Raw genomic sequence first — 144,179 nt, 5'->3', positions numbered from 1 at the left:
AGTACTTTTTAAGGATAGAGCAGAGACTTAAGTTTGTTTTTAATTATAAGGAAAAGAGTCTATATACAGAGTGATTTAAAATGTTAAAAAAAGAGATATAAGGATTTGGCCAAAGCAGGAGAGGATGGAATCTAAAGTGAAGTACTTTTTTTCTGTGGAATTCTGTGTATATTTACATTTTTTCCAATTATATGTAAAACAATTTTTATCTTTGTTTCTAAAACTTTGAGTTCTACTTCTTCCTACCCTCCTCCCTGAGAATGCACATGTGAAATTATGCAAAACATTTCCATAAAAGTCATGTTGCAAAAGAAAATATAGATATCCCCGTCAAAACCCCACCACAAATCTTTGTAAAGATTAAAGTTAAAAGTTAAAAATAAAATAAAAATAAAGAAACAAATGAAACAAATAAACAAACTAAAAATAAAAAGTTAAAAATAAAAAAATACAATAAAGTTTTAAAAAGTATACTTCAATCTTTTCAGACACAATCAACTCTTTCTCTGGGTATGAATAACATTTTTCATCATAAGTCCTTCAGAGTAATATTGAATCATTATATTGATGAGAATAACAAAGTCATTTGTAACATCATCCCACAACAGTGTTATTACTTTGTACATAGTACATTTCATTTTGCATGAGTTCATGGAGAACTTTCCAGGTTTTTCTAAAAGTATCCTACATATCATTTCTTATGGAGCAATAGTATTACATCATAATCACATACCACAATTCATTCATTCCCAATTTATGGGAGCCCCCTTAATTTCCATTTTTCCCTGAGAAAAGAGCTGCAATTTTGTACATACATGTTCTTTTCCTCTTTTTAAAAAAAAACAAAAAACAAAACTCTTTTAGGATTCATGGCTAGTAGTAGTATATCAAAGGATATACATAATTTTATAAACTTTTAGGTATGATTCATATCAATTATTAATTGAGGAATGACACATTTTATAATGTATAAATATATTATATAATGTAAATAGATAAACCTTATTATTAAGTCCCTTATGATTTCCCTTTCCTGATTACCTCCATATGTTTCTCTTGAGTCTGGTATTTGAAAATCAAAATTTCTATTCAGTTTTGGTCTTTTTATTATGAATGCTTGAAATTCCTCTATTTCACTGAATATCTACTTTTTTCTTTGAAGGAATTTACTCACTTTCGCTGGGTCAGTGATTCTTGGTTGTAATCCTAGATCCATTCTTCTCTAGAATATTATATTCACAGCCCTCTTATCCTTAAATGTAGGAATTGTTAAATCTTGTATCATCCTGCCTGTGATTCCACTGTACTTGAATTGTTTCTTTCTGGATGCCTGCAATATTTTCTCCGTGACCAGGGAGTTCTGAAATTTAGCTATATAATATTCCTAGGAGTTTTTTTTTTTATCATGGAATCTATTTGAGGAGGTAATTAGTGGTTTGATTTAATTTCTATTTTACCATCAGCTTTTAGAATGTCAGGAGAGTTTTTCTTGATAAATTCTTGAAAGATATTGTCTATGTTCTTTCTTTCTTTCTTTCTTTCTTTCTTTCTTTCTTTCTTTCTTTCTTTCTTTCTTTCTTTCTTTCTTTCTTTTTAATTGATCATGGCTTTCAGGTAGACCAATAATTTTAAAATTATCTCTCCTGAATCTATTTCAGGTCAGTTCTTTTTCCATGAGATATTTCACATTGTTTTTTATACTTTTTTCATTATTTGGGGTTTGTTTTTTGTTTCTTGTTTTTGCACAAAATAATTAGCTTCCATTTGTTCAATTTTAGTTTTTAATGAATTATGTTCCTCAGTGAGCTTTTGTACTTCCTTTCCCATCTGGCCAACTTTACTTTTTAAGTCATTCTTCTCAGTTTTTTGTATTTCCTTTTGCATCACTCTCATTTCTTTTCCAAATTTTTCCTTTACCTCTCTTACTTGATTTTCAAAATCCCTTTGAGCTCTTCCATGGCCTGAGACAAAATCTTATTTTTCTTGGAGACTTTGGATCTAGGAGTTTTGAATTTATCTTCTTCTATGTGTTTTGATCTTTTTTGTGATCATAGTAGCTTTCTATGTTCAGAATCTTTTTCTGTTGTTTGCTCAATTTCCTAGCCCATTACTTGGCTTTCAACTGTTCTATTTCTAGGATGGGGGGTATAAAGTCCTAAGCTTCAGAGGTTTTGTGCAGCTGTTTTCAAAGATCCTTTTAGGGTGCTGAACACAAATACTCTTTTCTGCCTGGAATTGTGAAGGGGGTTCCTGTTCAAACCACTGTGGCTGTAAGTTCTAGTATATTAAAGTAACAGAGTTTTTCCTCAGTGATAGTAAAGAGCTCGCCTGTGGGCTGAGGTCTCCAGATGGCACCATCACTACCATCTCTGCCTGATCCTAGTTTACTGGTTTCTCAAAATCCTCTCACCTTAGGGAAAGAAATCTTTCCTGTTGACCTTCCAACTCTTTGAGCTGAGAGGTCTTGAAATTTCTACTACGGCTGCTGATTTAGAGGCCACAAGGCAGACCTCCTGCTTTGGCTGGCGTCAGATTGGGCCAGGGTTGTGCTGGACTCATACTCTGGTGCAACAGACCTTTCTTGCCGACCTTACAAGTTGTCTTTGGCTAGATAATTATTCCACTCCATCTTTTTGTGGGTTCTGATGCTCTAAAATTTTAGAGTCATAATTTAAAGGAATTTGTAGGGATTTAGGGGAGAGCTCAGGTGAGTCCCTGTCTTCATTACCTGTCTCCCCAGAGGACTTTTTTTGATGACAAAGGGCTGGTAGGTAAATTTCTTTGCAAAATTTTTATTGGGAGACAAGATTCAAATATGCCAAATGATAACATCCCATGATAATTTTCTGGCAGTTATGAGTAAAGAAATAACATTTTATAGTTCCATTTGTGCCTCCAGGTAGATGAAATAATGGGAAAAGGAAGGAATGAAATAGAGGCAGCAGAGCACAATAGAAACCTTGGCTCTGGAATCTCGGACCTGAATTAAATAAAAAAAATCTTGCCTCTGATGTTGTCTGTCTAATTTTGAGGCAGTCTTTTACCTTTCTTGGATCTGAGTTTTTTCATCTACAAAAGTGAGACAATTGGACTGGATGGCTTTTTAGATTGCTTGGAGCTCCGAATCCATGATCTTAGCAGGATAAAGAAGTCAGTAAGTTGGTTTTTGTGAAATTGCTCTGAATCCATTTAGGATGTTATATAACTTAGTGGCTCCCTAACTGGAAACTGTTGGTAAGCTCATCTTCCCAATCTTTTGGCCAAATATCTTATGGTGATTGAAAAGGCTGGTTTCATATTCCAACTTAGGTTCCACTAGAATCCTTGTTGTTGCTTTGCTCACAGGTGTTGAGATATTTCATATCCAGTGATTCCAAAAAATTTGGAAAAGAAAAAAGCCAAAGGAGAGACTGATACCTCCATCCTTCCTTCTAGAGTTTCGTGATTGTATGAACCAGAGAGAGAAACCAGCATGACATGTTTAATAGGTACATGTTAGAAAATATTAAGAAAATTGCTAATGCCTAAGTTGCTTATAAGTTCATTAAGGTTTAACAGTTTCTTTTAACTATATTTAGGGACTGTTCCTCCTGGAAGACTAAAAAATAGAATTATATTTTAAATATTGCCTTTTTTAAAGTGTTTATATGCCAAAATATCTCAGGAGAGAATTAGAAATATGTGAAATCATTATATTTATATTTTACATTCCCAAAACTACTAATAAACTGCTGTGTGCTTGTCATTCACCTTCTTTCCCCTTTGCATTAAGGGTTTGGATGTAGAGCTGCAAGGGATTTTAGAAGTGATTTGATTCAATGGTGTCAAGCTCATAGAAATGAGGACCACTAAATTGTGTTTAAAGATACCTATGGGCCATAAGCTGACCTCATTTTAAAATGTAATATTATCTATATTTTATTGTATTTTTGATTTTGTCAAATATTTCTCAATTACATTTTGTCTGACAGAACTCAGGAGTGCCATTGAGGGCTGCATGTAGGTTGTGGGCCAAGTGCTTGACACCTTGATCAAAGATGTGAATCACCTGCAGAAATACTAACCCAGAGAGCACTTTGTAACCCTAATTAAAGACAGTTAACAATGGCAATAGCTTTTGGATATGACCAAGTTCTTTGAATCACAGACCATCCAGCTAAGCTTTTGCAAAATCAGAGTAAGTGAATGTCTTTGTAGCATCTCCCCACTTTTCCCCACTCTTACATATCCATTTAAATGAAAAGACAATGCCCCAAGTAAAGCCTGAAATTTTATCATTCCTTTGGCCTAAATTATATTCTTCAGCTATATTCTTTTTTTTTAAAAACGTATATATACATATTACTATGAGGAACACCACCTTAGATTATCAGTTTTTTTTCCTTGAGAAGAGGGTAAGGTAGTCTGAGAGAACTTGGTGCTTGGATGGTGGAAGTGGAATGGGGAAGGTAGGAGTCAATGGGCACTGAAAAGTAAACTAAAGAACACCTTTCTGATTTTCCCAATTTGAATTTGTGGAATTGAAATGGAAATCTCAAAAAGTGTCCCCAAAGATGATGGAAATTAAATATCAGGCAGGCAAAGTTCTCAGAAATTAAGGAAAGCTTCAAGTCAGCAAGCATTTATTATACACTTATTATAGACAAGGTTGTTGTTTGTCTTTGTTCTTGAAGATTACCTTGACATCAGGGAGGTGAATCCATGACATGCAAGTGAATTGGATTGAAATGAGGGAGGGCTGTGTAAGGCCACTTTCTCCTCCAAGTGGCAAGATACAGATCAGGAAGACTGAAGCCTGCCCTGTATGCAGTGGGAGAACTTGGCATTTCTAAGTTAAGGTCTTTAACAGATTTCAGTTTGACTAAGGAAACCAGATCTTTTTTCCTTCCTTTCTTCCCTCCCACAGGCTCCCACAGATTTCTTAAGGATCATGCTTTAAACCCAAATCATTCTGACTCTCATATATTGGCCAGCAAGAGACCCACTTGGTCTTTGTTGCTGTTTTGACCAAAACCTTTGAGCATCTTTCCTTCCCAGATTGATTCTTTCCCTTTTTTTGGACTAGGTAAAAAAGACCAATCTTCTTTACTTAATTTCTTTCTTACCTAACCTTAATAGTGAAGCTAGTGACCTTGCACAGTCTTCTCTCACATCAATGCAATTCATGTCATGGTATTACCTCCCTGATACTGTGGTCATCTTTAAGAAGGAAGAACAAACAACAAAAACAGCAACTAAAAGCAGTCATTATACTAAACTCCAAGGATGCTTTTGTTGTTGTTAAGTACTTTTAGATATATCTGACTCTTCATGACCCTATTTGGGATATTCTTGACAAAGATACTGGAATGGCTTGCTATTTCCTTCTCTAGCTCATTTTACAGATGAATTGAGGCAAACAGGGTCACTGAGGCTTGTCCAGGGTCATATATTTAGTAAGTGTCTGAGGCCAGATTTGAACTCAGGCAGATGAATTTTCCTGCCTCCAACCCTGGCTATTCATCCACTAGCTGCCCCACCAGGATACTAAGAGAGGCAAAAACAGTCCCAACTATTAAAGCTCTCACTATCTAATGGGGGAAATAACATGCAAATAATTATGTACAAGCCATATATATAATTGGAGATAATTTCAGAGGGAAGGCACTAGCACTAAAGGGGACTAGGAGGGTTTCCTGAAAAAGCTTAATTCTAAAGCCAGAAGGCAGAGAAGAAAAGGATGAAGTTCATTGGCTAAAAATATATTGTCTCACAAAGAAATGTTTACATTGTAAATTAAAAAGTTCAAGCTGACTTCCTTTAGAAAGCCGTGGAATTTAGACTTGAAAATGAGCTTTAGATTGTTTGTTCTCACCCCTTCATTTTGTCATATGAAGAAGCTGAGTCCCAATGTGGTCAGATGACTTGTCCTGGGTCATAGAGGAAACTTGGATTTAGTTTAGCTAGTCATGTCAAGTCCAGTGTTCTTTCTACCATGCTGTGTGGCTAAAATATGTGACTAATGAACTAGAAAGGAATGGTTGGATTCCCTGATGCTCACATTCAGTTTTCCTAGCTAGCTGTGTCATTTAAGGCAAGTAACATGACCTTTCTGAACTTATTTTCCATATTTATAAAGTGAAGACACTTGGATTATCTGGAGTTCTTAATTTGAGAGCTATGAACTTGTTTATTTTAAAGCATCTATACATATGTATATGTATACATACATATTTATATTAATACATAAATATATGCATATGTCATATATACATATAAATGATGTATGTATTGCATTTCAATATAACTGGTTTTCTTTATAATCTTTTGTATTTTATACATTTAAAACATTATTCTGAGAAAGTTATCTTTAGGTTTCCAAGCTGTCAAAGGGATCTATGAAATAAAAGCAAACAAAAAGATTAAGTGACTTTGGACTAGATGATCTTTGGGTTTTCCTTAGCTTGAACAGTCTATGATTATCTTTATATCCTGAACTCCTAGAGCTTAGATAATCCTATAGTACTAACAAGAATTTTTGAATTCTACTTCCCTCAGTTTCTCTTTTCACACTATCCCTGAAGCGTTTAGAATACCCCAGTCTTTTGCAGAGGACTCTGTAATGATTCTGGGATCCATCTATAAAAGAAATTGAAGGGAGACCAAGAAACTTGCAAATAAGAAAAGGAAATATCAACATAGGGTCATAAAATTTTGAGTTGGAAGGGAACATTTAATCTCATTTGTAAGCTTCAAAGAATTTCTACTACATCATCAATGTTAGGTAGCACAAGACGATTTTGTCCTTATTTTTGGAAGTTATGCCTCTCTTTACTACTTAAAAGTCCTTAACAATCTGACTTCACTATATATTTTTCATCTTATTACCTTATAGATATTTATAGTCTAGTCAAGCTGGTCTGTTTGCTTTTGTAGGACATTGTACTCTATTTCCTATCTCCAGCTCTTTGCACAGGCATCACCCCATGCTTGAAATGATTTTCCTCATTTCTATTTCTATTTCTTACAATCCTGAGCTTTCTTCAAGGCTCAACTAATGTAGCTCCTGGAAGTCCTGTCTGGTTCCCCTTCAGTTCCTTCCCTCTATCTCTCTAGGATCCAATTATGTTGCATTTATAGGACTTTTTATATATCTTGTTTTTATTCTTCTCTGTTCATGGTCTAGAATGTAGATGCCTTGAGGGTAGGGACTTTTCAGTTATTTTTTTGTGTGTACTATGGGTCTAGTATAGTACTTTGCAAACAATAGGCACTTAACAAATGTCTGTTGAATTGAGTCTTTTCTCCCATAGCTTTCAAACACAGAAAATGATCACATCCTGCCACTTGACCTTGGGTTGTATGAAATCACCCATTTCTTTTCCCAATTAGACATTAAAAGTCACACTCTGTCCTTCTTAGCTTGGAAAGACTTGAGGAGACTGAGCTCAGTGAAAATGGTGGCCATCAGTGGGGTGGCTAACGTGAGTTGTAATGGGTAAGAAATCAGTTCAGACCATTAGATTTGTCATAAATGTATGATGAATGATAATTCCCTGAACTAATATCAAACCTTTGGGAGCAATATGTTTGAATGATGTCACTGCATAATGTTTGAAGTTGCTAATATGATTACTTGAATCATTGGTAAAACATGAGACTGGAGCAGATTTCATAACTTCTCTGTGCTGGGTCCTGTATTTCCATCTCTTTATTCTGCTCTTGTAAAATGGAAACCTTCAATTCCTTCTCTTTGGTTATTGCAATATTAATGCCAGTAAGATTTGTTTGTGCAATGCTTGGGCACCTGACAAATGTGTTTTTTTCTTGTGCAAAGAATAATAAGGAAAATATTCTACCTTTAGAGCACTATGCAAGAACATCTATTTAAGGCAATTTGGCTGGCAAGTTTAGATGGAAATGCATTTTCTTCATGTAGGGCAATCTGATTTTCAAATCCTTGTTTGGCTTTTATTTCCAAAGATTTAACAAGATGCAGTACTTTGTTCCTGACCACTACTCACATTTCTGAACTTCATTTAAAGAAGTGAAATGAAATGTCATCATTTTTAAATTTCTGAATTCTAAGTTATGGGTTTGGATGGTGATGTTTGGTTTAGTGCACAGACAGAGCTAGTCATAACAACAGATAACATTTATATAGCACTTTAAGATTTGCTAAGCACTTTGCACCTATTATTGTACTTGACTCCCCCCTCAACTTGATGCTATTATTATTTCCATTTTGCAGATGAAGAAACAGGCTCAGAGAGGTAAAGTTATTTGCCCAGAGTCACATAACCATTAAGTATTGGAGGCAGGATTCAAACTCAGGTTTTCCTGAATCCGGGTCTGCTAAAGTCCATCTTGATATCTGTGTTAGGATGGAGGAGCAATTTTAGAGGGTTCCTCAGTGAGCTCTGAGGAATTAATGATAAAAAAGCAAGATGATATCTCCTTTCACTAACTCATTAATCCTAGTCCTGTCTAATTGGACCCTCTAGACAATAATTTGTATGAAGTTTACAGACAGGATTATCCCAAATCTAGCTCATATGGGAGAAGGTGTATCCTTTCCCCCAAATCCCCAAGGAAGGAAGTGTCTTCAGACTGATGAAAAATTTAGAATTGAAATAGTTCTTAGAGGGCATCTAATCCCATGTCTAATTTATATATGGTGAAACTGAGACCCAGAGAAGTCAAATAATTAGCCCAATAGGTATTATAGAAGATAGATATCTGGAGTCAAGATTCTGAATTCAAATGAGGCCTTAGATACTGACTACCACTTTTCCAGTTACTACATTATGACTCTGGGAAAGCCACTTAGCCTTTCTCTGCCTCAGTTTCCTCACCTGTAAAATAAGGATAATAGTTATTGTTATATTATTTATATTATAGGTGTTATGGGGGCAAGTGACATATTATAGGTCTATCTCAAGGTCGTTAGGAGAATCACATGGGATAATACTTGTCAGACACATCACAAATTTTGAATAGATAAATGCTAGTTATTATTAGTCCATGATCAAGCAGAGACGAATGGATTCAAACCCAAATTCTCTGATTCCAAATATAAGATTCATTGCATTTCTCCACAATCTCTTTTTTGTCAAAGCATTTCAGCTCTGAATATTTTTTGTGTCTAATCTCAAGCCTTGCTACTGTACTTTCAACTATAGAATCGTGGGGTTTAGAGCTGGAAGGACTTCCCTACCTCCTTAAAACCAGGTGTCTCATTTAAAGATGAGGAAAATGAAGTGAATTGTGCAAGGTCTTATGATGCAGAACCCAGGTTCTATAACTACATATTTAAAACTTTTTTTTTGCAAGATATGAATCCATCCTATCTTTTTATATGATTTTTGTTTGGTTTTAACATAACAAATTTTGGAAAAGGAGAGATGTAATGGGTTTTAAAGACAGTATATAGGACACTTAGATGGCATAGTGGATAGGGGACCAACTTTTGAGTCAGGAAGAACTGAGTTAAAATTCAGCCCTCAGATACTTAACACAACACTTTCTAGCTGTATGACTCTGGGGTAAGTCACTTAATATCAATTGCCTCTCAAAAAAAGAAACTAAAGATGGATGTAGATAACATTTGTTATCTAGCCTCACACTTTCTTCATTTCTTGATTTTCTGATTTTTCTGATGGTTGTAATTATGCCCCATTTTTGATTACTCTGTGGCATCTTGGTATTGCTATTTGAGTAAACAGGCTCAGAGATATTAAGTGACTTTCTTAAGATCATATATGTAATAAATGGCATATCTAGATTTTGAATCCCAGTCTTTTCACTGAAAATCCGCTATTCTTTTCACATGGGGAAGTAGAATTCAAGGCAAGTGTAGGAAAATGACTGTTCTCCTTAAATAGGCTCTTTACAAAGTTTACACATTAATATTGTTCTCTTTTGGAATTATTGGGTCAATTCAAAGAGATCACCTTTGCTAAAGAATGAAAAATGTTGCCATTCATTCCTTAAAAGGCATCATGGAAAATGCATGGTTCCTTAGAAGAAAGGCTTTTTCAGAATCCTCTGACAACATTGTCAGCTGGGGCCATTTTCATTTTTCTGGGCTTAGGCTTTTTGTCCTTGAAGTGATGAGAGATTAGTCTGACTCACTCACAGAGACTAGGAATTCTGTCTCCAAAGAGCCTCTGAGGTCATCTTGTTCAGGGGCTGCCGGCATGCACAGCCTACTTGTTCTCTTGGGTCTGGTAAACTAAAGTCACTGGAGTAAGCAAAAGATATATTGGGAACACAGAATGTGAACTGGACTTCATACTGTTTAATGACTCTGAGTAAGAACTCTAGACAGCATCTCCATAACTCTGCTTTCTTTTCTTACTTACCAATGAATGTAGAATACTAATTATAGGATGTAGGATACTAATTCTGGAGCTGGAAGGTTCCATAGAGGTAATCTATTTTTTTACACTTGAAGAAACAGACCCAGAGAAATGAAGTGATTAGCCCAGCACTCAGGCAGTAAATAGCAGAGTTGAAAATTGAACCCAGGTCAAAATGATGCCAAATGATGCCATAACTTTCCACCATCTTGAATTGCAAATTTGTGGACCACAAGAAAAAGCTCTCCTTCCACTTTAAATTAATCCCACTGCAAAGAGCCCACCTCTAGCAGGATGGGTAAAAGAGAAGAATTTTTTTTTCTATAAAGATGTTTTTCCTTCCACCCTTAAATACATTGCCTGGCACTCCTCAAATCATTTTTTTTTCTTTTTTTCCTCCCAGGATCAGAGAAGTGCTCTGAGGAAAAAGCATCTAATAAGACCTAAATGTATATTAAGAACAAAGGGAAAGCATCAAAATGTCCTGGCCACAGATGCTTTCACTAAATCACCCAACATTTAATGAGTGCTTTCTATGAGCTTTCTATGTCTTAGGAGTTGCAATAGAGATATAGAATCAGACGGGGGTGGGGAGAAACTTCAGAGGACCATCTAGTCCAGTTCCACCTTAGTTGACAAATGAAGAAACAGAGCCAGAGAAGTTAAGACTAAGATAAGTGGCAGGCCTAAGATTTGAACCTATATTCTTTGACTCCAAATCCAGCATGCTGTGACTAAGTTTCCTGTTACCCAAGTCCTGAATTTCCTTAGTACTGAAGTCTTTTCTGAATTCCGGTCCATTTCCAAGTATCTGATGGACAGCTCCATCTATCTATCCCATGGTAAATGGCACTTCCACATGAACGTCTATGAAAATCCTTTAAAGTCCTTCTCCTTTTTTTCCATTTTCAAAATTTCCAAAATTCAATTCTTTATCTCTCTTTTCCCCATTCAACTTCCCTATTTCTTTAAAAAAATTTATGTCTTTTGTGTTTGCATCATTTCCAAATATATCAACCTTCTCCCCTACCCAGTAAGCCATTTCTCTTAACAAAGAATGAAAATGAAAGAGGGGAAAAAAAGCAGTTCAGTGAGATTAACCAACACATCAACTGAGTCTGACAGTTTAAACAGTATTCCACCTCAAAAATCCCCCATCTTTAAACAAAAGACGGAAGGAACATACATTTTCTTACCTTCTCTTCATAAGTAGACTTGATTATTTTAACTGCATAACATTCACTAACTTTCCTGTTTCTTTTGACAGTACCATCTGATTTACCTGGGGCTCAAAACCTCAGTTTCTTGGAGTAATTTGGATATATATATTTCTTTCCCTACATCAGTGAGGTAGCTGGTGATACAGTAGATAGAATTCTGTACCTGAAGTCAAAAAGACCTGAGTTAACATCCAGCCTCACACTCTTACAAGTTGAATGACTTTTGACAAGTCCCTTAGCTGCTCTCTACCTCAGTTTTTTCATCTATAAAATGGGGGTGATAACATCTACTCTTCAGGCTGTTGTGAGGATCAAATCAAATAACATTTATAAAACAGTTTATAATCTATAAAATACTGTATGAACAAGAGGTATAATGATGGTGATTTTAATGCTTCCCTGTTCTTCACCCTATGCATCTAATCAAATGCTGAGTCATGAAGATTCTATCTCCCCAAATTCTTTTAATCTGTTTCCTTCTATGTTCTCTACTATAGTCTCTCCTTTATTAATTCAACCTTCATTATCCTTTTCTGAACCAAAGTGCAGTTTCAAGTGATCTCCCAATTTCTGGCTTCTTCTCCTTTCCATTTTTCATCATTCTCACAATTACCTGATTCATCTTGTTAAATCTCAGATCTGATCACCTAACTTTTCTGTTCAAAAATCTTTAGTGGCTCCCTAATTCTCCAGGAAAAGTGATTAACTTAGTGTGCCTTTTAAGATTATCCAAACTGACTCCAGCATAATATTTCAGGGTAAAAAGTGCTGGATTGGTCTTCAGAAGATTTAGATTTGAATTTTAGCGGTGCCACTTTTTATCTGTGTGACCTTAGACAAATAACTCAAGTTCAAAGTTCCTAAGGGTCTCTTTCTCCCTTTCTCTTTGTCTTTCTCTATCTCTCCTTTTCTCCTTCTTCCTTTCCCTCTTGTGTTCTAACTTTCTCTTTTCCCCTTCTTCCCCTCTCTTGTTCTCTACTCCTTCTTTGCCTCCTTTCCTCTCTCTCTCTCTCTTCCTATTTTGCCTTTATTCTTTTCTCTTTTTCTCCCTTTCTCTTCTTTCCTTCTTCCTCTGTTTCCAATTCAATGACTTCATTTTTAATTAATAGAAATTAATTTTGCTGATTTTTAATATTGCTTAAATTATGCCCTCTACTCTTTTGCTTTCCCTGAAGGCTATCCAATATGACAAAAATATTTTAAAAGAAAATAAAGAAAAAGAGAAAAAAGAATTACCAAATTCAATCAATCAATAAACAGAATCTAGGAAAAATATATGTATATACAATGTACAAGTATATGTGTGCGTGTGTACTCATATGTATGTATAAATGTATATATGTAGTAGACTTCCACAAATACTTCTATAAATGAGTGGGGAGAGACGTCTTCTCATAGTCCTTCTTTGAGTCTATACTTGTTTCTTGTAATTTTTACTTTCTAATTTTTTGTCTTGGGTGTTCTTTCCATTTACATTATTTTAGTCATTGAATATATTGTTTTCATGGCTCTGCTTACTTAACTCTGAATCAGTTCATGTAAGTGTTACCTTGTCTTACTTCTCTTTATAATATAAAATTATTGTTGTTTCTTTAAGCGTTGAAATATTTTGTTATATTTATGTTCCTCTAGCCACTCCTTAATCTATGGTTATCTGCTGGTTGCTCATTATTTGCTATCTTTCTAGTTTCCCTTCAATGTTCTTTCCTCCAGCCATATCAAGAACACTAGACTCCATGTCTTAACTCTGTGTCTTTGTATTAGTCTTCTATGTTTGAAATGTTCTCTTTCCTCATTTCTGCTTATTGAAATAATTCTCTCAATTCAAAGACCAGTTTTGGTACCAATTTGGTGAAGCTTTAGCTGATTCTCATCCTTTCCCTACCTTAGCTGAATATAATCTCTTCTGCCTTAAGTTTTCTTGTGGTACTTTATCTAGACTTCTCTTTTGCTTCTGTCATGTTCTATATTTTACCAGTTTTATTTTGGTCCATATTATATTCTCTGTCATTTCATATCTGATTTGAAGATCTCTGAAATTTAGTTTTTTTGTATATAAAATTGGAGATAGTAATACTTATTGGATCTATTTCACAGGATTCTCAAAGGAGCTGACTTCTGAAAACATTTGAAAAAAAGTATGATACCTATAATATAAATATGAGGCATTTAGGCAGTCCAACGGATAAAATATTGCATTGGGAGTCAGGGAGACCTAATTTTGAATCCTGATTCAGACATTTACTAGTTTTGTGACCCTCAGCATATCACATATCTCTCAGCCTCAAATTCCTCATCTGTAAAATGGGGATAATTATAGCACTTTCCCCTTCCCTTGGGTTTACTTAGAGGATCAAGCAAAATAGGTAGAACATTTCATAACTCTTAAAGTACTAGATAAATGCTAGATATTGCCACTGTAACTGCTATTTCAAACTTTTCCTGGCATTGTATTTTAATCATTTTCCCTAACTAGATCAAGAAGTTCCTCTTGGTGTGTATGTTCTTTCCCCTCAATCTTTGTTTTTTTTTTATTTTAGTCTCTCCTTTCTGGCTTTTTCCTTTTGTAGATGCTGTTTGGAACAATTTTAAGAGAATTATCATGTATGGTAGGGGTTGGTTTATTTAACTGAAACCAGCAAAATTTGACTGGGGTGGAGAGGGACAGAGTGAACAGGAATTTGGGGTAGAGCTAAAAAAAGCAAGACAGGTCTAGTCCTGACTGGGATGCCAGAATGGAGGACCCTGAGCAGCTTGGTATAGCACAAAATACTGGTTCCTGTTATGGGGGTCATGGAAAGGAAGAGGTGGAAGATCATCAAAATAAACTTTCCAACCTCTTGATTTTGTCCAACATTGACCCTATGTCAGCTCAATCCAGGAGAAGTTTCTAGGATTAGTTTCCATTTTTCTGTCTTTGCCTCCTCCCTTCTTTGAAACACTGAGAGACAATATGATTTAAGAGAAAATATTCTGGTCTTAGTGAAAGGAGATTACGGTTTGAATACTATCTTATACGTGAGCTGTGTGATCATGAATGAGGGTCTCTTTGCCTTTCAAGGATTCATAATATATAAAATTGGGATTGCAAATACCACCCATCCCACTATGTGATTATAAGAACAATGCTTTGCAAAAAAATGAGAGGATCTTTTTCTCCCCAAATCTGAGTTAGGTCCTATGGAATAAGAAACGATGGGCTTGGGCAAAATGAATCAGAGTGAAGTAACCAGAACCAGTACCAGTAAGATAATATGCACAATGATTGCAAAGAAAGATGAAAAACAATAAAATTTCAACATTGTAATTATAATGATCACGTCTAGTCCTACAGAAGAAATGAGAAAATGTGCCTTCTTCTCTACTGTGCAGAAGCAGGGTGATGGATATAGAACACTGAACATTACATATACTATCATACTTGATTGATATGTTTGTTTTTCTGACTGCTTTATTTTTTCTTTCTTTTAAATTCTTTGTCACAAAGACTAGTTCATTGAACAGGGAAGAGGAGAGGACTGTGTCTGGAAATGAAGGGAATGTGAAAACAAAAGATGTCACTATTTAAAAAAAAATTGGGTCCTTCAAGGCTGAGAACATAGGTAGGTAGAATTGCTTCTTGCCTATCTGCAAATTTGAGAGATACTAGAAAGCAGAATTCTCCCCTCTTATGTTTTATTATGAACTGGATATGATACTCAAAATTCAAAAACCCCTAGAATATTAGAACTGAAAAGGATCTTAAGGGACCTGCAAAGATCATGAGATTCCCATTCTCATATAACATCCATCCAAATGAGGGGGAACTATTAATAACATCAGTGTGACACCCTGAATCCTCTGCAAGAGGGAAAAAGCCAAGCAAATTACTTTATTTTGTTTTTTAATATCTTTAAACATTAAAAGATGAAACTCTGACAATTAAACTAGGCTTTAAAAAGCAATTAAACAAGGTCAATCCAATTTATTAGAAATTATGCAGGTAAAATTATCTACTAGTATGTCTGTTAAAAAAAAATAAAAATGTGTTAGAAACTTGAATTTGACACTAAATATATATGAGAGTACACATAAGCTATGGTCAGGTAGGTAGTAGCAGTAAATAGGCTACTGGACCTATAGTAAAAAAAGATCCAAATTCAAATTCCATCTTAGACACTTTTTAATTATTTGGCCCAACGAAAGTAATTCAGTTTTTGTCAGTCTCAGTTTTCTCATCTGTACAATGTGGATCATAATGGCATTTTTCTGTCATGTTGTTGTGATTATCAAATGAGATAATTAGTAAAATGTCATGCAAACCTTATAGTTCTTATATAAATGCTTTCTATTGTTATCATAATTATATACTCATCTGCCTTATACTCATAATGCTACAAACACCATATTCTCCTCTCCTTGCCAAGAGTACAAAACATAAATTAAACTGTGTTTCATATATATTCCATAAGGTAAGTGCAGCTTCTCTGAAGATGGTTTTGACAAAAATCTCTGAAAAGCTTAAGGATATCATTTCATAGCCCTGGAGTTGAACTAACATTACATGGGATTTATGAATCAAAATTTCTTGCATAGAGAAGCCAAATGAAAACCAATCAACCATAATTTTAAAATGAGATGTGATACTTCCTAAGACTTTGTTAGAAAGATTCTTCTCAAATGTTGCACTAAGATGAATAGATGGTAGAGTTGGACTAATCCAAAGAGAAGACATGTTTTGGGATTATCTGCAAGGAATCACTGTCCCCAGTTGCTTGAGATATTTGAAACATGAGACTTGGTATATTCTGGTTCACAGTTTTAGCCTGAGTTTGGTCTACCTCAGGCAGAAGGTAGGACTTTAGATAGGACTTGAAGAAAGCCAGGGAAGATAAAAAACAGACATTAGGAGGGAGAGATTACAGAAATGGGGAACAGCCAGTAAAAATGCCAATATCAAGGAGATAGTGCTTTTTGTTCAAAGAATAGCAAGGAAATTAGTGGCACTGGATCATGGGGTACATGGCAGCAAGCAAAGCATGAGAAGAGGAAGAGCTCCCCAATATACTAAGTGATCTTTCCAATGTGAAAGTAAAGAGAGTGGGGCTCTTTCTTTTCCTGGTATGAATGATCACAAGTAGTCATGTCTACTTTTCCTTATGCTTTCCCCTACTATGCTAGCCATAGAGCAATGTTACTTTTTCTGTTCCTATACCCCCAACTCTACCTTTTGCCCTGTCTCATGGCAAAGGAATAAGCCTCTACCTTATTTTCAGGACCTAGATTGACTCCTCAATCTCATTTTTTGCTTTGTTACTTTCATATGTGTGTGTCTATACCATCTATACCATTTACATATATATGTGTATATATATATACATATATGTATGTGTATATGCATATGTTTGTGTATGTTTGCCTATATATAAGTATATACATGTGTGTATGTTTATGTAGATGGATAGAGAGAGAGATTACATTTGGAATACTCTTGGCTGATGGAGGAAAACCTTCCACCAACTGATATCTTCTTACCATATCTTGTAATACTAATGAAAGCTTCTGTACTGTACTCCAACTTTATGAATGATCTCAGGCCCTACAGGGAGCAGTATATAGCAGCTAGTGGTAAGTAGCAAGTTTCAAATCCAGTTCATCTGAATCCAGATCCAGCCTTATTTTCACTGTGCTATCCTTCCTTTCTCTGATTCCAAATTCAATACAATGTTTTTTTTTCTTAAATACTCTCCTACTTCCCCTTCCATGCCATCATTTTTGTGGATATCTTTGCCTAACCCAGGTGCCCAGAGCTATAATGTGCCCTTTCAGTCTGTTCTCCCTAGACCATCCCAATAAATATGTCTATCCCTCATATCTAATTGTCATATAATGAAAATGATCCAAGAATCATTTTGTCCTTCTCCCCTCATTTTAGCAATGAGGAAACACAGCTTCAGTAAGTTTAAGTAGTTTGTTTGAGGATGTGCTACTAATTAATGCTAGCTTTGGGAGAATTTAGCTATTCTGATTACTCTTTCACTCTTTTCTTTACTATACTAGGACATTTGAAATTTTTTTACAGTTTCTGGCCTATTTTTCCAAATATTATTTTTATTGGGCATTGCTCCCTTTCATGTACTTTATGCTCTTGTCAACCTGACCTTCTTATGGTCAATAATGAATGATGCTCTATCTTCCTATATCTTGGCACTAGCTTTCTCCAGTACCTGGCACATTTTCCCTCCTCATCTTATCTCCTTTGTAGCCTAGTTACAGTACCCTTTCCTATATGAGACCTTTCCTCATGCCTTCGCTAATGCTGCCCAATTACCAACTTACCTTATATTTATTTTTCCTAATGCTTCCAGTTGCTATTGATGCTCATCTCACCAACTTATTTTTGTATATTTTGTATCTCTTGATTACATATTCTTGTTGTTTTCTCCTTAGAATATAATCTCCTTAGCATATAAGGGCAGAGTTATTTTCATGTTTTATCCTTGTATCCTCAGCATCTTGAACAGCCCCTGGAATATAAAAGGATCATAGGATTATAAATTAAGAGCTAGAAAAGATTTTAGAGGCCAGTCACTTGACTGGCGAAAATAATTGGTGAAGTAATTGGCTCAAAGGTTTTAATGACCTAGAGATATTTGTTGTATCAGTTGTAAATCAAATTAGTCATATAGCTTTAAGCATTGTGGGAGGTAGGTAAGGGAGGTGGTAGATTTCCTTTGTAGGAGAGAGGAGGAACTGTCCCAGTCAATTCATATAAACTGGATTCCCCACATGCCAATAAACTTCTCATTAGAAAATGCTACTAGACAATTTCATCTTCATCATTGTTCTCCCACCTCAATCACTGTATTAATTGTATAATTCTGTATTTTTCTTTTAAAGTTTTCATTCCATAAATGTTCAGTGTACCCCAGTGAAGTATTGAGTTTCCTGTTGTCCTGATCTTACAGTGGAAAACTATAGAAAAATTTTTAAAAAGGTCATTATGCATCATAATGAGTCTTTAAAATGAAAATTACCTGAATGAGTTACTATTAACTGAAAGGGAAAAAAAAAGTTCCAAATGGAGAAACCATTCTCTAGAGGTGGCATGCTGACCCTGTTATTGTATTTAAAACTATGTTTAAAATGTTTTTAATAGATTTCAAAATTCTCTTATGCATATTTATTTTTTCTTTTCTCTGCTTAGAAAAGAATTGGAGTACTTGTTGATAACTGGGTAGAAAGAGTCTGTTTTATTTTTTCACTGATATGCTGAAGAATAATTTCTCTGTACAGTCTATTTAACCCTACCTTATTATTGAATTAATCCTCAGCTGGTTTCCAGATGCCCTGAAGCAATAGAAACTCCTGGTTCTAACCCTTTTTCTTCATTCTTAGGAAGATAGACAAGAACTTTACAGGTTTTTAGATGGGGGAGACACATCATCATCAGGATGAACTTCTGTTTATCTGTTTAGAGATAGTGTTTTATCTCTTCAGTTAGCAAACATTCCCATAGGATCAGTTTCCCTCACCTTCAAGTTCTCTCCCCTGTTCCATTTGATCCCATTTTCCTTAGTTTACAGGCTAATTATTACTCTTTCTTTCTTCCTTACTTTTTTCTTGGGATTTTAATTACCCACAAGATTACTGTGAATCAGCAGTGTGAGAGAAAGGCTAAGAAAGCAAATGCCATCTAAGGTTCATTGAAAGACAAAGCATTTAGGAATAAGGAGGCAATTTGTTTTATTCTTCTGTGTCCCAGTCAGACTACATCTGGAATACTATGTACAATTCTGCGTACCACATTAAAGGTAAGGCATCAAGAAGCAGGAAGTATTCAGAGAAGGGCAAACAGGATGGTGAAGGAAAGAACTGGATATATGGATCAAAAGGTAAATTTAAGAGGGACATGGGTAGAAGTCTTCAGATATTTGAAAGACTGACATGTGGAAGAAAGAATAGACTGATTCTTGTTGGTCCTGAAGGTTAAAACTAGGAGTATTGGGTAGAAGTTTGAGAGATGCATATAGAAGCTTGATGTAAGAGAATACTACAATAATTAAAGTTATCTATTAGTGACATGAGCTGCTTCTGAATGTATCCGATTCCTCCTCAATGGAAGTCTTGAAGTCAAGTCTGGATCTACCTATTTTCATATTTATGACAATAGAATTTCTTTTTCAGTTAGACTAGATGGCCACCCCTGATATCTTCTACAACTTGGAAATTCTGTGATCAGTGTTCTCATCAAAAATGACTACTTCTTCTAATAATACAGATTACAATCCACCCATGTCTTCATATCCTGGGTATCTCTGAACTATGTCCCTCCTATAAATTGTACACAGAGATTATATCCAATATATTGGAATCTTTATCTAGTTTCTGAATTAGGATTCTTTTTTCATTCTTCTTTAGAAATAGTATTTTATCTCTTCAGTTATTTTTGCTTAGTCTACTTTAAGCAAAATTCACACAGGATTAGTTTCCCTCACCTTCACGTTCTCATCCATTTGATCCCACTTTCCCTAGTTTACAGGTTAATTATTATTTTTCTTTCTTCCTTACTTTTGTCTAATTACCCAGTTCTTTCCCCTTTTCCTCCTCCCAGTCAATTTGCTAATTAACATCTCCTTTCCTTTATTTCCCTTCAACTTTTTTTTGTGAGTTTTTTCCTTTTCTCTGCCCTTTTCTAAAAAAATTTTTTTACTTTGTTCTTTTCATTAATTCTTTTATTTTTCTGACAGTTCTCAGCTTTTATTGTTTGATTCATGATCCTACTTACTTTTGTAGTTTCTGTCTTTATCATAGAATTAATGCTTCTAAAATATCTACTTTGAATTCTTTCTTTTAAATAAATTTTATATTATTGTCTTGTAGAATTTGTCTCTCCACCCCCTTCAGTGTCTTACACTTAGAAACATCAATATACATAGGAGATAGAATATATAAAAGAATTGCTTCTTGATAGAAATTTTTTTCTGCGTCCCTAATCATTCAATCCATTTCTACCTTCTGCCCTACCAATGGTCAGTTTCTTTTTCATCTGCCATTAAATCTCCTCAATGATTTCAAGGTTTCTTATTCTTCTATATATTGATTCTCCCTGGAAGCACTGATTCCCTCTCTCCTGAGGTAGGAAACTGTCCATGGATTTATAATACTCTTTTTGAGGTAGAGTTCTCTTTGAGTACTAAATCCCTTCAGATGATGCCAAATTCAAGGTCCTCCATATTCTACCTCATGCCTGCCATAGTAATGCTCTTCAATGTGATACTTCACATCATCGATTTAAGATTTCTTCTTACCTCCCTTGCTTCAATCCTTCCCTTCATCACCTCCCATATTCTTTTATAGCCCCTGTTCTTCTGGAAGGTTCACACAATTGTTTATGATTAACTTAATTTGAATGCATAACATATTTTCCTCTATCTTCTCATTTAACTCTCCCAAGTCTTCAGTTTAGTCTCCCCAACCAAAAAAAAACCAGAAACAAAAATCTTAAACTAAACAATAAAAACACTGATTCACCCATGGAGGGGAATGTTGTCATGGGGTTTAGTCAATGAAGTTTAAGGATTGTTTCTCTACCATTACTCATTCTATTCAAGTTTCCTTTCATCTTTATTTCCTTATGTATGTGTAGAAAGAAATCTCTTAATGGTCGTTTTGTTATTTTGTTGTTTTTGTAGATATTTTTCACTTATTAGTTTCTTTCCCCTTTAATCGTCTCTGGGAATGGGACAATTTGCTTTGTCAGTTGTTTTTAGTAGCTTTAATTCTTTTAACCTTTCTTGTATTTCTGTTGTGTGGATGCTTGCAAACTAAATAACTTGCTCATCTCTTTTTTTTGTAGGAATTCTTTAAATGCCTCATTGAATTTTGATATATTTTTTTCATTGTTAAGCACAAGTTTGCAGAGTTTACCATTTTTTGTTTCATTTTGAGCTCTTTTGCTTTTTAAAATATATTATTCCCATTATTTTTCTGTAAGAAATAACCAGCAGGATGATTTCTGAAAGGCCTGGAGAGACTCACATGAACTGATGCTGAGTGCAAGGAGCAGAACCAGAAGATTATTATATACTTCAACAACAATACTATATGATGATCAATTCTGATGGACGTGGCCCTCTTCAACAATGAGATGAACCAAATCAGTTCCAATAGAACAGTAGCGAACTGAAACAGCTACACCCAGGGAAAGAACTCTAGGGAGATGACTATGAACCACTGCAAAGAGTTCCCAATCCCTCTATTTTTATCTGCGTGAATTTTGATTTCCTTCACAGGCTAATTGTACATTATTTCAAAGTCTGACTCTTTTTATACAGCAAAGTAGCTGTTTGAACACGTATACATATGTTGTATTTAACATATTGTATTTAACTTATACTTTAACATATTTAACATGTATTGGTCAAACTGCCATTTGGGGGAAGAGGTGGGAGGAAGGAGGGAAAAAATTGGAACAAAAGGATTTGCAACTGTCAATGCTAAAAAAAATTACCTCTGCATATATCTTGTAAATAAAAAGCTATAATAATAATAAAAACATTTATTATTCCTTTTCTTTCTACAATTTCTAGGGGATATAGAGTAATATTGTTTATTTATTTTATTATTTGAAGGTTTTTTCTTCTTGTTTGTAGAATTTATTGTTTGTCATTGGAATTATTAAATTTTGTCAATCTATATCTTGGAGTTGACTACATATTTGTTTTTTTCTTTTGGAACTAATTTGTGGATTTCATTTGTATTTTGTTATATTCAGAAGTACTAGACAAATTTCCTTTATATTATATTATTTCCTGAATTTTATTGTTCAGGGTTTTTGATTTTTCACATTTTCTGAGAATTCTATGATCCTTAAGTTGTCTCTATATATCCTGTCTTTGAGGTTAATATATTTTGCTTATACTGAGATTGTATGCTTTTTGAAAATTATTGCCTTTTTTTTCTTCTCTTCTTCCTTTACTTTGGTATATTTTTATTTCCAATCTCTTTTCTCTCATTTGTTTCTTTGAAGATTCACTTCCATGGAGTCAAGTTTTTTCCCCTTTCACCAATTATTTCTGCTGCATGGGCTATAAATTCTGCTTTCCTTATTCTTATGTCTCTTTTGAACCATTTGGGGATATCTTGGAGTCATTCCATGCCAAATTGGGAATCCACAGGGTTCTCTGCCTCATATGGTATTGACATTTCCTTTATCAATACAATATTTATCTGTAGATATGTGGACTAATTTAGATATATTGTGGCAATCTTCCCTTATGTTTATTCTTTCTTGTTGATTTGTTTATTTGTGCTTAAGGTTATTAACTGAGTTTTTTTTTCTCTTCTGAGATATTTGATAAATTGAGAACTTTTTTTTGGTTCATCTTCCCCCAACATTCATTTTCTGACTCTTTCTACCTTGGTGGTAGATCCTCTGAGGGCTTAACCTCAAAGCTATCTCAGCCTCCTACCATGCTGAAGAATTTAGTTTTCATCAGCCTTAGTCAATGACTGAGTAACATTTAGGGGGACAGGACTGGCTCCAAGTGGTTACCATTCTCCTTTTAATCTGGCATGGTACAACTTCCCTCACATTTTGGTGCCTTGCTCAAGTTCCATTTGTTCTTTATTTCTCTGAATAATCACTGGCGCACTATACCCCACACCTAGGCAGAGCATGCTTATGTTCTCCTATACCTTTCTTTTTTACACAGAGAGATGGCTAAGATTGAGGTTTGTGGTTTGTTGCCAAAGAATGTTGGGATGCAGGCAACTCCAGAACTTCCCAATAAACATTTCAGCTGCAACAAGAGAATTGATAAGTAGATTCTGGAGCATATGCCATGGGTTGTGTTATGCTATAATGCCCGCTCGATTCTGGGGACTTGTGAGAAAGGGGGTACTGAGTAAGCATATTAGGGATTAGGAATGAGCATTCTCTACTTTTAATTCATCAGGTGTTATCTTGTTCGAATTCTTGGTGTCTTGGGCAGTGCAGCTACATTTCTTCTTATGGTAATTCTTATTTGAGAGAATTTGGAGAGTTTGTGACAGCTAGAAGATATTTCTGTTTGTCTATCTTGTTGGTTATATTGGCCATCTCTAGTTTTCTTGATGTTTCATGTATATCAGTGGAGCATGGGACATAATCATTATTTATCCCTTGTTTTTTCCATATCAATCAATAAATCAGCAAGCATTTATTAAACACCTTAAGGCTGCCTGGCAGTGCACTTATAAATACAAATGTGAGATGGTCTTTTATCTCAAGAGACTTATATTCTATTTCAGAAATGGAGTTCAGTATAGTCATAGACAATTAAATATGCATATACTTATACACATATGGATTTATATATGCTAAATATATGTATACATACAAGCACAGTGCCTGCACATAGATGTTTAGTAAATATTTATTGAATTTACAGATATTATCTAGTTGATCCTCACAATAACCTTGTGAAATAGATGCTATTATTATTCCCATTTTAAAGTGGTGGAAACTGAAGCAGACAAGACCCAAGTGAATTATTCAGGGACAAAGAGCTAGTGACTTAGGCAAATTTTGAACTTAAGTCTTCCTGACTCCAAGCCCAATATTTTGTCCACTGTGTAATCCTGCTGCCTTTTTACATCCAAGAATTATAGAAATGTTAGAGTCAAAAGGAATGGTAGATATAACCCTAACCCCCACTCTCCTTCTAGAGATATCCAACCTTTTTACTTACAGATGAGAAAAGTAAGCCCTAGGTAAACCTCTAGGTAAAAGAATCTGCTCATGGTTACATAATTAGTGAGTAGCTAGGACTAGAAACCATGTCATCTGCCTTGCAGTTTGATGTTCTTTACATTATACTACCAGGTATCTGCCCTGACAGAGTAAAAGGGATACAGAATAATTCAGGCATCAGTCTTCACTGCCTTACCTGATATCCTAATTCCAACCCCAAAGAAACTTCTTACTTCTCCCCTATTATTATTTGGATTTCTGTTCTGTGTTGATTATAGAGAAAGGAGATATATAGATAATAAGAATGGGACAGTGATTCACCTCTTTCGTTATACTTGTGCACCTTCTTTGACACTCTAGGTAAGGCACTTAAGCTGACTATATTGCGGCATCTCTGCCTTTAAGACTGAAGAAAGAGCAGTCATTTGTAATGGGCTATTTGTTACGACAATCCTTGACTTAGCACTTTATTAGTGACATTTTCTGTTTTCTGTGATGCCTATAATCAGCACTGCTATTGAAATGTACATGAGGCAAAAACCATATTGATAGAATGCTTGATTGATTGGCCTCATCTTCTGCTGGAAAAGAAAAGAACATATCTTAGTTAGAGCAAAAACGCTGAACTATATTTTTGCACATCTAAGCCACAGATGCAAAGAGTGAAGAAAATGAATGCTTCCTTTTAAGCTTCTGCCAACAGTTCACATTGCCTAGGGAAGAGACTGTATTTGCCAAGATAGAATAATTTATAGATTCAATTTTGGAAGTAGTTGGAAACTCTGAAAGTCAAGTTAAGCCTCTACAACTTTCTCTTTCTAGTTCAGTGTATCTTATGTTATTAATGACCATTAATTAAAAGGTGAAGACCTAAAAAGACCAATGTTCCAGGAAAATTAACTAGGAACTAAAATTAGAGACAAGGCAGTATGCTTAGGAAACAGAAAGCTGAATCCCCATTCAGTTATTCTCCTTTCTCTGTAAGTGGACACTTTACCAGGGATAAACTGAGACTAAAGACTGAGCAGGGAATGTGAAGTTTTCTCATTTGAAAGCATGGACATTAGACCACATTAAATTAGAATTCTATAATAAGTGTTGAAACAAAATATAGAGATTAACAGGGTGATGTCATGACTTGAAAGTGAATTAGATTTAAGGTAGGACAGTGAAAAGTTACCAGCTTCATTCTCTTCTCTGGAACCATGTAGGTTCAGTTGCCAGGATGACTAGAGATGTTCTCCCTCATCCTCACCCAAGGTCACATAAAGAGCAAATGCCAGAGTTGGGATTAGAACTCAAGACTCCAAATGTAGCACTGCTTCCATTGTGCTTTCACATATTGGCTTTATTTTTGGAGACTCCTTAAAGATGGAGAGAAATTTAATGAAAATAGAGGCACCCCTTTTACTTCTTGGTTTTTTTCTGTCTTTGATTCCACCCATCATCAAACTGCAGGCCTCATTCCCAGAAACAAAAACAAACAAAACTTTGTAGTCAGACGATTTTGGTTCAATTCATGATCTGTTTTTTGATACTTCTATGACCTTGGGTAATTCATTTAATCTCTCTGTGCCTCAGTTTCCTCATCTTTTCAATGAGGGGGTTGAACGTAAGTCTTCCTGACTGCTTGTCCTTGATGTCTCCTTTTGGCTTGAAATCCACGTTCCTAAAAGCTTTTCTTTACTTGGTAGGAATAGTTTAGGAAGAATTTGTTTTTTAATGAAATTTGCTGTTGTTCAGTTATTTCAATTGTTTCCAACTCTTCATAATCCTATTTGGGGTTTTCTTAGCTAAGATACTACAGTGTTTTGCCATTTTGTTCTCCAGCTTATTTTACATATGAGGAAATTGAGGCAAATGGCATTAATTTGCCAAGGATCACTCGACTAGTAAGTGTTTGAGGCCACATTTGAACTTAAGTCTATGTCAGTCCAGATCTAGTACTCTATCCACTTCACCACCAAGCCTACTTTCTAGGGAAAGTAGTTCCCTAGTTGAATCTTTCCTGCCACCTAAAGGGATGGTCACAACAAACCGTCTCAGTCATTTCAGCTATCTATGACTGTATGAGTGTATGAGATAAAGTGAGTGAAGGCATGTCATAAGGATGTGACTTTGACCTCTGCCCTAATTGTGACTTGAGATTTTGCAGTAACAAGTTGAACTATTGCTAAAAGCTGCAGGTGTTGGATTATCTTAGATAAACATATTCATCCTATTTCTTCATCCTCCCCCTTTATTAGTATTTAAGTACCTAATACAGTAAAGTGTGTTCTGGAGCCCATATTTAGTCTCTGGGCAAATTAGAACTGTCCAGTCAATGAGAGAAAAGGTCAGGGCAGGATAGGGCCTTCTGATTAGGGTCTATATAATCCTGTGTTTCCAGTTCGTGTTTTGCACTCCTCTACTGACACATTGTTTGTTGGGAGTTTCCCTTTCTCACAAGATAGTACTAAATCCCTTTTTGCTTTTCTTTCTCTAAGAATCTCTGATTTTAATTTGGATTCACTGTCCCACACAACAGATTCCAGCCACTTGAACCAAGCCTCACTGTTTGTATTCCCAGGGTTTAACAGTGCCTAGCACATGGTAGGTGCTTGATAAATGTTTATTGATTGATTGATTGACACCTTCTGAACTTACATTGGAAAACTGTAATGGCATCATCTCTTTTATTCTCTGTGATTGCCATTGCACATGGCTCCCTGCCACTGCCAAATGCCCTGAAACTTGCACTCTGGTCTACTCCACAGTTTCTTCCAGTTCATCTCTTCTACTCCCAGTCATCTTTGCATAAGCCTTGCATTAGAACTTTCTCAAAGCTGGAGGAAAAATCAGCTTATCCCTTTAAGGCACAACCCCTCTTTTGTTCACAGCAGGCTTTATTCTCTTCCTGTCTTTTTGCTTGGCAGGAGGGTGGCAACAGAGGGAATACCCAGGCTATAAGGAACTCTCCCCTGCCTTTAGACACAGCAGGTTTCTGGAAAGAAAACCTCGACCTCTGGAACGGGTCATAGGACCAGACATTGCTGACATTTCTGGAATCTTTTAACCTTTTTGAAGGAGTTAAAGTTTTGCCAGCCCTGTTCTGTCCTCAGGCTATGTGTAGGAGCCCTGGAGGCAGATAACCAGAGACAGAATAGCTATTAAGAACTAGGAAGACAAGCTGTATTACCTGCACGTTGCCCTCCTATCCCCCAATAACATGGGGAAAGAAATTAACCCTTCACATACTCTATGTTCCTGTCTACTAGCTGTTTATGACCTTGTCGTGGCTTTTTCTTCATGTCTTTGCACAGGCAAAGATTCTTATGCCTGGAATATATTCTTTTTTTTTTTTTTTTTTTTTTACTTCTGCCTAAGAGAATCCTTAACTGACTTCAAGGCTCCAATTAATATGGGAAGCCTCTTCTGCTGTCCCCAGCAGTAGTTTTTTCTTCCTAAAGCTATCTTGTATTTACTTAACTGCATATACATTGTATCTCCTAGAAGAAGAATAACAATAGTAAAAAGTATTTATATAGTATCTTAATGTCTTACAAAGTGTTTTATGCTTTATATGTTACCTCATTTGATCCTCGCAATAACCCTGTGAAATCGATGTTATTATCCCCATTTTACAGATAAGGAAACTGAAACTTGGCAAGGTTAAGTGGCTTACTCAGAATCACACAACTGGAAAGTATCTTGGACAAGATTCACACGGGTCTTCCTGGTTTCTCCCTCTCTCTGTTTCTTAGTTGTCATGCATGAGTGCTCCCTAAGGATAAGCATCTTTTCTTCCCCTTGATCTTCTCTGCTCCCTTTCCTTTCAGCCTTTCTTTTGCCTGTCCAGTCTCTCCTTTGTATTCTTTTCTTTTCTTTTTTGAGGCAAATGGGGTTAGGTGGCTTCTTCAGGGTCACACAGTTAATAAGTGTCTAAGTTAATAAGTGAACTCAGGTCTTCCTGATCCTAGGGCCAGTGCCATCTAGCTCTCTGACATTGTATCGTTGTATCCTTCCCCCTACAACATTGCCTTTAGAATATGTCCTTATCATTTTTTTGATGAGTTGAATTCAAAAGATTCTAGCTGTAGAACTCAGAAACAATGTATACTTGATATGGTATGGCTTCTAGGGGAGACAGCAATGATTTTGAAGCCCTCTGACCCGGAGTGTTCTTGTTCTAACACTCCTGTATGTCAATAATTATAGAGGAATATAATGATATTTATCCCCTTGGATTTTAGGGAAGATGTATTAGTAATCTTAAATCCCTCTGACCTAAGAGGGCTATTGTTCTGACAATTTGTCTGTCAATGATTGTAAAAGTTCTCTGGCCAAGGAATGAAATAATATTTCTTCCCTTAGATTTTAGGGATGATATATTAGTGATCCTGAAGCCCTCTGACCTAAGAATGCTCTTGTTCTAATAGTCTGTCTATGAATGATTTCAAAATCTTCTGGCCTTAGAATAATCCTACAAACATTACTGATTATCATATAGATAATTTGTTGGCCAGGGATAACCAAATTCCTGAGACAATGGTGAATAAGATTATCCCTCAAAGCTACCTGAAAGCCACAAAACTAGCAAATAAGTAACATGAAGTCCTGATCAATTTTGCTCTATAAATCTACCTCATGATCTTAGATCCTTTGCTAACATCTTTTGGAACTTAACCCACTGTAATTGGCATTACAATTACAATAAATTTTGCCCTTTGACTTGGTATGGGTTCAATCTATAAAGTCTTTTGAGATATCTCACAACACTGGATCTGTGACTCCAAACTCTTGGGATCCCCCTTTTTCCAACCTCAATCTACTTATAGTCTTCTTTCATAGAATATAAGCTTCCAGAAAGCAAAGACTCTTTTGCTAAGCACCTAGAATAATCCCTGGAACACAGTAGGAAATTAATAAATATTTGATTCATTAATAAATGAATAAATTAATAAATGAACTGATGCTAAGTGAAGTACGGAGAACCAAGATAACACTGTATATAGCAAAAAAATAATGTGATGATGGGATGAATTTGGCTCTTTTTAACACTGAAATGATTCAAAGCAATTCCAAAAGACTTGGGCTGAAAGAAAGAGAGAGAGAGAGAGAGAGAGAGAGAGAGAGAGAGAGAGAATCTATCCAGAGAGAGAACTATGGAAACTGAATGAGGATTAAAGCATATTTTTTCACCTTTTTGTTGTTGTTTACTTGCTTGTTTTTTTTCTCATTTTTCTACCTTTTGATCTGATTTTTCTTGTGCAGCATGATAAATGTGGAAATATATTCAGCAGAACTGCACATGTTTGTTTAACTTAGATTACTTGCTGTCTAGGGGACTAGGGAGGGAGAGAGGGAATAAAAATTGGAACACAAGGTTTTGCTAGGGTGAATGTTGAAAACTATCTTTTTGCATGCTTTGGAAAAATAGAAAACTTATTATAAAGCAAAAAACCCACAAATGTTAATAAATGTTTGAATCTGGGCAGCTAGATGGCATAGTGGATAGAACATCAGTCCTCAAGTCAGGAGGACCTGAGTTCAATTTTGTTTTAGACTCTTAATCCTTATTAGTTGTGTGATCCTGAGCAAGTCACTTAACTCCACTTGCCTTGCCTTCTCCCCAATGGTTGAATAATTAATTGCCTTCATGCTATAGAATCTGGAGAGCTAAAAAGTCTCCAAGCTCTTAGATAGTCCCCATAGGCCACCCCTTAACCTCTCTCAGGAATAGACTTGAGTCTTGCTCTTTTCTTTAGACAACCATAGAGTCCCAAGTGGAAAGAAAGGGAGGGAGGGAAGGGGATTGTTCTCAAGAAGACTGGTTCTTTTTGAGAAAGTAATTTTATTTAAAGCTACAAGAAACAGCCTGTGCTTAGGTCAGATTGCCCCAAAAACCCTGAGCTTCCCATCATTATGTTTGTTGCTCATTTCATCAAGCATTTCTGTCTTTGTATCTACAGTGCCTAACACAATGCCTGCCTTTGACCATGTACATAATAAATGTTTGTTAGTTGTTTATTAACAATTATAGGTAGTTCCTCTCTGAATATCTCTTCTAAGTTTCAGTGGCACTTGTGAATTGGATTCCCAGAAGTTGGTTACCACTGGTGAGTTGATACGTGTATGTATGAGAGGATTAGGGGTAGTGGGGGAACCAAGTAGTCTGGGGCAGGCAACCTTTATTTATTATATTGCTTTTTCTCTTGGGCATGTTGGCTATGCAAGCTGGAGTAGCCACTCCCTTTCCAGCTAATGTTCATTCCTGCCCCTGAAGTCATTAAGCAAATGAATCATGATTCTGAGTTTGACAAAGTTCTGAGATAGTGGGCAGGGAGCTGGTGGCCGGAGAAATCCATTAAGCTGTCGCTTTTGATAAATGACTGTTTATATGTAGTATTACCTCAGGTGTTCCATCCTGCTAATGTGGCTGCACCCAGAGAGGGAATGGTCCAAGGAGTTGCTAGTGTTTAGGATATGCTCAATATTAATATTGCAACTCATGCCTCCCCTGCTCCTAATTCCTTCCCTCTCCACCCCAGCCCCCAAGGAAACATTTTCTTTAAGGTTTTCAAATGCCCTTTAGGAAATTCCCCAAGTGTCCATGTTGTTCTTTTCTCTACCTGGCTCAGATTACCACCTCTTCATGCTCCACTTCCTCATTGAGCATTAGTCTCAAAGCCTTTTTCTCTGGGCCTTCATAGCTATGTAGTCTGAGTCCTAGTCTTCATCACAACCCTGTGAACTATTTTCCTTCCCCCTCTCCCTTCTCGCCACCACCTTCCCCTCAAGGCATAGCTGCAAAATCCTCCCTTCTCTTAGAATCTGGCTGCCTATATCTAATAGCAAACATTGTTTATTAAAAGGTAGCATGCTGTAGTGGATAGGACACTGGACTTAAAGTTGGAAGTCCTGAGTTCAAATCTTGCTTCAGATACTTACTAGCTGTGTGATGTAAGTAATTCAATTTCTCTATGTCATTTTCCTCATTTTCAAAATGAGGTGATTAGGTTTGATGGCCTCTAAGATCCCTTAAGACCCCAAATCTATTATCTCATGATTAAATGCCTGGTATTATTAGATGCCAGAGATACAAAGACAAAAAGGAACAAAGAAAAAGAGCACCAACAACCAAAACAATTTTGCTCTCAAACAATTTACCTCCTACTGAGGATACTCCCTGAAAATAAACATAGAATAGTGTGGAGATAGAGTGAATGAACACCAACTTCTGGGGACATCCAGAAAAGCTCTGGAATAGGTCACATAGTGCCTGAGCTAGGCCTTGTCATAAGCTAAGGATTCTAAGAGTCCAGATTGAGGAGAGGAGGCTATAAGTCTTATTCCCAACTCCAGCAATCACTTCTAGGTCTAGAGGCAGCTCTGATTAAATTTGTCTCTGGGAGTTTGTAAACTTCGGGCATCAGTTTCCATTTATTTGTTGTAACTCTATAAAAGTAGATTTTATGCAGATGTTTCTGTATTTTTCTGTGAAGATCATAAGGTTGAATGAAGTTATAATGCAATATGTTTGATTTATGTTGGGGAATCTAGTAGCTAGGTTGTTGATCTGAAAACATAGGTGTCTGGCTACACAGGCAAGATACCATTACTAATCCCTTTGCCTGACTCCTTTGGATGATATCAAAGGCCCTGAGAATTCTAGAGAAGAACCCATCTTGTTCCAGTAGTTTGCTGACTGTCTTGAGAACACATCATTTTTCATTTGAGTGATTCAAAAGATTTCTAAGATAGAAGAGGAGACAGTGATTTCAAGAAGATACTTTCTGAGAAAATGGTTCTCTTTAAGGTGATAAGACACAGTCTTTATTCCCTAGGTGAGGCTTCTCAGAAAGCCTTGTTGCTCATTTCATCAAACATATTTTGTTTTTGTACCTCTAGAACTGAGACTAGTACCTGTCATATAGTAGTAGTATGTAATAATGTTTGTTAATTGTTGATTTATTAAATGGTTGCTAGGTACCTCTCTTCTCACCTATTCCCTTAAATTTTAATGAGTTCAATCTTTTAAATGAGTTGAGTTGATTACATCCTAGTTTCTAAGGTACATTAGAAATCTATATTCCTCCTGATACAGCTCATGGACTCCAACCAGTAATTGTCACCAAAAATACAATGAGTTCACAGCAAAGGTATTTACTAAGATGTTCATGTTTAAAACATTCTACCCACAAATTTGGAATGCAGTGTTCCTCTTTCTCACAGAGTTTGTAGCAAGAATAGGTACAAGCTTAGATCACAGTTAATAGTAAAGCATAAGCAGGGTATCCCAAAAGTCTTAGTGAAGTTTTAAGTGCACATACTTTTTTACATACATATACTTATATGTATGTGTGTATATGTATATGATGGAGTATAGCTTCTAGGGGAGACAGCAATGATTTTGAGGTCTCCTAACCTTGGGGGGGGCAATTGTTCTGGCAATCTGCCTATCAATGATTGTTAGGTTCTTCTGGCTTTAGAATAGTCCTACAAACATTACTGACTGACAGATAATCTGTTGGTCAGTGTTAGCCAAGTTCCTGAGACAATAGAGAATAGAACACCCCTCAACTAAAATTTGCTATAAAATTAGCAAATAAGTAATGTGAAGCTCTGATCTAACTCTGCCTATAAATCTATCTTCTTTTCTTTCAGTTCTTTGCTAACCTCTTCTGGAGCTCAGCCTGCTTCACTTTGTTTTACAATTCCAATAAACTTTGTCCCTTGGCTAGGAAATGGGTTCAAGCTTGCAAATTCTTTTGAGATACCTTGAGACACCCATCTGGGACCCAAACTTTTGAAGTCCCCTTTCCCAGTCTCAAAACACACACACATACACACACACACACACAGCATATATAAATATAATATTATACATGCTGTGTGTGTATATATATATTTATCTAAATCTATATATATCATGAATGATCAAGATGATTCATACCTTAGGTACTTCAGAGACTCTGATACCTCAGAAACTGATACAAGGAGAATCTTCCAGCAGCAAGCATGGAGTCCTCATGCTATACTTTCCTGCTCACACTATCTCTGCCAGATAAGTTACTCATTAAGGCATCTGTTCTTTTCTATAGCTTGACTCTCAGTTGCCAGAGTTAGCTCTTTATTGAGTCCATAGCTGGCTTTCTGCTGTCATAGGTGCCATTCCTTGAACCTATTTGAACTCTACCTCTGTATTTGCATTTGTTTGATAGTATATCTTTACCCTCCATTAGATGTGGTATCTCCTCCATACAAGCAGGAGACACTATAAAAAACATTTCTATCTGTAAAACATTATGGCCAGTGACAGTGGTGGTGGGGACAGGGAGAAAATCCTGTTGCCATCTGGTATAGGCATATTCCACAAAGATACTCAGCACATAGTCTGGCTCCAGAGTTGGTAAGTTTAACAATTTAAAGCCCTTCAGGAGTAGAACTGATTTTTTTAGGCAGTTGATCTCAATATGCCCACTAGTTCTTTCCAAAAAAAGTTTATATTTTATAAAGAGAGATTAGGGTGTCAATATTATTGTTGGGTACATTAATACCTTTCTTTTTTTTATTCTTACTACTTTCAAAGTACCCCAAGGTTCAGAGATAAAGGGATAGAATTGGGATATTTCCTTCTAGAACAGTTTCTAGAGCAGCTAGGAAGAAAGATGGATTGGGTGGCCTTCGGCAGTTAGCCTGTGTGGATTAAGTCACTGCTGAGGGAAGGTGGGTCCAGGAAAGAAGTCTGGCATAGGATCCAGGGCAGAATCTGAGGCTTTTTTTAATTGTAAAGAAATGTTTATTAACACTCTACAGAAGGATGTTGTACCCCAGCACTGGTCTCTAATCCTTAACTCCATCACTGAATTTCTCAGTTACCTGAAAGAAATTAGATGATAGCTTTGGATAGGGACTGTATCAGTGATTTCACTGGTAATAGGAATGTCTGGATAAGGAAAATTCTTCTACCAACTAAAGCTGACACCATCTCTTATACTTTTTATTTATAGTATTACAAGGGTAAATGCATAGTCCAGGATTATATAGTCTTTATGTGTCAGGGAGACTGCTAGATAGAGCCATAGTACATGGAGTTCTAGGTCTGGAGTCAAGAAGACTTACCTTCATGAGTTTAAATCTGGTTTCTGATAATTAATTGCTATGTGACCCTTGGAAAGTCTCTTAATCCTGTTTGCCTAAATTTCCTAATCTATAAAATGAGATGAAGAAAGAAATGGTGAACGACTCCAGTATCTTTGCCAAGAAAACCCCAAATGGGGTTGCAGAGAGTCAGACATGACTCAAATAAATGAACAGCAACCACAGAGCAACAACATGTGTCAATTATGGAACTTGAACCTTAAAGCTGACATAGTTGCCCCACTGCATCTCCAAATATCGCAGTATATTATAAGTATGATATAGTAATATAAAAGGTTGGATAGGATAGCATAGCATAACATGGGATAGGGTAGGTTAGGATGGCATAGCATAGCATGGGACAGGAGGGGTTGGGATAGGAAGGAGATAGGAGGGGACAGTATAACATAGTGTAGCATAAATAGCATTATATAGCATAACTAGCTGGGACACTAAACTTAGAATCCAGAAGTCCTTAATTTAAATACTGCCTCTGAGGCTTCTTTTTACTTGGAAACACATTTATACCACCAGGAATCCCTGTAGACATTGGACTTGACTGGTCTTGGAAAGCAATCTGTATGTAAAATGAGCTATGCTGTAAATGTCAATGTCGTAAGTCCCATAGCTTTACACAGCTGGTTTGGTAACCTAGTCTTTCTCCATCAGTTTCATATATCCCTAAAGGAGAGAGGTTATTAGCCTTGGAATTTGGCTCAAACCAATTTTTCCTGAGTAATCTTATATTACTCCTCCTCATTCTTGCTATGTACAGCTAGCCTACTTAATGTTCACTGTGCACAAAATTTCATTTAGCTCCTTCGTGACACTGAACAGTCTGTCCTCCATGCTTAGAATACTATCTCTTCTTAGAATTATCAGCTTCTTTAAAGGCTCAGATCAGGAGTTATATATTACAAGAGACCATACTCATTTCTTTCAGTTCTTAATACCATCTTAATCCTCTAAATCATCTTTTATTTAGTTTCTATATCATGTATATATGTCTATATATAAATTATATATACATATTTATTCATAAAATCTCTTTATGTATTGTCATCCGTCAGTAGAATGCAAACTCCTTGAGGACAGGCACTGTTTCTTTTCTCTTTCTTTCTTTTTTCTTTCTTCCTCTCTCTCTCTCTCTCTTTCTCTCTCTCTCTTTTTCTCTTTCTTTAAATCCCTAGTTACATAACCCAATCTCTGGCACTTTATAGGTGTTTAATAATTTTGTGGTGAATTGAATTACAATTGAAAGAGATAACCAGTTTCAACCAATTATCACGTTTGTTGATTAATTTCTCTGTAATAGGAACTATTGGGGAGAAAGACATAAGGAAGTATAATATAAAATCTTTTTTTTCAGTCTCTTCAGAGTAAATTATACATACATAAAAAGATAAAATAATTTATAGAAAGAATATATAGACATCCTGAATGAGATGTAGCTATGGCAAGTAGGAAGTCTAAGTGATTTAGTAGAAGGTTGGGCTTATATTCTATAGGGATTGAGTTAGAATCTGGTCATATATTGTGAGATTCTGGACTAGCCTGGTGATATCTGTGAGTCTCAGTCTTCCTCTGTAAAATCTATGTGTCTAACCTCATTAAACATAATTGCCTTCCATGAACACTACTATCCAGTCAAATCGGCTTTCTTACTGTTCTTTACACATGATATTCCATATCCTATCTGATCTTTGTACCAGTTGTTTCTCATACTTGGAAGGTTGTCCCTTGTCCTTTTTTATCTTGATCTCTCAGAATTTTTAGTTTCCTTCAGTATTCAGTTCAAGTGCCACATTTTATGTGAGTCCATTCTTGGTTTTTCCAACTTTGAATATCTTTCTTTCCAAATTGCCTTATCTCTTTCTTTTTCTATATATGCTTATTTATATGTAGTTAGAGTGATGGGCTTGTATAATATAGTGGTTAGAATTATGAACTTGGAGTCAGGAAGATTTTAGTTTCACTCTGAGCAAATCATCTGACCTCAGTCTCCTCATCTGAAATATGAGACAAATAATAGCACTTAGGTTACAGGGTTGTTGTGAGAAGTTAAATATAAGTGCTACCTAAATGTTAGTTATTATTATGAAAGATACATGTCTTCCATGCTTCGTAAATGCTGAAATGTAATAAAATGTCAATTATTATTAAATGCTATAGGACTGGGGAAGAAAGAAAGACCATAAAAATAAGCAGCAAAGGCTTTCCAGAGATTGTGTGACAGAAATGGATCTTGAAGAAGGATTAAGAATTAGTACAGAAAGGAACAAGCATTGTTGATAGTGTATATTGGGCAGTTTTACTAGGGTTGAAGGCATAGGATACATTTTACATTTTGGTCCGCTGATTTGGAAAAATCTTACATAATAAGCATGCATTATTCCATAATTGTGCTCTCTCCTTTATACTCAACACTTTCTCTACTAAGTCCAGCTTTCTTTCTTTTTCTTCTTCTTTTTTTATTATAGCTTTTTATTTACAAGATATATTCATGGGTAATTTTTCAGAATTGACAATTGCAAGACCCTTTGTTCCAACTTTTCCCCTCCTTCCCCCCACCCCTTCCCCCAGATATCAGGTTGACCAATACATGTTAAATATGTTAGAGTATAAGTTAAATACAATACATGTATACATGTCCAAATACTTATTTTGCTGCACAAAAAGAATCGTACTTTGAAATAGTGTACAATTAGTCTGTGAAGGAAATCAAAAATGCAGGCGGACAAAAATAGAGGGATTGGGAATTCTATGTAGTGGTTCACAGTCATCTCCCAGAGTTCTTTCACTGGGTGTAGCTGGTTCAATTCATTACTGCTCTATTGCAACTGATTTGGTTCATCTCATTGTTGAAGAGGGCCACGTCCATCAGAATTGATCATCATATAGTATTGTTGTTGAAGTATATAATCTCCTGATTCTGCTCATTTCACTCAGCATCAGTTCATGTAAGTCTCTCCAGGCCTTTCAGAAATCATCCTGCTGGTCATTTCTTACAGAACAATAATATTCCATAATATTCATATACCACAATTTATTCAGCCATTCTCCGTTTGATGGGCAATCACTCAGTTTCCAGTTTCTGGCCACTACAAAGATCTGGCCAGATCTCTTTCTTAAAAAAGGACAGATTGTCTTCACAAATCCATATCTTCCTGATGAATGGATAGCAGAAACAGGGAAGGAATCTGGATACATGGACATATCTCCTTTTTCTCTCTTCCTTTTCTCCCCAACCTTAAATCGATATGGGCATCAGGAAGGTATAAGTGTAGAGTCTGAAGGGAGAGAATGAAAATCTTCAGTCTTGTCCAGCAACAGTTTGGGAGATTCTTAAGTTAATTTCACTGTGTCATATGTAATAGGTAGTTTTTTTCTTCCTTGGAAACTGATGGCCAAAATTTTAGGTATGTTTGTTTCATAACTGCTTTGCTTCAAACAGCAGGTATTTGGGCGAGTACAGTGGGATTCAAAATGAATTGTATGAGCACTGACATAGAGAACACAATTGGAATTGAATAGGAGTAAAAAAATTATGCAAAAATAATAACCATCCTAAAAGCAAGACTGGGCACACAAACCCCACAGTATGTTTCCACACTTGAGCTCTGTATGCTAATGTTTTCAACTTAGTTGCTTATTTAAATGCAGTGAATTATGCTTAATTTGGCACAAATTCCTGATTCTCTTCTTTATTCACTTCCATGGATTCCATTTGAAGTAAGAAGTGGAATATTTTAGACCACTATCAATCGTATTCTCAGTGTTTTGAAAAGCATTCTGAAAGTAAAATTGATCTTGGGCAGAGTATGTGGAGGCCACAGATATGGAAGGATTCCCAAAGTTAAGGGGTCATAGTAATTCCTTGGAGTCGGGTGTTATCTCTCACAGTTTTAAGACTGTGGTTCCTGCCCCTGTATTTCTAGCCTCATTACAATGAAGCCTTGTTTAGAGGGGCACTTGGTGATGAACGAGATGGACTTATCTACTATGTGCAACTTGTAGATTTCTGTGAAGCACTGAGTCGATCAGTTGACACTTTTTAAGTTCCTACTATGTGCCAGGTAGTGGACTAAGCATTGAGCATAGAAAGAAAGGCGATGTAGTATATTGGATAGAGATTTGATCTATTCTCAGATACTCTTAGTTATGTGACCCTGGTCAATTTATTTAATCTCTTAACACCCCACTTAAATTCTAAAATTGTAAATTGCTGAACAGGTGCTAATTTGCATTGGCAGAGAGGGTCTCCTTACTGAGAGTTCTCAAAGTAATGCAATCACAGTTCTATTCCAAAACCAGTTTCAATAGAGTAAATTAAAAACTCTAACAGTGTTCAGTGCCCTTTATCTATCTGACACTAATTTGCTTTTTTTTTTTTTTTTGGTCTTCTTCAGCTCTCTTGTACAAATACCAAACTGCTCTACTTATTGTACTTTAAAATGGCTCTTCTCTTTTCCTGCTTTCATAACTTTGCTAGGCCATTCCAACCACTTAATCTCAATGCCTTATTTTTACATATTGCTTTAAGGTTGACAGTATCCTTTTCACATATCCCTGAGAAATAGATGGTACAAATTATTATCATTCCTATTTTACAAATGAGAGAATGAAATTTCATAGAGATTCAGTGTTCTGCCAATGGGTACACACTTAGGACCAAAGCCAGGATATGATTTAGGTCCTGTGACTCCAAGCATAGTGTTCTTTGTACCTCTACAGGCTGTATTCCTCCCTGTCTCAGCGTTGTTATGTCTTCTGCATAGTCCAGCTACATCCTATCAACTTTTGAAAGATTCCATCTGGGCTGATGGATACTGCTTCTGAATTCCCAGAGCACTTATCTGAACCAGTCATTTGGTTCTGAGCATATGCTATGTATGCTTTATATGCAGAAATATTTTTATATATGTAGGTATATACATATATGTGTATCTATATACATGCATATACATATACGTATGGAATTGGCCTGAATCATCTCATTGTTGAAAAGAACCCCATCCGGATTTGCATGTGAATTCTATCAAACATTTAAAGAACAATTAGCCCCAATGCTATATAAACTATTTGAAAAAATAGGGAATGAAGGAGTCCTACCAAATTCCTTTTATGACACAGACATGGTACTGATACCTAAACCAGGTAGTTGAAAACAAAGAAAGAAAATTACAGACCAGTCTCTCTAATAAATATTGATGCTAAAATCTTAAATACGATATTAGCAAAAAGACTACAGAAAATCATCCCCAGAATAATATACCATGATCAAGTAGGATTTATACCAATAATGCAGGACTGGTTCAATTATACTAATTGGCCATATTAATAACCAATTTAACAAAAACTATATGATCATCTCAATAGATGCAGAAAAAGCATTTGATAAAATCCAACATCCATTCCTATTAAAAACATTTGAAAGTATAGGAATAAATGGACTTTTCCTTAAAATAATCAGTAGCATCTATTTAAAACTAACAGTAAGCATCATATGCAATGGGGACAAACTGCAACTATTCCCAATAAGATCAGGAGTAAAACAAGGTTGCCCACTATCCCTTACTATTCAATATTGTACTAGAAATGCTAGCTTTGGCAATAAGAGTTGAGAAAGAGATTAAAGGAATTAGAGTAGGCATTGAGGAAACCAAATTACCACTCTTTGCTGATGATATGATGGTATACTTAGAGAACCCAGAGATTCTACTAAAAGTTATTAGAAATAATCCATATCTTAAGCAAAGTTGCAGGATACAAAATAAACCCACATAAGTCATCAGCATTCCTAACACTAACAAAGTCCAACAGTTAGCATTACAAAAAGAAATTCCATTTAAAGTACTGATAGGATAAAAGACTTGGGAATCTATCTGCCAAGGGAAAATCAGAAACTTTATGAACAAAACTATAAAACACTTTCTACACAAATTAAGTCTGATCTAACCGATTGGAAAAATATTAAATGCTCTTGCATAGCTCTTGCATAGGGTGAGCAAATATAATAAAGATGACAATACTACCTAAACTAATCTATTTATTTAGCACTATACCAATCAGACTCCCAAAAAACTATTTTAATGACCTAAAAAAAAATAACAACAAAGTTCATATGGAAAAACAAAAGGTCAAGAATTTCAAGGGAATTAATGAAAAAAAATCAAATGAAGGTGGCCTAGCTGTACTAGATCTAAAATTATATTATAAGGCAGCAGTTACCAAAACCATTTGGTATTGGCTAAGAAATAGACTAGTTGATCGGTGGAATAGATTAGGTTCAAAGGACAAAACAGTCAATAACTTTAATATTCTAGTGTTTGACAAACCCAAAGACCCCAGCTTTTGGAATAAGAACTCACTGTTTGACAAAAATTGCTGGGAAAATTGGAAACTAGTATGGCAGAAACTAGGCACTGACTCACACTTAACACCGTACTCCAAGATAAGGTCAAAATGGGTTTGTGACCTAGGCATAAAGAATGAGATTATAAATAAATTGGAGGAACACAGGACAGTTTACCTCTCAGACCTGTGGAAGAGGAAGGAATTTATGACCAAAGAAGAACTAGAGATCATTACTGATCACAAAATAGAAAATTTTGATTACATCAAATTGAAAAGTTTTTGTACAAACAAAACTAATGCAGACAAGATTAGAAGGGAAGCAATAAAATGGGAAAATATTTTTACAGTCAAAGGTTTTGATAAAGGCCTCATTTCCAAAATATATAGAGAATTGACTCTAATTTATAAGAAATCAAGCCATTCTCCGATTGACAAATGGTCAAAGAATATGAACAGACAGTTCTCAGGTAAAGAAATTGAAACTATTTCTAGCCATATGAAAAGATGCTCCAAGTCATTATTAATCCAAGAAATGCAAATTAAGACAACTTTGAGATACCACTACACACCTGTCAGATTGGCTAGAATGACAGGGAAAGATAATGCAGAATGTTGGAGGGAATGTGGGAAAACAGGGACACTAATACATTTCTGGTGCCATTGTGAATACATCCAGCCATTCTGGAGAACAATTTGGAACTATGCTCAAAAAGTTATCAAACTGTGGGCTTAGGTCTCAAAGAGATTTTAAAAGAAGGGAAAGTTGGTCATATATTGCAAGAATATTTGTGGCAGCCCTCTTTGTAGTGGCCAGAAACTGGAAACTGAGTGTATGCTCATCAATTGGAGAATGGCTAAATAAATTGTGGTATGTGAATATTATGAAATCTTATTGTTTGGTAAAAATGACCAACAGGATGATTTCAGAAAGGCCTGGAGAGACTTACATGAACTGATGCTGAGTGAAATGAGCAGGACCAAGAGATCATTATACACTTTAACAACAATACTATATGATGACCAATTCTGATGGACCTGGCCATCTTCAGCAATGAGAGGAACTAAATCAGTTCCAATGGAGCAGGAATGAATTGGACCAGCTACACCCAACAAAAGAACTCTGGGAGATGACTAAGAACCATTACATAGAATTCCCAATCCCTCTATTTTTGTTTGCTTGCATTTTGATTTTCTTCACAGGCTAATTGTACACTATTTCAGAGTCCAATTCTTTTTGTACAGCAAAATAACTATTTGGACATGTATACTTATTTTGTATTTAATTTATACTTTAACATAGTTAACATGTATTGGTCAACCTGCCATCGGGGGGAGGCGATGGGGGAAAGGAGGGGAAAATTTGGAACAAAAGGTTTGGCATTTTTCAATGCTATAAAATTACCCATGCATATAACTTCTAAATAAAAAGCTATAATAAAAAAAGAAAAGAACCCTATCCATCAGAGTTGATCCTCACATAATCTTGTTGTTGTTGATCTCCTGGTTCTACTCACTTCACTTAACATTAGTTCATGTAAGTCCCTCTAGGCTTCTCTGAAATAATCCTGCTGATCATTTCTTATAGAACAATAATATTCCATAACATTCATATACCATAACTTATTCAGCCATTCTCCAACTAATGAACATTTACTCAGTTTCCAGTTTCTTGCCACTACAAAACGGGTTGCCACAAACATTTTTGGACATGTGGGTCCCTTTTCCTCCTTTAAGATCTCTTTGGGATACAGGCTTAGAAGAGACACTCCTGGATCAAAGGGAATACACAATTTGATAGCCCTTTGGACACAGTTACAAATTGCTCTCCAGAATGGTTGAATCAGTTCACAACTCCATCAACAATGTATGTGTCCCAGTTTTCCCACATCCCCTTCAACATTTGTCATTATCTTTCCCTTTTATCTTAGCCAATCTAAGAGATGTGTAGTAGTACCTCAGAGTTGTTTTCATTTGTATTTCTCTGATCAATAGTGATTTAGAGAACCTTTTCATATGAATAGAAATGGTTTCAATTTCTTCATCTGAAAATTGTCTGTTCATATACTTTGACCATTTATCAATTGGAGAATGGCTTTAATTCTTATTAATTTGAGTCAATTCTCTATATATTTTAGAAGTAAAGCCTTTATCAGAACCCTTGAATGTAATTTTTTTTTCTGTTTATTGCTTCCCCTTCTAATCTTGTCTGCATTGGTTTTATTTGTAAAAAAACCTTTTTTTTTTTTTTTTAACAATATAATCAAAATTATCCATTTTTGCATTCATTAATGTACTCCAGTTCTTCTTTGTCCACAAATTCCTTCCTTTTCTACATATCTGAGGGGTAAACTATCCCTTGTTCTTCTAATTTGCTTATCATATCACTCTTTATGTTTAAATCATGAACCCATTTCAACCTTATCTTGGTATAGGGTGTTAGGTGTGAGTCAATATCTAGTTTCTGCCATACTAATTTCTAATTTTCCTAGCAATTTTTATCAAATAGTGAGTGAGTTATTATCACCAAATCTGGGGGTTTGGGGTTTGTCAAACACTAGATTACTATAGTCATAGACTATTTTGTCTTGTGTACCTAACCTATTCCACTGATCCACTACTCTATTTCTTAGCCAGTACCAAATGGTTTTGATGATCACTGCTTTATAATATACTTTTGGGTCTGATACAGCCAAGCCATCTTCATTTGCATTATTTTTCATTAATTCCCTTGAAATGCTTGACATTTTGTTCTTCTAGATAAACTATTATTTTTTCTCCCTCTGTAAAATAATTTCTTGGGAGTTTGATCAGTATGACACTGAATAAGTAGATTAATTTAGGCAGCATTGTAATTTTTATTATATTAGCTCGGCCTACCCATGAGCATTTACTATTTTTCCAATTGATTAGATCTGACTTTATTTGTGTGGAAAGTATTTTGTAATTGTGTTCATATTGTTCCTGAATTTGTCTTGGCAGATAGACTCCCAAATATTTTATATTATCTATAATTAGTTTAAATGGAATTTCTCTTTGTACCTCTTGTTGGTGAACTTTGTTTGCAATATATAAAAATGCTACAATATCACTATCTTATCTTATCTTGTCTATTGGTCACCTATCTGTCACCTGTCTATCATCTATCTAAAACCCTTTTTTTCATCAGACAGGTTAAGATTTCCTGGAGATCAAGGACTCTGTCTTCCTATTACCCCAAAATACTTATATTGTGTTTGACTTTGTAGAAGGTACTCAATAAATTGTTTTCATAGGATTTAATGCCTAATTGCTGGAGGACCTACTGATGGTAGGTTCTATCCTATACAGAACTTAGAAGTATGTAGTCTTTGACTCCAGTGTTCATATCTCTCTTTCTTTCTGTATGTACCCTCTTCTTTTCTTTCCATTAACACATACAGCCAGCTTTTATGCTATTGATTTATTGCCTCTTAAATTATGAAGATCTCCTGACTTTTGTCCCATACCTAGAGTGGGGAGTATTTGAAAAATTTGCCCTTTGTTCCACTAGAAGTTTTCAACTTTCACAGTGTTACAATGTATTTGATCACAAAATATATATTCTGGAGAGTAGAATTTGGGGGAGTTAAAATTCATGATTATATTAAAATGTAAAAGTACAAAGTTATATATGGCATCCTGACCCCTCTGACTTTTCTATCATACCCAGATACCTTTGTTTCCTCCACTCTTCCCATCTCTTTTAGCTTTCTTTCTGCATTCTTAGATTAGATTATAAACTCATTAAGGACCTTGAGGACAAAGATATTTTTATGCATGTGTGTATGTGTGTATTTGCATTTACTTCCTCAGTCTTAACACTGTGCCTGGCATATAATAAATACTTAATAAATGTGTATTGACCATGAGTATGCCTATTCCCCCAAGAATACTAACTTTCTTCCCTAGTCCTCATTTCAACTCTACCTGTACAACAGACTTTTCCATCTTCTCTTTCATGGAAACAATTTATCTTGTGTTCCATTCTTTTCAGCCCCTGATCTTTGCTAAGATATTCATGACAAATGATGGCTTCATTTGCTCCCTATGTGAACCCCAACATCCCCAAATTCCTCATTTTAATAGGAGTCTTGAATATTTGGACTCAAAGAAATAATTGGAAATTTTAAGGTCAGAAGGCAAAATACTTTTGAAGGTTTTTTCCTAAGTTCCACTCAAATTACATAGATGGAGGTAGATACCAATTTCATCTATAGAAAATACCAACTCTGTGCTAGAGTTCTCTTTGTTATCTGATCTGATCCTCACAGAAAGACTTCAAAAACAAACTTCATCCTGTTTTCTATCAGAGTCAAGGTCTCTGAGGCAGTGGTGCCCTCATGAAGAAAGAAATCAGTTTCCCCCATTGTTCAAATTCTACAGCTAGGTTATAATTCTAAAGATTAGTTATTTTACTAATTTGGTCTGGTCTCAGACATATCCATTAATCAGCAACCAAACATTTGTTAAGCCCTTACTATATGCTAGGCACTGTGTTGTTAAGTATTATGGATGGAAAGAAAAAAATATGGCACTTATGGCACAAGTAGTAACCCTCCAAGAAACATGAACATGTATCCAGTGTATGCATTCTATAAGTTTTCTAGAGCTGAGGGAAGCCATTCAGTTCTAATCAACTTATTCAGAAGGAAGGAAACAAAAACTACCAAGGACTCCTGTAACCTTCTCATCATCTCACTTCTGTGAGATGTGAGTCCTTCCAATTCTTTTACAATTACCCTACTCTTAATTCTGCCACTGTAAAAGGATGCTAGCTATTCCAGATAACACCAGAAATTTAGCTGGTAATTTCCCCTTCCCGCACCATCACCACAAAAGCATAATGTCTCTAGGTCTTGGTACTCTCATTTAACCACTAATCATTTCCATGGTTCTGGACTCTTCTTGCCTTGTCCCTTATGGACAACTTCTATTTTCCTTTTCTTCTTTAAGTTGAAAAATGATAAAGTCAGTATTGGGGAAAACTTTCTGCTTGAGAAAGTCAGATTACATTTGGTTTCCAGGATTTATTGCTTTTCATATACAACAGAAGAGAAAGCTATTAAAATATAATCCTTGGAATTAGTGTGTGGTATGGTCATATCCAATGTAAGCCACTTGCTCATCTCTTCTACTGTTTTCTGTTATTTATGATGGACCATCCAAAGACATAGAAGAAGAAACTAAATGAGCATCTGATCTATCTATTATAGCCCAAGGAATACTTTTTCTTCATATTCAATACAACATAGAATTGCAATATAGGGTTATATTCCTTGGCTGCAGTTTCTTGCTCTCATCGTTGTTATGCCTTTCCTTATGTGTTCATTGCACTCAACAAATTCTTTATCTCATTATTTTCTAATCAATATTTTTGAAGACACAGGAACAAAAGCCATTTGCATATCTTCCTTTTTTGACAGAAAAGAAGATTCTTATTCAATATTTGTAGTCATTCTAGTCCTAGAGTTAAAAGTCCTTATGCATTGCATTGAGTTGTCTTTTGACATGGTAACACAGGGGGACTTCTAATTCTCTTTGATTTCCAACTCATTCTAAGGTCCTGGTAGCTCATGCAACTGTGGGTTTGATTTTTGTCAGATAATGTTGGGCTTCTATGAACTGTTTGAATCTAGCCATAGATTCATAGATTTAGAGCTTGCAGAGATATGTAAGGTGAAATAGTTTAGTCCTCTACTTATACAGATGAAGAATCTAAGAGAGGGATTAAGTGACTTCTCCAACATCAAAGAGATGGTATGTAGCAGAGCTGAGCTTTGAACCCAGATCCCCTGAATTAAAATCCAATACATTTTCCATTACACTGGATATCTCAGTCCTATGAAATTAAGCATCACTGTTTAAACTTTCATTTTCCACATAACATATACATCAAGGCTCCATCTTAGAGAATTAAGAAATGAGGAGAAGGGATGGGACAAGATGATTTCTTTATAACTTTGTAGTTCCCTAATATGATTGCAGCTGAAGTCAATAAGAAAGAACGCATACCATGGAGATGTGTTAGTTTTGGAGTAAAATATTGGCTGGGTGACTTCTTGGCATTCAGAATATGACTAGTGTATGACATAATCATTTAAAAAACATATGAACAAAGACATAATCTTTTCTGAGGAGTGTGACAGTATAAGCTTAAATTTTGAAATTCATCAAGGATATACATTTATCTTTACCTTTACTTGATTAATCTGAATGAGCTTTTCTGTTTACACAACACTGCTTACTTCATGGAGACGAAAGTGCCATGGAGTTGATAAGGACTTTAGAGCAACGATTCTGGTTGAAGCTGCTCTGGCGTGTTTTGAAGAGAAACTGCTCCAGGGGGTACAAGGAAGAAAAACTGCTCAGCTGATGTTTCCATCACAACTCTTACAATTCCTTCTTTTATGGTCTCTAAGCTTCAGGAGGTCCATGATGCAATAGCCAAATTACTTTATGCTCTAGAAAGTGGGGTGTTTTTAATGGAAGAGGAAAAATTAGTTGTGGAATTTTTTTTAATAGTGGCCCAAACTGTAATAGCTTTTTAAAATGTCCATTATATATGTGTATGTTTGCATATATGATTGCATGTGTCTATGCATATATATTTACATGTAAAGGCATATATATATATATAAATATGTATATGCTCAGAGAATACTGTGGTTCTTCCCTTCTCTTTCCTCCTCTTATTATGATCCAATTCCCAATACCAAATAAGGGCTCTATTCTTCTTATCAAAGAAAATGCTTGGTTTCATAGAAGGAACACTAAATAGTATTCAGAAGACTGGGATTTTTATGCGAGAGTCCCAGGACTCTCTTCACCTCTCTAGACTTCAGGTTCTTCATCTATAAATTGAGATGATTATATTGGGAAATCTCTAAGATTCCTTGCAGTTGTAATATTTTGTGATTCTGCCTCTTGTAGGAACTTTGGCTTTTTTGCCCTTTGGCTAGTGTCTGAATCTATAAATACTTCGAGTGCATTAACACTTTCTGTTAAGATCTTCCTCTTCCTCTTATTAAGCAGCCTATAGTCTTGTACTTTAGACCCAAGGGATTTTCTGCTGTTACATTTTCTATCTCTGAAGTGCTGGTTGCTAAAATTCAGAGGATTATATAGCTGCTTGGTTTGGAAAGATTGTTTATAAACTAAGATTGTTTAGCTGTTTCTTCTCTCTCTGTGGAGGTGGTTTGTGGAAATCTCGAATGCCTAATTGCATGGTCAAAATGATTTGTGTCACAGTTTCCATATATCTCCCCATCCCATATAGAAATACAACTACACCAAACTTCCTCTATGATGCTTAGGGAAAAACACAAAATCTCAAACATTAGTTGGCTTCCTCTAGGAAAGCTAGTGCAGGAAGGGTTAAAGTGAGCCATTATCTTAGAGAGAGCAGATGTTTTCATATCTCAGAAAATAGAGAGCATATTCCTGACAAAAGATAGAGAAGGATTTCCACAATCACCCTTGGCCATATCTGAGTTCCACTTTCACATGGAAACTACAAGTACAGTTTCAAAAGGAAGCACCCAATTGGAAAGCTTGTTCTCAGCTACCTGTCTTGCCTTGCACATATTAAGCTCTCAACTACAGTTCATTGAATGAATGAATGAATGATGTGAAATGCTGATCAGAAGATTGTGAAAAACCAAAGAGAAATCTCACAGTCACCCCTTTGCCCTGCAAACAGCAGTAGAACAGTCAGATAATTAAGATGCATATGCCACATGACATTAAGCAGCCTTTTGTGAACTGTTAATTAAGATTTAATCAGTCACATATTTTATTCTTGCTGAATTAGAAGATTAGTGTTAATTTCTGGCAGTGTTCCCCTATTCCCGTTGAAGGAAATCAATGTATCTTAACATAATTTAATGAGCATAGCCTGGTACCGTAATAAAAACAGGCTGGGGAGACATTATCTTGACATTTCAGGTAATTCAGTAAGTCCAGCAAAAGAGAAATGACTGACAAAGTCATTGTTTCCTCCACCTAGGAACACAAAGCACATTTCTAAAAATGAATTAAGATTCTCATGTTTAAAGAGCATGGTGATCATTAAGAATCAAGTTGACAAAATACCACCCTGCCATCATATCTGGATCCATCACTTAAACACATGGTGTGGAATGTGGAGTGGTTGGTTCCCTTGAAGTTGGAAAGGGAGAAAACATTGGATCATACAATTGTGAGCTGCTGAACTTGGGTATCTTAACTCTCTCTGCAGGTTAAATGCTATAAGGGAGGACAAATAATCTGAAGACCCTTCAGGAAGTCTGTCTGAGGGTGCAGAGCTGGACTCTTCATGGGGGAACATGAGGTTTCTGATATTAAAATCTGAGTTGTTCTTCAGAAATATCTTTTAGAAATACAAAGCAGACACACTAAATCAAGGGGTGTCCTTCACCAAAAGGGGTTGAAAGAGCTTCATGGTGAGATGGTTCTGCATTCCTAAACATAAAACAGTATAACCTGTTTATGACATTGGAATTGGGAAATAAGCTCAACACCTGTTCACTAGGATTTTAGGGGTCTCTCCGGCATTTATTATGGTTAGATAGTGTACATCATTTGAAAGTGATGAAATTTTAAGGCTACTAGATGTTGATTCCATGATATGTTTCATGAAATGATATCTCTTACTGCTGTGGATACGTGATAAAACTATATTTAACCATTCCTTTTTTTGTTTCTTTGAGAACTTGGGGTCTTACTTTCTATTTGTAAAACAAAGGAATCAGACGATGGCTTCTGAGGTCCTTTCCAACTCTATACCTATGATCCTTTTGCCTTACGATTTAATTTTCAGCCAGAATATCAAGATTTGATTTGATCCTGTTTTTCTAGTCATATATGCAACTCTTTGTTCATTACATAAGGATTTCATATTTAGATAATCAAAAGTGAAATTAAGGTTTATGGATCATCCAAATATAGAGTGATTTTTTTTAGTACCCTTTGATCTCTTTTCTGTATAAATAAAATAGATCACATAGGACTAAGAGATGTTTTCATTTTCTGTTTCATAGATTAGTATGATAAAAATTTCATCACTTAATGGCCATCTTATTGAAGATGAGACTCCCTGAATTTGCTTATGCAACCCCCTTAGAAGAGCAATAAAATTTATGACAGAGCCATTTTCAAAACATCTCCCAAATGGCAGAACCTGCCAGAGTTTTATCCTGACTGGAAAAACCTTCCAGACTAGCATCAGCTGGTATAGTGGACATGAATAATCAATAATTTGATTATTAATCAAATAAAATAAACATTTGACCTTGTGTTCATTTTATTTGACTAATAATCATATATTTCCCTCTGTTACCACTTCCTCACATTGAAAAAAAGATAGGAAAATCAAACATTTGAGATAAATACACATAGTTAACCAAAACCACCAGGTTAAAAATGTATGTATCTTTTTACATATTGAATTCATTACTTAGCTGTCAGTTAGGAAGTGGGAAGCATTCTTCATCATCAGTCCTCTGAAATTATGATTGGCCATTGATCAAAGTTCTTAAGTCTTTCAGAATTATCAAAGTAGTTTATCTTTACAATGTTGTAGCTATTGAATAAATTGTGCTCACACAAATTCAAATATAATGGAATGTCACTATGCTATAAGAAATGGTGAACATGAAAAATACAGAGAAATATAGGATGATTTCAATAAATTGACACAAAGTGAAATAAGTAAAACTAGGAAAACAATATACAAAATATCTACAATGATGCTGATAGAAAAACAATAGCAACATAAAATTGAATACCATGTGGTGATAAGATTGGCTTCAAATAATAAATGAAGAAGTGTACTTCTCTCCCTTTGCAGATATGAGTTTCAATGATGTGTACATCAGATGTAGATGATAAAATGTATAGTGTTGAATTGTGTTTTTTTCCTTTCTGTTTATTCTTTGTTAACAGGGATAGCTCTCCAGGAAGAACAGAGATATATTTGTTCAGTCACTTTTTTAGTCACCAAGACTCCATTTGGGGCAAAATTTATTTGCCTTTTGCTTCTCCAGTTCATTTTACAGATGAGGAAACTGAGAGAAAGAGGGTAAATGTTTTGTCCAGAGTCACACAGATAGAGTAAGTATCTGAGGTCAGATTTGAACTTAGTTTTCTTGACTTTAGACCCAGTGCTCTTTTTATTGTACCACTTAATTGTTTATTTAATACTGTGACTTTTCTTGGAACAATCTCATATTAATATCAAGTGAGGCATAAAACATGTTTAGTAGTTGTTCATTACTGGCAATTAGGACTTCTACTACAGAATCCAGATTTAAGAGGGATTCCTTATTGGGAGTAAAAGCGTTTATCTATTCCTTGGTATAGTTGACATTGTGGTCAGGCACCTCCTAAATACGATCTATGATTAGATAAGAGTTTTATCTAAAGATATAAGATTTTATTTTAAAGATAAATATTTTATTTAGTTTTGTCTAAAGAAAACATTAGTGAATGAAGAACTTTTTATTGTCCATGTTCTGTTATGCAGTTGCATTAATCAATGTGTATTATTAAGAGCCTATTATGTGCTAGACATTAGCTACTCAGTGGAAATATAAGTACAAAGAATGAAACAAACTCTCAGTAAGCTTACATTTTAAAGGAGGAGACAAATACAGAAAAAAATAGGAATAACATAAAGTTAATATATACATACTTATAACACAGAGAAAAAGTAGGTAAATACAAAGCAGTTTGAGAAGGGATGGCACTAGTGGTTGAGATGGGGATTCAGGAAAGGCTTCAGGTAGAAGATCAGCTAGCTATTAAGCTGATCCAACAGTTTGCATACCTTGGAAAGATGTGGTAAATAAAAATAATAAAGGCATCTAGGTGGTTCAGTTGACAGAGTGCTAGACTTGGAGTCAGATTCCTCTTCTTCAGTTTGAATTGGGCCTCAGACATTTAATAGCTGTATGACCCTAGGCTAGTCACTTAAGCCTATTTGCTTCAGTTTCTTCATCTGTAAAATGAGCTAGAGAAGGAAATAAGAAAACCCAAACAATGGTCAGAAAGAGTTGTTGCTGTCTTTTGCTCTTGAAGAGAACCAAAATGATGCCATTTATGTGAAGCCGAATTACAGTTTGTCTGATTGTGGCTTATCAGACTGATACCAGCTTGGATTGCTTCTACTCTAGATCACACACAAACAGTCCATATGAACCATTGGGATGGATTTTTTAACTTTTTTTGTATCTTGCATTTCTTCTGAGCTATTTTAATTCTGCTTTGCTCCTAGAGCACAGTACCTTCTCTGATGAGGGCGTGCCATACTGGGCAATCCTATGCCAGTGTCTTCCATGTCATGCAATCAATTTTAAAGTTCTTAAGAGAGATCTTGAGAGTGTCTTTGCATAGCTTTTTCTGACCACCACATGAGTGCTTGTGGCAAAGGAGAGGTATTAGATTGACTACCAAACTGACAGTCTATAGAGCCATTGTGTTGACTTTACTGTTTGTATGCCTGTAGCTTCCACTTGAATTATCTTAGCAAGATTCTGAAGATCTCTTGGCAGGATGAGATACCAGACAGTGAGGTCCTTTATAATTGTCAAGGATTCAAGCTCTACTGCAGAGAGGGCAACTCCATTGGGCTAGCCACATTGTTAGAATGCCAAATGTATGCTTGCTCACACAAAGAGTTAAACACAACTGAAAACTGACTTAACAAAAACAACAAAACTCTGAATTGAATGGGAGGAAGACAGTGGAATTATATTTAGGAAGTTGTAAAATGGTATTCTTTTCTTATTTATCTATCAATATTTCTCTGGGTATCTATACATTTATCTATATATTTGTTTGTTTATATCTATTTATTTTAGAGTGAAGTAGCTAGGCAGTACAATGAATAGAACTCTGCAATCAGGAAAAGCTGAGTTTAAATGTTCTCTCAGACATTTACTCTCTGTGTGATCCTGGGTAAGTCACTTAATCTGTGCCTCAAGGTCCTTACAATGTACAATGAGGATAATAGCAGTGTCAAATTCACAGAGTTCTTGTGAGGATCAAATGAGATAACATTTGTAGAGTGCTTGCTTAGCACAATGTCTGGCACATAATAGGCACTATATAAAAAAATACTTATTTCCTTCATTTTTCCTTCTCTTCTCCTCTCACCTAGGCTCAAATCACAGGCACAATCCTACCACTGACAGGGAGGCTGTTCCATTTCCATCTGCGTTTACCTGTTTTAGGCAAAGCTTAGTCAGATGCCTGATTTGCTAAGTCTACTGTTGCTCAGAGTGCCTAAACTGAAGAGATTTGCCAGCCTCAGTCTTTCTTATAGATGAGAGTATAGGGGTGTGCCACAAAATTTATACAGTGCCCCAAGTTTCTTCTGAAAGGGAGACATGAATTCTCTTTCTGTCTCTCTATCTCTCTTCTCTCCTTTCTCTCTCTTTCTTTCCTTCCTTCCTTTTACTTTCTTTCTTTCTCTTTCCTTTCCTTCCTTCCTCCCTTCCTCCCTCCTCCCTCCCTCTCTCCCTCCCTCCCTTCCTTCCTTCCTTCCTTCCTTCCTGCCTTCCTGCCTTCCTGCCTTCCTGCCTTCCTGCCTTCCTGCCTTCCTGCCTTCCTTCCTTCCTTCTTCTCTTCCTCTCTTCCTCCCTTTCATCTTTCCTTCCTCCCTCTCTCCCTCCCTCCTCCTTCCTTCCTCTCTTCCTCTCAAACTGTCAGGTGGATCTTTGTGGAGGCTATACAAGAGAACATAGACACATAGAGAAGAAGATTCCTGGTTCCACTTAATTCATTTTGCATCAATAGAAATTGCATTACAGTGGACTTTCTTGATTTAGGCAAATCTAGATATGTTTAATGATGCTCTTTTGAATTCTACTGTATATTCAAAGCCAGCATTATAATTTAGACTAATAGCCATTTCTAGGTGGCTTATGGTAGTGAAACAACTTTGAAATTGCTGCTGTAGGTAACCATAATGAATGTTAACAAAAACAGCAATTCTATATATGCACATTTTCATCCTATTGGAAGACATTTAAATATAGCAATGGGGATTCATAGTTTTTTTTTGTTATATAATGCATATACAGTTCAGGCTTGACACCCATCAAAGATATTTTTTTCCTGTGAAGTCAAGAAATGGGATTAATTTTTTGTAGGATTCTGATAAGGTCTGTAGATAATGAGAAAAATCAATTAAAATTGTAAAAAATGTGTATTAAAAAATCCTTGATACCACGCATTTTAATTACCCTGTCCCTTTAATGTACTTTAAGTTGCTACAGAGCTGAGCAGTGGAATTGTTCTAATCCATCTGAAACACTCCAAAGTCTTTTTCATCCTATTAACATAGTTAAATTGTCCTTGTTCATGAATGAGAGCCATTGAGAGTACACTCAAACTGATATGGAGTACTTTTATCTGTGTGAGTAGCTTTCAAATGCTCTTTCCTCCATCTTAACAGGATAGCTTTGAACATGTCAGATCCATAAAACTGGTTTCTAGATCTTGCAGACTTCTTTGGCCAGTCATTCTGTTATATGTTATATAATACCTGTTTATCTGGGATTCATTAATCTCTATATTGTGCCACTATCTTACTGATATAATTTTATACTTTACAAATCTGTTTGCTTGCTCTATTCTCCTTTTCCTTAGCTATTGTGCTTTTGAGATGTCTCTGAAATTACCTCTTTTCATAACCTAGTTCTCACCTTGTTTCATGTTGCCTCCAGCCTAATTTTGGCAGAAAGGTAGCTTGTTACTACTTCTAGTTGAGGATGCATAATAGCTGAGATTATTCATGCTGTCTATAGGCTTATCTGAGCATCCTAAATAGCCTTTTAGAAAATCAAATGCATCTTTCTGACACCCCAGGGATATATTTTTCTGATATTACTAATCAAAACTTAGGTCTTCATAGATGCCATTTTCAAGGTCATTTAAGTGAAACAAAAGAAAACAAAACTCTTCATAATAGAATGACCCATAGCTTTCTCAATAAAATTACTTATTTTAGCTGGAATATTCCACTCTTAGTTACTACAAGTTTTATTATCTAATTTTTACATTGCCTAGCATTGCCACAAAATGTCATACTCTTATAAGAAGAGGTGGAGGGGATATTCTTCATCATCATGATCATGATCATCACTATCACCATCATCCATATAGCTATTTAAGGTAAAATAACTTATATATGTTATCTCATTTAATCCTCATAACAACCTGCTAGATGCTATTATTATCCCCATTTTCAGATGAAGAAACCAATATTGAGAGTGGTTAAGTGACTTGCCCAGGGTTATACATCCAGTGAGCATCTGCTCCATAGGAACATAGGATTCCAAGTCCTATCTATTATGCTATATACCAGCCTATTTATGACTTATTAGTCCACTAGTAATCTTATCATCAGATCATAAATTTTCATCATAAATTTAAAATTGGGAGGCACCTTGGAGAGTCTCTGAAACTAAGACTTTTTATTTTATAGGTGAGAAAACTGAGAAATTTTAAGGTATTTGTCTAAGTAACATAGATAATAAATGTTAGAATCAGACTTTGAACTCATGTCTTCCTGACTCTTAAATCTAGTGTTCTATGCACTGAACCACCTTGCTGTAGTTTGATAGAGACAAAACTATCAGCAACAAAACTAAATTTTTGCATTATTTATGTTTTTTAATTATCCAGTAACTCCATGACTCCCCCAGTCATAAGCCTTGATGAGTTAGGTCCTATGGATTTAAATCCCAAAAGAAGAAATTAAGGGAATAATCTTAGCTCTATCAGAGGTTTTTCCCTCCCTCCTTCCTTCTGCTTCTATAGTTCCCTCCATGGCCTAAATGTCAGCAAGTACCCTATCATTTGATCATTTGAAAGGACTGGGGTAGTCCTTTCAGGCTCTGTGCTAGGCTTCTTTCCTCCCTAACATATATAATATTGCTCAACTTTTATAGGCTTAACTGTAATAGCTCCTGTGAAATGTCATCATCTTCATCAAATTTTGTTGAGTAGTACCTAAAGCCTGAGGCTTGTGCTCAAGGACTGGTAAAGTTTTATTGTCACATTTTTCCTTTCAAATGTTTTAGAGAAATTCCCAGAATTTCTGAATAAGGTACCAGAGAGAAGGGGAGGGAGGAAAAGAGGGGAGAGAGGGGAGAGAGAGAAAGAGAGAGAGAGACATAGAGAGAAACATAGAGAGAGAGAGACATAGAGACACACACACAAACATAGAGAGAGAAACAGAGAGAGACATACAGAGGGAGAGAGGGAGGGAGGGAGGGAGAGAGAGAGAGAGAGAGAGAGAGAGAGAGAGAGAGAGAGAGAGAATGAAAGAGAGAGAGACAGAGAGAGAGAGAGACAGAGAAAGACAGAGACAGAGAGACAGACTGGGGAGAAGGAAAGAGAGGGAAGAAGGGAGGGAGGAAGGGAAGGAGAGGGAGGAAGGGAGGAAGATAGAGACAGAGAGATAGAGACAGAGAAACAAAAAGAGGGAAAGTGGGAGAGGGAGAGAGAGAGAGAGAGTATGGATTCTCAAGTCACCCAAGCATTCTGTCTTATTTTTTCCCCAGCTCTTTTTTAATTATCCTTCAAATTCTTATCTCATTTTAGGAAATATTCACTTCAGCTTTGAAGTGACTCTCAGGAATTCATGATCATTACCACTAATAAATTAGCATTGTATTGATCACAATAAGCCATAGAGTCTTACAAAGCTTCTTCGTGAAATCCACACTAAGATGAAAGATTTTGGTCTAACCATCTACAATGGAAAAACAAAAATGAATGAAAAAATATAAATCACTTGAGATCAGCTGAAAGGGTAGATCATTGATTCAGTTCATCAGTGCTGATGTTTTGAACAGGTACAGCTGAGGGACAATGAATCATGTCCAAAACTGATTAAGAAGAGGTCACTCTGGATTACATTTGGAAAACTACACTATTTTCAATGGTCTTACTCTTTGGGATTTTGCCTTAAAATCCTGTCTCTTTAGTGCTAATATACTCTCAGTGGTGTGTATACTACACATATGGCTATGAGTCATGGAACACTAGGTCTCTGAAGAATCAAAATTACAAGTAACTCAAAGGGCAATGGAGAAATGAATATTGTCAGAGATGACGTGAATAAGAAGTGGCATAAGAGACGCCATCGAGGTCATGTAGTGAGGAGGAGAGATGACAGATGGACAGCCCACGTGCTATGTTGGCAGTTCAGTGATATTAAAAGAACTAGACAAAGCCCTCCCTCCAGCATGTTGCGTGGATATTCTATGAAGGGTTATTGGAAAGACAAGGGCAAGAATCATAAAACATGAGACAGCATTGATGGGTCAAAATGTGTATTTGCTGAGGGGCTCCTCATACTAATGAAACTATGAATCAAGTCAAGAATCAAAAGAAAGTAATGATATTAATGTCTTACTTTATCTGTATAAGATTTTAAAATTTATAGTATACCTTCATATAATTTTCAGTCAGTCCTCATTAATAATTCTGAAAATAAGGAGAGTATATATATCTTTGTCCCCGTGTTAGAGTTGAAAAATTGAGATTTAAGAAATGATAACCATAGGCAGTTTGCATGTAACATTGGTACTTATGCCATGTCAACAAGAGCTAGAGAAAGGCTTCTAAGAATTAGGTGGAGTCACAGAAAATGAAAAGTCATGGATAGGTGGTGATCTGCATCACTGGAGGGAGTATGTTCATGAATCTCTCACATGGAAATATGTGAGTTCTCAATATAACGTCCACCAAAAGGCTTTGTAAACTCTTGCCCAGAGAAATGAGGAGCATGTATAAAAAGGCAAGTATTGATCATACTATATATAGGTGGCCTGAAGAGGTGGGGCAAAGATTAAAAGGGACTCTACTATTCCCTTGAAGAAAAGGGCTTTTAATGGAGAAGTGCTAGTGTAAGTAATGAGATGATTGTGTTAGCACTTTGTGATGGCAACTAGGTGGAATAAGGATAGAGTGAATTTGGAATCAGGAAGACTGGAATTTGAACCCTGCTTCTCTGACCCTTAAAACCTATAGGACTCTGGGTAAAATATGTAACTTCTCACAATCTCAGTTTTCTGTAAAAATGGGGATGAAAATGATGTTTACTTCACAGGGTAGTTGTGAAGATGAATTGACTTAAAAGGGAAAGTGCTTTGAAAAAATTTAAGTACCATATAAATGTTAGTATTATTATGATGATGAGGTGAGCAGAGGAAAGACAAAGGTGGTAACAAGAAGAGTCCAAAATTCTAACTTGCGTGAGGCAGGTTGATCCAGTGATCCAGGGGGTGAGTCAAACCTTCATGAAATGGAATTTTGAACAGTTGATATTTTTAGTATTTTCTCATCTCTTTCACAATCCTGATTTAGCATGTAGAAATGCATACTTCTCATTCTATTGTTCTGCATATAGGGAGTCAACAGTTTAGTGGGACTTTATGTCCTAAAGTATGGGCATTGGACTCATGGAAGAGAAGAGAAGCCCTATCTAAGGACGTTTGTTTTCTTTCCACAAGAAGGTTACAACCAAGGGAAATGAGGCAGTTTATTTCATTAGATTCAGCTGATTACAGGCAATAACACAGATGTTAGACTCAAGTTTTTTAAGCTCTTAATATTGTTAGTGGTATGACATAGGGTATGTTATTTACCTTCTATGAAACTCATTTATCTTATCTGCAATATGTGAATTTAGGTATTTTAAATTATAATTATTTTATTCACAGTTCTTTATAAGAGTTCAAGAACTGTACAAAAATTGATTCTTATTCTTGAAATCTCAGGCTTCTCATCTGCAAATGGGGATAATAGGACCATAACTTTAAAATTAGAAAAAATACCATAGAGGCCAGCTAGTATAGTTCTCTCATGAAGGAATTGATATCCAGAAAAATTAAATGACATATCCAAGATCACTTAGGTAGTATGGTTTTGCAATAATGCTTATGCAAATTATCCCCATTTTGCTCTCTCACAATTCTTCTCTAAGGTGTTTTCCCAACATTCTAGGTTTTGGTCTTTTGGCATTGTTTGTCGTATCAATGCAACACATAGATGATTCGTTGATTTTTCATTATTTTCACTCCATTACTGCCTTTCTTTTTCAAATCCAATTCTCCTTCCATTATATTATACTGCTAGATGGCATAAAAAATGCACCAATGGACCATCTCTATGCAAATTCTACTAAAATAAATTTGTAATCAATCAAGAGTCTGGACTAACTATTGATAAGGAAAAATCAAATACATGAAGAATGTCTGCTATAGTTTACATTTTCTCTTAAAGTTACCTTCTCTCTTATTGCTGCTTTGAGATTGCAAGTGTGGAGCACATGTGTGAGCTTAATCTTCACTCTTAGTAATCCCTCAGTTTCCTACTTATGCTTATCCTACTTTTCCTACCTTATGTATTTGCCAACTGCCTCTTTGGAGACTTTCTTAAGAACAGATGAGGTTCAGGAAATCCTGAGGTACAGACTAGTGAACATTGTATCCTTTTATGGTTTTGCTGTCAAAGATGGGGAAGCATTCTTTTCTAGAGGGTAGTGGATTCCTTTAGGTAAAGTGCCATCTGGAGAGACTGGGAAGAAGAAAGCAGCAATGATACATAGAGCTAGACGCTGGGGACATAGAAGAAGTGTTAAAAGAGAGATGACATGTTTAGGATGAAGAACTTGAAATCAGGATCAGAGATGAAGAGTCAGAGGGATCATATGCTATAGATCTGAGAGGAACATGAGAGGCCATATAGTCCAAATTCTTCGTGTTTCAGATGAGGCCCTGGAGGTTAAATGATTTATCCAAGGTTACACAAGGAGCAAGTGGCAGAACAAGGAAATGAGTCTCATTCCTCTAACTCCATATGACAACTTTTTCCAATAACCCACCTGTGTTCAAATTTTGCCTCTAACTGTGAGAATATGGGCAAGTCACATCTTCTCTGAACCTCAATCTCCTCATTTGTCAGAGAGAGGACAATAAATATCAGTAGTATTTAATTTCAAAGGTCTGTTGGTAAGATTCAAATGAAATTTTGTATATATGTACACATATCTTTACAAACTTTAAAACACTATAAATGTCAGTAGTTATTATTAAACCATCTCAAGATATATATCTTTCTATATATATCTTAAGATTTATTTAGCAAAGATAATTCTAACTATGTTGAGGATAGATAAAACTCTAGGTGTAAAACAGCTAGACTTCATGTCTGCCTAATAATAATAGTTAACATTTATATATTTTTTATTTTGTGCTGGGTATTGTGATAAGTGTTTTATAATTATTATCTCATTTGGTCTTCACAATAACTCTGGAAGTTAGGTGCTCTGCTGTTATTTTCATTTTACACATGAGGAAACTGAGGCAAATAGGGATTATGCAACTTTCTTAGTGCCACATAACTAGAAAATGTCTGAAGCTAGATTTGAATTCAATTCTTTCTGACTCCATATCTGGGACTCTAGCTTTTGTGTCACTTAGCTATTATCTGGTTCTGTTGTCTTTAACAAATGCACTATGACTGTGAGTGCTAGCCTGCAATCAAGGCTAATGATCTGGGATGACACCACTGTACCTAGGGATCTTAATTTTACCTTTTCAAAGATGAGGATTGTTCCTTGGTTGAGGTTGGCAATGTCTAAGAGGAGACACTCTCCTCTATGACAGTTACTCTTTTAATGATGGCTTCAGGAATAAACTAAAATCAGGGCTGATGGGCTGGGGTTGTGGACCCTGATATTGTTGAAGCATTTGGGCTCTCTGAGAAGGGATGACTTTAATGTGTCATGAATAAAATGGGAAGATCACAATTTTACTATTGACCACCACGAGGGGGCACTGCGGGTCTTAATCAGGCTATCTGAGTGCTCCATTTATAGATCTTAAGCAATTCATCCATTAGCTCTTCCTTTGACACGGGCTAACCTGGGTTCATTGTAGGTCTAGTGATATTGTATGTCTATCCTCCAAAATTTCTTGACTCCACCTTAGTTTGTTTAACCATTCTCTCCACTTCATAGCTCTCAATCAAAAAATTTAGCTAACTGGATGAAATGAATAATAAAAATTAAGTAATAGGAATAGGCATTTTAGAAATGTCAGGCATCTCAGGGGTGAATTTAAACCACTCATGCACTTTGTAATATTTATTGCTGCCTAACAGGCAAAAACCTTTATCCCAGTTTGGACTATCTCTCCATGCTTCCCATTCACTTGGCTGCTTGACACTGCTAAGTCTATTGCTGCTTATACCAGCTGACTTCTTACTTAATGGAATGGGAATTTCTTCCCTGAGACCAGAGAACATATACTTGTCTTTAATTTTTACCTTTTAAAAGTCTTATGTCCGTAGAGACCTGTGATTTCAGTTCCCAAAGCCTTCTATGTGTATTTCTGAGGTGGGGGAACCCACATGTTCCAGGCAATACAAGTCTGTTATGTGGCCTTTGGGGGAAGTCAGTTATTCACATATTTGATGGACAAATCAAATGAAGACACCAGGATTCCTTACTGAAGGAAAGCTTTATAAAAGCAGAAATTGGGAAACACCTTCTGAGTGACTACTCCTCCTGTTGAGAATCCTGAGGTACAACTTTCCAACATTTTACTTGGATTAGATGCAGCAAGTCGTTGGAGAAGATAAGAGTTATGGGGACCAACTTTATAATCATAAACTAGAGCCGCTGTGTTTTCTTTTGGGAAAGATATGTATAGAATGTTGAATTCTTCAAGGAAAAGGGAATCAAGAGGATTTGCTTACTTTCTGATGGTAAGGTGACCCCTTAAAGCCAGTATGTTACTCTTTTCAATCCCAGTGACAGGGAAGTGAGAATGAGGTTCAATCAGGCTAAGCAATCTTCTCTTGAGCCTCAGTGAGGGGATAATTCGACATTTAAAATAAAAATCTAAAATGCAACCTTCTGAGCGTGATTGCTTATTTAAGGCCAATTGAGCATTTGAATGAAATTCAAACTCAAGAAATAGTTTTCCCTAAAGTTAATCTGCTTTTAATGGATGAAGAAATAATGAATCCAAATTCAACCATTGAGTCCCCAGGCACATTTGTAGTTTATGATTCTGTCCAAATCAAGTCCCACTGAATTTGTGGGAGCTCCTAACAAGCCAAACCTTGTTGGGAATTTAAATCATCCTAAATTCTTGATTTGATTAGGCACATTACTGGGCAGAATAGCTGCTGAGTTGTTTGAAAGGAACAAATAATTTTAGATGATCAGATAGACACAATTTGCCTTGGAGCTACAGAAATTAATCATAACTTACCATGTGAAAGTTTTAACATAAGGTAAGCAGGAGGGGGAACACACCATATCTTTCACTCACCAGAAGGTATTCTTAAGTCCACAAAGGGGACTGTCCCTCAGGTTCTGGCAAAGTCTCAAAGTCCCTCTTTGGCAGAATTACAGATAGTGCTATGACTAGGACAGAATGACCAGGATTTTGTTTAAGGGTATGAAATTTATAAAAATAGCATCTAATTAGCAAAATTAGTTTTCAGGTGTTAGATTGAGGTAAGCTTTCCCTCCCCCCTTTCCACTTATACTCCATTCAGTTCTTTTCTCCCCCATTCAAATAAGGACATACTTTGTTGTTTGGTTTGTGATACTTGCCCCACTACTAAAAGCAAAATCCAAATCCAAATCAAAGTTAGTTTTGGTTATGACCATTTACTTTTAATTTCTTTTTACCAAACTGGTTGCTGAAGAAATTAAGCTCCTACTTGGATCATTATTTAATCCTTTTCAACCTGAGGATGGCTCTCTACTGACCTGTTTGCTACCCAAAATGGAACTTCACTAGAGGGTGAATAACTCTGTTGCCTTTTTCTGTTCCAGCCTCAGGGAAATGACAGGCAGAGTTATCCTGTCTGCCAACTAATTGGAGCCCCTACAGGAATTTTCCTTATTGCAGAAACAAACTCTAGATGGAAATATAGAAAAACCAAGATTTATAGAAAAGACAAAATAGGAATTTTAGACTGGGATGAACTAAAACCATCATTAAATCCAGCCGCCTCATTATGTAGAAGATGAAACTGAGGGTCAGAGAAGCAAAATAAGATTATATGGGTAGGAAGTGACTCATCTAAGACTGGAATTCGGGCCTCCTGGTCCTGAGTCTAGTGTTGAAGTCAGAGGCATTCTGCTTAGATCCCACCTCTGACCCTTACTATCTGACTGATTTTTGGGCTAAAAGTCTTTCTTCATCAATAAAATGAGTGATCTCTGAGGCCCCTTCTAAAACTAGATCAACAATTCAAAGGAAAGTTCTTTTCAAACAATTAAACCTCTATTTAAAGTTCACTAAGGACAGAATGCATTTGATTACAAAGCTTGAGTTTTTCCACTGCATCATTCTACTAACATCTAAGGGAAATAAATTAAAACAAACATACAGAGAAGAAAAATCATGAGTAAAAGAGAACAAGAGCTTTATTTTAAGATATCTTGAATCTAGCCATGAATGCCTGGCACAACTTCCTGAGCTAACTAGCCCCATTTCCATTTATGTAGCATCTGGGCCTCATATGCCATGTGGCCAGCCTTGGGAGAAAATTCCTTGTGTCTTCACCCAGACTTATTTAAACCCAGCTCCCTCCAAGTTCTGGTCCTTCTCATTATTTTCTTCAGGTCAATGTATTCAAGCAGTTAGTCTTCCACATTAACAAGCAAGCTCCATCCAGCAATAGTCAGGAAAGGGTCTGTTCTTTACACATGTTCTCTGACTGCTGAAGCCCTACTTTAATATCTTGTCACAATGTGGAGGTAAGCCCAGGTTGTCAAATGTTATGTCCCTAGAGCACAAGCTTAATAGGACAGTTTCCAGCAAAGTCCTCATACAATCACAATTTTCTTTGTGTCTTGAATATTCAGTTCAGGATCAAGACCATATCAATGGCATATTGTTATTGGTGCCCCCATTTAAGGTTTTCTTGGTAAAAAATACTGGAATGGTAAACCATTTCCTTCTCCAGCTCACTTTACAGATGAAAAACCTGAGGCAGACAGGTTAAGAAATTTGTCCAGGGTCACATAGCTAATAAGTGTCTAAAGCAGGATTTGAACTCAGGAAGCTAAATCTTCCTGACTCCAGGTTTTTCTTGCATTTTATCTACTGTGTTACCTTAATTAATAAATACTAATTGATTATTATTGAATGTATTGGGAAAGCCTTTCAATATAGAACGGATAACAGATTATATAATAGGTAACAGCTAATAATAACAGCTAACATTTATATGATGCTTTAAGTTTTGCAAAATACTTTACAAAGATTGTCCTATTTGAGCCTCATAACAATTCTTGGAGGTAGGTACTATTAATATCTTCATTTTAAAGATGAGGAAAACAGGCTGAGAGAGGTTAAATAACCCCTTGAGGGCAGAGACTACTGTATTTTTGTCTTTTTATCCTCAATGCCCAGTTCAGTGCCTAGAATATATCTTTAGGAAATTGTTGTTGTTGTTCGATTGTTTTTAATCATGTCCAACTCTTCCTGATCCCATTTGGGGTTTTCTTGGCAAAGGTATTGGAATGGTTTACATTTCCTTCTCCATTTCATTTTACAGATGAGGAAATTGAGGCAAACAAGGTTAAGTGATTGCCCAGGTCACACAGTTAACAAGTGTCTTAAGACTGGATTTGAACTCAGGTAATCCTGACTTCTGCTCCAGCTGTTCCATTCTGTGTACTACCTAGTTGCCTCGATATTTATGTAGCAATTTAAGGTTTCAAAGCCTTACATATATTTTATTCTTACAATAACTCTGTGAAGTAGGTGCCATGATTAATGTCCATTTCACAAATAAAGCAACCGAGCAGTTTGTCCTCACAGTAAATAAACATTTAAAACCCCAAGTTTTCCCAATACCAAATCTACCCAGCTAGTCACTACAACAAACTGACTCCTAGTGCATGTCACCTGAGGACCATTCTAGCTATTTATGTAAAGAGACATCACAAGGTTCATCAGAGGTTGAGCTCAAAATGGCCAGTGACAAGGATGAAGAAGGGTTATTTATTACCATATTGATGGAGGGAACTTTGCATTTGTCAGATTGCTGGGAGAAAATCCTTGCCCTGTGGTTGAAGTTTATCAGGGTTGCCTTTTTAACAACTTAACATTTTTCTTAGAGAAGACATTATGTGGATTACTCTCTTTCAGGTGTTCTTGAATCCCACTCCTTTGGGTACACTTTTTGTCCCTTTGTGTGCTCTGCTCCCACACTATTTGCTTTTCATTTTCTTTTCTTGGCTGTATAGCAGAATGATTTTCATAATGATTTACCCATAATAATCTCTATTTGCTTGAGTCAATGACTCGTGTGTGGGGGCTTTGGTATTGAGCTGTTTTCCCTGTTCTTAGTCCCTTATGGATCCAAGTCTTTGCTGTTTGTTGGGATTTTTATGCACTCAGTTAAATCCCCCCCTCTGAGTATTGGTGCAGTGCAAGTTTTAAGGCCTCAGGCTGGGCTCAGTGGAGACCAATTATCTGATTGATTTGGCATTTATATGGAGGACTGATGCTGGCACCACAATTTTTCGTCCTAAACTCACTGGCTTAACAAGGAGAGTGCTGAATGTTTCTCTAAGTGATGTGTGTATTCTGACGTGGTTATCTGTGCCAGGGAGAGAGAGAGAGAGAGAGAGAGAGAGAGAGAGAGAGAGAGAGAGAGATGGGATGGAAGGAAGGAGGAAGAGAGACGGGGGGGGGGGGGGGAGGGAGGGGAGAGAGGGAGGGAGGAAGGGAGAGGGAAAGGGAGAGAGGGAGGGAAGGTAGGAGGGAGAAAGGGAAGGAAGGAGAGAGGAAGGGAAGGAGGGAGGAAGGGAGACATACACAGAGACAGAGACATACAGAAAAACAGAGACATATAGAGAGAACATCACTACCTTTATGAATGCCAGTTTCCTCAAGCAGAAAATGAGGGAACAAGAAAAGGAGAATGAAAGTAAAAAGGAGAGGGAGAGGGTTGTTCTGGTTTGAATATACCTGGACCCAGGGAGCAGGGGCCTACTCAACTTCATGACTCAACAATTATCCCCTTTTCACAACCATCTTGAAGGTTAGATTAAAGGAACTGAGAATATTTAGTTTAGGGAAGAGAAGACTCAGGGACAAAATGGCTATCTTTAGGTCTCTGTATGCAGGTCATATGGAAAAAGAATTAGAAATATTCCTTTTGGCCTCAGAAAGTAGAACTTGAAATAATGGCTGGAAGTTTCAAAGAAGCCAATTTTGGCTCAGAAAATTCAAATTATCCAAAATATCCAGACATATGTCACAATGGAAAAAGCATAAGTTCTGGATTCAGGGGACTTCTGACATTTAATCTGAATTTAATTCTGAATTTAATCTGACATTCTATCCCTTTTTTCTTTCTTCATCTCCTCCTTCCCTCAGATGGTAAAATAATCCCATATAGGTTATGTATGTGCATTCATGTAAAGCATTTCAATATTGGTCATTTTGTATAAGAAGATTCAAACAGAATAAAGAAAGAAAGAAACAAGGAAGAAAGAGAAAAATTGGGTCTATATTCAAACAATATGCAAAGGTCACACACCAGAGACTTTCTTCAAGTCTTCATTAGTTTATTCTGCAAGAAGATTTCCTAATCCTTAGTCTTAATGCTTTCCATCTGAGACTAGCCCCCCCCCCATCCCCACTTCAACCCCTCAATTTATCTGGGCTATATATTGTCTCTATATAGCTGTTAGCATGTTTTCTCCTCTATTAGGCTGTGAACTCCTTGAGAGCAGGTCTGGATTTTCCCTCTCTTTGTATCCCCAGTGCTTAGCATACCTGACATACAGTAGAAACTTCTTGGAATGCTTATGGATTTGACTTAAGGTAGAATAAAATAAACTATGAAGTAGTTTGATGATGGGATCATCATTCCATATTTTGGGTGCAGCACTATCAATAGGAGACTGCTATTATCTCCAAGTTCATGTGCTGCTCAGAAGATATTCATTCTGAAGACTTGGATGGTTTTTCTCTTTATCATTTACAAAAGACTAAGGAGAAAGACATTGTTTCTCTTAGTGGGATGGCATGAATGATTTTCATGTCTGTAGAGGAAGAGTGATGTAATAAAAGAAGGCTGGGCTTAGAACTTTGAGAATTAGCTTTCTTGACTCTTGAATGCCAATTATCAGCTATTTTACTGTGGACAAGTCATGTCAGCTCTCTAAATCTCAATTTCCTCATTTGGAAAATGAAGACTATAGTGTTTATCTCACAGAGTAGTAGTGAGTAAAGAGCTTTATAAATATTCAGGTGCTAATAGGATCTTAGAATTAGAAGTGATCTTGAGACCTTTTCTCATTCAAGGTTCAAAGCAGCAAAGAGTTGTCAAGGGTCAAGGAAGGTAAAGAGTATTAAAATCCACATTTTCAGAGAAGACACATTTTAAAAAACCAGAAATCACAGCAGAGATTTTCTGGTGTGATTTTTTTATAACTGCATTCCCCAAGAGAAAAAAGTCATCTCTGAACCCATGGACACACAGGTCTATGGCTTTACTTGGTTGGGGTAAAGGAGAGAGACAATAAGAGGGTGGATGGGAAAAAAACATAACAGTGGCCAAAGGGAATACCTTAGAATCCTGGCATCTTTGGATGAGGATATGGAGGCTGAAAGCTCTGAGTTTGTAAAACATAGAAATACTCCACTCCTCAATGAATTGCCCCTTAGTTTTGAAAGCATGTAGCAACATCAAAACAGACCTTCAAAAATAAAAACATATAATAAGATGAATTGAAATATAAAAACAATATGGAGTCCATCATGGCTCATAACCAAATAAGTCACCTTAACAGCTCTGTCATTGTGGTGCTCAGGTCAATGTAACATGTACATATGGTCACTGTAATTTAACTAGAAGAAGCACCAGTTTTTATTGGTACTGAATCATTCTCTCTCTCTCTCCCTCTCCTTCCCTGTCTGTCTCTGTGTATGTATCTGTGTTTCTCTCATATTAAAAGCTCAGGCTTTATAAAATTTCACAATTTATTGTTTCATCTTACAACTGGGGAGGACCCCCCTCCCCAAACAAAATAAACTAAGAAAAAGACAATTCGATTCTTCTGTCACCAGAGAGAGTCGTGGTTCAAAGGATGATTATTATTAATACCACAGGACTCCCTGTTTATAGGAGTGTCTCCCTGTTGGCTGGCAGTTATCATTTTCTTGTCATTCTCCAGGACTAATGAGATCAATATTTTTCATTACCTCTTTGATCCTCTTGGATAGTTATTATAGGAGAGAGACATAGAGGGGAGAGTTGAAGGTAAGCACCATTTTCTGTTCTCTGCTTTCTTGTTCCCAACTTCATCTGCTCCCAAATATATTTTGCTTATGGACTTGATGGGGGGGGGGAGGCATGTTAAGGATGCTCACTTGGGCTCATAGCCCTTAGTCTCCTACTTGTCTTTCCTTCTCCTCAGGATCATCACACACACTATGTCTCCAAAAATTTGCCTCAAGAGTAGAAAGAGTGAGAGATTTAGTATGGAGTTACTTGAATGTTTTAGTTCTTGTTTGAGGATAAAACAAGAGTCTACTAATACCTTTTCAATATAGTGATAGAGATCCAACAGCAAGGCCTGGGGACAGAGGTATAACAAGTTAAAAACATAGGAAAGGACTGAAAAAGCTTCAGCCCCAAGAAGAAAAAAAAAGTGAATCCAGACCTTTTTTTCCCTAAGTGAGAAGGGAGAAATCATTTATAAGGAAAAGATAAGCCTGGCTCCAGGAAGCTTCATATTTTGCTTCATGAATGATAGAAAATGGGGTGGGGGTACTAATTGCCTCACTACTGCTCCCTTGGGGAAGGCTGTGTAGTACTGTGATTTCTGCAGAAGGGTGGAAAAGATCAGACTCAAGTCCAGTATTTTGAGAATTATGTCACTGTCTATTTCTTTCTCTGTAGTGATGTCAAGGGCAAATGATCCACTCTCTAGACTTGGGCAGGAGGGACAAACATTGTGTATGCTGACCTCTGCTGGGAGCTGCAGTTAGTTTACCATTTCTAGAGCACAATGCCTATATATCACATTTCATGTTTTTTTTTTTTTTTTAAAACCCACCTACCCCAATTTATGTGATTTGTGACTTGTATAAAATTAAGACAATGATTTCTCAAGCTATTGTATTTGAACCACATTTATTCATCATCAAAAATAGCTCTTTAGAAGACACATTGTAGGTATTAAAAGTCTTTAATCTATTCATCTTGCATATTAAGCCCAGATACTAGGAATGAAATGGAAAAAATGAAATAGTTCCTGCTCTCAGGTAGCTTACATTTTACTGATATGTATGTGTTTGAGTGTGTAAAATACAATTTCACAATAAAATCAATGTTAGATGTATATAAAAATAAATATTCATTTTATGTGATTTCTGCTAAAATGATTTCTGCTTTGGGAATATATTTGCAGAAATATTTTTTTGAAAAAAAGATAACACTTGATCTAAGCTTTGAAGAAATCTATGGGTTTCAAATAAAGAAGAGCTTTCCATGAATGGGATACAGCCAAGCAAAGCTATGGAGATAGGGGAAGGGTTGTTAGATGTGAGGAGTGGAGGGTATGGACAGGAAGTAATTGGACCAGCTGGATATGAAGACAGACTATATAAGGTGGAGTAAAGAATTACCTGTTTTTTTTAAAGCTACAAATAGGCTGGATCCTTGAGAAAAGCTTTAAATGATAGAGGAGCTTATATTTTATCTTAAAGGCAATGATGAGTTACTGGAGTTTTTTGAAAAGGGGAGAACCATGGTCAGACTTGTATTTTAAGAATAGAGTTATTTGTTATGGGATTCTTGTCCTTGTTTTAGAAGGAAGTGAATCATTAGTAAATTTGGCATACCATTTCCTGAAAATGGTATCATTAGATATTTTCAACAAAGCATAATTGTCTTTCAAGCTTATACACCATTCATACCTAGCTTACCCTGAAATACTGTGAAAGGCTTCTACCTCACCCTGCCTCCAGTAAATAGACAAAGATGAGAATAGTCAGTGTGGGGGAGGTTATGGGAAGAGAGGCACCTTAGTATATTATTGGTGGAGCTGTGACTCAATACAAGCATTTATAAATGATTTTGAATTATCCAGATATAGTATCTCAAAGGTTTATTCTCTTTGTTCCAAAGATTTTATCATTAAGTATATATATCCCAAGGAGGTGGTTTTTAATAAGATGTAAACTCCCATATGCATCACAATATTTATAGCAGTATTCTTTGCAGTAGCAAAGAACTGATTGGGTAATGGTTAAACAAATTGTGGCATAAAAATATTATGAAAAATGTTAAGATGTAGGTGTCATATTCACCTCTCATGGGCTGCAAGTCCCCATGAACTCCCCAGTGGGTCTTGAGTCAGATAAAAGTATAATTGGGAAATGTTTAACAAATAAATAAAATATGATACAAAATAGATACTGTTAATCAGTGGTTTTCTAAATCATTATTAAGTCTACAGGGATCCAATTATATTTGAATTTCATACTATTGTTATAAGAAAGGAAAATATGATGAATATAGAGAATCATGGAAAGATGTATGAAAGAAAGCAGAGTGAAGTGAACAGAACCAAGAAAACAAGGAAGGAGAAGTAATGGAAGAAATGTTAGCAATATAAAAACAAAAGATATCAACAGAATTTATTAAAAAATAAATGCCTGACTCATAAACTTATCTAACTTTTTCTTGACACTTTGATACTATTTGATCTATTAATAGGTATGGTCTAATTAGGGCAGTTCTTTCCCCATAAAATGATCTTCATTTCTCTGCATGTTGGATTTCTATCCACAGGAATCAAATTGGCAGTATTGTGGAGGATAAATTTGAAAATGGAATGGTTAGATGAATATATACATTTTAGGAGGCTATTGAGATAGTCTGAGTGATGTTTAGAGGTGATTTATCCTCGAACCAGGGTAGTTATGGTATGAGTGGCAATAAGGAAGCTCAGGTGAGAGATGTGGAAGCGGAATGATAAAACTTAACAAGTGATTAAATATGGGAAGCATAAGTGAGAGTCGAGTTAGGAACAGTTCTTCTTTAACTTTGTCAAATGTGCCTTTGGCAAAAATAGAAAATTTTGGAGGAATAAGTTTAGAGGGAAAGATAATGAGTTCTTATTTGGACATGTTTAGTAGAAGGTATCTGTAATGTTCTTCTCTAAAATATAATATTCTCTGGGAGCAGATTTCTTGGGGTCTTCTGGAGGCAGCCTTAGTTTCAGTTCAGAATAATCATCCCAAATGCAGCCAGGAGTTAAAATCCAAATCCTTCATTTTCTCCTTCAAAGTCTTGTCTCTTTTCCTGGGGCTTGGTTAGCTTTAATAGAGGCCTCTCTCTCTCCTTGTTTCCAAGAGAGAGAACTGCCTTCTCTGCCTTGGGAATCTCCTCGACTGAATCCTGGCTTGTGAATCTCTCGAAGTGCATCCTGGTTGAGGCTCCTAGCTTGTATATGCTCTCTTAAAGGTGTGAACTGTAGTAAGTACTAAGTACATCTAGAGAACTGTTAAGCACCCTGGTAAACAACCATTGTCTCTATCAATTCCACTGACTTAGTACCTTGTAAGAATTCTAACATGTATCTATGACACACAAATGAAAATGTTCAATAAGCATTGAAAATGTGGAACTGGAGCTTAGGACACTACTTTTGTTGCTGTCGAATTGTTTCAATATGTGTCTCTATGTGATGTGATTTGGGGTTTTCTTGACAAAGGTACTGGAGTGGTCTACCATTTCCTTCTCCAGTTTATTTTAGCTCTTCCTGACTTCAAGGTCAGTGCTTTATCTACTATGTCACTTAGCTGTCTGGGATACTACTTAAAATATCACAAAAGATTTTTTTTCAGAGAATTAAAATTTTTTGGAATCCCTTTCTTCTACTTATTCTTCCTTCTAAATGAGTTCAATGTGGGTTGGCTTTTTTTTTTGTTGCTCTTGCTCTTTATTTCCTGTCATCATTAGTGGAGAAAAGAATAGCATTTTTTGAAAAACTGATAGATGTGGCAAAGACATGGCTATATGATTAAACATGGCATTATCCAAAGTTACAGTGAATTATTAAATTATTATAGGATAATACTTTGAACTTCTGCAACTATATAATAAGCATATGTATCAACCTAAATTTTCTTAATGGCCATACATTGTAGTTCCAATTGCCTTCTTTCAGGAGTTGAATTTTCTAAGAAAATCAATATAAGGACTGTGGCATTGAGATTCTATCTTGAAGCATGGCTGGAAATCTTTAGCCCTACCATTTTTCATTGCAGCCAGAATCATTGTCACCATGTTGAGAAACTAAACATTTTAATATGTAGTTGATACTCTGGCAAAGACATCTCAGTGATAATTGGCTATTAAAAATTGCATTAGGAAATGCTTTTCTTTCGTAGTGCAAGTGGTGGAGTAATGGTCCCAATGACCCAGCACTGGCTTGATGCTGCCCTTTGGTAACAAAGGAGTCACCCTTAGTCTGAGATGAATCATTAAGATGAAAAATATATGAAAAAGTGGTACAGCGGTCTCTGTAGAAGACTCATTGCTCATCCATAATATTTGTACATTTGTACTTTTTTATAACATTACATCGATTTTTTTTTCTTTGAGAACATTACAGTTCCAATCCACAGGGGCTACTAAAGAAATAAGATAAAAGAGAACATTGGAGCCTATTAGATTATGAAACTGGAGAAGGAATAGTTCTGGGCAAAGCAAAGAACACTCTTCCTCACTCATTCACTCACCAAAAGTGACCTTTAGGCTTAAGAAAGCTGGCTGCTGCTACTGTCAACATAGCCAAATGACAGGTATGAATTAGCAAGTAGTGCTTGTTGAATGTTTCATGTGAGTACAATAATAATAATAATAACTCATTGATATAGTGCTTTAAGATTTATAAAATATTTTACAGAAATTGACATTTGATATTCACAACTCAATGAAATAATTATTATTATTTATTATGTAACTGAAATAAGATTTTGCATCTTCAACTTCCTGATGTCTAGTCTGTTGTTATATTTAGCAAACTTCCTATAAAGGAGGAATTCTTAGCCTTTTTGTGAAATGGACTCTTTTGCAGTCTAGTGAAACCTATGAACTCCTTTGCAGCACAGTGTTTTTAAAAAACACAAAATGAAATACACAGGAATACAAAGAAAGCAAATTGTATGGAAATATAATTATCAAAATATTTTCAAAACAATTAAGTTCATGGAACTATGGACTCTTAATGGATGAAATCACATGAGAATAAATTTGATCATAAACCTTAACACAGCCATAACATTTGATCCTTACATAATGATACCATCTCTGAATTCTTTGTCTTTACCTTATAAATGTGTTAAAATAAACCTCCCAATTGTTTAATCTCTCCCTGATCTTCCCACAGTGAATATCACTAAGTTGTATACTTTCTTAGTTTGCATAGATACTAGGAAACCTGAAAGCATGACATAGTAGAAAAAACACAAAATTTAGAATAAGAGGATATTGATTCAAATTCTCTATCTTCTACTTAATAATAGCTAACATTTATAAAACATTTATTTTATGCTAAGCACTTTACATTTATTTGTTTCTCACAACAACCCTGAGAGGTAGGTACTATTATTTTGCTCACTTAACAAATGAGGAAACTGAGACAAATGTAAGTTAAATGTAAGTAATTTAGTAATTTAATTACTTAATTAAAGTAAGTGTAAGCACTAAGTTACTTGTCCAGAGTCACATAGCCAGTAATTGTCTGAGGTCTGATTTCAATCTTACTGACTCTTACCTATGTGATCTTGAGTAAGTTAGTCCATTTCTTTAGATTTCAGTTTTCCCATTTATAAAATGAGAAGTTGAGTATGTTACTTGTGATTTAACTTTTACCTTTAAATATGCAGGTCTTCTGTAATCTATATAGATTTAGAAAACCTGGTTTAATCACACCAAAAGATTGATTTGGTACCCTATAGATCTGGAAATGCTTCTGTACTGTCCTTGGTACTGATACTTTCCAATCTGAGTTTCTGTGTGACTGTGTTGACCCTGGTATGGATTCCCATGCCAAGTGTAAACAAAGAAAAAAAGATATATAAGATGACCCAAAAGTCCTACTAAGACTTTCAGGATATCCTGTATAATTGAACACATACAGAGAGACAGAGGGACACACACACACACACACACACACACACACACACAGAAACAGAGACACAGAAAGACAGACACATGCAAGCTTTCTTAGAGTATATGATTTTCTATTTCTTATCTCTACACCTTCAGAAAGGTCCCCTTGCTTAGTGTGTACTTCTTTCCTACTCCAACCTCCCTTCAAAGCTCATTTCTTTTCTTTTCTTTCTTTTTTTTTTTTGCTGAGGTAATTGGGGTTAAGTGACTTGCCCAGAGTCACACAGCTAGGGCATGTTAAGTGTCTCAGACCAGATTTAAACTCAGGTCCTTCTGACTTCAGGGCTGGTGCACTGCACCACCTAGCTGCCCCTCAAAAGTCATTTCAAGCTGTTCCAGAGGATTATAGGATTTTAGATCTACAAGCAATCTAGTTCAGACTCTTTATTTTTATAGTTGAGGAAACTAAAGTTCAGAGATGTTAAGTAATATATCCATGGTCAATTTTATATTTATATCTCCAGCATATATAGAGAGTACCTATCATAGTAAGTAGTTAACAAGTACTTTTTAATTGATTGGATTTCTGATCCCTCTATTTACCAGTGTCAGACCACTCACAAAATTACTTTGTATTTTTTTTTTGGTATATTTTTGCATCTTCTCATATGTATTATTTCATTCCAACAGACTGTCAGTTCCCTGAAGAAAGGATGGTTTTGTTTCTCTTCATTGTTATTCTGTTAATTATATTCTTACATTATAATTATTGCATTTTGTGTATCATTTATCTTTTTTTTCAAATTGTAAGGGGATAGATCATGTATTAATTATGGTTGTAATCTTCCCAGTGTATAATATAGCATTTACACAGGTAGATTCTTAATATAGGATTATTAAATGAATTGATTCATTTAATAGGTTGATAGAAAAATTTTCTATAGCATATTTATTTATTTATATTATTATTACTAATTTTTTAGAGGCTGGGTTTCCCTATTTTTCCCAGGCTTTAAATTCTGTGACCATTAATGAGTCCAATCCCAATATTGATTGATATGGAAGCTTTATCTTGTTCCTCTTTTCTCACCTGGGTCTCCTTCAGCAACCTGGCAACTATTCTCTCACACTGATGCCTCATATTAGTGCCAGATTTAGTGTGGATGCCCATTTAGCTTTAGTTTCATTGTGGCTCAGAACTTTTGAATTAAAATGACCTTCATTAACAGAGATTAGAAGAATTCCTTGTCCTCCCTTTCCAGATTCTAGTTTCTTTTTAAATTTCAAGCACCTCAGTACATTTAAAATAGTTTTTAATTTACATACAACTTTACAGAACTACATTTAATGTATTGCTTTCCCAGTATTTTGCTTTGGTTTTCTTTGGTTTTCAGCTTTTCTGGGCCTAGAGTAACATTATTTGGGACTAATTTAGCCATAAAAATGCCCAGGTGCTCAGCACCACAGTATAATATGATTATTGGATCTTAACAAAAAATAACAAATACTTTCATATTTAATTTTCATGTTTACCAATGCTTATTATGGATACTGGTTTCTGAGGGGGAAAAGTATTTCTGAAGGAAGACAATATTCTTTTTTTTATTAAAGCTTTTTATTTTTCAAAACATATGTGTAGACAATTCTACATTAGCCCATGCAAAACCCTGTGTTCCAATCTCCCCTTTTCCTCATGCCCTCCCTATATGGCAAATAGTCCAATATATGTTAAAAGTGATAGAAATATGTTAAATCCAATATATGTATACATATTCCTACAATTATCATGTTGCACAAGAAAAAAAAGAAGCAAAATAAAGTGCAAGCAAACAACAACAAAAAGAGTGAGAATGCTATGCTGTGAACCACACTCAGGTCTCATAGTCCTCTTTCTGGGTGTAGGTGGCTCTCTTCACCACTGAACAATTGGAATAGGTTTGAAGGATCTCTTTGGTGAAGAGAGCCATGTCTATCAGAACTGATAATTGTATAATCTTGTTGTTGTCATGTATTATGATCTCCTGGAAGACAATACTCTTTCTTACGTAATGATAATTATTATTTTTTATAATAGTTATCATTTTATTTTTAGCCTGGCCAAATCTTAAAGAATGCTGCAGAAGAAAGAACATTGAATTTGACCTTGCCACTTATCAGCTGTGTGTTTTTGGCAAGCTATTTAAACATTTATGGTGCTCAATGTACTCATTCTAAAAGTTTGTAAAGCACTTTGCAAATATTATCTTATTTAATCCTCATAACCCTCATAACCACTCTATAAGGTTGATGCTATAATTACACCCATTTTATGGATGAGGAAATTGAGACTGAGTGATTAAATCACTTGCCCTAGGGCCCAATAGCAAGTATACAAGATAAAATTAATGTTCTAATCTTCCAAGCCCAAGTCCAATATTTTATCCACTTTGCTGTCTAATTGTCTCTCAAATGATTTGGAGGGCGGTAGATTATGGTGGGTATGTTTGGGAAGAAGGCTGTATATATTGGGAAATATGGATAAGTTCACTGCATATATTGAGGATTAGACAGAACTTTTGTGGGTCTAGAGTTATTTTAAACTTGATCTGTATAACAGAGCTCTGACCTCTTCTCACAGAGTAGGAATTCTCTATTTATAGTGAGAGAAATAGGGTGAGAGGAAGTATCAAACATGTCATCCAGGAATTCATCTAATATTTTATCTTGTAATAAATTAATAGAAAAAAACAACAAAAAAAGATTTCCTGCATTTCAATAAATTGGTTTCAGCATTAATGAAATGTTCTGTTTGAGTAGAGCAAAACAAAATGGTGATTCTAAAGCTCTATTAGAAATGAAAATCTTAAAAGCGCAGAAAGTTTTTGTGTCACAGTAATTAATGTGGGCTGTGTGATCAATGGCCTTAACTGATAGTGTTATGTGCTGTCACGGTACATGTGAAGTCTTGATAGCTACTTGTAGCTTCTGATGACCTCATGTTGACATTTATATTCTAGTTAGAAATATTAGCTCTCCAACAAGGTGACTGATTTTGTGAATTTCCTCCAATCTCTTTAACTAGAATGTGAAAGCAATCATTCTTACTGAAGAACAGGAAAAAAAATCTTGGAGTCAAACAGAAGTCAGCTCTTGGCAGATGGGATGACTTGCCTAGGGTCACACAACTAGTAAGAGTCTGATTCCAGGATTAGAATTTAGGAAGATGAGTCTTTCTGACTTCATTCTATCTACTTCTTGGAACATTTTCCCTCCAGAAAGTCCAGAGAAAAGTAGAAGCAATCACTTCCTAAACTGAGGCTATCAGAAATATGCATTAAAGATTAAACCTGTAAAAAGGGACACAGAGTCATGCAGTCTTGTGAGGGAGAAAATGACAAGGGATTGCATGCAGCTCTGCTCCTGTGCCAAGCATCTCCCTTTGCTTTTTCCATAATAACAGAAGAGGAAAGAAAAAAGAAGAACTGCTGCCAGACTTAGTAATATAACTACATTCCTAGCTTCTGACAGGGGAGTGATGGGGTCAGCTCAGGTGAATGGGGAAAAATGTGTGGAGGAGATGAAGGTTCAGGATTTCACTTCAATCTGGCTAATATCTAGGATGTGTGTGTGTGTGTGTGTGTAGAATAAAGATCTGGTATGATTTTTGCACACATTGAGTCTTATACTCCATGCAAAGGAAGGTGTTGAGGGCTTATATGGAGCAAAAATTTTGGCATGAATATTAAGGCCTTCCTTCTGTCAGTCCTAGTCAGTTGATAACCTTCTCTGTGCCAAGCACTATGCTATGCACAAATAGTCCCTGGGGCAGCTAGTTGATGCAGTAGATAGAGCATTGGCACTGGCCCTGGAGTAAGGAGGCTCTAAGTTCAAATATGTCCTCTAACACTTGATGTATACCAGCTATGTTAACTGGGCAAGTTACTTAACCCAGATTGCCACGGGACAAACAATCCCCATAACAATACAAAAAAATAGTCCTTCCTCTATAAAGGGGGAAACAAGCATAAATAACTTCAAAATTGCTTGCTTAATTTCTCTTTGGAATTAAAGAGAACTCTTTTTTTTTTAAAGTGGAACTTTTATGTATTTGCAGTAGCCAGTCTCTTCATGTCTTCGTTATGGATAAATGAAGAATGTTTAAATAGAAACATCTGTTCACATTATGGATACTCAGGACAAAGTATGGTTCCTAGAGATTATTGTAGCCTATTGATTAAACAATCAAAGAACATTTATTAAGCATTATATGTCCGGAACTATACTAAATGGTGGCAATCTAAATACAAAGAATCAGACTATTCCTACTTTCAAGTAGTTTACATTATGATGAGGATAGAAGAATATGTGTGTGAATATATGGGATATGAGAATATATAGAATTGTATATTATGGAATATACTGCATATCATATATATACTACATATTTATGATATAAAATTAATTTATATTTATATGTATAAACATATAAAAATATAACTAATGTAAAGAGAGATAAATATAAGGATTTCATTGATATCAGTCCTTATACATTCCTTATACAAATGTGGATGTGTAACTTCTATGTAACTTTAGGAGTTAAGAATGAGAAAATCTAGATAAACTTCAGGTAGAAGTTGGTTATCGAGTTTTATCTTAAAGGAAAAGAGAGGTTTTTTGAATAAAAGGTAAGGAAGGAGGCCATTCCAGTTACATGGAATGACCTCTGGAAATTGAAGTGCCATGGGCAAGGAATTAGAAAGAAGACCAGGGTGTGGGATAGCATCCAATGAGTCTGGAAAAATAAATTGGGACCAGATTGTATAGGTCCTCAAAAACCCTAAAGAGAGGAATTTATATTTGATCCTAGGAACAATAGGGAATCACTTGAGTTTATATCCAGCACAAAATAAAACAATCAACAAGCATTTTTGAGCATCTGGATGTTCAATGGATATGCATAAAATAACTTAGATGGAATAGTTTCTGGACTCAAGGAGTTTGCTTTTTATAGGGAAAAGAGCTGTGAGAGATGGAAGAAAGGGGTAAAATTATATTTCTATAAATATTTTTCAGGAAAAGAAATTCCATAGCTATGACACAACTAATACTAATGCTAATAAATATTTGTTGAGTGTATCCTGTATAGAAATGTGCTAGGCTTGAGGTCCAGTTCATTGCATTTAACTGGCTTGTACTCCTTCTGCAGTTCTGCCATCATGAAGATGGCAGAATCACAGATTACGCACACCAAAATATTTGAGAGAGAAGCACTGTGGTGGCAAAGAACTGGAAACAAAATTGGTACCCATTGACTGAAGAATGACTGGAAAAAAAAATCCCACCTCATATGTAAATGCAAAGGAAGATTATTTTGAGGTAAATAGGAGGAATTCAGAGAAAAATGGAAGGCTTATATGGACTAATGAGGAGCAAAATAAGCAATTTGCAGTGAACAATATATCCAGTGGATCCAATGTAAAAATAGATAGCTAAAATTTTACCAGACTGAAGAAATTGAAAAAAACAGTGAAGGTTCAAGAAAACAAATAATTAAACACAACTTTTCCCATCTCAACAAAGAGATCTGGAATAACCATAAGATAGTATTGTAAACATCATCAAATGTGACCACTCTATCAATGTTTTTACCTTGTTCTTTTTCTTTATCAGAAGGAAGAGTTCAATCTGGAAGAGGATGCTGAAATGACTGTGATATAAAGATAAAAGGCATCCATAAAATATATTTTAAATAGATCTGCTTTATGCCCTTTCCTTACTTTGTGTAATATAATGTTAATAATCATTGGTTAGACTTCCTTGGACTTGATAGTGTATTAGTTAGTGTTCATATTCACAGGCCAGAATGCCTATACTCATTTAACTTAGCTAATATGAAATATTTCCACTAAATTTCTCTAGAACATTTAATGAGGAACATTCTGGCCAGTACTGTATGCTAAATTGCTTTTAAACTCGGAAAATCCTGCCATTTGTAGAATAAAACATCTTTTGCCAGAGTCAGGATTTTTCAGTTTTTTTTCCAGTGAGGATGGGGATGTAAAAGGAGCATTTAGTACATTTACTTTGAAGGATCTTTATGGTTTTAACAAGTAAAAGACTTAAAAGAAATAATCAAATTGATTTTTGTTGATGGATGGAAAGACTTTTGAAAATTAAATCTTATCCCAGGCAGTGTGAAGTTCCATTTGAGAAGGACAAGAGTGTCCTGTGTCTCTATAAGAAATTAATGGGGAGTAAAGGAAGGCAAATTTTTGCCATGGATGTAACAATTCCAACTGATGAATGGCAGCAAGGGAACAATAGAAATCGAGTTACTGACACCTTAGTGGAGATATGTAGGAGGTAAAAGGGATGATGAGTGGATTCTTTGGGTTCTGGTAACAAGGCATCTGAGAATTTGACAGAGATCTCAGTCATACCCAAAGATCATGAAGAAGTGATCATTTGGCCTAATGCTCACTTTATAGATGCCAAAACATAGATATACAGAGATTTTAGTATACATTGATTAATAATAATAATAGGGATGATGTTGACAATGATGATGAAAATAGCTAATATTTAGAGGATTCTTTTGTGATCATGTTTTTTTTTTTTTTTAAATATCCAAAGATTTGGCATTGAAAGTGTCCAGAATGGCAGCTTTCAAACGTAAAACTTCATTCTTTTTCCTTTCCCTCTTACCTTCCTTCATCTGTCTCAGGTCCAAATTAAGAACTAATTAAAGCTCCATATTCCCCTTAATGATGTTTGCATAACTTGGAGACTTTCCTTGCCATTTTTTACATATGCTGTTTTTTCTTTCTGCAAAATGTCTTTTGGATTGGCCCCTTGCTCTTCATTCTCAAATCTTAATCCAGGCTTCTTCCCACTTATATCTAATTATTGCAACAATTGCTCAATGGATTTCTTTGCCTCTAGTCTCTCTCCTTCCTGTAATTCTTTCTATGCAAGATTATTTTTCCTAAAACACTTGAATGTTAGAGCTGGTATTTATTTAAAGTTTACACAACTTGCCTCAACCTATTTTTCTAGCCTTATATATACTACAATTCAGTCAAACTGGACTTCCTGCTGTTCTTCATACATGATCCTCCATCTCCTACCACTATACTTTTGCCTTGGCTGTTCCCTGTGCATGGATAAACATTCATTCCTCTTTTCTACTCTGAGAATCTCAAGGGCCATCTTCTACAAGAAGCTTTTTTCAATGTCCTAAGTGGCACAGAGCTCTGCTCTTTGAGTCAACTAGACCTGAGTTTGAATCTTGACTCATTCACTAACTAGCTCTGTGACTTTGGGGAAATCACTTAATATCTGTTAGCCTCAGTTTCTATATTTGTAAAATGGAGAAAATAATAGCATCTACCTTGTAGGGTTATGTGAGGATCAAATGAAATAATATGTATAGTGCATTGCAAATGTTTAGGAATCTATAAACGCAGTAAGTTCTTATCCCAAAAGCTGGGGTCTTTGGGTTTGTCAAAGACTAGGTTGCTATATTTGTTGACTGTTTTATCCCTTGAACCTAATCTATTCCACTGATCAACTAATCTATTCCTTGGCCAATACAAATAGTTTTGGTAACTGCTGCTCTATAATATAATTTTAGATCAGTCAGCAAGTATTTTGATTTTTTTCATTAATTCCTTGAAATTCTGACCTTTTTTTTCCATATGAATTTTGTTGTTATTTTTTCTAGGCCATTAAAAATAGTTTTTGGGACTCTGATTGGTATAGCGCTAAATAAATAGATTAGTTTAGGTAATATTGTCATCTTTATTAAATTTGTCGCCCTATCCAAGAGCATTTAATATTTCAATTGTTAGATCAGACTTAATTTGTAAAAAGTGGTCTGTAATTTGCTCATAAAGTTTCTGATTTTCCTTGGCGATAGTCCTAAACTATTTATATTATCAGTGAGATTTACTTTAAAGATTTCTCTTTGTAACTCTGACTGTTGGATTTGTTAGTAATTAAGAATGCTGATGACTAGTGGGTTTATTTTATAACCAGAACTTTGCTAAGTTTGGATTATTTCTAATACTTTTTTAGTAGAATCTCTGGGGTTCTCTGTATACCATCATGTCATCGAGCAAAGGTGATAATTGGTTTCATTGCCTATTCTTATCTTTAATCTCTTTCTCAGCTCTTATTGCTAAAGCTAGCGTTTCTAATACAATATTAAATAGTAATGGTGATATGGGCAACCTATTTCCTCGATCTTATTAAATGGTTGCAGTTTGTCTCCATTACATATGATCTTCTGATGGTTTTAAATAGATGCTGTATTATTTAAGGAAAGTCATTTTTCTACTCTCAAGTGTTTTAATGGAATGGATGTTGATTTTATCAAATGCTTTTTCTGCATCATGTGAGATGATCATATGGTTTTGTTAATTTGGTATTAACATGGCCAATTATATTGATAGTTTGACCAACCTGCATTCCTGGTATAAACCTCTGGATCATAGTGTATTATCTTGGAGATGATTTTTGAGTCTTTTTGCTAATTCTTATTTAAGATTTTAGCATCAAATTCATTAGGGAGATGGTCTATAATTTTCTTCTCTGTTTTCACCTACCTGTTAGGTATCAGTACCATGACTGTGTCATAGAAGGAATTTGGTAGGACTCCTTCATTCCTATTTTATCAAATAATTATATAGCATTGGGGCAATTGTTTTTAATGTTTGGTAGAATTCACATGTAAATCATCTGGTCTTGGGGATTTTTTCTTAGGGAGTTGTTTAATTGCCTGTTCTATTTCTTTTTCTGAAATGGGACTATTCAAGCAATTTACTTTCTCTGTTAGTCTGGGAAGTTATATTTTTGGAGGTAGTCATCCATTTCCTTAGGTTATCAAATTTATTATGTAAAGTTGAGCAAAATAACTCTTATTATTTCTCTAATTTCCTCTTCATTGGTGGAAAGTTCTCCTTTTCATTTTAAGATTACTTTCTTTTCCTCCCTCCTTTTTCTAATCAGATTTACCAAAGGTTTATCAATTTTATTGGTTTTTTCATAAAACCAACTCTTAGTTTTATTTATTAGTTCAATAGTTTTTTAGTTTCAATATTATAAATCTTTTCTTTCTCTGTTTTATTCAAGTAAGCCTCTAAGGATATAAAATTCCCTCTTATTACCACTTTGGCTGCATCCCACAAATTTTGGTTGATGTTCATCATTGTCATTATTTTGAGTGAAATATTAATTGTATCTATAATTTGCTCTTCACCAATCATTCTTTAAGATGAGATTGTTTAGTTTCATACTTTTTGGTCTATTTCCTAACTTTTTGTTGAATGTAGTTTTATTGATCATGATCTGAAAAGAAAGCATTTACTATTTCTGCTTTCTTGCATTATTTGAGGTCTTTATGTCTAATATATGGTCAATTTTTGAATAGGTTCCATGAACTGCGAGAAGAAAGTATATTTTCTATCTCATTCAATTTTCTCAAAGATCCAACATACCTAATTTTTCTAATATTCTATTTAGCTTCTTTAATTTCTTTCTTATTTGTTTTGTGTTTGAGTTTGTCTTAAATCTGAGATTAAGGTTGAGATCTCCTACTATTACAGTTTTGTTGTCTATTTCTTCTTGCAACTCTTTAACTTCTCCTTTAGGAAGTTGGATGCCATACTTGTGCATATATGTTTAATATTGATATTGCTTGTTATTTATGCACTTTGTAGGATTGTTTCTTCTTATCTCTTTTGATTAGACAATTTTACTTTTGTTGATCTGAGATAAGGATGGCTCCCTCTTTGACTTCACCTGAAGCATGTAGATTTTTGCTCCAGCCTTTTACCTTTACTCTATATATATTCCCTGCTTTAAATGTGTTTCTTGTAAACAACATATTGTAGGGTTCTGATTTTGATCCGTTGCTATTGCCTCCTCTTTATGGGGAGTTCATCCCATTCCATTTGGTTAGAATTACTAAATGTATTTCCTGCCATCTAATCCAGATTATGCTTTACTTATTCTTGCCTCCAACCCTCTTTCCCTTTTAAACTTATGTACCTCCTTTGTATCATGATTTATTCTTTATAATCCTCCCTCCTTTGAATCTTCCCTTCTTCCCTTATTACTTTTTTTCTTTTTCCTTTTCCCTCTCCCCCATTTTAATGAGGCGAGAGAATTTTCTAAAACAAATGTCAATTATTTTTACTTTGAGCCAACTCTGATGAGAGTAAGATTCACAATGTTCCTCCCATCTCTAATTCCTCAGATGATAGTTTCTTCTCTTTGTGGGATGTGGTTTCTTTTTATCCTCCTTCCCTTGTTCTGCCATCATCCCTTTTCCATATCTACTTCCTTTTTTGTTATATCAGTACAATCAAATTATACATGTATTCTTTTTGTATATCCAATAGAAATACAATTCTCAAGAGTTATTTTTCCTTTTCTGATCTCTTGGAGTTTATGGTTGGAGATCAAATTTTTGTTTAGTTCGTTTTCTTCAGAAACAAATGGAATTCTTTGTTTCATTAAATGTCCATCTTCTTCCCTGGAAGAAAATGCTCAGCTTAGTGGTAGTTTATTCTTGGCTGCATCCAAGTTCTTGTGCCTTGGAATCATATTCCGGCTCTTTTCTTTAATATAGAGCGAGATCTTGGGTGATCCTTGTTGTGGCACCTCTATTTAAATGGTTTTTGGCTGTTGTAAAATTTTTTCCTTAATCTGATGTTTCTGAAATTTGGCAATATTCCTTGGGTTTTATTTTAGGGTTTCTTTCAGAGGTGTTCATGAATTCTTTCAATGCTGTTTTATCTTCTGATTCTATTATATCTGGGTGTTCTCTTACGATTTCTTGTAAAATAGTATCTTAGGCTCTTTTTTTCATCATAGTTTTCGGAAAGTCCAATAATCCTCAGATTATTCTCTAGATCTTTTTAAGTCTTTGTTTTGAGTAGATAATTCTGGTTTTTTCAGTTTGTCATGTTTTGCTTGACTGATTCTTGCTGTCTCAATGAATCATTAGTTTTCTATTTGTTCAGTTCTAATTTTTTAAAGAATTATTTTCTTTCATTAGCTTTTTTACTTTTTCGTATATGTCAATTGAGTTTTTAAATGTATTGTTTTGGTCTGTGGAATTTTTTCCATTTCACTAAATTTTTTTTTAGTGAATTATTTTTTTTTCAATTCATAGATCCTACTTTCTTTGCGAGTTCTTTGTCTTTTCTAATTGCAAATCCTACTTTTCTTGCCAGTTTTTTTTTTCCAATCACACTTTGTTTCCTGCACTTCCTGGGAATTTTTAACTTTTTCACTGTATTTCAGGAAGTTGTTGCTCTCTTGTGAGGTTCTCTTCCTTTCCCCATTTATCTTCTAACTCTCTTTTGAGACTTTAATGGTCTCTTCTATGAGAGCATCATGTAAGGAGGACAGTCTGATGTATTTTTGCTGTTTGAGGTCTTCTTCAGGTTTGTTGACCTGCTCTTTTTCTGCATAGAAGCTGTCGATCGTTCTTTTCATCTTTTTATTCATGTTTTAAAGCTTTTAGGGTATGTCTCCTAGGCAAGGGGGTTACCAGCTTCCTCTGCAGAGCAGGGAGAGATGTAAACCGATTTCCGGTTCCGAGGTATGGGAGTGCTCTGAGTGAGAGTCTTCCCTTCCCCCAACAGGAAGTGGATTCAGCACTGGCCAAGCTATCGAAGTGCCCAGTAGGGCTGTGTTTAGCGATTGCCCTCGGCTAGAGACTAAGGGGTGAAAGTGTCACTGCCCAGGACACAGCCTCTTGTGGGACTGTGAGTATTAGCAGCTGACCGCAGACCGCATACACCGAACTCTGCCCCAATGTCTCTGCCTGATGCAAATCGGCCCTGGGAAAGCTCTATGGCCCCAAGCCGAGCCCCACACTGCACAGATTGGAGGCTAACCTGGGCTGCGTCCTCCTGCAGTGCAGGATCACAGCTGCCCCAAGGAAAAGCCCCTTACTGTGGGTTGGGGCTGCACACTTGTGCTGAGATCTGTGCTTTCACTTTCGGTTTGAGACTCTCCTCAGAACCTAATTTCTCTCCCAGTCTGCGCTGATCTCCCCCCTGGCCCCGGAACCAACCTTTTGGAGACTGCAGATTTTCTTCTTGTGGTGAGTTGTTCTACTTCTTATCTTTACGAATTGTAGCAGTCAAGACTATTTTTGAGGCTCGATATAATATTGATAAAGAGGGTAAGAGAAGAGCTTAGAAAGTCGCGTGTGTCTTCTCCGCCATCTTGGCTCCGCCCTCTGTGGATTATTTCTAATAACTTTTTAGTAGAATCTCTGGGGTTCTCTAAGTATACCATCATATCATCGGCAAAGAGTGATAATTTGGTTTCCTCATTGCCTATTCTTATTCCTTTAATCTCTTTCTCAGCTCTTATTGCCAAAGCTAGTGTTTCTAATACAATATTAAATAGTAACGGTGATATGGCAACCTTGTTTCACTCAGATCTTATTGGGAATGGTTGCAGTTTGTCTCCATTACATATGATGCTTACTGATGGTTTTAAATAGATGCTGCTGATTATTTTAAGGAAAAGTCCATTTATTCCTATACTCTCAAGTGTTTTTAATAGGAATGGATGTTGGATTTTATCAAATGCTTTTTCTGCATCTATTGAGATGATCATATGGTTTTTATTAATTTGGTTATTAACATGGAAAAAATTGCTGGGAAAATTGGAAACTAATATGGCAGAAACTAGGCATTGATCCATACTTAACACCATACACCAAGATAAGGTCAAAATGGGTTCATGACCTAGGCATAAAGAATGAAATTATTAATAAATTAGAGGAACACAGGATAATTTACCTCTCAGACCTGTGGAAGGGGAAGGTCTTTATGACCAAAGAAGAACTAGAGATCATTACTGATCACAAAATAGAAAATTTCGATTATACCAAACTGAAAAGTTTTTGTACAAACAAAACTAATGCAGACAAGATTAGAAGGGAAGCAATAAACTGGGAAAATATTTTTACAGTCAAAGGTTCTGATAAAGGCCTTATTTCCAAAATATATAGAGAATTAACTCTAATTTATAAAAAATCAAGCCATTCTCCAATTGAAAAATGGTCAAAGGATATGAACAGACAATTCTCAGATGAAGAAATTGAACCTATTTCTAGTCATATGAAAAGATGCTCCAAGTCATTACTAATCAGAGAAATGCAAATTAAGACATCTCTAAGATACCACTACACACCTGTCAGATTGGCTAAGATGACAGGAAAAAATAATGATGATTGTTGGAGGGGATGCGGGAAAACTGGGACATTGATGCATTGTTGGTGGAGTTGTGAATGAATCAACCATTTTGGAGAGTAGTTTGGAACTATGCTCAAAAAGTTATCAAACTTGTGATACCTTTGATCCAGCAGTTTACTACTGGGATTATATCCCAAAGAGATTATAAAGAAGGAAAGGGACCTGTATGTGTACGAATGTTTGTGGCAGCCCTTTTGTAGTGGCTGAAAACTGAAACTGAATGGATGTCCATCAGTTGAGAATGGCTGAATAAATTGTGGTATATGAATATTATGGAATATTACTGTTCTGTAAGAAATGACCAACAGGATGATTTCAGAAAGGCCTGGAGAGACTTACACGAACTGATGCTGAGTGAAATGAGCAGGCCCAGGAGATCATTATATACTTCAACAACAATACTATATGATGACCAGTTCTGATGGACCAGGCCATCCTCAGCAACGAGATCAACCAAATCATTTCTAATGGAGCAGTAATGAACTGAACCAGCTATGCCAGAAAAAGAACTCTGGGAGATGACTAAAAACCATTACATTGAATTCCTAACCCTATATTTATGCACACCTGCATTTTGATTTCCTTCACAAGCTAATTGTACAATATTTCAGAGTCTGGTTCTTTTTGTACAGCAAAATAACGTTTGTCATGTATACTTATTGTGTATCTAATTTATATTTTAATATATTTAACATCTACTGGTCATCCTGCCATCTAGGGAGGGGTGGGGTAAGAGGTGAAAATTGGAACAAGAGGTTTGGCAATTGTTAATGCTGTAAAGTTACCCATGCATATATCCTGTAAATAAAAGGCTATTAAATAAATAAAAAAAAGGAATCTATAAACGCTAGCAGTTATCATCTATTTACTGCTTAGCTACTAGTACTCTAAATTACTTTGCATTTAGATTTTCTCCCTCCCTCTCCCTTACTCTCTCTGTCAACCTCTCTCCCTCTTTCTCTGTTTCTCCCCCATCTCTTTCTCTCTCTTTCTCCTTCTTTCTCTCCCCCTGTCCCTCTCTCCCCCCTTTCTATTTCTCTGCCTCTCCCCTCCCTTTTTTTCTCTCTCTTCTCTCCCTCTCTTTTTCTCTATCCCTTTCTCTCTCCTCTTTCTCTTTCAATTTCTCTCTGTTTCTCTGTCCTTTTCTCTGTCTGTAGACAGAGACAGACAGAGAGATACAAAAACCGAGACACAGAGAGATAGAGAATCATAGAGGTAAAGAGAGACACTGAGAGAGACAGAGGCAGAGAAGGGAATTGGCTAGAGCACTCCCATGGGAAGTTCACCCCCCAGCCTCCCACCACATATACAAATGTTATTTACTTCAGCTAGACGCTAAGATCCTTGAGGACAGAAATTATTTTTATTTTATCTTTGTATCTCTGGTACTTAGAATTCATACAGGGCAAATCCTCACAAAGTGGTCAGAAAAAGCAATACAAGAATATTCTCAATATCTCTTTTAAGAACTTTAGAATCAATTGTATGACATGAGAGATACTGGCATAAGACTACACAGCATGCTGCACTCTTATCAGAGAAGATTCTGTGCTCTATGAGCAAAGTAGAATTGAATTATCTCAAAAAAAAAATGTGAGATGCATAAAATTAGAGAAGCCACCCAAAATATTCATGGGGACTATTTGTATTTGACCTGTGGCACAGCTCATATTGTTCTCATCGGCCACAGTCCAACTATAACTCTACTCTAATATAGTGATGTTATTTTGGTCCTCTTTGAGGGACACCAACCAACCAACCTAGTACATTGTGTGGTAGGCACTTAATAAAGTGTTTATGGATTTATTAATTGATTGAAGGGATCTCACAAGTCATCTGTCCTAATACTCATTTTAGAGATGCCAAAACATAGACATACAGGGATTTTAATATCTATTGATTAACAATAATAATAATAACAATGATGTTGACAATGATGATGAAAATAGCTAACATTTATAGGGCTTAAAAGTTTGAAAATGTTTTATATATATTATCTCATTTGATTCTTATACTGTCTTATGGGGTACATGCTATTATTTATTCTCATTTACAAATAAGGAAACTGAGATTGAAAGAGAGTACTGCTGGTGGGTATCTGTGGTGGGATTCAAATTTTGTTTTTCCTGATTCCAAGTTTGATATTTTTTTTCCATTTTGACAAGTTGCATCCATCTCCAACTTTTTAAAATTAAATTTTGGTTTATTTTCAGACCTATATTTTTTCTCTCCACTAGCTGAGAAAGCAACAAAAACAAAACCCTATTTGCAAACATATATAGGAAAGCAAAATGGATTCCTACATTTAGCTCCCAAACTCCTTCTAGTCCCCAAATATTCATTTTTCTTCACTCTGACCTTTTCTTCTCTGTCAAGAAATGAATTCCACGCTACAATCCTTTGGCATTGTAGATGGTCATTGAGTTGATCAGAGTTCCTAAGCCTTTCCAAATTGTTTGTTCCTACAATACTGCCTTTATTGAAAAAAAAATATTATTTTACTTGTGCTCACTTTAGTCTGCCTCTCTCTTCTCAGGTTTCTCAAAATTTTTAACCTTCATAATTTCTAGCAGTTGAATAATATTCTTTTACATATATATACATATAGACACACACGTGTATGTATACTAGCATAACTTGTTCAAATATAAAGGCATATATATTTATATACACCACATATAAACATATATATACATATACACACAGATATATTCATGTATATATACATATAATATGCATTTATTTATTTATCTTAACTTGTTCATCCATTCTCCAATTAATGGACACCCTCTTATCTTTCATTTCTTTGCCATCATGCAAAGAGATGCTATAAATATTTTTTCATATATGAGTCATTTTCCTCTTACTTTGCTCTTGTAGTGATATTGCATCATCAAAGGAAAACCTGAGCTCTTTTGATAGGCTTTCAAAGCCTTCCATAAACTGGACTCATGCTGCCATATTTTCCACAGTTTTCCAACACTATCTCTCTGGTAGCCATATCAGCCTTCTTTTGTTTCTGCTTTTTCTTGCCTCCCTGATTTTACTCATATTCTTTTCCATGTCTGGGACATGGTCCTCATTTCTTTTCTTGGGGGTGGATGCCTGGTAAAATCCTTAAAGCAGTAGTACAGTAGGAAGAACCCTGAAACTGGAGTCACATGAAGCCTTCTCTAACTCCTTCAGTCCACAGTGTGTTCTTATTCCCTCCCTTTAAAACATTTCTGGTTAGTATCACTAAGATTAGCCTTCAGATTTAGGGCTTCAGGACCCACCTACCTTCTGGGACTGTGAAGTTTAAATCTCTACTTTCCTGGGGGTTAGTGCTGCTTGACTTTGGATATTAGACATGGAAACAGCACGATTTAGCCTTCACTGGAAATTGCCCTGTGCCTACAGAGCTCGGAATATCACTGTTTTCAGCAAAGTCAGCTCTGAGCCCTGCTTCACTAATTGATCCAGTTATGGAAGGAAATCTCAGGGTGAATTCTAGAGGCAAAGAACCTGGATACATGTGTTTACAGCATCTCATCTCATAAAATGTTGCAGCACATATTTAAAATATAATGAACAGATGGAAAATAAATATTTTCCCCAAGTGGGCTGTTATATATCAGCCTTCCCCTGAAAAGTACCCTGAAAAGAAAAATCTTTTAGCATTTTGAGTTTGCCACAGCACTCCCACATTTTCAGTCTGTCTTTCTTGACAGAAGCAATATCTGAGCAAAATGGGGAGCTTTGTGTCAAGACAATGCAAAAATGAATCCAGTCAGGGCCATCAATGCTTTGTAATTCCTACCTCTGATATTTGTCTTGGAAAACTTTAAGATTTCTTTATAACACCACTTCAAGTAGAATTTGGCATTAGGTTGCCCATCTTCATCTATTTCATAAAATGCTAGGGCTGAAAAACACCGAAGAGATTATCTGGACAAAATCTCTGGTTTTTCTAAATGAGAAAATGGAGTTCTTCCCAAAGAGATGAAGTCACTTACCTTACACAATGGGAGGCAAAATGGTACTAGAACTCAGAATCTAGTTTTCTGACCTTTAATAGTCTTCCAAGAAAGTTTATTAGTAGAAGAATAAAAAGATATGGTTATAACACTTTTCTTTCATGAAATGTTCTTTGGCTTTAGAATAAAGCTTTAGACAGCTTTAGAATAAGGCTCCAGGTAAGTGTCAAGGTGTCACTTTCTGTGAAGTAAGACTTTTAGAACAAGACTGACAGTTTGGCCCCAAGAAAAGTGACAACTTTTATAAAATTTGGAATAGTCTAGGAATAGACTAAAGGTCCAAATCTCATTTTGGTCCAGGGATGTTTTAGAATGGAAAGATTCAATTCAGAGTCTTTGATCATTCTAGAAAGCTGTTCATGTAGGAGCATTACATTTTTATATCTCTGGGACAAAATGTTAAATACTGATTAAAGTGACTGGGCATGGAACAGGTCACTTGATAGGTTTATTTTTCTTGATCTAGGGGACTAATTTAAAACAAGTTTTGATAAATATTTTAAAAAGCCTCACATCAACCCCTCCCAAGAAGGACTGAAAGAAATATATTCATCATGGGAGTTAAAAACCCCAATAACTTTAAATACCATTAATATTATATATCATGTACTCAGACCCAGTACTTGCATATTTTGGGAGGCAATGTGACAGTGTTGTGTTATTATACAAGGCACTGTACATGGAGTTGTGCTGGGCATTCTCCTTAACATCCCACTATTTTGAACTGAGTCGCAGCTAATGGTGCCATAGTTCATGGGGCTCTGGGCATACAGTCAGGAAGATTTATCTTCAAAATGTTCTAATCAGACCTCAGCTACTTATTAGTTATGTGACTCTGGGAAAGGCCTGTTTGCCTCAATTTTCTCATCTGTAAAAGAAGCTGGAGACAGAAAAGGTAAATCACTCTGGCATCTTTGTCAAGAAAACCCCAAATAGGGTCATGGAGTGTTAGAGACAGAATAGCAACAATAATTTATAACTTAGAGGGGTTTTAGAGATCATTTCATTTAATCTCTTTATTTTTACATATAAGGAAACTAAGTCTGATAAATGTGAAGTGGAAATAGTTTAATATTTGGAGTCAGAAATATATAGTTTTGTATCTGACTTCTGATAACTATGTAAAGATAGATAAGTTGCTTAACCTCTAATATCCTAAGTTTTTTCATTTGTAAAATGGGAACAATTCCTTTACTACTTATTTCACAACATTATTGTGAAATAGAAGTGAAATGCCATACAAGAAGCACTTTGTCAGCTTTAAAGTACTTTGTGAATTCCAGGATTATTGTTGTGCTAATAACAATGATGATGTGCCTTGCCCAAGGTTCTATAGTCAGAAAATAATAGACATGGGTTCAGGCATATGCTGTTAATTGTTTAACAATTGACTCTTGGAAAAAAAAAAAATATATATATATATATATATATATATCTCAGGATATACTTTCAAATTTAATCTACATTTTAGACTTTTTTCTCATCACTTTCTTGAATCTAAAAATAAAATAACAGATCAACACTTATTTGTTAATTTTTTGATTTCCAAGGTAAATCTTTAAACTGAAAATTTCCTTCTCATGAGCTGATTTGAGTTGGTTCTAGCACATCCTTGGTTAGACTTCAAATCCAGCTCTTGTACTTGCACCAAACACTGCATTTTCCACTAAACCATATGGAATGTTACATCTTCAGGAAAAACTGACATGGGTATATACACAACAATCGGATGCAAACACAAAACTGAAAAAAGGGGACACTATTCTGACATTTTGGTGAATTTCTCTTTTTCCTTCAGGTTTCTATATAGTTCTCTTAGACTTGAAATGCCACTATGTGGTCTGAACTTTTCCAGAAAATATATATACTTTGAGGCTTCTGGGCAAGTAGCCCCCTTTTCCTAAAATCTGCACTGCTTGAATAAGTCACAAAAATGGTGTGGGGGCTGAGTGCAGGTTTTATGATTTTCTCTGATGTGACTTTAGTTCTTTACTCATCTTCTAGACACAGCAGCCAAAAGAGGAATCTTCTTTTGCTTCAAAAAGAATGGTATTGGAAGGAATGATTAAAAATAATCAAGGTTTTGGGTAGATCAAAAGTTCCTCCTTTTCTCTAAAGTTCTTATTTCAAAGTTCAGTCTTTTGAAGTACATTGTTGATAATATTGAATTGTCTTCTCAATCTTGGTTAGACTCTACCCAACCTCAGAAAGAATTTAATTTAAGGTGAGAAAGCCTATTGGGTTCTACTCAAACTTGGCTGGGAATAAATTCTTCCAAGTGACATGATGTCACTCTTTCAGACCCTCATTGGAGTGAGCTCATTTCTCATTCTAATATTCTTTCTTTCATTAATTGTTAATCAGTCAGAATTGATAGCTACCTTACAAAACATGCATTTTTCCAAAAGCATATAAGCCATGAGCCTACTACCAGGAGAATCTTTGGCATTGAAAAGTATAACCAATCTTTTTTAATTAAGATGGTAACATTATTAATAAAATTACTAATTACTCAGGTATAATGACTATTAAACTTTTTAAACATCACGTTTTTTTTTTTCCTGAGGCAATTTGAGTTAAGTGACTTGCCCAGGGTCATACAGCTAGGAAGTGTTAAGTACCTGAGACCAGATTTGAACTCCGGTCCTCTTGAATTCAGGGCTGGTGCTCTATCCATTGTGCCATCTAGCTGCCCCTAAACATCATGCTATGTAGAAATGACCTTTCTTTAAAATACGTCTCTAAGCTCTTGAATTTGGGGTAAAGGCACAATCCCCAAATTTGACGCTACCCAAGAAATCTCCCTTTTCCACTAGAAAGCTAAATTTCAGGATCATGCTTCCTAAGAAATTTGTGTTTTACCTCTTCTCTAACAAGCATACAGGATTTAGGTTTTATATGAGAAAGTAAATGTCTGCTTCTTCCTTGTGTTTAAGTAAGAACTCTGTTACCTCTCTGTTGCTGCTTCCACCTCTTAGATTAGGAAAACATACTTAGTTATCCAGACTCTTACCTGTTGTCAGAAAATTAAAAAAAAGATGTTTATTATTAGAACTCTAGAAATTCCCTTCTCAGGCTATGTCTGAGCTTCTTCTGAAAGGCAGCTGTTAGTGTCCTGCTGCTTCCCTTTTTCTACTATAGAAAGAAAGTGCAAGAGAATAGGCAAAAAATAAGCTAAGATAAGTTAGTGTATCAGCTTTCTTTTATAGGCCAAAATAGATGCATGATTCCTTGGATAAGAATCTTCCCTTTCAAGAAATTGAGCCTAACAAGTGATCTTGTGATCAGCCCTAGTCCTTGAAAATCATTCCTTAAGAATCACCAAAGGGAGAATCCAAACCAGTCAATTCATCCCAGGTCAGCTTCATAAGTTGTTAGCAAATCAGAAACTGTTTTTTTTTTTTTTTTCTCTTAAGGTGCCAGTGAGTATTTTCTTTATGGAGAGATGTTTATCAGATAGTTCAAAGAAAGCTTCCCTCTTCTTTAAGCTTATCAATGAAACTTTATTAAATCAATACCTTATCTTTTTAATAAAAAAAGAGAGAGAGAGAGAGAAAGTGAGAGAAAGAGAGAGAGCACTCACATGATAGAGTGGTATAGTGGATAGAGTACTCAACTTGGAGCTAGAAAACCCTGAATTCAAATACCATCTTAGTTATATGACATTGGGTTAGTCAGTTTTTCTCTTTGGGTCTCAGTCTCCTCATCTGAAAAACGGGGCCAAATATACCAAAACTCCTTTCTAGCTAGCTAATCTATGATGCTAGGAGTCTCTCTGAAAATTAAACCTAAACAATTTATGAAAGGATATAGGGTTGGAGACTTGATCCTGAGTTGCATTTGTTTGGCCAAGCAAAAGCATTGACAAATAAAGAAAGCATTCTCTCTTCTTCCATTTGTAAAGGCAAAAGCTTATAAATACTTGGGCCCAGAATTTACATGGATAGAGAGAGAGAGAGGCATGAAGACAGTGATAGCCTTGCCTTCAAGAATGTTCTGAAGTTGCTTGGGGCTGAATAATTCAGATCTCTCTGCCTATGCTTGCTATTCTCTTGAGTGTCATGTTTTGCTCTATATTAAACAAATGGTCACAGAGTGGAAGCTTGGTGCCAAGAAAAATACAAGTGATGGGTCTCTAAGGCCAAGGTTAAGGAGAGGAAACTCATTTTAAAAAATATAAAGAAATATAATTTTCAGAACATTTTGTATTAAATTGGGTGAAGCTTCCAGAGTCCATGGTTCAGAACATTAGATGGGGCACTTTTAATTGGCAGTGGGGAAGGTGTTTGTTTGAGTTGGATTTAACTATTAAATTTCTATACAAATGAAAGATAAAGAAAGGCAATATCCTAGGTCAAAATATAAAATGGGCAAAGTTGATTTTTTATAATATTACAACTCCTCTTTCATTCATTTTATTCCATTATTTCACAGTATTTCCAGATTCCCAATACCTTTAAGCCACACTTGAATATCCAAAACTCTTCTTTCTGGCATCCCTTTATCTCCCTACCCAGATCTTGCCTAATATTTATTCTTTTCCCTCCCTGTGGGTATGTGTTCCAAGTTTCATTCCCTTAGCATTAAACTAAGTTTTGAATTCTTTCAGGTTTGTTTTCCTTAACATTAGTCACTATATATGTTTTTCTCTTGGTCTTAGTTCTTCAGTCCACAGAAGTTCATAGATGAGGCAATTAAGTGAGCTAGCAGATAGAGCATCAAGGTTGTAGTCAGAAAGACCTGAAATCAAATTAAGCTTTAGAAATTTATTATTAGCTGTGTGACCCTCAGCAAGTCGCCTAGCATTGTTTCCCTCAGTTTTCTTATTTATAAAATGGGGGATGATGACATCTACCTCCTATGATTGTTGTGAGGAGCAAATGAAATATTAATTGTAAAGTACCCAAGAACAAAGTGCTTGGCACATAGTATGCATTATAGATACATATATACACACACATATATACTATTATTGTTATCATTAATGTCATCTTTTATTTCTTTGAATTTCTTCATTCAACATTTCTTATATCACAATCATTTCCCATTACTCATAGAGAGAGGCAGTTAGGCATAGTGGATAGAGAAAAAGAAAATACTATTTAAGAGAAATAAAAGTAAGATTTTTTAAATGGTCAAACATTCAAAACAATGAAAAAAATAAAAGAAAATGTAAAATATCTCATGGTAAAGACCTACTTCAGTTTAACCCTGGACAAAATCATTTGTATCTACAAATTGCAAAGAAGATATTGTTCTAGATTGCAGAAGTTCTTTACCTGAAGTCCCCTATAATAATGAAAAAAATATGATTAGAAAATATTCATAATAATATGCGAGTTCCAGAGATGTTTGGTGTGAAGATTCCCTTTCATCCTATTTTGTGATTTTTCTTCTTAAGGTAATTATTTTGATTTTATTCACATAACAGTGTCTTTGGCAGTCTGTATTGTACAATGAAAAAAAGAAATGGCTTTGGAGTTAGAGATGTAAGGTTCAAATCTAATTTCTCCTGTGCTTGCTATTCTCTAGCAAGCACACTTCCTGTGACATCTTAGACAAAATTGGGCTTCATATTCCTTATCTTTAAAATGAGGGCATTTGACTAGATGGTCTCCAAGATCCTTTGTGTCTGGTGCTGAGCTAAGGAGTGGAGCGGGGGATAGCTGGGGCTATTGGAGGCTGTAGGGATCTGATTGTTTATCTGGTATGGAACTGGCATTCTAGTATTGGTGTCTGTCAAGTGCTGAGGCTAGAAGGGTGTTTCTCCAGCTACTCTGAAGCATGTGGTGATCTAGCTGCTAGAGCTGCCAGTTTACATGGGGCTCTGGAGAAGTACTTGGCAGTTTTCAGAGTTGGCATTTGACTGTTTACCTAGCTATGCCAAAACATGGGTGGGAAGTTCTTGGTGGTGGCATTTACCTGCTCCACCACACTGGGGCTCAGGATCTACTGCTGATTTGCCGATGTGGGATTTCTGAGATGCTTCCTGTCCTGGACCGACTATGCTCTCTTTTTACCTGAGTGAGACAAATCTTTTCTGCTGATCTTCCAAGTTTCTTAGACCAAAGACTTTTCCCTTTATCCTTTGTCTGGTTTTGCTCCTCTAGGATTTGTTTGGGGGTACTATTCTATGGTTGTTTGGAGATAAATATGGGAAAGTTTTGGAGATTTATTACTTACTGTATAATCTCAGGTTCCCAGAAAATCAACCAGCCTATTTTCTTAAGTGACAGAGTTTTTCATGTTGTATTTGTTTCTTGCTTCAGAATTTTTTCTTTTTGATATATGGTATAAGTTCTTGGTCTAAACCTAATGTCTATCAAACTTCTTTCCAGTTTTTACTATTTGTCCTTGTTGAGTAAAGATTCCTTCCTCCAATAATTTATGTTTTTAAGGTTTATCTAACATTGGGTTACTCAGTTTGAAAACATTTAGACCTTGTTTAGTTTCATGTATCTGTTTCACTAATTTACTAATCAGGTGTGTGTGTGTATGTGTGTGTGTGCATTAAGACTTGCATAATTTAATGAACAGGTAGTAACTAATTTTGAATCTTCTAGTGGTAAAAAAATAGGATATAATACTTGAAAATAAGGCCAAATTTACGTCCATGCATTTGTTGTATATTGTTGTATATCACTTATACATGTATTTTGTTTATGCTGACCCTTTGCAAAATCCCTTTCCTTGCTAAGAGAGATGCCAATTGAAACGCACATTTCTTCTTTCTGAATGCCACAAAAGCCTACTGATGTTAGCCATGTGGGAGAATAAAAGCCTCTTCAGTTTAATCAGTTTTGGTTATTGGGAATGCAAGATTATAGCTTATTTTTCTCATACCGGTTAGCAAAGGAACCCCACTGCAAGATCAGGATATGAGAGATCTCTTAGAGATTGATGACTTGTAATAATTCATCAACACATATCTCTAGTGGAAAAATGATTTTAAAAGGCATTAAAAGTTGCAATTGTGTGAAAGGGCTAATATAGAACATTTAGATAAAATTAAAACTAATTGGAAAGTTCCCAGTACTTCTCTTTCTTCTGAAAGATAAGGAAAAAAAATAAAGCCAAGGAAAGAAAGATAATTCATTCTGGACCTTTCTTCCTGTAGGAAAAATCTGGAGTGAAATTCTTTTAGTGCATTGACCTAGCTCTGAGTTGGAGACATGTGGCTTTCAAGAATAGGAATTTTTAATTTTGGCCTCTGGAATTCATGTATGGAGGGACTAGAATTTTCAAAGACCTCTAAAATTTCTCATAGTGAAGTACTCAAGGGTTGAATCTACTTTATTCAAACTGAGTTAGATCTAGGAAATAATAGGAAAAATGCATATTTCCATCACTTTTTCCCATATAGCCAAGGATAACTTTTCTTCTCTTTGCTGTTTTTGAAATACTTTTAACTTATTCAATTCAGTTAAATATTAAACCTCAACTCCTAAATATAAAAACTCCTGAATGTTAAACACCTACTGTGCAAGCATGCATAGTCATAGGAATATATTCATTTCTGTCTTCTGAGTAATGATGAGTGTGATTTCTTAAAGAAGGATTATGTCATGACCATATAACCTATAAGGAAAGATAATCAAGGAATGACAGTTATTTGATTGGGAAAGGATAATCTTGGGAAAAAAAATCACTTAAAAGGATATTTCTGTAAGAGAAGTCACTAAACTACTCTGACTAGAAAATGTCACTTCTAGGCATGTTTCCTAAGGAGAGCAAAGACAGAAAGCTCATCTATCTATGTATATGTACATGTACTTATTTATGTGTGTATATGTATACACCAAAAGAAAATGGTATCTATGTAAATAAAGCACTTTGCAAAATTTAAAGTAATGTAAAAATTTCAATTGTTGTTATTATAATTCCCTTTGAGTGTATGGATATTTTAAAGTCTTTATTTTGTTTAGCTTTTAAAGGCTAGTATTTTATTTATTTTTAACACACATTACTTTATTTTTTTTTTTAATTCAATAGCCTTTTATTTACAGGATATATGCATGGGTAACTTTACAGCATTAACAATTGCCAAACCTCTTGTTCCAATTTTTCACCTCTTACCCCCCCACCTCCTCCCCTAGATGGCAGGATGACCAGTAGATCACACATTACTTTATAAGTCATGTTGGGAGAAGACTAGTATTTTTTTTTAAACACTGTCTTAACTCCCTACCTGCCTTACATATGCATGTTTCCCTGGAGAGACTATCTTATAAGTAGGTAAGCCTGATATATTTAGAATTTTCTTCCCCCATTTTAAGCAATGTTACAAAGGTAGTTTATCAATATTTATCTTCTCTCTCCATTTGCTACATTTTATTTTGCCAGATCCATTTTTACCACATAGTCATTTCTACTATCTTCTGTTTTTTTCTTCACATCTGATTTTTCAGTAGCACAAAGGATCCTTCTCTTGATAGTCATTCCAATCCTATTTAGTCATTTGCTTGGTGTAAGAGCGAAAGGATAGTGTCATAATCATAAAAAAGACCTACAAGAAAAGATGATCAAGGAATGATGGCTATTTGGTTGGGAAAAGAATAATTTTGCCAAAAAATCACTCTAAAGGTTGTTTGTATAAGAAAATATATTGAACAATTTGATCAAGAGATGCCATTTTTGGTTTTCTCTCTGTCTTTCTTTCTCTGCCTTCCTTTCTCCTTTCCTTCATATAGTCAGAGACATACATGATGCTAATGTATGCATATGTACATACACATATACCAAAATGTTCATGACAAGTAGATTTTATAGTAGTCAACAACTGGGAAAAATGTTGGACATGTTGATAAATAGCTGAATAATCATGGTATATGATTATTAAGGCAATGCTATTGTGACATAATCATGAAAGTGAGAGATTCAGAGAAACACAATAAGACATAAACTAGTACAGACTAAATTTAGCAGAAGCAGGAGAAAAAATACACATGCAGTGACCACAATATTATCATGAAAATTACAGTGAAAAAAAATTGAACATAGATCAATTGAGATGACAAACCTTTGTTCGTAGAGATTAGATGGTGAAATATGCCTTTTTCTTCTCAATGGAGAGATGGAGGATTACAGGAGCAGAATAAGGTAGATTATCTATCAGTATATCCACATTTAATTTTGCTTAACTGCTTCTCTTTGCTACAAGGGAGGGTTTAATGGGAGTTATGACAGATTAGGAAATAAATGGCATAGAAACAAACGACATCAATTAGACTGAATTTAAAGTTATCATCATCACTGTTACATAGTAAGCACTTTTTAAATGGTTACTTCTTTCTTCTCAATAAAATTTAAACAAACCAAAAGCAAAAATGTCATGTTAAAAATGCTATTGTCAGTAGAGCCTCTAAACTTTGGCTAATTCTTTAGAGCTGGGGGATACTTCAGATTTAAAAATACTTAGTTTTTCAAGTTTATTTTCAAATAAATGCAATAGCATGGGTTTTGTTTTGATTATTCAGGATGAAATGTAATGAAACCCATAAAGTCAGTGCCACTTTCCTCTGAGTATATCTAGAATCTTTGTTTAGTTGTTAGTATTACATTTTAAGGACATTGACCTTTTTAAGGCCAAGTAGAGTGTACCTAGAGGAGGAATATTAGTTTGGCAAAGAGGCAAGAAGCCAAAGCATTTAAAGGCTAGTGCTTTGTATCTATTAGGTATTTAATAGATGTTTTCTGAATTGAACTAAATTGCACAATTGAAAGAGCCATTGATGCTCTTCTAGGGAAAATGAAAACTAAAGGATACATGAGAGATGCTTTCAAATATGTGACATGGAAGAAGTACACATGTTAGGCAACTTCAGAGGGCAGAACTAGAAAAATGGATGGATGATAAAGATGAGAGTGCAGATCTGAGCTATTATTTTTAAAGAAAGAGATGTAGTGAACTTTTTGTTATTAGAAGTGTTTGAGGAGAACCTGATTGACCATCTACCAGAGATATATAAAATAGATTCTGTCATTGATGAGAGGCTAGAATATTTAAAAAATTCAAACTAATAAATGGTGATTCTATTTATAACAATGTGTCTAACTTCAGTGATGTCTTAATAAAGTGGGAATAGGTGACTGAAAGAGCGAGCTACATTTGCAGTCAGAATGACCTCAGTTTGAATTCTGCTTCAGACACTGTTATATGGCCTTGCTCTTGTCATTAATTTTTTTATCTGTACAATGGAGATAATAGCAAGACCCTTAGAAGATCATATTGAAACACTTTTTAAGCAGTACTTAAAAATGTCTATATGATGATGGTTGTGATGTATTTTCTTTAATATGAGTACTTGAAGGTTTGTATTATTATATTTGTTTTTATAGTATCTTCAGAAACAAATACTTATAAAGAGACTATAAAAATTAAATTTTCCATTGAATGACATTTTGATAAACATTACTAGCTTTGTCAGAGAAGGAATTTGATTGTTTATAAACCCTGCAAGCTGGACAAAAATGAAGCCTGAAGATGTCTCTTTTAGGTCTGTAAATGAAGAAATGTCTACTCCTAGTTAGGTCAAGTTTCACTGAGCTAATGGCCTGGTTCATCATAAACACCAAGTCCTCTGAGGAAATAAATATGCTGAAATTTAGATTCATGTGGAGATGATAGTGTAACATAGGTATTTTGTGTTGCCCAAGAACACTCCCAAAGTGCCTGCAAAATTATTCCAATGTTAACTTTCTCATGAGCAGTGTCGCTGATTAATGATGAATTCTTAAAGGATATAGCAACTGTTGGAATTGGGTATGCTATTTGTCCCTGTCTAATGATGTGGTTGTCTCTTGTTGGAGATAATGATTTGTCAAATGATCGCCCTGACCCACTTGCAGGATCCACTCTGAAAATGCTCCAATGTTTGCATTCTGGGGAGTGGAAAATTATTCCCTAGGCAAAGAATGCTAAAAAGAAAAGGGGGAAAAGCATTTCTGTAAATCATTAATAAATCTGTTTACTATTTTTATTTGCATTAGATAGCAAATTAAATATTGCATTAGATGTGTTAAATATTAATATTCCATTAAATATATATTGCATTTTAAAAATTAAGTACTGGATGCTGGAATTCTGAAGACTTTGGCACAATCATACTCGTTCAGGAGAGCCATACTCATTTCTTCCTTATGCTGCTGTTGATTTGCTACCCATAGGGACTAAAAAGCAAGCTGCTGGCAGTGGTGGCATAGGTAGCTATGGGGTTTCAGTATGGAAGGTGTGGTTGGCAAGAGAAACTTGGTGGGAAATGATGCCAGTATGTTAGGGACACTCAGTCTTTAGGACAGCCATAACGAAAGCAGAAGCTGGAAATGAGATGGGTTTTTTTAGGGAAATAGCTGTTACTTTGACTTTCTTTTATGGCTAGTGAAAAAAGTATAATTTTTCAATGTGTCCAGCAAGAGGCACTCCATGAAGGCCCATGTTATTTGGGGCTGGGCAATGAACGCTGTCACTCTGCCTCCTGATTGTGCTGGATAGCTCCCTGCTCTGGGTTAGCCTCTTCTGGCTCCACAGAAACAGGAGGCCAACTTGAATTCTTGTCCTTACTGCCTGTGTCTCATCAGGAGCCCTAATGCATGTGTCCCAAGCTGTCAAAATCATTTTAAAAACCTCTCAGTTCCTCTCTATTGATTTTCTGTCCCTGGGGAGTCTCAGGTCCCTCGGTGGCGCCAGGCACACTGGAGGGCAATGTATTGACAAGTTCTTATTTCTGACAACTTGAAAGGTAGCAGCAAAGCTTGCACTATGCCTTAAAGAGGTCACTACTTCCTTTCCCTCCCCTCCATCTAAGCTGCATAAGAAACAGATGTAGACTGCTTCAGGAAAGAATTAGTAAAAGGGCCAATGTATGAAACAAGGCAAATAAAATACTTATCATCTTTTCCTCCCTACCTTATGTCCCTGTAATTTTCACAGGCTCATTGTACTGTGAACATGCTCACCAGGGTTCTCATAAAAAGCCTTAAGTTTGATTGCACATTGACCAGTGATATGTGTTAGTCCAAGAGATCATAGACTGGGAGCTAAAAGAGACTTCAGGGGTCATGTAATTTAGTTATCTAATTTTTCTTGAGAAATTCATTTGAGGAAACTGAGGCATTCAGAAGTTATGACACTTTCCTAGGGTCACACAATTCCTAGAAATAGAATTTTAGCTATGGCTGAGTTTTGAACAAAGATCTACTGATTTCAAATTTAATGTCTTTTCTACTTTGCCACAGTGCTTCCCCCTCTGGGAGGTCTTGAGGGTCTTTGATTTTATCTTCTCTCTATAGCCTGTTTCCCACACTAATAAAAATATGGGGAGATGTAAGTTCTAGTTAGGTGTTCATTCTGAAATGTGCTTCAGCTTTAGTGGAGAAGGATACTGATCACATGCTGTGAATTTTCCATTTGTGAGACTTGACTTTCAGGGGACATCACTATGTCTGACCATTTCCAAATAGGACCAGTGGAAGCAATTGAATCTGTTCTTTTGCAGAGCACAATAGGGTCAGGATTAGAATACAGAGAGAAAAAGAGATTGTCTTTGATATTGAATGAGGGTGATTAGAGACTGCAAATACTACTTTTGCTCCTTACTATTAGTAATGTGTGTGGGTCTGCATATCTGCTTGTATATAAGCCTTTTGTGTTCCCAGACGTCAAGAGCATGGATAAGAGGCAATAGAAGGATGGCACTGCCCAATTAACTTCCTCAGCACCTCTCTGAATTAGGATTTGTCTAGCCTCTTTAGTCCTATGGCAATCAGATCTCTGATGAAAGTTTCATGTTGTGTCTTCTCTTTAAGCTCTTTGGAAAATTTTCAGAAGGGGGAAAGAAAGGCATAAAGTTCATTGTGGTCCTTCCTTCTCCTGCATTACTGCCTTATAAATGGATCTGAGCCAGAGCTTTGTAATTATCCCAAAAATAGAGGTAATGTTTCCAGTGAAATCCCTTAAGTTTTGTTCAGACAGCTTCCTTTATGTTGAAGGAAGCATCACGCAGAAAAGTAGAATGTATGGTAGCATGGTGGATGGATTGCTCAAAGCCTAGATAGCCTTAATCTCAAGTTTTGATTTCATTTGAGTAGTGCAGGAGCTCATTAATAATCTTCTTTGAAGAAAGTAGTCTTTATCTCTGAGAGCCACGCAGCTTTAGTAAACACAACTAGCCCAGAGAGAAGAGAATGAAATGAGCCAGAACTATTCTCCCAATTTTACTAAACAGAAAACAGAAAAATCAGAAGTATTTACTTTCATTCCTGAAATTCAGTGGCTGAAAGGAGTTAAGTGTAACAGGGATTTCAGTGTTAGGGAGTGGTGCCCAAAAGAGTCTGCAGAAAAACAACTCTCAATTAAAGAGATTTTTGTCTTTTGGGGGAAGGTTAGCAATAGCATTTTGGAACTGAAAGATATCACACGAACATAGATTTAGACCTAGAAGGGAAATCAGTAATCTTCTAGTCCAGGCTCTAGTTTTCCCAGGTTAGAAACCTATGATAAAAAAAGGTTAAATAGATTGTCCAAGGTCACACAAAGAACAAGTGGAAAAGCTAGAGTTCAAGCCCAGATCTTGTGTCAGAGGTAGAGGCTCAGTGCTTAAATCACCAGACTTGGAGTCAGAAAGACCTGAGTTCAAATATGGCCTCAGACACTTACTAGTTGAATGACTGGACAAACCACTCAATCTTCTGTCTTCCTAAGTTTCCTCTATTATAAAATGGGGGTAATAATAGCACCTACTTTCCAAGAATCATGAGAGGGGCAAATGAGATATAAAGTACTTATCATATTCTAGGTACTTAAAATGTTTGTTTCCTTCCTTTCTCTCTCTCTAAACAAAGTCCTCCTTCCATTTACCACATCATCCATTTTCCTCCCTTTTTTCTGCTACATTCCTGAAAAGACAAGTAATAGGAAACTCATTTTCTCAAGAAGGAACCCATGCCTTTTTAACACATTTTTAATTGTTAGGCTTTTTTTTTTCTTATAATGAGCTGACATATAGTTGGATGCATAGCTTCCTGAATAAGTACAACATAACATAAACTTAGAATCTCATAGATTTAAATCTGGATGAGACTTTAAAAGCCACTTTGTCTAAGACTCTTATTATTCCAAGGAGTATATTGAAGCCCTGGGAGAGGAAGTAACACATCTGATGTCACACAGATAATAAATATTAGAGGCAGGATATGAACTCAGGTGCTCTGCACTTTTTGCCTCTGCATATAATATTGCTTAAATAGACACTATAGATGGAAAGTGCATGGGGTTCAGAATTGAATAGAAAGACAGAGGGATGGATCATACTAGGGAAATTTTATAGTGCATTCAGTGATTCAAAACTGCTCCCTGACACCAAAATTCATTTTATATTTTTATTTTCTTTCAATATCAGTGTTCTCTTATTAATACTGCCTGGCTAAAAATCTTGGAACACAATAATCTTCAAAAGATCCAAAATGGTGGGAGATTAAAAGGGCAATAGAAAGAGATGTATAGAGAATTTTAGTATGCTCAGCATATTTTTCATAATAATAGAAGATGAGAAATTATATAAAGGACACTCAAGGACATGCATTTCTGGAAAAGGGGGTAGGCTGGGCATGAATCTAGAGTGAAGGATCAGAGATGGAGAGTGCCAACTTCCATGAAATACTGAAAATTCAAGGGAAGTTCTCTAATACAAAAAAGAAAATTCACATAGGAAGAGAAGGATTTTGGCCTGCATGAGTGGAAGACATGGATAATATCACTTATCAATTGCTATTTGAAACTGAATTTGTTCCCTATTAACTCACACCCATTTACTTCTAGTTCTTCCCTCCAGGGCCAAACAGAACAAACATATTATCTTTTTCACAGTATAATCTTAGAGATCTTTAGTCTCAGTTCTGCTACTGTCTATCCGTGCAACCTTGGGCAAATTATTGTACCTTTATAGACCTCAGTTTCTTCATCAACTGCACCTGATAATCTAAGGTCCCTTCCAGTCCTAAAATTCTATGATTTGAAGATTACTATCAGGTTCCTCCTCAGATTTTTTTTTCCTTAGCCTGTGCTTTCTTAGCAGCCACAGCTCCAGAAGACTCAGAAAAGAAATTTCTTGATGTCAAAGCCCTTGGAACTATCATGTTGTTCAAAATAATAAAAAGAAATTACTTTATTAGTAGAAACAACATTAAGGAAGACACTTTTGCATCTGCTTTGTCACTGTAGTCTTAGGATCATTGGACCTTTCCATCTGGCTTGTAGCTGAAACCTTCTCTATGTATCGTCTCTCCCATTAAAATGGGAGTTTCTTAAGAACAGAAATTTTCTCTGGTTTTCTATTTGTATACCTAACACTTTTAGTATAATGCTCTGCACATAAAATATGCTTAATAGATTTAAATTAACTTATTCATTTAGACTGATATAACAAAGACTAAGTCATTTCCTTTAATTGATCCTCATATTGTGAAGTTCACTTTCTTTACCAACTGTGTAATTCTCTGAACTCACTCCTGTTTGCCCAAGACCTTTCTAAAATGTATCATTTTGACAGGAAATACCATTCCAAAAGTGAGGCCCTCTGGTATGTGTTTATTTTTTTTAATTAAATTTAATTTTTTATTATTATAGCTTTTTATTTACAAAACCTATGCATGGATAATTTTTCAACATTAACTCTTGCAAAACCTTCTCTTCCAACTTTTCCCATTCTTCCCCCCACCTCCTCCCCTAGATGGCAGGTAGTCAAATACATGTTAAATATGATATATGTATATATATTAATAGTTATCTTGCTGCATAAGGAAAAATTGATCTAGAAAGAAAGAAAAAAACCTGAGAAGGAAAACAAAAATGTAAGCAAACAATAACAGAAAGAGTGGAAATGCTGTGTTGTGGTCCACACTCATTTCCCATAGTTTTTCCTCTGGGTATAGCTGATTTTCTTCATTACTGAACAGTTGGACTAGTTTGAATCATCTCATTGTTGAAGAGAGCCACATCCATCAGAGTTGATCATTGTATAATCTTGTTGTTGCCATGTAAAATGATCTCCTGGTTCTGCTTATTTCACTTAGCATCAAGTCATGTAAGTCTCTCCAAGAGAGACTTCTCCAGGAAGTTTCTCTTCCTGAAATCATCCTGCTGGTTATTTCTTATGGAACAATAATATTCCATAACATTCATATACCACAATTTATTCAGTCATTCTCCAATTGATGGGTATCCATTCAATGTCTACTTTCTAGCCACTACAAAAAGGGCTGCCACAAACATTTTTGCACATGTGGGACCCTTTCCCTTCTTTAAAATCTCTTTGGGATATAGGCCCAGTAGTAATACTGCTGGATCAAAGGGTATGCACAATTTGGTAACTTTTTGAGCATAGTTCCAGATTGCTCTCCACAATGGTTGTTTTCGTTCACAACTCCACCAACAATATATCAATGTCCCAGTTTTCCCATATCCCCTCCAACATTCATCATTATCTTTTCCTGTCATCTTAGCCACTCTGAGAGGTGTGTAGTGATATCTCAGAGTTGTCTTAATTTGCATTTCTCTCATCAATAGTGATTTGGAGCACCTTTACATATGACTAGAAAGTTTCAATTTCTTCATCTGAAAATTGTCTGTTCATATCCTTTGACCATTTACCAATTGGAGAATGGCTTGATTTCTTATAAATTTGAGTCAATTCTCTATATATTTTGGAAATGATGCCTTTATCAGAACCTTTAAATATAAAGATGTTTTCCCAGTTTATTGTTTCCCTTCTAGTCTTGTCTGCATTAGTTTTGATTGTACAAAAACTTTTTAACTTAATATAATTGAATTTTCTATTTTTTGATCAGTAATGATCTCTAGTTCTTTTTTGGTCACAAATTCCTTCCTCCTCCACAGGTCTGAGAGGTAAACTATCCTATGTTCTTTTAATTTATTTATAATCTCATTCTTTATGCCTACATCATGGACATATTTTGACCTTATCTTGGTATATGGTATTAAATGTGGGTCAATCCCTAGTTTCTGTCATACTAGTTTCCAATTTTCCAGGCAGTTTTGTCACATAGTGAATTCTTATCCCCAAATCCGGGGTCTTTGGGTTTGTCAAACACTAGATTGCTATAGTTATTAATTATTTTGTACTGTGAATCTAACCTATTCCACTGGTCAATTAGTCTATTTCTTTTCCAGTACCAAATGGTTTTGATGACCGCTGCTTTATAATATAGTTTTAGATCTGGTACAGCTAGGCCACCTTCATTTGATTTTTTTTTTCATTAGTTCCCTTGAAATTCTTGACCTTTTGTTCCTCCAGATGAATTTTGTTGTTATTTTTTCCAGGTCAGTAAGATAGTTTTATAGGAGTTTGATTGGTATAGCACTAAATAAATAGATTAGTTTAGGTAGTGTTGTCATTTTTATTATATTTGCTTGACCTATCCAAGAGCACTTAATATTTTTCCAAGTGTTTAGATCTGACTTTATATGGAAAGTGTTTTGTAGTTTTGCTCATATAGTTTCTGACTTTCCCTTGGTAGATAGATTCCCAAATATTTTATATCATTGACAGTTATTTTAAATCAAATTTCTCTTTGTTTATCTTGCTGTTGGATTTTGTTAGTGATGTATAAAAATGCTGATGATTTATATGGATTTATTTTGTATCCTGTAACTTTGCTAAAGTTGTGGATTGTTTCTAATAGCTTTTTAGTAGAATCTCTGGAGTTCTCTAAGTATACCATCATATCATCTGCAAAGAGTGATAATTTGGTTTTCTCATTACCTATTCTAATTCCTTTAACTCTTTTTCATCTCTTATTGCCAAAGCTAGCATTTCTAATACAATATTGAATAGTAATGGTGATAGTGGGCAACCTTGTTTTGCTCCTCATCTTATTGGGAATAGTTCCAGTTTATCCGCATTACATCTGATGCTTACTGATGGTTTTGAATAGATACGACTCATTATTTTAAGAAAAAAGTCCATTTATTCCTATACTCTCTAGTATTTTTAATAGGAATGGGTGTTGGATTTTATCAAATGCTTTTTCTGCATCTATTGAGATGTCATATGGTTTTTTGTTAATTTGGTTATTGATCTAGTCAATTATGCTAATAGTTTTCCTAATATTGAACCTGCATTCCTGGTATAAATTCTACTTCGTCATGGTGTATTATCCTGGGGATGACTTTCTGTAATCTTTTTGCTAATATTTTATTTATGATTTTTGCATCAATATTCATCAGGGAGATTGGTCTGTAATTTTCCTTCTCTGTTTTCATCCTACCTGGTTTAGATATCAGTATCATGTTTGTGTCATAAAAGGAATTTGGTAGGACTCCTTCATTCCCAATTTTTTCAAATCATTTATATAGAATTGGGGTTAATTGTTCTTTAAATGTTTAGTAGAATTCACATGTAAATCCATCTGGTCCTGGGGATTTTTTCTTAGGGAGTTGATTAATAGCTTGTTCTATTTCCTTTTCTAAGATGGGACTGCTTAAGCAATTCACTTCCTCCTCTGTTAATCTGGGTAACCTATATTTTTGTGTTTTCATCCATTTCACTAAGGTTATTGAATTTATTGGCATAAATTTGGGCAAAGTAACTTCTAATTATTGCTTTAATTTTTTTTCATTAGTGGAAAGTTTTCCCTTTTTATTTTTAAGACTAACAATTTGATTTTCCTCTTTCCTGTTTTTAAGCAAATTTACCAAGGGTTTTATTTTCTTGGTTTTTTCATAAAACCAACTCTTAGTTTTATTTATTAATTCAACAGTTTTTTTACTTACAATTTTATTAATCTTTCCTTTTATTGTTAGAATTTCAAGTTTAGCATTTGATTGGGCATTTTTAATTTGCTCTTTTTCTAGCTTTTTTTAGTTGCAAACCCAATTCATTGATCTTCTCTTTCTTTATTTTATGCAAGTAAGCCTCTGGAGATATAAAATTTCCCCTTATTACCGCTTTGACTACATCCCAGAAATTTTGGTATGTTGTCTCATTATTGTCATTATCTTGGATAGAATTATTAATTGTGTCCATGATTAGCTGTTTCATCCATTCATTTTTTAGGATGAGATTATTTAGTTTCCAATTACTTTTGGGTCTATTTCCCCTGGCTTTTTATTGAATGTAGTTTTTATTGCATTGTGATCTGAAAAGGATGCATTTACTATTTCTGCCTTTCTGCATTTAATTTTGAGGTTCCTATGTCCTTATATATGGCCGATTTTTGAACTGCTGAGAAGTGTACTCCTTTCTGTCTCCATTCAGTTTTCTCCAAAGATTTATCATACCTAATTTTTTCTAGTATTTTATTTATGTCTTTAACCTCTTTCTTATTTATGTTGTGGTTTGATTTATCTAATTCTGAGAGTGCAAGGTTGAGATCTCCTACTATTATATTTTGCTGTCTACTTCTTCTTGCAACTCTTTTAACTTCTCCTTTAGGAATTTCCATGCTATACCACTTGGTATAAAAATATTTAGTATTGATATTGCTTCATTATCTATGGTACCCTTTAACAAGATATATTTTTCTCCCTTATCTCTTTTAATTAGATCAATTTTTGTTTTAGCTTGATCTGAGATCAGGATGGCTATCCCTGCTTTTTTACTTCACCTGAAGCATAATAGAGTCCACTCCAGCCTTTTACCTTTATTCTGTATATATCACCCTTCTTTAAGTGTTTCCTGTAAACAACATATTGTAGGATTCTGGCTTTTAATCCAGTCTGCTATCTGCCTCTGCTTTATGGGAAAGTTTACCCCATTCACATTTACTGTTAAAACTACTAATTCTGTATTTCTTGCCATCCTATTATCCCCAGAGTATACTTTTCTCTTTCCTTTCTCCCTTACTCCCCTCCCCAGTATTTAATTTAGGGGCACTACTTGCCTCAAGCAGTCTTCCTCCATTAGCATCCCTCCCCCTTAGAGTCCCTCCCCCTTCTATATACTTTTCCTCTGCTATTTCTGTATTCCCTTCTATTTAGCCTACCCCTTCCCTTTTCGCTTTTCCCCTCCCACTTTTGAATGAGGTGAAAGAAGTTTCTCTGTAAATCAACTATGTCTAATATTTTCTCTTTGAGCCAAATCTGATGAGAGTAAGATTCACACAATGTTCATCTTCCTCCCTTCTTTCCCTCAGATACAATAGGTTTCCTTTGCCTCTACTTTTCCCTTTTTCTGGTACAATCCTCTTTCCACTCTAGTTTCTTTTTTATATTATAACAGTAAAATCCAGTTATACATGCACTCTCTATGTATGCCCATACCAGAAATACAGTTCTTAAGAGTTCTTTTTACCTTTTTATGCTTCTCTTGAGTCCTATATTTGGAGGTTGTTTAGCTTTGGTTTTTTCATCAGAAATAAATGGAATTCACCTATTTCATGGAATGACCATCTTCTTCCCTGGAACAAAATGCTCAGTTTAGCTGGGTAGTTTATTCTTGGCTGCATTCCAAGTTCCTTTGCTTTTCAGAATATCAGATTCCAGCCCCTTCGATCCTGTAATGTGGAAGTTGCTAGATCCTGAGTGATCCTTATTGCAGCTCCGCGGTATTTGAATTGTTTTTTTTTTTTTTTTTTTCTGGCTGTTTGTAATATTTTTTACTTGATCTGATAGTACTGAAATTTAGTCACAATATTCCTTGGAGTTTTAATTTTGGGATCTCTATCAGGAGGTGTTCGATGAATTATTTCAATGACTATTTTACCTTCTGATTCTATGACATCTGGGCAGTTCTCTTTGATTTCCTGAAAAATAATGCCTAGGCTTTTTTATTCATCATGATTTTCAAGGAGTCCAATAATCCTTAGATTATCTCTCCTAGATCTATTTTCAAGGTCTGTTGTTTTCCCAAGCAGGTATTTAACATTTATTTTTCTATTTTTTCAGTTTTTGGTTTTACTTGACTGATTTTGATGTCTCATCTATTTCATAAAATAATCAAAATTTCACAAATTTTTTTTAAGGAGTTATTTTCTTTTTCCAATTCACAAATTCTGTTTTCCTTGGAGTTCTTTACCTTTTCCATTTCACATTTCAGGGAGTTGTTTTCTTTTTCCACGTTATCAAATCTTTCTTTAATGAATTATATGCCTTTTCTAAACCCTCTTGCAGAGTTTTCCTTTCCTTACTCTATTTTTTCTTCTAGATGTTTTTTAAGATCCTTTTTTAATTTCTTCTAGGACAGCCTTATGTAGTGGAGACTAAGTTATATCAGTTTTTGCAGCTTCATCTAGAGACAATCTGTTTTTAGTCGCCTCAGCATTTGAAATCTGTTCCCTTTCACTATAGAAGCTATCTATAATTAGAGCTAACTTTGCCTTTTTACTCATTAAAAAAAAATGAGATCTGCTTTTAGGTCAAGGAGGTTCCAAGCTTCCTTTATAGACGCCAGGAAGTGGCAGTAGCTGTGCTGGGATCAGACTGAGTCACTCCTGGTGCTGGGTGGGCATGGCCAGGTCCCATGAATCTGGTGCTTTGGGGTTCTCTTTACCTTTTTTGTTTGTGTTGGATATTTTTTCTCTGCTGAATAGCCAATACTATGGTAGAGTGCTCCCCATAGACTCCCCACCCTACTCCCGTCTGCTCAGCATGCTGGCCTCAGTTTCTGTGCCTCACCTTCTCCCATGGCCATGCCCAATCAAAACAGACTCTTTCTGGCAATCGTTGAAATTATCTTCTGCTGGTAATTTGCTGCACTCCCAATATTGGTGAATTCTGTCAGTCTAGCACTATTTCAGAGGCTGAATTTCTTATTTAGTATGAGTATAGTAGGAGAGCTCAGAAAGAAGTGTGTGTCCTCTCTGCCAGATTGGCTTTGCCCCCGGCCATGTGGTAAAATACAAAAAAAATCATCTTTGTAGTCTAAGGATCTTGGTTCAGATCTTATCTTCAACACTTCTGACTTGCAAGTCTTTGGAATATCCCTTGATCTCTCTGGGCCTGCATTTTTCTCAACTGATAAAAAGAGGAAGTTGAGAAAGATGGCCTCTGAGGTCCTTTTTCACTCTAATTCTTTGATCCTCTATGATCTGAATAGGATAGGGGAATAGGAGAACTATCACTTCCCTTATTATAAACACTATATTTCTGTTACTGTAGGCTAAGATCACATTAATTTTTTTCATTTCTACTTTTCCCCAAACTATTTCCTAGACACATAACTCCTCTTTAGTACTTACACAGTAGAGCTTTTGAACCTCAATTTTGACTTTATATTGATCTTAATTTAGTTTCATCTTAAGTTTCAAGTCTTCATTCTAGTCCATGAGGATCTTTTAGAATCCCTATTTTCTGATCCAGCAGACTCTCACCTTAATTTCATTGCAGATTTGATAAATGTTATAAGTGGATCAAACATAGACTTCAACAATCTTCTCTTGGATCATTCCCATTATGTTTACATTCATTTATCAATCAATACTCTTTGGGTATAGTAGATCAATCATGTTGAACCTCATTAAATATATTATTATTCAGTATATATCTCCCCTAGTTTCATGAGAGACTTTGCCAAATGTCTTGTTGAAATCCATACCATCTTAATGGTATTTTCTAATTTGCCCAGTCTAGTAAACCTGTCCAAAAAAGGAAGTGAGATCAGTCTTGTATAAACTCTCTGAAATGAATTTATGTCGGTCTTAATAGATTGATAAAACAGTTATATACCAGATCTATTTACTAGGTACTGTAAATAGGTATTGTATTTGCTAGGTATTGTAAATATAAATAAAATATAGTACCTATCCTTAAATAATATATTTTAATGAGGGAAGACAAAACATGAGAAAAGCTGAAAAGTAGTGATGAGAAGGTAATGAGGAAGAAAAGTTTACTGCAAAGGCAAGGTGGAGAAATACTAAGAATCAGAAGGATAGGTGGGAGAGAAGTGAAAAAGTAATCATGGGTGGCTTGGGCACTTTCTCAGAGAATCTGAAGAGGAATTCACCAATTACAATAAAGTGAAGGGATCTTCTAAACTGAGAAAGCTGCAGAGGAATGGTGTAAAAGTCCAGATAGTAAGGAGCAGAGCTTGCAGAAGATTTCTTTCTTCTCATTAGTACTCAACCTATCTCTTTAATTATCAATTTAAAAATTTTACCATGACTCAATATCAACTCCAAGGAGTTGGTTAAAATATCTCTCTTCCTCCATTTTTGAAAATTAGAATTAATCTCTGAACATGGCATTATCTATATTTCCCCAACTATCATCAAATTCTTTCATTTTCTTGAAATATCATTTAAGCCATTTAGATCAGATTATTTAGATTCATTGAGGCTGATGAGATACTTTCTTAGCATTTCCTCATTTACTTTTGATTTTAAGTTTTTTTTTTTTTTTAATAAATTTTGTTCTTTTCTATATAACAGGGCATTCTCATTCATACACAAAATGGAAGTTGAGTAATTCTCCTTTCTTAAGCAGGGGTCCTGTGTCTTCTCTATTGGTCCTCTTCCTTTTCCTATAATAGTGGCTAAGAACTATGATCCTTAACATTTATTATAGATTTCACTTCAGGACATTTTAGTTTCCTTTAACCTACTTTTTAAAAATATCATGCTACTACTTTGAATTCACCCTTAGTTACTCATTTTCACTTTCATCTCTAAAAAATTCAAGTATTTTGGATGGTTTCCCTATATTCACATTATCTTAGTCTCTTAAGCTACCTCTCCCTTTACTTCCTCAATGGAATAATTTCAGGCACTATTATTAGACTTCCATTCTTGAAAGCTTCTTATCTTTCTTGAGCTTATTTCCCTATATTAATCTCAGACCACAGGATTCTACCCAAATTCTGAATTGTTTCTAACCTGATTTCCAGTAGATGGAGAATGTTGTAATGTGTATAGTATACCCCACCCCCCCCCCCCCATATCTATGTTGATTCCTTAAGTGCTTACAGATGCCTAAGTTTTTTTTTTTTTTTTTTTTTTTGACATTTTTACTTCCCCAAATAGTTCCTCTCTATTGACCAGAATTATAAAGTATAACAGGATGCTTATTGTTTCCTTTACATTCTAGGAGATGAAATTACCAGTAAGGCAAATCATAGTCATATCCTACTAAGGTCCAACATATTTTATTAGATTAGATAATTCCTTCTTGAGACCATGATATCCAAGTTAGAGGGGATTGCCAAGAATAAACTCATAAGTCAGGCCAGGATCATAGCAAGGTATGGGAACTAAGGTGTGAAATCTGAAGCTGGTAAGAAGGCCAAATGGCAATTCAAAGCTAGGGGAAATCTTAAAAACAACTAAATAGCTAGAATTTAGAAAGTGCTGAAGAGTTGATTATTTCTCCAATCAGTCTGGTTCTGCAAAGTTTGCTTCCTTTTGTTGCAGCACTTTGCATCCTCCCCCCTCATCACTACCATCTGCTTATCATAACAGGTACTTTGGCAGAGTGGAATGATAGTTTGATTTATTGTTAATCTGAGACTTTATGGGGATGTTATTGCCTGAGGTAGGAGAGACTGAATTGTAACTGGATATAATAGGGTTGGGGAGGAATGGCCCTTGTGTAGCAGTTGATAGGCTATTTTTTCTCATTCAAATCAACATACAATCTTTGAGTTTCTTTTTCTTTCCTTTCACATAGAAGATAGTTGGATTGTCATTCTTTGACATAGCTAGAGTTAGACATAGCTGAGTTCAGAATTGTTCTTTAGATAGACTAAAAATAGAATAACTGGCAAATCCAAATAACCATTTGGTTAAAAATGTTCAGAAAAACCATTCTTTTCTATTCCCTCTTGGGTTTCCTGATTCAATTAAATAAATCTTTGTGCTGGTAAAATACAAAGTTTATATATGACATGGTATTTGCCCTCATGGATAAGTAGTTCAGGTTGGCTTTAAGATATGATATATGGAAGGGGTATAAAATAAAGATAAAAAGATACCAATTTGTGAAAAGTCTCAAATGCCAGGTTTGGGTGTGTCAACTTAATGTTTTGGACAATAAAGAACCTTGCATGATTTTGAGCAGAAGAATGAAGTGACTAGATTTGTATATAGATCCAGTAGTTCTTTATCAGAGATTGAAACTGGAGTTTTTTACTTTGTAATATGAGCATCTGTGATATAACAAGTGTTTAATGAATGGTTGTTGATACAGGTTGATCAGTCTTCTGAAATAGCTATTCAGTGAAGGAAGCTGACACTAGATAACTTAGAAAACTAACTCACGGGATCATAGATTGTGAGCTGGAAGGTTCTTTAGAGATAACTGAGAAAGATTATCACCTATTAAGGATCATACCGATAATAAGTGTCTGAGGCAGAATTTAAACTCAGGTCTTCTTGACTCTCAGCACCTCCTATTTGCTTTCTAATTGTGTGAAAACAAGAGATGTAGGGCACTGAAGGAAAGCAAACTTTAAGAATGATGTATTTTGATAATCTGGGACTAATAGAATTAGCAAAATCTTACATTATACTCCTCTAAAGGAAAGGGTTTCCACTTTTTAGAGGAATGTTCCCAGCTGTTAGTTTAAGGAGGAGCTGGTAGAAAAGGGATAATATGGGCTATATTTCCTAGTAATAAAGTGATTATCTCTAGAACCTCTCTTCAGAACCGATTGGGCATTTATTTACATAGTCTTGCCCAGATAACGATAGGCAGTCATGTTTGTTGCCTATTTTTCAGAGATATAAAGGGAAAGACTGAAAAACAAACCCAGATTAGAATATGGGTTGGGCAAAGTAGCTGTGTAAAGAGCAGAAAGTGCTACACACCCTGTCAATTAAAAAAAAAAATTGTTTATCCTCCAAGCCTCAAAACACATCTACTCAAGTCATTCCCTCCTAACAAATGGAAAAGTTGATGCCTTGTGATTAGTAAATCACTAGATTTACTTGAGTTTAACAGACTTTTTGGCAGAAATTGAAAGTGAAATCATTCAGCAAGTATTTATTGAGCTTTTGCTATGTGCATAGCACTGTGTGAACTCTGCTGTTAGGCTCAAGCTATAACTACAACTCAAAGCCATCATCTCTATGGGCACCTGGATCAGCATGTGCCATCTTCTTTCCTAGCTGTGTCTTCAGGGCTCAAGCTCAGTAGTACCTGTGCTCACTTCAAATCAGAGCTGAAGCTAAAAGAATTTTTGGTACCCATGCTAAAGGAATTTTTGGTACATGTTAAATGCTGCTCTTCTCTACTAATCACCTTTGCTTTGAGTCCTTGAAAAAGCCATCAAATTGGATGCTCTATCCATTTTTAAAAAATAACTTTTTCATAATCTTTTTTTATAAGGATTTTCTTGGAAACAATTGCTAAGTAGCACATGATTCTCTAGAGTAACATCTATTTGTCTACTTTATAAATGCAATAGAATGTTTAGAAGAATAGTCTGCAGAACAGAAGAGGAAACTCCCTCCTTCATATGACTAGAGGAGAGACTTCTGTCCCCAAACCTTCTTCCACTAATACTTAGAATTCTATTAGCAATTAATTCTTTGGGTTCACTATTAGGTCTTTCTGCTTTTCTTTTTAATAAAATTATTTTTATTGATGGCTTGTTTTTTAATCTCACAATTTCTCCTATTATCCTCCTAGTCTCAGAAAACTTCTTGTTTAACAACATGCAAAAATTCTGAAAATGTGTATAATGTACAAATATATGCAACCCTTACTTGTGAACCTCCCCCTGCTGTAAAGAGAACCAGCGGGTATTTGGCTATCTCTTCTTGAGAGCCATGCTTATTTTTTGAAATTCTGCAGCGTTCACGTTTGACTGTGTTTGTAATCCTTTCCATTTTCATTATTATAGTCATTGTGTATATTCCCTCAGTATCAGTTTTTGTAGATTTCTCCATGCTTCTCTCTCCATAACATTAATCATTTCTTACAGCATAATAATATCCTATTACATTTATGTGCCACAATTTGTTTAGCTATTCCTCATTTGATGAGCAACTGCTTTGTTTCCAATTATTTTCTGTAACAAAAAATGCTGCTATAAATATTTTGGTATATAGGGAGAATTTTTTTTTTTTTTTAATCAATAGCCTCCTCAGGTCATAAGCCTAGTAATGCAATCTTTGGGTCAAATGGTATGGACATTTTCATCACTTTATTTGCATAACTCTAAATCGTTTTCCAGAATGGGGATATTGCTTCACAGCTTCACCAGCAATGAACCAGTGCACTTCCACTTCCACAAATCATCCAGCATTTGGTATAACTATCTTTTATCATCTTCGATAAAATTTACAGGGTATGATGTCTTGATTTGCATTTCTCTTTATATTAGTCATTTTATTAGTTTTAAATTCTTTTTAGAACTATTTCTTCATATCTTTTGACCAATCAGTTCTCAGGAGGAATGGATTTCATATAAACATATGTTTATGTATGTGTATCTCTCTCTGTCTCTGTCTCTGTCTCCCTCTCTCTCTCATTCCCTACCTACTGATCACTCAATCTAATGTTTATTTATTTTGGATACCAATCTCTTTTTAAAATAGTAGTACTTGATTTTTTTTCTTATTTGACCATTTATCTTCTTATTTTAGGTACATTAATTCTGTTTGTGCAAAAACTTTTCAGGTTCCTATAATGAAAGCAATCTGTCTTTTATAATTATATCTGGATTCTATTTCTTTCAAAGGGAAGGATATAGCTATTAAAAACACCAAAATGACTTAGCTGGAAGCTGATTTGGGGCCAGAACTCTAATAACTAGATTCTGCCCTCTACTTTTGAAACTCATGTGTTCACTTTTTTTGGAATTCTCTATCCAAAAACTTTATTTATGGTATTCTAGAGTTGTACCACTAGTAACTTTTCCTTATTTATTGCTAGTGACCAAATAAAATAATTTAAAGCATATATGCTAAGCAGGTTAATAACAAGTTTTAGCCACATTATCCCTTCTTTTCACCAAGTCCCAGAGTACTAGGGACTCCTAGTCTGATTTGATTCTCCTCATTTGAAAATCCTCGTTGTTTTTTTTTTTTTTTTTTTTTTTTTTTTTTTTTAAAGAACAAAGACCAAAGTAGGAGAAGGCTTAAGAAAGGGGTAAGAATAAAGTTATCTTTTCCTTCAGATAACTAAGAATGCATTAAACATTTTTTTTTTTCTTCAACATGACCTAATATCATAGGTTTAGAGCTAGATGAGACTTGGAGGTCCAACTTTATTCCTCCTCTTTCAGGCATTTGAGATACTGTCACATAACACTTGCCAATTGTATCATTACCCAGGAACACTGTAGTTGTACTATGGGAATGTTGACTTGATCATAGATTTAGAGCAAGAAAAGGCAGTAGAGGTCAATGAGTCACTGAAGAAAATGGTCTTCCACCATTGGAGTTGCAATGGAAGACAATTAGTAGAGTTTTCCAAAGGCTAGAAGCTGAACTTGAGTCAGCATGACAACAGCATATACTTATCTGTGTAACTGTGGGCAAGTCCTATACTCTTTCTTTGCTTCAGTTCCCTTATCTGTAAAATGAAGAGGATTGGACTCAATGGCTTATAAATTAACAATTATTTGAATCCGAATGCTCATTTTATAAATGAGAAAAGCTGACAGAAAATTATCTTCCCATCGCCACTAATTTCAGTAAATAATAAGTTAACTAGACCCTCTTTCTGATTTCATGGAAACTCCCTAGGCAGACTGTTACATGAGTAATGTTATCATTTCTAAGAAAGGCAACAAAGCTTGAAGACATTATTTTAATTGGAAAACTAATCATTTTATTTGTTTCTTTTTGTTTTTTTTATCCAGGCTCAACTAGCTCTGTCCTACAGCCTAGCAGAGACCCAGGTAAGTTATTTTCTTTTACTTCCTGCCATTTTTTCCTATGTTACTTGAACATGATGGAGTCTAACAAATATGAATTTCTTAGATACTTTAGTAGCATGGCAGCACTGTATAGCCCTGAAGTTTGAGCATGGGAACCTAGATAGAGTGGGTATCACAATAAGAAAAGTAGTAGTTACCGCTATCCCTATTATATAAACTTTATTAACCCTTGGAGACTGTTCATAGTCCCTTTAAAGGAGACTCTGGGAATTTTTTGGGAAAGATATTTCACTCTGTAAGATAAGAATCAAGCTTTGTATTTAGGTTTTTACCTCTATCCATCTCTATTTATCAAGGATATATTCCTATGTCCATGTCTATAACTATTCTTTCCACTCACTTCTACCCCCAATCCTGTGTTAAGATTCTACTTAAGAGTAAGCCTGATCCTGAGCCCAAGACTTGTATTATAGGCAATACACAAAGATTATTATGTAACACCCCAGTTTAGGGAAATACTCTGTTTAGAAGAACTTCTTAGATTTTATGCACAGGAGTTTCCTCTAAGTTGAAAGTCTTCTTTCTCCCATGTGATACTGGACCCTTTGGGAAAGACATTCTGTAGTCCATATGTCAGGATAAGGGTGAGAAGGTGGGATAGGTGGTCAAAACTGGATTTCTAAGATGTTTATCTGATTTGCCTGAATGTCAGATACAATCTTAACTTGACCCTGTAGGGGCTATTGGACTCTCTAAGGTACAGTGAGACAGTGGAAAGAGTATAGCCTTTGAGAATCAAAGAACTGGTGTTCAGATCCTATTTCTGCCACTAACCTGTGACCTTGGGTAAAGCAGTTTAACCTTCATGGGTCATAGTTTCTTCATTTGTAAAATGAAAGGGTCTCTAAGGTCCCTTTTAGTTCTTGATCTATGAACCTTTGGTGTTATATTGCCTCTCTTACATCTTCCACATCTTCCTGCCTCCCAGAAATGTGAGCCAAATTTTCTCATCACAAATGACCCTGATAGAGATGAGTGTGGCTTTCAGGATGGGATTTGCTTTTATGCCATTGTAATCAGGGGCTATGTTTCTATGAGTGAGAATGAAGAAGCATTACGTTCTCATGCATCCCACTACCTTTTTATTAGCACTGAAGCTGCTAGTGCTTGGCCATATAAGAGTATAATTGAACCAAGCTAATCTACACCTTAGGGCAATGTATTTTTTATTGATTCCAACTCTACATTATTATTGTTGCTTAATGAGGAGCTAATGTAATTTCTAATGAAGCCACATGGCCCTTGGATAGATGAACTCAGATTTTATTTCCCTTGTGATGGAATATACTCTCTTCAATTAAAAACCCAGGAAGTAAAATTAATACAAATGTAAAATTTTTTAAAGATTAGTGTCAAGACAGCAGCTTTTTATTATGCATGTAAATTCTTCAGTAATGGGATTGAAGAGGAGAGCTTCAAGTGTGTGGCTAGTCCTTAAGAGTATCTGAAATGGTTTAAATAGCAAAGAAGGCTTTGAAGGAGGATAGGGATCTATAGTTCTTCTCAAAGAGTTGCAGGTCTGCACTGTTCTTTGAGTGATCTTTTGGATGTGCATTGGGTACAGAAAGGGTATCCCTTCTGTGAATGCTGTCTTGTGCCAGGGCTACTTTTTCCTTGGGATTTTCTTATGTGTCTTATGGATGCAAAAATTGATTGCTTGGAGAAGATGCATCTTATTGGATCCCTGAGGAGGCTGTGATCAGCACTGTTCCAAAGGGACAGTATGTTCTATTTGATCTTAGAGAGCAGTTGCCTGAGCCAAATGACATGTAGGGAGGAAGGGAACTATGGACTTTAAGTCTTCTCTCTGTGCTAAGGGTTTGGAGTAAAGAAAGTGAAATCCACTTCTGCAAATGATTCAGTGGAGCCTGAGGGGATGTAGGAGAAGAAAATCATATGGGCTGTTAAATATTTGTTCCTCTCTTCCTTCTACCCAAAAGCCTGTTAGGGTAACTCTGGGACAGGAGGAGAGTCAGCTGATGGAGCAGATCCATTTCTGAGGCAAGCTCAGCACAGCCAGCTGTTAATGCAAACTGAACCTCAGGGGGTATTTTGAGGGTCATCTTGGAGGAGACCCAAAATATCCTTCCCCTGATAGATGATTTCTGGGTTGTCTGGGCAGTTTCTGAATCATCTCTCTCTCCCTAGTCAGGCCTTGAAGCTTTAAGAGGATGAAGCTGGGGATTCTAAGCAGACGGGGGGATGTGTGAGGGTGAGGGTTGTTGGCAGGCCCTAGAGACTAATGGCCTTCTTTTTAAGGATTCAGACTAGAGTGGGCAAGGGCAGCAGTACATAATCAATTAGATCAGACCTGGTGGCTGAGAAGGAGCTTAGAATTTTTCCAACAATTTTCCTCCTTTTTACCAGGGAGCACAGCCCTTTCTCTAGTTTCCTTCTCTAGCTTCCAACCTCCTTTAATTAGTGCAGAAATTATTGTGGTCAACTATCACTGACAAAGCTTAGGATGCTCTTGATTCTCCTTTACTTATGTTTAGGGACCAAAGACTATGACAAAGTTACCCTGTTTGTTGCAAAGCTTGAAAACCATGGAGATGCCCAGAGCCTGTTACCAAACCCATTTATACCATGAGCTAAACTCCACCTGACCCTATTTGGCCGTGTGGTAGAGAAGGAAGCAATATAATGGAGGTGATACTCATAGTCCCTGGGATATCAATCAATAGGGACACACACACACACACATATATATATTTAAAAAGCAACACCTAAAGTTTTTAAGATGGGAAAATATTCTTTTGCAACAAACATGTTCAATGTACCTACTGAGTGCTAGAGATTATGCTAAATGCTAGAAAGACAAAAAGTTTAGATAAGATACAGTTTTGGGCCTCAAGAAGTTTGCAATCCTAAACTGCACTTATTTCATCATAGGGTGCTCCTTATGAGGTACTCCACCACCAAAACAGAGCACCAAAGCACAAAGCACTCTCTAACTATTGAGTCTGGAAGAGTTACCCACAACCCTGAGTGGTTAAGAGATTTGCTCAGAGTGACACAGCACATACATGCCAGAGGAAAGACTTGAACTTGGGTCTGCCTGACAGAGAGGCAGCTGCATGACTCAGTGTATAGGGTGTTGGTCCTGGAGTCAGGAAGACCTGAGTTCAAATACAATCTCAGACATTTAGGAGCTGGTCAAGTCACAACCTCTGTTTGCCTTAATCCACTGGAGAAGGGAATGGCAAACCATTCTTTACCAAGAAACCTCGAACAGGGACAGAAACAGCTCTAACTGAATACCTATACTAACTCTCTGACATTGAGACCTGTTGTTTATTCAGTGGTAGCACTATAGTTGGTCAAAGAGGAATCAGGGCAGCTTTTCAGATAGTGAAAGCAAAGGTATTGGGGGTATGAAAGTACCTGACACATATTCTGGGGGATGGAGCACAGAGTTGTAGAGTATGGTATAGAAAGGCAGCTAGATGGTGCCCTAGTGTGTAGAGTGCATTATGTGCACTCTGCTCCTATAGAATCAAGAAGATGAATCTTCCAGAGTTTACATCTGGTCTTAGACACTTACTAGCAAGTCACTTAATCCTGTCTGTCTCAGTTTCATCATGTGTAAAAAGAGCTGAAAAAAGAAATGTCAAACCACAGGATATTTGCCAAGAAAATGCCAAATGGGGTTTTGAGGAGTGAAATACAACTGAAGCGATTCAACAACAACAACAAAAATATGGATTTTAAATTTCATTTTTAGATAGCAATATTAACAACTAAGATTTATTTAGTACTTTCAGAGTTGCAAAGTGATGTATATACATTATCCCATTTGTTTCTCCAAACAACACTATGAAGTGACTACTATTATTATACCCTCATTACAGATAAGGAAAACTGAGGCAGAGAAGTTAACCATTTTGCTCATAGTGACACACCTATTAAGTATGTGAGATGGGACTAGAACTAGCCATGTCTTTCTAGTTCCATGTCCAACCAGCACTCTATCTATTAGTAGATTCAGTAGGGAAGAGATTCCTACAGATTTTTTGAGGAGCTGAATCACATGGCAAATATTCTTATGGTTAAAGCTGGTCTCTTGGCAGCCTGAAGGATGGATTATAGAGAGGGAAGAAAGAGTGAAAGAGGAAACATCTCTTAGTTGATCATTGCAACAGCCCTGGGAGGAAGTATTGAGGGGCTCTGTATGTGAACTGCCTGAAACAGTATGATGACAGCAGGAAGAGAGTAGAAGGGACACGTCCAAGAGGTAAAGGACAGGGCAATGCTATCAAAAGCAGATTGGCTCTGGTGTTCAAAACTGAAGTTCAATAGGATACTTAGTACCAGTGTGAGTTAGTCAAGGAATGCTTCCCAGAGGTATTTGAAAAGCACGGGTTTTAAAAGAATAATGGGAGGTTAATCAGCAGAGAGGGGGAAATTTCAGATTCAAGGGGCTCACATTCACCTGGGCCTGCTCTCCTTTGCATATCTCAGTCAACCTTTCTAGGTGGGTTGTCACTTTGGACTTCCCTGCTCCCTTTAGAGCTCTCAGAGGGTACTGCGCTGAATCAGACCAAAAGACTTTCTGGTCTTTCCAATCAGCCAGAACATTGGAGGTAGCAAGAACTCTGTCCCATTACAGCCTCTGTTACTGGTTTTGTGAGCTTGACAGCAGATGGCAGAGGCAGGTTGCTCCAGCAGCAGCTGGTCCCAACCCTCTTGAGGAGTCATGGACTCATTCAGGATCCCAATGTCTTATGGGGACCATCAGCCAAGTGGCCCCGCATTGTCACCAGCTGTGCTGTACTCTCTAACTATTTGCACAAGGAGAGATGTTGCACATTTGGCCAAGACATTGGCAGAATGATGACACATGGTTAAGACCCAGGGACAGGACAATAAAAGCACTCCTTTTCTAAGCATATGGGGAATAGGATGGTAGGAATGCCAGCTTTACTCAGATCTTCATTCTGTAAGTAAGGTTAAGGAGAGGAGAGGGGAATGGAATTTGGAGGAGTCACTTGTACCTTCACCAGTCAAAGTAAGTAGCTCTTGCCCTTCCCTTTAAGTATCCTTTGGCTTGAGTTCACCTCCGCGCTTGGCTTCCCTAAGGAGGTCCACCTCAGTGTCTGATACATTCTCTTGCTTCCTCCTGACACCTCCCCTCCTAACTCCCAAGTGCCAGAGAGTTTGTAGAGATGCCAGCTGAGCATTTGGCTGTCTGAATTATCCTATCACTTCCTCACTTTCTCTTTGTGCTGACAGATTCAGCCATAAACTGAGAATCAGACTTTTTCTTAATGGCATTGATCAGATTCATTAAAATATATTTTAAAATATGAATACATTTCTTCTTAATGTTTTAGAGTAATATGAGAAGCTCAGAGCCTGTGAAATACCTTTTGGGTAGAAATGCCTTCTTGGTGCCATTGAAGTGAAATCACATTCCTTGAATAAGGAAACTTCATTTCTACCTCTGTGTGGTACAATGGCAAGTCAGAAGACCTCTGTTCAAATCTCAGATCTGATTATTAATGATTGTGTCACCTTTTGCAAGTTGAATAAACCCTTTATATTAGATGACTACTGATAATAGCTAATATTTGTACAACACTTAAAGGTTTGCAAATCACTTGATATTTATTATTTCATTTTATCCTCATGATGATCTTGTGGGAGAGTATCTTATTATTCCATTTTTCTTTTTTTCTTTTTTTTATTCCATTTTTCAGGTAAAGAAATAGAGACTCTGAGTCTCTATTTTTTTACCTGAAAAATGGAATAATAAGAGTGCTTAAGAGACTTATTGGTGATCATCTACCTAGTAAGTATCTGATGAAGGGACTCCTGACTCCAAGTCCATTGTCCTAGATCATAGATTTCCAATCCAAGAATATATTTCAGGAGTCTATGAACTTGAAGGAGGAAAAATGCAATTTAATATTCCTTATCCTGGAATAGATTAGTTGATCAGTGGAATAGATTAGGTTCAAGGGATAAAACAGTCAACAAATATAGCAACCTAGTCTTTGACAAACCCAAAGATCCCAGCTTTTGGGATAAGAACTTACTGTTTGATAAAAATTGCTGGGAAAATTGGAAACTAATATGGCAGAAACTAGGCATTGATCCATACTTAACGCCGTACACCAAGATAAGGTCAAAATGGGTTCATGGCCTAGGCATAAAGAATGAAATTATTAATAAATTAGAGGAACATAGGATAGTTTACCTCTCAGACCTGTGGAAGGGGAAGGTTTTTATGACCAAAGCAGAACTAGAGATCATTACTGATCACAAAATAGAAAATTTCGATTATACCAAACTGAAAAGTTTTTGTACAAACAAAACTAATGCAGACAAGATTAGAAGGGAAGCAATAAACTGGGAAAATATTTTTACAGTTCAAAGGTTCTGATAAAGGCCTCATTTCCAAAATATATAGAGAATTAACTCTAATTTATAAAAAATCAAGCCATTCTCCAATTGAAAAATGGTCAAAGGATATGAACAGACAATTCTCAGATGAAGAAATTGAAACTATTTCTAGTCATATGAAAAGATGCTCCAAGTCATTATTAATCAGAGAAATGCAAATTAAGACAACTCTAAGATACCACTACACACCTGTCAGATTGGCTAAGATGACAGGAAAAAATAATGATGATTGTTGGAGGGGATGTGGGAAAACTGGGACATTGATTCATTGTTGGTGGAGTTGTGAACGAATCCAACCATTTTGGAGAGTAGTTTGGAACTATGCTCAAAAAGTTATCAAACTGTGCATACCCTTTGATCCAGCAGTGTTACTACTGGGATTATATCCCAAAGAGATTATAAAGAAGGGAAAGGGACCTGTATGTGCACGAATGTTTGTGGCAGCCCTTTTTGTAGTGGCTAGAAACTGGAAACTGAATGGATGTCCATCAGTTGGAGAATGGCTGAATAAATTGTGGTATATGAATATTATGGAATATTACTGTTCTGTAAGAAATGACCAACAGGATGATTTCAGAAAGGCCTGGAGAGACTTACACGAACTGATGCTGAGTGAAATGAGCAGGACCAGGAGATCATTATATACTTCAACAACAATACTATATGATGACCAGTTCTGATGGACCAGGCCATCCTCAGCAACGAGATCAACCAAATCATTTCTAATGGAGCAGTAATGAACTGAACTAGCTATGCCCAGAAAAAGAACTCTGGGAGATGACTAAAAACCATTACATTGAATTCCCAATCCCTATATTTATGCACACCTGCATTTTTGATTTCCTTCACAAGCTAATTGTACAATATTTCAGAGTCTGATTCTTTTTGTACAGCAAAATAACGTTTTGGTCATGTATACTTATTGTGTATCTAATTTATATTTTAATATATTTAACATCTACTGGTCATCCTGCCATTTAGGGGAGGGGGTGGGGGGGTAAGAGGTGAAAAATTGGAACAAGAGGTTTGGCAATTGTTAATGCTGTAAAGTTACCCATGTATATATCCTGTAAATTAAAGGCTATTAAAAAAATATTCCTTATCCTGTAACTGAAATTTTGTGTGTCATTTGATCATTTAAAGATACTGTTCTGTTAATTTTCCCTGTCCTGTAACTGATATTTAGCATATCCTTTGGTTATTTACAAACTTTAATCTAAGATGGGTTCTATGGCTTCCTCAGCCTTTGACAAAGAGTTCATGTGACCCAGAAAAGAACATTTCATCTTGATCTCTAAAGTTCCTCTCACAGGAACCACAAGGCAACACAGTGAATAGAGTACTACCCCTGAGTTCAAATCTGATCTCAGACACTTACTGACTGTCTGAGCTTGGACAAGTCACTGAACTCTGCCTTAAAAAATAAGATCCCTTTCAGCTGAATGATTTCATATTGGGCATCTTATGAAAGTGGAAATTTTTGGTGGAATCTCTATTGGGGTCCCATAAAATGTCTCATCTTGCAGAATATTCATTTTTCATATCACCATATGGCAGATTTGGAGATGGAAAGAAGCTCACTTGTATGGTATGCTCTTTCTTACTGTCAAGAATACTGAAACCTAGAGAGTTACTTGCCCAGGTCAATAAATTTTGAAAACTTTAATGTTTCAAGTTATTTCTGTGAAGGTGTGCCCTATTCCTATTTTCCTTTTATTATCATCACTTTCTTTCTTCTGGTCTTTTACCAAATGAGTTATGCACAGGAAAAGCCTGCACAGATGGAAGGAGGTGAAAGGCTGGCTTGTCCCTGGAAGCCCAGGGAGCTATAGAATAGGCTCTGCTTTGACCTTGAGGGGACAGAATGGTGATGAAGGCAAGACTTTAGACTGAGCAGTTCTGACCAGGCAGTTTTGTATTCCCTGATATCACCAGGTAGTTAGACAATTTAAATTCTGGGAACAAAGTCTTTGAAAATAATAAACTTCCCTGGACTCTCCTCTTCTGAGTGTGGAAAAGTACATGCAGAATTCAGGGGCTATTTACACCTGCTAGATGTATAATTTCAATGGCAATAATTATCTGACCTTTTAAAAAAATCAATCTGTCTGGCAGCAACACATTTCTGAGATCTAGCCAAAGTTGGGACTAAGCCTTTGGCATGATAGGGCCAGACAGAAGCTGAATTTACTTTTCACCAGGGGCCTGTCCTAAACCTGCCAAGCAAGTCCACATTTTTCTAACTGAAATTTGGATACAAATAGTGGATTTTAGCCAAAGTAGGGGGGGGGGGCGGTCTTGCCTTGCTTCTTTAAAAAAATATGATTTTTAAAAGTAATGTCTGTTTCTATTAAGAATAACTAGTATTATGTAAGTAAGGAGTTATAGGTACTGGTCAGACACTTCCCTTAAAAAGATGGCATCTTCAATAAATAGACTAAAAGTTATTTGGATGATATCCTATGAAATCCTTTGTTATGTAAGATTTTTTTTATTAAAGAAAATTTCTTATGTCCAGTATCTACAAAATAGAATCAATTTGGGCTAAGTTTAGAGGGAATAAAATCTCATTCCAGAAAATGAATCGATATAATTTCATTGATAAAAACTAGATTTTATACATAATATAAAAAGTCACTTTTCATTTTACCCACTTAAGTCAAGTGTGTTTCTATGCGCCAGGGATTCCTCAGCTGGTAAAACACACTTTGCTGTTATATCTTAATAGTGTAGATTTAAAACTAGAAAGAATCTTGTATGTCATTTAGTTCAAGGCCTCTTCAGCTTTTTCCAATTGTGACCCCTTTGCTGGAGAAATTTTTATACAATCTGAATATATAGGTTTATAAAATAGATAAACAAATCAAATATTTATGATAATAATCATAATTTCATGACTCCCACATTAAGAATCTTAAACCACAATTTAAGAAACTGGGATTTATCATGAGAAAATTGAAGTGTACAAAAGTAAAATAAAAAAAAATTAAAAGAGGTGAAATGTGCGAGATTACACATATAGCAAATAGTAGTGGTCAAAGCACTAGATATGGAACTAGAGGACTTGGGTTCAAATCCTACATCTGATTTTTAATGCTTTTGACTATGAGCAACTCATTTAACCTCCTTGGGCTTCTATTTCCTCATCTATAAAATAATGTGTAGATTAGACAGTCTCTGAAGCCCCTCTGAGCTCTAGATCTATGAACATTTATGCTACAATTTGAATTATGATCTTTGCACCCTTGTCAGCACATTCTGTCAAAGATTCAGCTAATTTTGCTGTGTTCTCTCTCTGGTAATGTCTCGCTACCTTATTTTCTTAAAATAAAGAAAAGAAAAGAAAAATATTTTATTGATGCTCTCTCCCTCCCATCCCTCTTGTTTCCTAGTGATAAATTCTCCTTCTCTCTAATTTTCTAGGGTCCTCAGTGGGAAAGGGAGCAATGCAGTTGGCAGGCTCTTTATATTGTAATTCTTTCTCTTCCTCCTTCTTTCCCCCTATATGTACAGAACTTTTCCTGGCTGCTGCCCTGGAAATGGCCTCTGCTGGCTTGCTTGTCAGATTCCATTTCATTTTCTTATTTCTATATCTGCTGACATCTGTCACCTCTCCCCACCTTCTGCATTACTCCTATCTCCTTTGCTGCTGCCAATTTCACCAAACAGGGTAATGATCTTGTTATCACAAGTTCAATGTTTTCATCCAAGATTAGAACAAAGTATGTTGGGTATAAAGTGAATCATGATACCACACAGCTGACTTGATGGGGCATCTTAAACCCAGTCCTTCTATCCCCAAAGTTTCAGTCAAGAAGAAAGTAAATGTCAAGTCACCTATGTGTGTATTACTCTAGAATTGTTCCAGATATTTATTCTCTATGTCAAATATTATGAATCTTATTGAAGTTTATAAATCTGGGGGTTTGGGGGTTTCAAATTTAACACTCTCTCTAGTATGCCATATTCCTTTCCATTAAATTGGCAAATCATACCACTGGCCAGACAGATCGAGATGTTCTAGTCTGGATTCCCAAGGATATTTTTAAAAATATGTATTTTATTTAGCATATTAAATATTTCCCAGTTAAATTAAACAATTTAACATTTACTTTAAAAAACTTTGAGTTCCAAATTTTCTTTTCCTCTCTTGTGTCTCTATCACCCCTTGAAAAGTCAAGTAATATGCATGTGAAGTCATGCAAAACAGATTTTCATATTATCTATGTTGCAAAACACACAAGAATTTAAAAAGAAACAAAATGAAAAGTGGGCTTCAATCTGCACTCAGAGTTCTTTAGTTCTTTCTCTCTGGAGATGGATAATATTTTCATCATGGGTCCTTTGGAATTGTTTTGGATCATTGTCTTAATCAAAGCAGTAAATCTTTCACAGTTGATCACTGTTAAGGGATTGCTGGGAAGCTAGGTGGTGCCATAGTGCACAGAATGCTGGGCCTGGAGTCAGAAAGACTCACTCCTCTTGGTGAGTTTAAATCTAGCCTCAGACAGTTACTAGCTGTATGACCTTGGGCAAGTCACTTAACCCTGCTTGCCTCTGTTTCCTCATCTGCAGAATGAGCTGGAGACAGAAATGCCAAACCACTCCAGTATTTTTGCCAAGAAAACCCCAAATGAATTGGACATAACTAAAAATCAACCCCAGTATTGCTGTTATTGTATGCATTGTTCTCCTGGTTCTGCTTACTTCATTTTGTGTCAGTTCACATAAGACTTCCCAGATTTTTTGAAACCATCACAAGGAAACTTTTTTCTTTTTACCTTTTTATGCTTCTCTTGAGTTCTATATTTGAAGGTCAAACTTTTTGTTTAGCTCTGGTCTTTTCATCAGAAATAAATGGAATTCACCTGTTTCATTCAATGTCCATCTTCGTCCCTAAAAGAAAATGCTCAATTTAGTGGGATAATTTATTCTTGGCTGTGTTCCAAGTTCCTTTGACTTTTGGAATATCAGATTCCAGGCCCTTCGATCCTTTAAGGTGGACACTGCTGGGATTCCTGGGTCATCTTTATTGTGGTTCCTCGGTATTTGAATTGTTTTTTTTTCTGGCTACCTATAATATTTTTCCTTGGTCTGATAGTTCTGAAATTTAACCATGATATTCCTTAGAGTTTTAATTTTTGGGTCTCTTTCAGGAGGCATTCGGTGAATTCTTTCAATGGCTTCTTTACCTTCTGATTCTATGACATCCAGTTCTCTTTAATGATTTCCTGAAAAATACCATCTAGGCTCTTTATTTCATCATGATTTTCAAGGAGTCCAGTAATTCTTAGATTGTCTTTCTTAGATCTAGTTTCCAAGTCAGTTGTTTTCCCAATTAGTTATTTTACATTTTTTCTATTTTTTAATTTTTTTTTTTTGGTTTTGCTTTACTGATTCTTGATGTCTCACTGAGTCATTCATTTTCATTTGTTCAGTTCTGATTTTTAGTGAATTATTTTTTCATTTACTTTTTTTACTTCTTTTTATATTTGTACAATTGAATTTTTAAATGAGTAGTTTTGTTCTATGTAATTTTTTTCCATTTCACAAATTCTGTTTTTAAGGAATTATTTTTACAAGGAATCTTTTTAACAGGAGACAGAATGCAATTTATTTTTCAGCAATATTATGAATTTACAATTAAAGTGACATTTACCCTCTGATCCTCAGATGAGTTTGAGTAGTTATCTTTGACTTTAAAAAGAAGGTGTTTTTTTTTAAACTTCAAAAGATACCCAGAGAATAGAAAGCAACAATTCCTCAAACATTTATTAAGTGGATGCAGAGATAAAAAAATGGAAAAAAATCCTTGGAATATTAGATATACAGGTAAATCGTTAATAAACTTTTGAAAGTAACTACTATGTGCTAGGCATAGTGTTAAGCATTAGGAAAACAAAAAAGACACAAGACAGCCTCTTCTCAGGGAACTCACAGTCAACACTTAAACAATTTGTGTACAAATGAGCTATGTATGGGATAAACTGGAAATAATCTACAGAGCAGATGTGATAGAATTAAAGGTGATCAGAAAAGACTTCCTGGAGAAGGTACATTTTTAATTGGGAGTTAAAGAATTCCAGGAGGTAGAAATGAGGAAGAAGAGCATTCTATTCCTGGAGGAATAGTTAGGGAACATTTCCAGAATATGCCAATCTTGTTTGAGGAACTGCAATGAGGCTAATGATACTGTAGCCTTGAGTATGTGTAAAATGGGATAGGGATGGGGTGTGAGGTGTCAGAAGACTGGAAATTTTAGAAAGAGATCAGGTTGTAAAGAATTAAAATGCTAAATGTTGGTTTTTATATTTGATGCTAGAGGTGATGGGGAGCCATTGAAGCTTATTAGGTAGGGATGTGACGTGGTCTGACCTGAATTTTAGGAAAATCAAGTTGATAGTTGAGTGGGAGTTGGAAGAGATTTATGGTTGGCAAGCCAATGATCAAGCACTTCTAATAGTCCAGGCCCGAGGTGATGAAGGCCTTTACTAGGATGGTAGCAGTGTCCAAGGAGAGAAAGGATAATATTGTAAATAAAACATTTATGCAAAATTAATACAAAACAAATTTTGTTGAAGGAGAATAATAACAGCTAGGAAAATTAGGATTGTCTTGTTCAAGAAGTTATGACTAAGGTGAAAGAATGACAGAGGTGAAAGTAAAGAAGTAGAATATTCTGTTATTTTGCTATTAGAAATGACAAATCGGAGGATTTCAGAAAAACCTGGGAAGGCTTACATGAACTCATATAAAGTGAAGTGGGTAGATCCTGGAGAACACTGTACACAGTAACAGTAATATTATACAATGAAGAACTGTGAATGACTTAGTTATTCACAGCAGTAAAATGATCTAAGACAATCCTAAAGGATTTATCATGAAAAATGCTACCTGCTTCCAGTGAAAGAACTGATGTTGTTTGAATATAGATTGAAACATGCTATTTTCTCTCCCTTCCTTTTCTTCTTCCTTCCTTCTCTCTCTCTCCCTCCCTTCCTCCCCCTTTCTCCCTTCCTTCCTCCCTTTACTTCTTCCCCTTCCTCTTCCCCTTCCCTTTCCCCCTCCCCTTCCCCCTCTCTTTTCTTTTCCCTCTCCCCTTCCCTTCCCTTCCTCCTTTCCTCCTTCCTTTCTTCCCTCTCTTCTTCCCTCCTTCCCTCCCTCTCTCTCTCTTTGATTCTTCTAACACAAAATGACTAATATGTAACTGTTTTACATGATAGTACATATAACCTATATCAGATTGCTTACAATCTCAGGGAGGAGGGAGAGAGAAAAATAAATGAAAAAATAATAAATATTAAAAGTTGTTTTTACATGAAATTGAGGGAAAATAAAATACTATTTAAAAATAATAGTGCATTCCAAACATGGCACATAACCCAAGTAAAGTCATGAATATGAGATGGACTGACTACTACAAAGAATCAGTTCTTCAAACAAAATATTCTATATGCAACTCTTGCCTTTTTCTACTGATAAATGAAAGGAAAGCGGAGGCATTGACAATTTTGAATAAGAGTTCACAAGTGTCTTGGAATAGAATCATCCATGCTATATAACATATAGACTCACTTGCATATTTCTTTTATGTCTAGTCATGCTTCTCACTTGGCTATGCTGTCAGGAGCCTGAAACCATAAAATACAATACAGAGAAGGCCACAGATGATTCTTGAGACCAACAATCAACTGTGAAATCTTTTTTCTTTGTTCTGCACTATCTTCCAATGGCCTATACTCATGTTTTTATATTCATAATCATGTGCCTCTTCCTCAGCTAACTTTCCCTTTTCCTTAACTCTGATCTTTAGAAAGGTATCTGGTTCCATAGTGAATAGAGCACTGGGCCTGAAGATAAACCCGAGTTAAAATCTGAACCTAGACATTTACTAGTTGTATGATCCTGAATAAGTCACTTAACCTCAGTTTGCCTCAGTTACCTTAACTATAAATCTTGTAAGGTTGTTGGGAAGATCAAATGAGATAATATTTGTAAATCATGTTTGGTACAGTGCCTGGGATGTAGTAAGTTCTATTTAAATGCTTATATCCTTCTATAACTTTCAGCTCATAATGTCTTTCAATTTAGCCAAGAATATTTGCTAATCACCCCCAATAAAAGATTGATCTTTTCACTTCTATGGGATATGGTAGGAAAAGCTCAGGTTCTGGGGGCAGGAGACCTGGGCTAAAATCCCACCTCTAATAATGTATGACTCTGGACAAGTTATTTAATCTCTCTGGGTTTTATTTTATTTATCTGTGAAAGGACATGAACTCTGGGGCCTCTTTTAGCAGCCCTAGATCTCTGAGCTTATGATCCTTTTCAAAGGACGCTCCTCACTCCACAGCCATACTGTGTGGACAATGGATTGGGATGATTGACAGGGAAGAACACTCTCTGCCTAGAAATATTATCCCCTGGTGAGTGAGCTCCAGTTTTATTTCTCTCCAGCAGTGAGCTCTATGACTTGAAATGTATCATAGACTCCTAAAATCTCAGAGTCGGAATGACCCTCTGATGACATCGAGTGCAAACATTCTGTCTGTGACATCCTTAACAATTGGCCATCCATTCAATTGCTGGAAGAGTTTTCACTGGAGTTTCTAATATGATAGTATTTTATTTTCCCAAATACATGCAAAAGTAGTTTTCAGCATTCACCTTTGCAAAACATTGTGTTCCAAATTTTTCTCTCTACACTACCCCCTAATTTCTTTCTAAGACAGCAAGCAGTCTGATAAAGGTTAAACAGGTGCAATTCTGAACATATTTCCATATTCATCATACTGCACACACACACACAAACCAGATGAAAAGGGGAAAAAACATGAGAAAGGAAAAAAAACAAGCAAAAAACAACAAAAAAGTGAAAATACTAAGCTTTGATCCACATTTAGTCTACATGATTTTCTCTCTAAATGTGGATGGCACTTTGCATCACAAATATATTGAAACTGCCTTGAGTTATGTCATTATTGAAAAGAACCAAGTCCATCACTGATGATCATCATATTATTGTTACTGTGTACAATCTTTTCTTGGTTCTGCTCATTTCAATTAGTTCATGTAAGTCTTCCCAGGCTTTTCTGAAATCATTCTGCTCATCATTTCTTAAAGAACAATAATATTGAATAATCTTTTTCAGTTAACACTATTAAATACCTAGGATTGAAAAGAAAATACTATATTGAAATAAGAATGTAATATTTTCCCATGAAAGTCTATGGACCCTTTTGAGGAAATGTAGGGAAAATCATACATTTATTCATTCATTTACTCAAGAAACAAGCATTGTCAAGCCATTCTCCAATTGATAAATGGTCAAAGGATATGAACAAACAATTTTCAGATGATGAAATTGAAACTATTTCTAGCCATATGAAATGGTGTTCCAAATCACTATTGATCAGAGAAATGCAAATTAAGACAACTCTGAGATACCACTACACATCTGTCAGATTGGCTAAGATGACAGGAAGGGATAATGATGAATGTTGGAGGGGATTTGGGAAAAGTGGGACACTGATGCATTGTTGGTGGAGTTGTGAATGAACCCAACCATTCTGGAGAGTAATCTGGAATTATGCCCCAAAAGTTATCAAACTGTGCATACCCTTTGATCCAGCAGTGCTACTACTGGGCTTATACCCCAAAGGATACTAAAGAAAGGAAAGGGACCTGTATGTGCCAAAATGTTTGTGGCAGCCCTGTTTGTAGTGGCTAGAAACTGGAAAATGAATGGATGCCCATCAATTGGAGAACAGCTGAATAAATTGTGGTATATGAATATTATGGAATATTATTGTTCTGTAACAAATGACCAGCAGAATGATTTCAGAAAGGCCTGGAGAGACTTACATGAAATGATGCTGAGTGAAATGAGCAGAACCAGGAGATCATTATACACTTCAACAACAATACTGTATGAGGATGTATCCTCTATTCAGTTCCAATTGATCAATGATGGACAGAATCAGCTACACTGGAAAATTAATGTGGATTACTTACATTTTTGTTTTTATTCCCAGGTTATTTTTACCTTCTGAATCCAATTTTTCCTGTACAACAAGAGAACTGTTCGATTCTGCACAATATATTGTATTTAGGAAATACTATAACATTTCCTGCTATCTAGGGGAAGGGGTGGAGGGAGGGAAGGGAAAAAGTTGGAACAGAAGCAAGTGCAAGGGATAAGGTTGTAAAAAATTACCCATGAATATGTTCTGTTAATAAAAAGTTATCATAAAAATAAAATAAACAAAATAAAAGAAAATAAAAAGTTTTAATAAAAAAGTCAGATATGATTGAAAGACGGAACAACAACAACAACAAAAAGAAAGAAACAGGCATTGTGCCAGAGCCTGGAATACAAACACAAAACTAAAGCACCTTGTATTCTTTTCTTGTTCCTGCAGTAAATCTCAAATGAGTAAACTTAGGCCCACAGAGATGAAGTAACTTGTCAAGGTCACACAAGTAGTGAAGGATGAACTGGGCCTCAAATAGGGACTTCTGTTCTTTCCATTGCACCATAGGGGCTATAGACTTCTTGGAGGTCAACTATTTCATAGGGACAAACTAGGGCAAAGATAATTACAAGCTGGAAAATGATTTTTATTAATTTTATAACATTGAAGTAATTGCAATGATGCTTTTTAAAACTTAAATCCATCTATAATATACTGAGTAGGAACAGTATAGTTACGTTATTTCTGTTTTATTATAGATTGTCTTTGATAACTAGGCTTTGTCTAATTTAGAATTCTATGATGAGTAATCAGGGAATAAAACTGATGTCAAGCTGTTGGTTTTAGATTCATTCTGTAAATGTGAACCATTGTTATTATTATTAAATGCCATGTAGGAAAATTGTTTTTCATATATTATCTCATGTTTTCTGTAAACACCTTTTTCTATAGGTCCTATAAATTACTATTAAGTAAAGAAAATTCAAACACATTAAGCAACTTGCCAACTTGAGTTGGGACTCAAAAGAAGATTTTCTTTCCTTCCTCCTTTTTCCCTTCCTCCCTCCCTCCTTCTCTTCTTCCTTTTCTTCCTCTCTCAATCCTACCTGCCTCCCTTTCTTCCTTCCTCCCTCCTTTCTTTCCTCCCTGCCTTCCTTCCTTTGTTCATTCATTCATTTGTTCTCTTGTTCATTTTTTCCCTTCCTCCTTCCCTCCTTCTTTCCCCCTTCCTCCTTTCCTTCTTCTTTTCTCTCTCCCTACTTTCTTTTTTCCTCTCTCCCTCCTTTTTTCTCCTTTCTTTTCTCTCTTTCTTCCTCCCTTTTTCCCTCCCTCCATGTGTCCTTCTATCCTTTTGTTCTTTTTTTCTCTCTCTCCCACACTTCCCTATTTTCTTCTGCCTATTTATATTTCCTTTCATTTGTTCCTTCCTTTCTTCCTTCTTCCTTCCCTCCTTGATACTGGGCAAGTCTTAGTAGTCTAAGTAAGTATCTAATACAGTAAGTTGCAGAGAAGGTGCTGCCTTGAATTAATTGAATGAGTTTCCTACAAACATGAATTCACAGATCCAGTTCTATCTCTATCCTGATACTTCTATCTGCCATGTTAGACATATTTTTACATAATAAAGAGAGAGAGCTGTTCTTGAAATCAAGAGGATTTGGGTTCAAGTTCTCCCTCTGATGTGTAATGACTTGAGACCCTGGTCAAGTCATTTAACACCAGTGCTCTGCAATTCTCTGTGACTATAAAGTACAGAGAAAGTAGCAATATTAAATGACAGAGAGAAAGCTTCCTCATCTGGAAGTTGCTTATGCCACTGAGATCCAGTTGATATTATCTCATTTGAGCCTTATAACAATCTTGCAAGATATTATTGTTCCTGTTTTTACAGATGAGGAAAAGGATATTCATCAAGATGAAATGATCTGCTCAGTATATGTCTAGTATATGTCACAGTTGAGACTAGAATCCAGATTTTCCTGACCTTGAGAACATCATCATTTTTCTACTATGCTACAGTGCTTTCTTCTTGAATAATTATTATTCAGATTAATTCCAATAATTCAGAACTAGTGATAAATCCAAGGACCCTTTAAAAACACTGGAGCAAGTTGCCACTCTGTCTGATGTTCCTACCAGGTCCAACCGTCAATAATTCCCTAGCCATTACCAAGAAGCAGATAAGAGTAAGGAAGTAACTGCATATGCTTCACTCAGTTCCTCTATCAAATATATCATTGTCTCCCAGGAGATATCTCCCTTTGGTGTAAGTTTCACAGTCTCAGTGTTCTCCTCTCTTATTTGTGTTAGAATGAAAAGGGAATTTGATTTCTAAAAGCAGAATAATATTCATTCTATTCTCATCTATAAAGCCTGAGAACTAGCAAGGGCCAGTGGAAAGAAAAGGCTTCTCTTCCTGACCTCAAGCTTTTAAGAAATGTGTGTTCCTTTGTGGCTAAGTTCCTTGTATGCCTTCCAGTAATGGGCAATAAATGGGCAGTTATTTAATTTGGAGTAAGCACTGAAGGGGTATTGATTATCTGGCATGTATAAAACAGACTTAAGCTTTGAACAATGAACACCTCCAGCACTAAAGAGTTTTCACAGGACTCATTCAATGCTTAAAATAAAGCATATCCACTTAAGAGCATGCAAGGTTATTTACAATGCTCTCATCACTATTTGCCTTGTAGAATTAGAGAGTATTCTGAGAATATATTGGTGAGTGTTCAAGGTATTGGATACAGAAATAGGGGATAGGATGTCAAGGAGTTAGACCTTAAAGTAGGCTAAACTAAGCTTTTAGAAGGTTCAATTTAATTGAACAATGATTGAGTGCACACTGTGTGTGAGACAATAGTCGTACAAAGATAAAATGAAAAACAGTTACTAGTATTATTAATCATCTACAATATATGCTGATTTTTAATCACCTACAGTATACACAGTTATAGGCACTCTGCCAGGTTGTCAGAGTGCAACAACATCCTGCTTAGTAGAAATAAGGACTTCTAAGAAGTAGTTGCACACATTCAATTTGTACTATTTGAAGTTATGGTTATATGTAAACTATGGCAATTGGTTCCTGTTCAGTGGAAATATGTGGAGTAAATTCAAATAATGTGACCACTTCATGAAATTCATATTTGCACTGATAAGAGACTTACCTGCACAAAACCAAAAATGAAATAGTCCCTGCCCTCAAGGAACTTACATTTTATTAGGAAACAATATATTGATAAATAAGAATATCAAAATGAACATAAGATGTTATTTGGGAAGAGACATTATTAACACTTGGGGGATGAGGGAAGAGCTCATATAAAAGATGAAGTTGGAGTTGAAGGAAACTTAGAGAATTCTAAGGGAAGGAGGTGACAGAAGAGTGAATTTCTCAGGCATGGAGAATAGTCTGTACAAGTGCATGGGTATGGAAGATGGAGTGTTGCACAAGGAGCAGCATGGCTAATTTTCCTGTGATAGGAGGATCAGTAATGGCTGAAGCAAAGGCTGACAACAGAGGTTGTGTTTCCTGTTATTTTCTTCACTCCTCTACTCTTTCAGTAACAACCATGCCCTGGCTTTTGATTGTAGTATGTAAGAGTAATTACCTGTCTGCATTTATTAAGTGCCTACTTTATGCAAGACTACATTCTTTAAGAGCAGAAATTAATGAGCAGTTCTGCTTTGATATGGAATACTGATGAAAACAAGTAGATATCAAAGGTTCTGTGGAGTGAGTTGTCAACTTTTGTGCAATGGTCATTTTCTTGACATTTCTACCAGTTTATCTCAGTGATCTGCTCTAGCATTCTCCCACCCCAATCCCAATCCCAACCCCAGCAAAGTTGATTACTGTTCTGGGTTTTTGAGGCACAACCCTTCTCACCACAAGCGCTCTTTCTCAGACTCCTACAAGTCTTGAGTTACTCGTCATCTTGAGTATTTTTTTTTACAAAGAAAAGAAAAAAAATAACTTTATATACTGAAATGCCAATACCATGATTTCTAGGTAAATCTTGCTGTCTTGTGGGTTTTTTTTCCCCCTCTGACCCTTTGCCTCAACAGGATGCATTTTCCTCTCCCTGAGTTCTATATGAGTTGTTTTCCTCTGAACACCCAATGAAGTTGGACCTTGTGCAGTTAATTTATGCAAAAGCTGATTCCCCACTGCAAGAAAAGAGCTACACTTTAAAAGGTGGTGGATTATTGGTGTTGACTGTCAAAGCTCTGGTTTGATGATAGTTAAGTATGTCACAGTGACGGGTACAGGTTTTTGCATATATAGGATGTTCTAAAAGTCTTAGTGGAATTTTAAGCTATTATAGGTATTTAAGCTTAAATATAACAGGACATATTGATTTCCAAAAGCATATATTTACATTGGCTACTAGAAGAGGAGTATGACAATAGTAAAAGAGACTAAAGGTATTTAAGCTTAGTTTTAATAGATTAAAACTGCACTAAGGATTTTAATATCTTGTATAGCAAATACTTCCTTGCTAATGTTGGATAATGTTTTTAATGGATCCGAATTTCCTTGGGAATGGTCAAATCTTGGTAGTTACAGTATGACTCTAGCCTCTTTTTCTAGTAGGATTTTCTTTCCAGTACCTAATTGGCATTTAGTTTCTGGTACCTAGTAGGGGCTAAATAAATGCTTGATGATTGAATGATTATTTTATTCTTCCTATTATAATTAAGGCTTTAGCCAAATTGGTTTACTTATTGTTCTGTTCCCTAGAGGTCCATCTCCTGACTTCATATTTTTGCGTAGGCTATTCTGGTCCCCCATGCCTGTAATGCTTTGTCTTCTCACCAGTGGTTCCTGGAATCCCTAATTTTCTTCAGAGTTTAGTGATTGTTCATTTTTCTATCCTCTGCTTCTAATCTTTTCTCTCTACTCAAATTTCTTAGCATTTCCTTTATGTTTATCCATGCACATGCTATAGCCCCTGCAACAAAACCTCCAACTTCTGTAGTGGAATCAGAACTTCTTAAATGACAAGGATTTTTCCCTTTCCTCTTTTCATTAAGAAGTATCGTTGGTAGAAAGAGCACTGGCTTTGGAGTCAAACAGATTGATTTTGAATACTGCTCTTAGTTACTTAATATCTTTTCTATCACAGAAAATCACTTTCTCTCTCCAAATTTCACTTTCCCCACCTATAAAATTGAGCAGTTGGGTTATATAAATGGCTTCTTGTAGGACTTCCTATCTCTATGATGTTTTTGTTCCCAGGTATATAGCACAGTGCTGTGCATCTAGTAGGTGTTTAATAAATATTGGTAAAATTGGATTGAACTGATTATCTGGGCAATGGGAATTAGAGAGAGCACATATAAGTCAAATTAAAAAAAAACTCATTCAATAAGACTTAAGTTGTTCCAGGCACTGGGCAAAGCAATGGGAGTCTAAATACAGACAGAAAGAAAGGTAGTCACCACCTTTAAGGAGCTTGCATTCTAATGGAGGAAGACAACACATAAAAGTGAGTTGAAAAGGATATATATAATATGTTCTATGAAAGTACAAGCCTCATTAGAGCCAATGGTTGCAAATTCCCCCCAACCAAGCATTTTTTCCATAGCAAAAAGGGCACCTACCTTCTTTGATCATTTCCCACCAGGATCCTTTTAAAATCAACCTATACAAAAAAAAATGCCCCTGGTTTCTATAGCCAATAGGCACACAGGGAGTTCTGATTCTCAGGTTATAGTGTTCCTCCCCAGAGATGAGAAGCTCTCAGATACAGAGTGACTCATGATTTTTTGCTTCCTTTCAACAGGAGACACACAAAAGAAATCCCTGTTGTGCCCTGTAGAATCCTAATGATGTGTGTTGAAGCATTTGACCACAAGTACAAGCCAATGGGGGATTTCCCCCCTTAATATCTCTCAAGTGGTGCAAGAAAAATGAGATGAAAGTACAGCTCCCACCTATTCCACATCCAGAAATGCTGCATAAAGAGATATCCCACACATAACCACACTCTGTATATACATCAGCATATATTGATTTGCAAAGTATATATTTACACAGTCTTCTGGAAGAAGACTGTGATAATAGGGATAAAGACTAAAAGTGTTCTGTTTAAACAGGGTAATTGCTATTGAGTAACTAATAGAGGGACACTGGATTTGGAATCAGGGGGCCTGAGTTTAATCCCTGTCTCAGTCACTCACTATCTGTGTTATTTTCAATTAACTTCTCTGGGGCTCAGTTTCCTCAAATGGAAAAATGAGGGAAAGGAGCTGGAATAGTTGTCTTAAGTCCTAGGAAGTTCTAAATCTTTGACCCAGTGAAAACTTTTTTTTTTCTTCACTTCTTGGTAAAGTCCCTCCCCCCCTCCACAGACACACATACAAACACATTTTCCAATTGTTTTCTAGTTGTGGCTGAGGCTTTGTGACTGCTAGACTGTTGTGACATTTCTTCTTCCAGCTCATTTTATAAGTGAGGAAACTGAGGCAAACAGGATGAAGTGACATGCCCAGGATAATCCAACTAGTGTCTGAGGCCAGATTTGAATTTAGAAGAATTTCAAATCTTACTGGCCCAGCATATACCTTGACACTTACCTGTACCCCAGTATACACACACATACCTATGCACATAAATAATATATATTTAAGGAACTTGTTATTTCCTTGGTATGATGAGCTTCTGAGGGACTCCTTTCATTGATGTGGATTATTAGCAGATGCTTTGAAATTTGTGATTTCAGAGAATTCCCATTGAGAGCTCAAGACTTAGCCAGGATCATCAAGTTAATATGTATCAGAGGTTGTACTTGAACAAAGAGCCTCCTAGACTTGAAGCTAGCTCTGTATCCACTGGGCCTTGCTTCCTCTCTGAAATATTATATATGCAAATATATATATCAAAAGATGCAGTTATTCCTGTGAAGCACTTAAAATGATCACAGCAAAAAACCCCAATAAGCTCATTTATTAATATATTTTTAAAAACAGAACCACAGAATCTCAGAGATCATTTAGTTCAACACACATTTGAACAAATTTCTTACCTATAACATACTCAGTATATGGTTAGCTAGCCTTTACAGCTAGATGGAACAGTACAGCAAGTGCTAGGCTTAGAGTCATGAAGACTCATCTTCCTGAGTTCAAATCTGGCCTCAGATATTTACTATCTGGATGCCTCGGCAAGATACTTAACCCTGTTTGCTGTAGTTTTGTCATCTGTAAAAATAAGCTGGAGAAAGAAATGGCAAACCTCTCCAGTATCTTTGCCAAGAAAAATCCAGATGGGATCACAAAGAATCAGACATGATTCAAATGACTTAAAATAACAAAAACCTTTGCCTAGTGACCTCTAGGGAGAGAGAACTCACTACCTTCCTATCACTCAATTCCACTTTTACATACTTTTACTTAACAAGACTATTTTCTTTTTCTTATCTAAGTAAAACCAAACTCTCTTAAGCTTCCCTTCATTTTTCTTAGTTCTGCTCTTTTCCCTGTCTGTCTTTCACTACTCCATGCCCCACTTCTCTCTGCCACTTCTCTTGGACTGGGAGAGAACAGACAGCCTTTGGTTTGCAAAACTATCAGATTATGGTGACAGAGAATAATCCCTCTCTATTAATTAGGGAAAAGGCACATCAGTAATTTGATTGTGTGGTTGGTAGCACTTAGTCACTTGACAAACACTTTGGGGAAATGATTTTCACCATAACAATGCCTCTTTAAATACCAT

This window comes from Sarcophilus harrisii, chromosome 1, assembly GCF_902635505.1.
Source record: "Sarcophilus harrisii chromosome 1, mSarHar1.11, whole genome shotgun sequence".
In the NCBI taxonomy this organism is placed as follows: domain Eukaryota; kingdom Metazoa; phylum Chordata; class Mammalia; order Dasyuromorphia; family Dasyuridae; genus Sarcophilus; species Sarcophilus harrisii.
Note: the sequence above shows the minus strand (reverse complement) of the source record.